This window comes from Salvia hispanica, chromosome 3 (assembly GCF_029641045.1).
Source record: "Salvia hispanica isolate PSC_SH4W2 chromosome 3, Shi_PSC_v1, whole genome shotgun sequence".
Lineage (NCBI taxonomy): Eukaryota > Viridiplantae > Streptophyta > Magnoliopsida > Lamiales > Lamiaceae > Salvia > Salvia hispanica.
In genome coordinates, this window is record NC_142694.1 from 12,566,571 (window position 1) to 12,706,778 (window position 140,208).

Below are 140,208 nucleotides of genomic sequence, written 5' to 3' on the forward strand. Positions count from 1 at the left end.
GCCAGTATGGAAAATTTGCCAGAGTTGGACAAGCTGGTCAAGAAAGGTATGGAGAAAAATCCATTACCCCCTGAAGTACTCCCTCCAAAGAAGGAATTGAAGAATCTTCCTCTGGGTCTGAAGTATGCTTACCTAGGAGAAGGCGAATCTCTGCCTGTCATAATCAACAGCCTTCTGACCCAAGAGCAGGAGGTTAAACTATTAGAAGTGCTGGGGAGGAACCAGAAAGCAATAGGATGGACTCTGTCTGACCTAGTGGGGATCAGCCCCGACCTGTGTATGCATCACATCCGTTAGGAAGAAGGAGCCAAAGCATACCGAGATCCACAAAGAAAACTCAACCCCAATATGAGGGAGGAAGTCTTAAAGGAAATATTGAAGCTGCTAGCCCTGGGGATCATTTACTCTATTCCCGATAGTGAATGGGTGAGTCCTGTCCACATGGTGCCGAAGAAATCAGGAATACAAGTAGTCAAGAATGACCGCAACGAGCTTGTGCCCACAAGGTTAGTCACGGGATGGAGAATGTGCATAGACTACAGGAAACTCAACGCAACCACACGCAAGGATCATTTCCCACTACCCTTCATCGACCAAATGCTGGAGAGGTTGGCGGGAAAACAATACTTCTGCTTTCTAGATGGTTACAGTGGGTATTTTCAAATCTATGTCAACCCAGAGGATCAGGAGAAGACCACATTTACCTACCCCTTTGGAACGTATGCCTACCGGAGAATGCCTTTTGGTCTATGCAACGCACCTGGGACATTTCAGAGATGCATGATGAGCATTTTCTCAGATTTGCTGGAAGATTGCATAGAAATTTTTATGGATGATTTCACCGTCTATGGAGATTCTTTCGAGGCTTGCCTGGGGCACCTAGATGTTGTTTTGGAGAGATGCAGGAAAAAGAACCTAGTGCTAAACTACGAGAAGTGCCACTTCATGGTCAAGGAGGGGATAATGCTGGGACATGTTGTATCAGAGAGGGGAATCGAGGTAGATCAAGCAAAGGTGGAAGTAATCTCTAAGCTTCCATACCCAACGAATCAGAAGGAAATTCGTGGATTCTTGGGACATGCAGGGTTCTACCGAAGGTTCATAAAAGACTTCGCAAAAATTGCCCAGCCCCTAACACGACTTTTGCAGAATGATGTGGAGTTTAAATTTGATGATAAATGTGAAGAAGCCTTCCAGCTACTCAAGGATCGTTTGGTCACAGCCCCGATAATCCGCTCGCCCAACTGGGATTACCCCTTCGAGGTAATGTGCGATGCGAGTGACTTTGCCATAGGAGCAGTTTTAGGCCAGAGAATCGAAGGAAAAAGTTATGTCATATTTTACGCCTCGAAGACTCTCAACCAGGCCCAGAAGAACTATGACACCACCGAGAAGGAGATGCTGGCTGTGGTGTACTCATTTGAAAAATTCCGACCATATCTACTGGGGTCAAGGGCCATAGTGTTCACTGACCATGCAGCCATTAAGTATCTTCTAGCCAAGAAGGAATCAAAGCCAAGGCTAATCCGATGGGTGCTGCTATTGCAAGAGTTCGACTGGGAAGTCAGAGATAAGAGAGGGACCGAGAATAGAGTAGCTGACCACTTAAGCAGAATTACCCAGGGAGAAGATGAGGAAGCCGTCCCTGATGCTTTTCCAGAGGAGCACTTGTACTACTTAGGGGAATCCACTAGACCAATCAGATGGGTAGCAGTATTAGCATTAACTGGGCCCGAGGAGTCAGAGAAACGGAAAGGCAAGCTGAATGACGAGCCTTGGTTCGCTGACCTGGCGAATTATTTGGTCACTGGAGAACTACCTACTGCACAAGAAGTCACTAGGGCCCAGAGGATGAAGATTAAAAGCGATTCCAAGTACTACTTTTGGGATGACCCATACCTCTGGAAAATGGGTCCAGATCAAGTAATAAGAAGGTGTATTCCAGAGTGGGAACAAAGAGACGTGCTAAACCATTGCCATGCACTAGCGTGTGGTGGACATTTCGCCCCAAGAAAAACGGCGAGAAAAGTTTTGGATAGCGGTTTCTACTGGCCTTCGCTGAATAGAGATGCTTATGAGTTCTGCCAGAACTGCAGTAGGTGCCAACTGACCGGAGGGATTTCTATGAGAGATGAGATGCCACAGACTCCAATAATAGTTTGCGAGATCTTTGATGTTTGGGGCATGGACTTCATGGGCCCATTCCCATCTTCGTATGGAAATACGTACATATTGGTTGCTGTAGATTATGTGTCCAAGTGGATCGAGGCCAAAGCTACAAGTTCAAGCGACGCGAAGGAAGTCTCAAGATTCCTAAAGGCCAATATATTCAACCGGTATGGCGTGCCCCGAGCGATCATCTAAGACCAAGGAACTCACTTCTGTAATAGGACGATTGAAGCGCTGATGAGAAAGTATGGAGTCCACCATCGGTTATCTACTCCGTATCATCCCCAGTCCAATGGGCAGGCCGAAATCTCGAATCGAGAAATAAAGGGCATCCTAGAGAAGACAGTGAATACCTCGAGAAAGGACTGGAGCAAACGTCTAGACGATGCTCTCTGGGCCTACAGAACCGCTTACAAGACACCAATAGGAATGTCACCCTACAGATTGGTATTTGGAAAAATGTGCCACCTGCCCGTGGAGATAGAGCACAAGGCGTACTAGGCAGTCAAGGAAATGAACATGAAGGCTCATGCCTGTGAGGAAGAGAGGAAGATGCAACTGCAAGAACTGGAGGAATTGAGGATGGAGTCATATGACTCAGCCATGTGGTATAAGGAGAGGACCAAACTTTGGCACGATAAAAACCTCCGGGTCAAGGAGCTGCAGGTTGGGCAGAAAGTACTCCTTTTTCAATCAAAGCTCAAGCTCATGCCTGGGAAGCTGAAGTCAAAATGGATAGGACCTTACACAATCGTTGGCATTCGACCGCATGGAGCAGTGGAAATTCAGGGAGTCAATGCTAACTCTGTTCCGTTCCTTGTTAATGGTCATAGAGTGAAAGTGTTTAGGGATAGTTCGGAGTTGTGTGAAGTGGAAGAAATTCCACTCCACACACCTTCCACTATTGCCTAGTAAGCCATGTTTAAATATTCTTCGGGAATTACTGGGTCAGGTAGATAGGGTAAAGTTTTCGATCAGCTGACTGGACCAGTTAATTCCCAAGAATATTTAAACATTGAGGTGTAAATAACATGAATAAGTTTTTTTTTTATGAAAATACAAAAAAATTATATACTTCTAAAACCCAAAAAGATTTTTGAAATTTCTGATCGTCTGTGGAAATGCACAAGTGTGAAAGGCTCATCTCTTTGACCCAGACGTTCAGCTAATTTCGTTTTTTTTACTAAGTGTTTCGGATTACCAGGTCAGAGGGAAGTGAGGAAAATCAGGGGGAAGTTTGAATTTTGAATTTTAAAAAGCTGGCGAGGCGTACGGTTGCTCGCGTCAGAGACGTGACCGTTCACCTGCAGCCAATCATAATATTCCTTTTTTCTATTTTATCTCCTTTTCCTTTTCTTTTCCTTTTAATTATTTTATTTTCCTTTTATTTTCTTTTTTTTTTCCAAAAATAACTTCCCTAAAAAAAAAAAAAAAACTAAATAACTTCCCTCACCTAAAATTATTTTCTCATAACTCCTAATTCCCAAACTTTTCTTTCTCTCTGCAGATCCGAGAACCATTAATCACCGCCGTTAGCCACCACCACAAACCCACCGCCATTAACCACCGCCGTTAACCACCGCCGTACACGAAGATGCAGAAAAATCCATCGGTGCGCACAGCCCGCGGGAAAAACCCACCAATGAAAAAGACCACAAAGAAGGTGACGGAGGCGACGAGTTCGGCTCCCATGGCAGAGAAAACACCCACGCCGCCACCAGAAGAAAACCCCACCGCACCGGAACTTCCACCGCAGCCCATACCGACTGTAGTGCAACCACAGCAAAACACGGGACAAGAAAACCCCGCCGAGGCAAAATCCGAAGAAGTAGAACCGGATCCCGAGGAAATCATACAAGAATTCATGAGGAAGTTCGGGAAGGGGCCGAAGGCGAGCAAATTCTTTGCCCAAATATCGGAGGCATGCCGGAAACAAGAAGAGGTAATTCCTGCCCTAACCCCACTCACAATTCCACCAAGACCCCATACATTAATCGAAACACCCACTGCACAAGCCTTACCCACACACACAGAAAACCCCCAAATTTTACCCGAAACCCTAACTCAAGAGACGAACACCCCACACACTATTCCTCAAACAGAAACTGAGCCCCACGCTGAACCCTCTGCAAATATAGAAGAAACTGATGCTGAGGAAGGTGATAGGATGGGTATGGAGGAATTAGAGAGAGAGGATGGAGGGGGTAGTCTAGGAGAGCAAGAAGAAATACCGGATGTAGAGGCCGCTGGGTCAGGGGATGAGAGGAAAAAAGAGGAGGGTGAAGATGGTGGGGAGAGTGATAGAACACAGGAAGTGGGTCAAGAAAAAACAGGGGAGGTGGAAGCGAGTGAAGAACAGGGTATAGAGGAGACTGAGGATGATGGGAAGGGTAGTGAGGGTAGCGTAGGTGAAGAAGGTGAGACGGGTGTTGACAAGGAGGCTGAGAAAGAAGGTGCAGGTGTTGATGAGGAAGTTGCTGTTGAGGAGACCGAGAAGGAAGTTGAAAATAAGGAGGAAGGAAGAGAAGGCGATGAGCAAGAGGCCGAGAATGTTTGTGAAGAAATCGAGACTGACATCGTCGTGGTGGACGATACGACTACTGATGAACAAGTGACTCCGACGGATGAGAGGATGACGAGGAGGCAATCCCGTCTGAACAGAAAGCAAGTGGATGAGGCGGAGGCAGGCAGATCCAAGCGCCTGAGGCTGGAAGACATAGAGGAGACTGAGGAAGGTATTCCCCCGGTCCAGGAGACTGTGGCAGCTGAGAAGGAGATCTCTCCAGAGGCTATGGAGACGAGATACGAGGCTGAGAGGAAAAGGAAGGGGAAGCATACTGCTAAGCCCCAACAGAAGAAATCTCGCCCCGCGAACACCACTGTGGTGATTAGCGAGCCAGAGGCGATCCGTGTGCCGTTTGCCCATCCAACAGACAAAGAGGAGGCTGAGATACCAGCCGTGGAAGAGAGCCCGTTTGAGACGATAGAGGTCCTTGTGACCAAGAGGTTGTTGGAAGCCATGGTCCAGTTTGAGGACCCAAAGCTGCAGAAGGCATGTGATGGCCGAGCCACGAATTGAAAATCGGCGAAGTCCGGAAAGAAGTTGTGCCTCTCGGACCTGGAGGAACTAGGAGTGGAGAAGAAGTTCATCTCCTACTTCAAAAGCATCGGGTTTGAGTGGCTTCTCAACCACAGCAATGCGGAGGTGCCGGTGGCTCTGGCCAAGGAGTTCTTCACGTCATTCAAGTTAACAATCTACGGATCTCGATGCGGACACAATCTCCTTCAGGATATTCAACGAGGAGATGGAAATGAGTATAAGGGAGTGGTCGTTGAGACTGGGACTACTGACACCTAAGGAGAAGGAAGAAGGAGCGTGGAATGAGAGAGAGATAGGCGCGCCCAAGAATACGGCTGGCTTCGATGCTGAGGAGGCCTGGAGGATGGTTGCCCACAAGTTCAAGACAAGCGCATCGAAGGGGATGAACATCACTGACCCTGTACTCCGATTGGCACAAGTATATATCGGGTACAATCTCTTGGGTCAAGTGGGTGCAACCCTCACTACTCCAGAGCTGTATTTCATGTGGTGCATGCTGAACAATGTGAAGGTCCACCTCGGGTACTGGATTGCCTATGCGTGCCAGAGAGTCAGAACTCACTCCGACCGCCATCTCTACACGTGCAACTTGCTGGGAGCATACCTCCAGAGAAACGTGTCAATGAAGATAGCCAACTCGGTCATCAACCTGCCAGTGTGTAGCGACCCAGGATACTTCGATCTCCCGTTCTTCTTAAACAAAGAACTGACTATAATAAATGATGGCGCGTTGAGATTTTACGAAGTAGGGAAGGGTGATGGAGTGAAGATAAAGACAGAGAAGGCAGATGATGAAGGCGAGGAGAAGGTGGCAGAAGAAGGGTGGCGGACGAGAATGGAGGAAACGATGTTGAAGCTGGGAGCAAATACGGTGCAGCAACAAGAGATCTTGCTGAAGCTGCACCAAGAGGCGGTGGCTCAGAGGGAGATGATGGCCGCGCAAGCTGATAAGATGGCCCAGGCCGTGGAGACAATGATGAAGATGGTCACTGTGGTTGACCAAAAGATCCTCCGGGCCCAGCAGCAGCGCATGCCTCCCAAGTTGCCCACAGAATCTAGGCAACTGACCCCAGGAGCTACCCCAGAAAAGCCAGCCCCCAGCACCCAAGGAATGCCACCAGAGAAGAAGAGAAAGGACAGTGAGACCACAACCAGCGTACCAGTGAAGAAGGATACCCCCAGGCCAGGGGAACAGAAGGCCAAAAAGGATGATGAACCCAAGCCCAGCCAGAAGAAAGCAAAGACGATGCCCAAGAAGTCTGGTCCCACGGGGGACCAGAGCCAGAATTGACCCCCCCCAACCAAGTAATTTTAAATTTTAGTTTTTTTTTTATGTCTTTTTATGTTTTAGTTCATTTTTTTTACAAAGCATGCCGTTTTTTTTATGTGTCTGTGAATACGTGTGTTGTCTTTATGTATATATGTGTAAGCTATCTTCTCCCACTTAGCCCGATGCTCGGTCTAAGTGTGAGAAGTTTGTTTTTTATATAGCATGCTTTGGTGTCTGTTAATTTGTGTACCTTCTCCCACTTAGCCCGATGCTCGGTCTAAGTGTGAGAAGTTTGTTTTTTTTATAATATGTGGTTTTGTGAGTCTGTTAGGTGTCGCACTAACTTAGTCCTGTTTTCCACTTCACAAAAAAATGCTTGGGGACAAGCATGGTGAAGTGGGAGGGGGGAGGGAGTTAGTGCAAGTTAGTGTCAATTATGTGTGTCTGTTTACTAGGTCTAGGAGTTAGTAGTAGTCAGTTAGTAGGAAATTATGTGTTTATGCATAACTGGTGAATAGAAAGCAAAGCCCCTTAGTGAGAGTGATTGAAGAGAGAATGCATGTCAACTTTGATGCCCTTTTCCTTAATAAATCAAAATCGGTTTGGATGAAGTAAGGACGAAAGAATATGCCTCGACTAATCTAGCTGTGAAGCCCTTCATAAAAGTGAGTTATAAGCCTTAAACACTTCATACTAACACAAAATGAGAGGGCTGCCACTTGATGCTTAGGGAAAGAACTTAAAAGGAAAAAAAATTTGGTGATAGAAGTAACCTCTCGGGCCTAGGGGAAGGGTACTGGAGGTATAAGCTGGACGAAGTCCAGGGTCTAAAAAGGGAGGAATAAACTGGAACAAGGTCCAGACCAAAAAAAAAAAAAATAGAGTTATAAGCTGGACGAAGTCCAGGAGGGAAGGAGAAAATTATAATAAGAGCTAAGACAGGGGAACTATCTGACCCGAGGCATCAGTGGTATGGCATATAAAGAGCGAACGATCCTAACATCCCTGGTGAGGAATGAGTGATCGAGCGAATCCAACAATTAGCGAAGTTAGGGGCTATCTTGACGAACTGACAAGCCGATTAGATAGAAGAAGGGAAGGGGAAGATTCGGAGACTGTAGGTTCTTGAATTGACCTTAATCTTGTGGGGATGGCTGCTAGAAAATGAACCAGTTTATGCAATTATATGTTTATTTGTTGATATGTGTTTTTATCTGTTTTCTTTGTCTAAGTCCTTAGCGTCTAGGTCTAGTAGTTTGAGTCTTTTCTTTTTTCTAGTAGAGTCGGTTAAGGGGAAACCATGCATTGAAACGTGCCTTATTCCTTTTTTCTTGTCTTCATACTTGAGGGCAAGTATGGTTTAAGTGTGAGCAGTTTGATAAGGCCCGTTTCATGCATCGGTTTAGGGTTAAAATTCTGTGCATTTGGGGCGCTAATGTGCGTTATTGAGTTCAGGTGCGTAGTAAACCTGTCGGACCCAGGAGTTGTTGTTACCTGACCTGGCAGATGCAAAAGAGATGAAATTGAAGCAAAAATCAGAAGTCGTCGTTCAGACCTGGGAGAATCAAAAGTTGGCGACAGGAGCAGAATGGAGCGAGAGCAAATTATTTTAAAGAGTCTTACTCAAGGGCAGGAGCGTAAAATCACCAGAGGGGATACCCTAGGGATCAGAGCCTCACATATATAAAGAGCTCAACCTTGAAGAAGAGGAGAATCCGTGATCAGCCACTTCTACGCTCTCCTAGCTCTAGTTCAAGTTCCCTACTTCAAATTTTTATCTTCGACTACTGCGCACTTGGACATGGAGGATTCTGGCCACCGTGGTTCTCATCGTCGTCATTGTTATTTTGCTGCTGTGTAACACCGCCTTGTTGAGGCGAAGAAACAATTTTATTTGCTTTCGTTTAGTACCTTGTTGATTTCTAAGTTTCGCAACTCTAGTTTCTTGCTTTGATCTGCTGGATTCAGACTTATTTACAGTTGTTATGGAAGTTTATGTTTGCTTTTGGTTGGATATCTCTGAGTTTATGTTTATCTCTTGCTTTTATCTTTTGTTCTTTGTCTATTGTTGAATGTTTGGAGCTGAGATCTGTTGATTTGTCATTGGAGGTTTGGGATTTGCATATGGAGATGTTTGGATTTGTTGAATCGTGGTATTTTGGAGTTGAAGTTTCGCACATTTGGTGCTTGATGTTTACGTTATGCATGAGTATGGCTATTTACTTTCTGTTTCTGCATCCTTTAAGTCCAGTAGTGTAGATTAGTTAGTTTAGGCTTTAATTTCTCGTTTTAAGTCTAGATCTAAAGTTTACTCTGTTTTCATGGTGTTTAAAACTCTGTTTTCTCTGCTATTCTCGTTTGATTCCTGAAGAAGATGAAGTTGTTGGTAGTTAGAACCAGATCTGCTTTATGTCAGTACTTTTCTGCATGTATTTTACTTTTTCTGCATATCTGCTAGACCTGTCAGTACGATCTACTTTGTCTCTTTTACATTTCTGCATGCTTTTCCAGACCCTGGTAGTTTAAGGAAATTTGTCTTGCTTTTTGCTTTATGCTTGTCTGTCCAAATTAGGAAAGTCTGCCTAGTTAAGTTTACGCCAGTTGTCTTAGAACTTTAAAATATCTCATTTTCTCTGAGTCATGTATGTTCAGTACGCTTTCATTTCTTAGACCCGATAGGTAGATTAAAATTTCGCTTATCTCTCAGACCCAGTAGTTTAAGTTCTCGACCCACAAAAATTGTGTGGCAGCAGCCACCCCTTTCCTTCCCAAAACATCCTCAAATGCAGTTCCGTAACACCTGCTTCCTCGTGGGATCGATCCTTTACTTCCCTGTGCTAAGTTATAGTATAGTGGGTTGAGGTTTTTGAAGGGACAGAGTGCATCCAACGACCCCTTTCTGATAGTTCCACGGTTTTCTAGCCTCTGAAGTCTAGTGGAATCCTCTGGACCTGTTAGATTGAGTGATATCACACACATCACAAACCTGCACTGCACTCTTTGGACCTGTTCAACCATCAATATCAAATAACACATCAACATTTCAAGCTCACATCATATAATTCAAATATTCACTCCAATTTAACACATAGCAATCAATCACATAAAATATGTAAAATTAAAAGTGTGATTTATACACACCTGGTTACGACAGATAATTTAACTGATATACTTGGATTTTGCTTGGTTTTAGAGAGTAATCTTGCATGGTTTTGATCATATTTTGTCTATAATCGGATATGATTATGATTACTTCTCTATTATTTGGTATTTGACCATTTTGTTAAGAATGTGTAGAAAAAAGGTACAAAATATATGGATGTGCAGCAGCCTTGGTTTGAGACAATATTCACTGGATATTTTGAAGTCCAATCAGACCCTAATGCATATCAATCTCTTCGTCTTCGAAAGAGCTTGGCGTTGGTATCTCGCACGCCTCAATCGGAATTCGGTAGAAAAAGTTATGGCCGTCATAAGAACACTGCGCGTTCCAGAAAATTCCACGCGGCCGGGTGAATTAACCACCAGGCCGGGTAGGGTGTTCTGCGCGAAAACAATCAGAAAGTGGTCCAAAATGACCACCCGGCCGGGTGAATTTTACTCTTTATAATTCCACCCGGCCGGGTACACTATTTTGGCGTATTTTTATGCCAAAAACGCGGTTTTTGATGGGGGATTAAAAGGAAGAATGCCTAGGGTTCACATATTCAACACTCTACCGCCTACCACACATCCCAGACTTCCCCAAGAAGACTTTGAAGAGAGATTTGAAGATTGAAGACTACAAATCGAGAGATTGGAGTCTCTAATCTATAGAATCATTCCACAAGAGTATTTATTTGTTTTCTTTGATGTATTTGATTGAATCCATTGTTTTGGTTTTCATGAACAACATGAGTAGCTAATTTCATTGTGGAGTTTTGGTGAAGACTACAATGGATGTTTGTGATTAATTCAAGGACTTCTTTTGATTGCTTAGCTCTTGTGATTTCTTCGTTCATTCTTGTGTCTTTTCAATTCAATTGCTTAGCTACAAATTGGGTTTGTTTACCTTTTGTAATCGAGAGATACCTATCTAGGTTTGATAAAAGAGTGAACATCACTTTGATAATCTACACTCGAGAGAGGGGAACCTTAGTGAGGGCTTAGGTCTTTTGTTCTATGGAGTTAATCTAAACATATTAGAAGGAGACTTCAATATTAAGGGTTAATCAACGGGGTGAGTACACTCACGAGAGGGCTCAACCTAGACTAGCGACTTTCCTAGTAATCCTAGAGACATAAAATGGGTAATCGAAGTTGTTGAATCAATCACAAGACAATTCCATTGTAGTTGGATCCAAAACTCTACTCTCCTCTTTGTGGTATCTTTTCACTTGTGTTTATTTCCTCTCGTTTTTATTAATTACTTGTTCTTGTTATATGCTTATAGTAGTGTTAGAACAAAACCTTTTCTCTTGGATTGTTGATAAGGCTAATTTCATGCATCGGTATGTGCAAAGTAATGTTATAATTTGCTGGGTCTAACACGTTTCCTAAGCCAGGTGTGTGAAGAAAATGGCTAGATCGAGGAAGTTATGGAGGAGATGGTCTAGCAGGAGAATGGAACGAAATGAGCAGGAATTACGAGGAAATTGGCGTGATAAAGGGAGTCTACAGCTGAGGGCAACAAAGTCATTATCAATACCTCGCTGGACCCACTAAAACGCCTATAAATAGAGAGGAGCATGCAGCGTAATGGACAATAGTTTTTTACTCTTCTTAGCTCATACATTTACAAACACACTTGGGAAAAATTCTGGGGATAATCGTGATAGGGGGGGTACTTTCTAAAGATCTCGAGTTTGGTAACACCGTCCTAGTGAGGGCGAAGATACAATTGTTTTAATTTCAGCTGTTTTTGCTAGTTTCCACCGTCGAACTTCACTTTTGGGAGTCGACTTTGATGTTGATGATGTTTAACTGCTTATCGCTCATGGATCTGAGTTTAGCTGTTTAATTTTAAGTTATTTTGCTTAGATCTCTCTGCTGTTAGCGTAATTCTTAAATTGCTATGTCGATCTCTGCTTATTTCGTTATTGAGGTGTTTGATGTGGAATTTGGTGACAGATCTGTGGTTGATTGAGTGTTTGGAGCTTAAATTTGTAAATCTGACGTGATGGAGAATTTCTTCTGTTTGGAGTCCGTGTCGGACGCTTGGATCCGGAGTGGATTTAGCGTCTGAAGTTGGTTTTGGCGTGTGAAAGAAACAGTAGTTGATAGACTTGTTTTATTTCCTTTGTTTTCTATTTCACTTCGTCTAGGTATGCAGATCTGTTAAGTTCTTCGTTATTTATGCATAGATTTGATTTCAAGTTAGTAGCCTTGTTTTTTATTTGCTTATGTGTTTTCTCAAGAAGTTTTATGCGAATTTGGTTGTAGAAGACGATGTCACTGTCAGTTAGTACGAGAGTTAGTTATTCTGCCACTTTCCAGTCGTACTCTGCTTTTTCTTAGATGTGGTCCCACCGTAGAATTATCTCCTAGGTCTAGCTGTTAGGTTAAGTTTCTTTCTAATATTCCCAAGTCAAGTTAATTTTAATTTTCCTCAACCCAAGAAAATGCGTGGCAGCAGCCAACACCAAAAATACTCCCAAATCCTTGATTACGAGTCTTACGCATCCTTCTCTGTGGGATCGATCCCTACTTCCCTATACTAGGTTTAGTAAAGTGGTTGAGGGTTTTTGAAGCGGGGAAGTACTTGTGTGTCCGACGACCGGGATTCTGCACAACCTACGAGTTCCTAGACCAAGTGATCTAGTGGACTTGCTGGATCTGGGGAACCTGCCTTATTTGAATATCGCAACACTGCACACACACTACACTTGTACTGTCACATCCCTAGTAGCTTCAAGTGGCGCCGTTGCCGGGGATGGATGGCGTTTGCTGTTATTAAGGATTTGGTGTATATATTCTAATTTTTGTTATTTTCTTTCTCCCTGACAGTTTATGAAAGCGGGCTTCCAATCTGGAAGTTGGGCAAGTTCATCTGGATCAGGGAGTGGCCAGTACGAGTGGCGAATCAAGGAATCTACATCTACCATCACTACTAGATCAGGATTGAGAACGGAAGATCCATTCCCGTTCGAGTCAGAAAGTGAAAAGGAGTGGAATTCATCGACAGAGGATAATCCAGGGACATCAACCGAACCAGAGCATTCCGAGACCGAGGAGGAGAAGGACCCAGATATGACTACTAGACCCCGATCCGGAAATAGGGTCGCTCACCGCACATCTTGACGGTGAACCCGCTCATGCTATAGTCTCGAATCCACGACGGAGGTCGATCGACATCAAGACAAATGTGCTTGGAGTTCTACCTACTTTCTCTGGGCGTAGGAATGAATGCCCTTATGAATTTCTGAACGAGTTCAGTAAACTATGCAGCATTCAGAAGCGACCCAACGAGGCAACAGAAGAGGACTACCGTCTTCGAGCAATTCCGTTTGCTCTCAAAGGGGAGGCGAACACTTGGCTGCTGAGGCTTCCACCGGACTCGATCAACACGTGGAAGGATTTTAAACTGGAATTTTTGGATTACTTTTTTCCATCTAATAAGACGAATGCCTTGAAGAAGGAGATTCAGGAGTGCAAACAAGAATACGATGAGTCCCTAAGTTCTTATTGGTCCCGCTTCAAGGGGCTGCTGGATGCTTGTCCAAACCACAGGATGATAGAAGCGGAGACTTACTATTTTTTCTATGAAGGTGCAAACCCTTAATCAAAGGACTTGATGAACTCCTCGAGCGGAGGAAATTTTACTAAGAACAAAGCAAGTGAAGCTAGGGAAACGCTGGGGAGATTGATTGAGGCAAAGAAAGCCTATGATAACCCGCGAAGCATATTGAGGAGAGGATCAGCTAATGCAGTGATGGATCAAGAAGACAAGAAGGTGGAAGATAGGATCGATAAACTGGAAAAGGCCTTGCTAAGTGCGATCGAGAAATGCAATCCGCATGCTCCAGTGGAAAATGAGAAATCCCTTGGTCAAGAGGAAAAGCAACTGCAACCATACTACAGTCAACCCTACGAAGGAGAGTGCCACGCTCAAGCAAGTTCGACGGGAAGTTGGAATCCCGATGGAAGTTGGAATCAAGGGAGACAGAGAGACGCTCCATGGAGGACTCACCCAAACTTCAGATGGACTGACCATGATCAAAGCCAGCCACCTCCCTTGCAGCTCACGAATTTTGCACACCCTCCAGAGAGACAGTCCAATTGGCCAGGGAAGGGACAAGAAGGACAATTGCAGCTGGGATACAGGAATCAGGATCAAGCTAATTGGGGAAACAAAAATCAAAACAACCCAGGAAACTCCTATGTGCCACCTCACCAAAGGAATAACCAAGGCAATTTTCAGAATTCCCAACAGAACCATCAAGGAAATCAAGGGTCTGGTGGCCAGTACAACAATCAAGGGTCGAGTGACCAATACAACAATCATCAAGGAAATTTTCGACAGAACCAAGGTCAAGGACAAAATTTTGGTCAATTCAACTTCAGACCACAACGGAGTTTGGATGACATGGTCCATGATTTGGTAAATTCACAGCAGTTCATGCAAGGTAACTTACATTCCAACAATGACATGGTGCACAAGTTACAAGATGCTCAGTCAGAGCAAAAAGCCGCCATGGACATGATGGCAAAACAACTTTCCCAGATCGCAATATCTTTGAACGAGATGCGAGGGAATGAAGGTAAACTTCCTGCTACCGTCAAACCGCCAGACCGGGCAAATATTAGTCAAATCACTTTGAGATCTGGGCGGGGTTACGAAGGGCCAACGTTGGGAGCTGATGAGGAAGCGCCTATGCAAGCCAAAGAAGGGAAACAGAGTCAGAAACAGCAAGAAGGAGGCGCTGAACCAAGGGAGATCATTGTTCAGAGAGACCTCCAGAAGGAAGATTTAGGGGGATCTCTACCTCGACCAAGGGATCCGTTCTTCCTAGACCCCGAACCTGAGGAAGTAAGCAGGGAAGGAAACAAAGCAGTTGATGAAACCCAGGCTGGTACTTCCACAAATGCAGTAAAGCGAGCAAAACCATTTCCATATCGAGAGGAGGCGAAAAAGAAAAAGGATGATACAGAGGATCTCATGGAGATTTTCAGCAAGTTGGAAATCAACTTGCCATTCTTGCAAGCCTTGAAAATGCCCACCTTCAGTAAGTTCATCAAGGAGTTTATTGCAGGGAAAACCAAACTAGATGGGAAGATTGTGATTGGAGAAACTGTGTCTGCTGTGATACAAAAAAGAAGGATGCCCTCAAAATGCACGGACCCAGGTATGTTTACATTACCCATTTCTTTAGGGGATATCAAGGTTGAGCATGCCATGTGTGATCTAGGGGCGTCAATAAATGTTTTGCCACTTTCAATCTATAAAAGGTTAACTGGGGTAAGAATGGTTGATACCAAAGTAGTAATCCAGCTAGCAGATAGAACTTGCATTTGCCCTGAAGGAGTGTTGGAAAATATTATAGTCAAGGTGCATGAGTTTCTATATCCTGCTGATTTTTACGTGATCAAGATGAATGATAATGAGTCTGCTGAGTCTAGTGGGGTACTTTTGGGGAGGCCATTTTTGCGTACGGCTAAGACCATTATCGATGTGTTTGATGGAACAATTTGCTTGGACTATAATGGGGAAAAATATACCTTTAGCATAGATGAGGGGATGAAAAGACCTTTAGATGTTGAGAATCTCTATGCTATTGATGTTATTAACCCTTTAGTCCAAGAATATCTTGAGACAGAATTGATACAGGAACAGATTGATAACTCGGAGTTGAGCCATTCGATTGACAAAGAAGTTGTGGGATGGTGTGCAGCAGTGAACACAGAGGAATTGACAGATGAAGAGCTCATAGAGGCCATTATGGAATTCTGCAGGAACCCGGAATCAGCTAGGTCCAAGGGATCGGCTTATGTGGCCAGTTTGGAAAAATCTCCTGGGTTAGGGAAAGAGACTTCACCAGAAAATTCAGAAAAAAATCCCTTGCCCCAGGAGACGAATGGGAACAAAGAGATGTGTTAAATCATTGCCACGCGTTAGCATGTGGAGGCCACTTTGGGCCAAGGAAAACAGCGAGGAAGGTTCTAGACAACGGATTTTATTGGCCAACATTGAATAAGGATGCTTTCGAATTCTGCCAGTGTTGTGAGAAATGCCAACAGACAGGGGGAATTTCAAGGAGAGATGAGATGCCTCTGATCCCAGTGATCGTGTGCGAAATTTTTGATGTGTGGGGAATGGACTTTATGGGACCGTTTCCGTCATCCTGTGGGAATACCTACATATTGGTTGCAGTGGATTATGTATCTAAGTGGATAGAAGCTAAGGCCACCACAACTTGCGAATCAAAGGAGGTGGCGAAATTTCTCAAGGATAACATTTTCAACAGATACGGAGTTCCTAGAGCCATCATCTCAGACCAAGGAACACATTTCTGTAATCGCACCATCGAGGCTTTGATGAAGAAATATGATGTACACCATCGAGTGTCAACTCCTTACCATCCTCAGTCTAATGGCCAGACAGAGATTTCTAATCGCGAGATCAAGGCGATATTGGAGAAAACAGTTAATCCGTCAAGGAAAGACTGGAGCAAAAGACTCGGGGACGCATTGTGGGCCTACAGAACTGCTTTTAAAACACCTATTGGAATGTCACCCAACAGACTTGTGTTTGGTAAGATGTGTCACTTGCCTGTAGGAATTGAACACAAGGCATACTGGGCAGTGAAGGAAATGAACATGAAGCCGATAGCATGCGAAGAAGAGAGGAAGTTGCAATTGCAAGAGTTGGAGGAACTTCGGCTGGAGTCGTTTGAATCTGCCATGTGGTACAAAGAAAGAACGAAGTTATGGCACGATAAAAACCTCCGGGTCAAGGAACTTCATGTGGGACAAAAAGTGCTCCTTTTTCAGTCTCGGCTTAAGCTCATGCCAGGGAAACTGAAGTCTAAATGGATTGGCCCATACACCATCGTTGGCATCCGAGCAAATGGAGCAGTAGAGATCCAGGGAAGTGCTCCAAACTCTGTTCCTTTCCTTGTAAATGGTCATAGAGTGAAAGTCTATAGGGATAATTCTGAGTTGTGTGTTGTGGACGAGATTCCACTACACACACTCCCTATTATTGCCTAAAAGGACGAGGGTAATTTCCGATGAATTCCTGGGTCAAGGGGTAAGCTGATAATTTTGAAAATTCACAATTAAACCAGGGAATCTCGGAAGTACAACATGTAAATAGTTTAATTTTTCTCTAAAATATAAAAAAAAAAAAAAAAAAAAACGATGATAAAATAAAAAAAATTGTACTTATGTGTATATAATTTCGAAGCACCAGACTCCTAGGGGAACCCGTATTTTATGCCCTAACCTCGACCCAGGGGTCTGGAATCTTCAAATTTTATTTTGTAGGGCATGGTCGAGGGGATTCGCCAGGAGAGAGCCTGAAGGAAGGAGTCAAGGAGGGAAAGGATATTTTGAATTTCAAATTCTGGCCGATAATTATGGGAGACGTACGGTTGCTTACATCACGCCTGCAACCGCACCATCTTTTCACCAGAAAAGGCAACCGTCGTCCTTCTCTCTCCATCATTCCTCATTAGACAAAAAAATTGTGTTTGCTCTTCCTTCTCTCTTCATTCACTCTCTCTCTAAAAGACAGACGAAACCCTAACAACAAAATCGCCCAGTTCTTTTCGTTTTCTTTCAGATCTATACCGATGGATTCGACCAAGGGAACTGAGTATGACCCCACTTTGTTGGCCGAATTAACACAGAAGGTGGGAAGCATAGAGAAAGCGAAGGAGGTGTACGCCCTATTCACCGCCAGTCTGATGCCGTCTGCACCGACTGTACCATCACTGACAATTCCGGCGGATTCGGCCGCAACACCGGCAAATCTCTCTGAAACAAGATCGCAAGTCGCGGAACTACCTCATGCAAGGGGCGTTTCGCAAGTAGCGGAGACAGAGGAGGCTTTACACAGGCAATCTGAGGACGGTGAACAGACGCATGACTAAACCTTGAAGGAGACAGAAGGTAATGTACTGGAGAACCCTAATCTTGAGGGTAGGGAAATGTATGAGGGGGAAACCCCTATTGCTGTTGAGATATGTGAGGGGGAAACCCCTGTTGTGTTTGAAGTTCGTGAGGGGGAAACCCCAGTTTCTGTTGAAATTGCTGAGGGGGAGACCCCTGTGTTTGAGAAGGCTGTTGAGGGGGAAACCCCTATGTTTGAAACAACTACTGAGGGGGAAACCCCTATTCCAGGAGATGTCAGGGGGACGAGGGGGCAACCCCGATGGTGGTTGAAGAGGGGGAAACCCCAGAAAAGCTATCGGCGGAGTCAGATCTACATTTGACGGTGGAACCGGAGTCCGAGGAAGGGCTAAAATTGATCGTGGACCTGGTTGATGACCAGGAAACAAGTGAGCCCAAGATTGATGAAAGCGCCGAAAGGAGGCGCACCAGGAGAAGCCTCCTTGACGAAGTTGATGACTTCACACCTGAAGCGACAGAGACAGAGGCGCGCTTGGCCAAGGAGAAAGCAAGAAAAGGAAAGGCGCCGGCGACTGCATCTACCCGGTCAAGGAAAGCTCCCTCCGTCCAGGAGGTCGAGGAGACCCTTTCCCCTGAGACCGAGGAAACCCTTGTCGACGAGCACGAGGAGCCCATCCCTGAGCCAAGCTATAACTCTGAGGAGGTTGAGGAAGAGCCAATTCCCGGACGCCCCGTGATTTGGCTGACTAAGAGCTTGCTGGAGGAGATGAGACAGTTTGACGACCAGAAAAGAATCGCGGTGTACAAGGAACGATGCAGCGCAGGAAAGATGGCCAAGTCGGGAAAACAGTATAGCAAGAGGGAGCTCAAGATGATTGCATGTGACAAAGAATTCCGCGCCTATATCCAGGCAATAGGGTTTGAGTGGCTGTTGCAGCACAGCCAAGAGAGGGTACCAGTGGATCTGGCAAGGGAGTTTTTCTCCACTTTTCGTTTGAAGAATACCTCAGACCTGGACGCGGATTCCATCACATTCAGACTCTTCAATCAGGAGCACGAGTTGAGCATTAGGGAGTGGTCCCTACGGATGGGGTTGTTCACTAAGGAAGAAGATGAAGAGGGGGCTTGGAACGACAGGATGGTGGGGATGCCAAAGAACACACCTGGGTTCAAAGTCCAGACAGCATGGGAACTGGTCACGCACTCTAAATCAGGGGCGTTTAAATCCAGCTACTCCAAAGCCTCCCACATCGAAGATCGGATCCTCCGTTTTGCTCAAACATTTATCAGTTACAATTTGATGGGCAGTGCGAATTCAGCCCTCACTACTACCGATCTCTACTTCACTTGGTGCATGGCAGAGGGTGTTAAGGTGCACCTCGGATATTGGATGGCGCAGGCGTGCCACCAGATGACGAGCAACCCAGGACGTCATATGTACACCTGCCACCTCATCGGCGCTTACCTCCAGAGGAATATAGAAATGAGAATTGCCAAGGCTGCTCCACTTGTAGTCATGTGCGACCCCCCAGAGGTGTTCAGTGTTGATTATTTCTTCAACAAGGGGTTGCTGCAGACTCAAGGCACCAAAACTCTCTTCTATTCTTTAGGAGACAAGGTGAAGGCGGAGCCGGAGGAAGCAGAAGAGGCCATGCCAAGTGAAGAGATCGAGGAGCTGCGGAAGGAAGTCCAGGACATGAAAAAGGAGATGCAGATAATGCGGAAGGATATGATGAAGGAACTCGGTGGGATAAGGAACGAATTGATGGGAAATCGGGAGGCAGTGCAGACCCTGAGGGGAAATATTGCTGATTTGGCAGTGAAATGTGCCAAACAGAATGATAGGATGACGGAAGCAGTGGAGCTTTCAATGAAAATGTTGAAGTGGATGCAGCAGACGCTCCCCTTGACCCAGTTGAGGACAACTCCTGGGTCCAGCAGTGAAGTCAGGCAGCCCACCCATAGCAGTCCCTCCGCGACCATTCCCGTGCAAGTTCCAACCCCACCAAAATCAAAATTGATCGTGAGAAAGTCAGTACCGGAAATCCCAGAGCAGAAGGAAGAAGAGCTGGAGCAGCCAGCTAGGAAGAAGGTGAAAAGTGACCCGCCCCGGAGTCCCACCCCAGTCTGGCTCCCGAGGGAGCCAGCCCCAGAAATGATCAAACATCTTTTGACCAAGTAACTTTTATTTTTCGTTCTTTTCTTTTTTTTTATTGTCTACCTGTTATATATGTGTTTATCACTTGTTATATCTTCTCCCACTTAGCCCACTGCGTGGTCTAAGTGTGAGAAGTTCGTGTTTTCTGTTGTTTTATTTGTTTTTCTATGTTTTTCTGTGTCTTTCTCCCACTTAGCCCATTGCTTGGTCTAAGTGTGAGAAGTTTTATGATTTTAGTTTTGCATTGATCTCTCTGTTCCCCCCTTCACGACGATGGCTTAGGGACAAGCTTGAGTGAAGTGGGAGGGGGAGAAGAGTCAATGCATTACCCGTATTACATGTTAAGAGTCTGTTAGTTTTAAGTATTGTCACATGAGCCAGTTGATTTAATACGGCATGATTCCCTTAGTGAAAGTAATTGAAGATAGGAGGCATTTCAACCTAGAAGCTTTTTCCTTAAATGAGCCTAGTTAATTTGAATGAAGCGAGAATGACGGAGAATGCCTCTACTTACTTAGTTGTGAAGCCCTACTATATAGTGAGTTATAAACCTCAGATAACTTTGAGCTAACAAATGTTTAAGGGCCACCACTGAATGCTTAAGGAAGAAGAGCTATGAAGGAGAAAGAAAAAAAGGGGGAATTGGGTTATGAAGGCATAAGCTGGACGAAGTCTAGGAAAAAAAAATGGAGGAACAAGCTAGACAAAGTCCAGATAAAAAAAAAAAAAAAAAAAAAAAAGAGAGAAGAAAAGAAAAAAAAAAGAGGAGGAATAAGCTGGACGAAGTCCAGAGGGGGGAATGGTCTAAAACAGGAATAATGATAGCCTGACCCAGGAAGGAGAAAACTCTCATAACCCAACGCTTCAGTGGTGTAGCATTAACTTAAGAGAGAATCGATCCTAACATCCCTGGTGAGGAATGAGTGATCGAGTGAACCTAACAATTGGGTAAGTAGAGAGCTATCTTGACAAGCTGACAGATTGGCTAGGTAAAGGAAGGGAAAGGGCCTATTTGGAGGAGTGCAAACTATTGGAATGACCTTAATCTTGTGGGGACAGATGCCTAAAATTGAAACTAGCTCATGTATATATGTGTTTTGCGTGTTTGTGTGATTTTCTTATATTTCTTAGTTTTTCTTGAGTCTAGGTCTAGGAGTCGGTCAAGAGATAACCTCGCTTGAAATTTGCCTTATTCTTTTTCTTTTCTTGTCTTTATATTTGAGGACAAGTATGGTTTAAGTGTGAGCAGTTTGATAAGGCTAATTTCATGCATCGGTATGTGCAAAGTAATGTTATAATTTGCTGGGTCTAACACGTTTCCTAAGCCAGGTGTGTGAAGAAAATGGCTAGATCGAGGAAGTTATGGAGGAGATGGTCTAGCAGGAGAATGGAACGAAATGAGCAGGAATTACGAGGAAATTGGCGTGATAAAGGGAGTCTACAGCTGAGGGCAACAAAGTCATTATCAATACCTCGCTGGACCCACTAAAACGCCTATAAATAGAGAGGAGCATGCAGCGTAATGGAAAATAGTTTTTTACTCTTCTTAGCTCATACATTTACACACACACTTGGGAAAAATTCTGGGGATAATCGTGATAGGGGGGTACTTTCTAAAGATCTCGAGTTTGGTAACACCGTCCTAGTGAGGGCGAAGATACAATTGTTTTAATTTCAGCTGTTTTTGCTAGTTTCCACCGTCGAACTTCACTTTTGGGAGTCGACTTTGATGTTGATGATGTTTAACTGCTTATCGCTCATGGATCTGAGTTTAGCTGTTTAATTTCAAGTTATTTTGCTTAGATCTCTCTGCTGTTAGCGTAATTCTTAAATTGCTATGTCGATCTCTGCTTATTTCATTATTGAGGTGTTTGATGTGGAATTTGGTGACAGATCTGTGGTTGATTGAGTGTTTGGAGCTTAAATTTGTAAATCTGACGTGATGGAGAATTTCTTCTGTTTGGAGTCCGTGTCGGACGCTTGGATCCGGAGTGGATTTAGCGTCTGAAGTTGGTTTTGGCGTGTGAAAGAAACAATAGTTGATAGACTTGTTTTATTTCCTTTGTTTTCTATTTCACTTCGTCTAGGTATGCAGATCTGTTAAGTTCTTCGTTATTTATGCATAGATTTGATTTCAAGTTAGTAGCCCTGTTTTTTATTTGCTTATGTGTTTTCTCAAGAAGTTTTATGCGAATTTGGTTGTAGAAGACGATGTCACTGTCAGTTAGTACGAGAGTTAGTTATTCTGCCACTTTCCAGTCGTACTCTGCTTTTTCTTAGATGTGGTCCCACCGTAGAATTATCTCCTAGGTCTAGCTGTTAGGTTAAGTTTCTTTCTAATATTCCCAAGTCAAGTTAATTTTAATTTTCCTCAACCCAAGAAAATGCGTGGCAGCAGCCAACCAAAAATACTCCCAAATTCTTGATTACGAGTCTTACGCACCCTTCTCTGTGGGATCGATCCCTACTTCCCTATACTAGGTTTAGTAAAGTGGTTGAGGGTTTTTGAAGCGGGGAAGTACTTGTGTGTCCGACAACCGAGATTCCGCACAACCTACGAGTTCCTAGACCAAGTGATCTAGTGGACTTGCTGGATCAAGGGAACCTGCCTTATTTGAATATCGCAACACTGCACACACACTACACTTGTACTGTCACATCCCTAGTAGCTTCAATTGTCTAGATAGTAATCGAAATTTGTTCGTGGTACTTGAGTTGATACAATCTTGTCTCTGTGGGATACGATACTCTTGCTTACTAATTGCTACACTAGCCCCGTACACTTGCGGGTATTATTTGTATTAAAATAAGTCGAGTCACTAACCAAGTTCTGAATTTGTCTCCTGAACAGTTTCTCGATCCTTAAAATCCGAGAGCTGCAATTCTCTTTCATTTAGTGCATAATTTTACTTTTTTAAACTACCCTCCAACTCTACTCTCTTTCTGTTTTATTTTTCTATTTTCTTCCTTGAGCTGATTGTCATCTCTTATTTATGTATATGTCGGCTAAAACATGCTAACTCACCTTATCTATTTTTTTAAAGAAAGACACATTAAAATAAAAACTTGAAACGTGTTATTCAATAAAATGTTGTAAAATTATTAACACTTTAATTAGTAACATATAATAATATAAAGAAGTCCAAACACTTATCTATTTCTAACACTTTACAAGGAATATATTATACATATACATGCTTTACGTAAAATTATTTTATGCACATATAGATATACTCCACTTATACTTTAATATACTCCCGAGAGCATCAACTAGACATATTTATTTAAATATTGGCAGCAAATGTTTTTCTTTAGTACCTATATATAGGGTCCTATTCTAATGCTTTTAGCACCATAATCCAAAATTAAGACTAAATCTCCACTCTTGGATTTTAAAATGAGTGGATGAGATTAAAGCTCACAAAATCTCAATAAATAGTAGACAAAATATCAACAAAAGGATAATATCGTCATTATGTTATCATATGATAATTTTCGTTAGTGTTTTTTTATATCAACATTATGTATTACAAATATCAACAATATGACATTAGAATATCAACACAAGGACAATAAAATATCAACACATTTTTATTGAGATTGGACATGCATAATATTGAGATTTTGCCTACAATATATTGAGATTTTTTGTTGAAAATAGCTGCTTATCAACATGTACGAAAATTGAAATATAATTTATCAAATTTCATCACCCGAACATCGTCGGAACATATGCAATTGAGATCTCGTTGGAATCCTTATTAAATTATCTTTAATTTGATATATTTTTTGCGAAAAAATAATTTAAATTGAGAGAGTTACGTAAATTTAAAGATTTGAGATGATTTTGAGGAGAGATAAAGTAGTTAGTTATAATTACTATATATAGGATTTGACATTAATACCCTTTTAATTTAATTAATAATTATTTAAATTTAAAATATATTACACTTGACATTATATTAACCACAAGATCTTCTAATCTAATGGTTGAAAATTGATCTCGGATTGGTAATTAGTTAGCAATTGATTACATCCTCATATATATATACACATATATTTAGTTTATACATAACTATTATCTAATTAACTATTTTAACTAAGCACAACTATTAAATAATACTTATTTTATAAAATCTACAATCTATATACTCCCATGCACACCTTTATACATTTTTAATATTTATGTAACACATATAAATATCATATACTATATAATATTTATTATATAACTAATAATATAAATATGCAAAGATAAATAAAAATATGTCAATATGCAAAATGATGTATGTTTCAGGTTAGGGATGTCACAATTATCATATGATAATCCCTCTAGAATTGAGTTGTAAGATTATTTTTAGTTAGAGGGAGGTGACAATGACTAATTATCACATCATTATCTATCTTGGATTAAGTTGTGAGATTCAATCTTTAAACCGAACAACCTCAGAAGATATTTTTTCTTATGCACGAGATCTTCTTCTCCACATATTAAGTTATCCAATATATGATATAATTAGCTATTTTTTTAAATTTGGGGGACAGACCAGAGTTTAACCAAATTTTATAAAAAAATTTAGCAATTTTTCCCTTTTCAAATGATAAAGTGTTTCAATACTATATTAAACAAATGGAATTCACAAAAAAGTCGTCTAATGTTTAAACACATTGTTGAGAGTACTAATACAGTATGAAAAGTATACCGCCGTTATAAATTGATTTGTCAACTTGTTAGCATATTTGGTTATTGTTACGGCTTTTATCATCGGCACAATTAGTTGTGATTTTTCCTTCATACTTGATCAACAACATATTGCATGCATATACGATATCGGCATATCGCTGATACATGATTGACACCTCATACGAGACAGACCTTTGACGACACACAATCAGGGGCGGAGCCAGAAATTTATATAGAGGGGAGCAAAAAAATATACATAGGCAAAATTCAAGTATTTTAGATGAGGCAATTAGTGAGAAATTAAACTAAATAAATTTTATATTTTATATATGTGAGGAAAATGGAGGAGGGGCATTTGCCCCTTCTTGATACATGTTAGATCTGTCCCTGCACCCAACATGAGTGCGGTGTAAAAGCGCGTTCAACGTCCTTTCGTGATGCCTCTAGCATTTGATCGAACAATGCACTCTTTGGTTAGTCCAATTAAGTAAGTACTACTACTCCCTCTGTCCTTAATATTTGTCACCATTTGACCCGGCACGAGTTTTAAGAAATGTAATAGAAAGTGAGTTGAAAAAGTTGGTGGCATGTAGGTCCTACTTTTATATATTACTAGTTTTATAATAAAATGTGAGTGTAAAGAGATAGTGGAATGTAAGGTCCACTACTAAAAATGGTAAAAGTGAAAGAAAAGAGTTAGTGGAATATAGGATCCACTATTAAAAATGGTAAAAGTGAAATGTGTCAAATTTTTAGGGACTGTTGGAGTAGTATATACTAGTAACCAGTTTGGATAAAAATTAAGTAGACTACTAGAGCCAACGATTGGTCATGAATTAGATGGGCGAGGAGGCCTGCCAAGATAAGAATTTGTGTCTACAAATAAGAATGTCACTTCTCCGGTAACATTTTATAAAACACATGTTTAGAAAAAAGAAGACACCTAATTGTGGAGGAAGAAATATATTTCCCCCCGCCTCCTTATTTAACATTAATAAGGTCAGAGCCAATAGTGATCGTTGAAGAAGCGTTTGAAGATCTTGCGGACTCTTTGGAACAAGCTTCGAATGGGATAGTAAGCAAAGAGTAATATAAAGACGATGAAGAAGGAAGAGACGACTATGGCCACAATTTGTCCAACTGATTTAGTTTCCATGGGATCGGTCATCATTAATGAAATCCCATAACTCACTCCAATAGACGTAATCGAGACCCACATTGAATAGGTGGCGATCGCCAGGAAGAACAGCTCTTCCTGTGGCGCGCCTGTGCTGATGAGGAAGATTGTGAAGACGGATGAGATGAAAGCCGTGGTGGTAGCACGAATGAAGTGTTTGTATATCCGGGGATGAGTAGTTGCCATCACTGCTTTGCCTGATGACGTGCCGTCCTGCCACAAACCCCCTGGGGGACTGACCGCCGCCTGGAACGCCATGGTGGCTATCAGAACCACCACCACCATTGTTATGTCGGTCATCTTGGGTAATCTCTCGGCTGAAAGAGAAGAGATACTACTCAACAGTCTTCTCATTTCGAAATCTCTACTTGTGTCTCCAGGCACGATACTCAGTGCTGTTTTGCCCGTCGAATCTGTTTCTAGCCTCTTTATTTTATTACTTTCCACCAAATACCGTACAATCTGAAATTTCATTACTCGGTTTAGTACTTAAAGTTGAATTATATATGCTTTTTGTTTAAACTTGTCATCTACTACTAAGTTGATTAATTAGCCATTTTGCAAGTTTAACCAATTTCAATCAATTAAAAAAATCTGAAAATCTACTAATACATACTCAATCAAAATCCAACAATCGAACATATATAATGACCTTAATTATCAAACTACTATTACACTTTCAAAGTAACATTACAAGTCTTCTTCTCCTCCTCCTAATTAAAACACATGTGTAATAAATGAACTTATCATATTTAACTGACCTAGTAATATATCTAAACCCACATCAAGGAAAAACGTCCAAACCCCACAAAGAATTATCCAGCTATATTGAAAAATTAAACAAAATGTCGGTTAGTTTTACCTCAAGTCGATTGGATCTAACAGCCAAATGCAAGAGTGTTTCCCCATCATCATCCTTTGCTTCCACTAGGTCTCCCATCTTCTCAACCAAAACCTTCAATGTCTCTATTTGACAATGTTTGACGCACAAGTGCAACGCGGTCTGGCCGCGATGGGCTCTTTCCCGAGCAGGAGCAAGATCCAGTTGAAGCATCTCCTTCAACACCTCCTCATTCCCTTTCATGGCTGCCAAATGGATTGGGTTCATGTCATGGCGGTCTCTCCACCAGCACATCTCCGGGGCTACTGATAGCAATCTTTTCGTGATCTCGACGTTCCTTTTTGCAGCTGCAATGTGGAGAGATGACGAGTTGTTGGAGTCTACATCGAGAGCTAGCTCAGGGTCGATCTTCAACACCTCTTCCACAATGCTCTCTTTTCCCTGCTTTATTGCTATGTGTAACACATTTTTCAGACATGGAAATGAAACTACATCAAGAAAATGTTGATTTCTTTGGAGCAGTTGTTGGAATGCTGTTAAATCTCCAATTCTTGCAGCATCATAGAGTTGCTTTTGTGCTCCTTCTCCGGCCATTATTTTTTTTTTGTTTCTCTTTTCACTCCTTTTTTCAAAGACGAGCTTGTAAATTTTGAAATATCTATCTCTCACACACACATATATACAAGGGTGCATTATAATGCACATAATACAAGGGTGCGTTATAATGCTGACTTTTCTTAAATTGTTACTAACTCATCACTGTAGTATATTAAAAATGTAAGCGCGAACACTTTAAATATCAACATCAACACAAGTGGCGTTCGGTTTTCTAGATAAAATAATACCAAGATATAATTCAGGATTGCATTATAAGATTATATTAATTGGAAGAAGTTGACTATGACTAATTATCACATGATTATTCATCTAGGATTGAGTTGTGGGATTTAATATCATGAACCAAACAAACTACATATTTAATCCCGGGATATAATCTTGCCAATCGAACAACCTATAGTGTACTAAATATCAACTAAGTTTATGTCGATATTTTTAATACATTGCATTTATGAGTTAGCAGAATTAGCAACTTAAAAAAGTTAGCAACAGATCACACCTCCGTACATATATATATTAGTATATGTAAAGTGATGAACGAACTACACCCTCCGACCGTAGTTAGATATCCTGTTTTTCTATTTTAATCTTGCGGTTCATTTTTACTATAAATGGGAATAAAGCCTTACATTCTATTAACTCATTTAGTTCCTTCTTCATTTAAAATTAAAGTATATAAATAAAATTCATATTTTGTTATTATTTTAATAATTTTTAACTCTTATGTCAAAAATAAATGAGACTCTTAACAATAGAATTAGGAATTAGTAAAAAAGAAACCCTTTGTATATGGCCCAATGGTGGGCAACCTTATCTCTCAAAATGTGGTTCTCTTTAGTTCGAAAGGGGGTGGGGAAGGGGAGAATTTTCTTAAGCGACAAGTGATTAATTAATTTGAATGAATGAGGAGTTACTTAAAAAAAAAACACTTGTATGTCCCAATGGTGGGCAACCTTATCTCTCAACATGTGGTTTCCTTCGAAAGGGGGTGGGGGTGGGGGAGGGGAGATTTTTTTAAGCGACAAGTGATTTAATTTGAATGAATGCAATGATTGAAATGTTGCTGTTGAAAATATTCAATACGTAAAATAAACTATCAAATTGTACTATTTATTTAATTACTAATTCATTAATATAATAGATTAAAAATATCAACACAATTATTTTATAATTAATTATTACTTTATCAATATAATATATTAAAAACGTTAATAAAATCACTTTAAAATGTCAATACAAAGTTAGAATGCTTTTAAAGGGATGTATTATTAATTAATTAGGTTTACCTTAGAAGAAGATTAATGCCTAGTTTCCTGCTTCACACGTTGCACGATGAATATTTCTAAAAATATAAAAAACTTTTATAAGAGCATTTTCAATCAGTAAATGAAAAAGGTATATTATCTATTTACTCATAAAGTGAAATATACTCTTTTAAAAAATAAATGTTCCAAAGGAAAAAAATACTCGAAAGATCAATCAATAAAATAATAATACAAAATGCATTAAAAAACATAAAGCGTAATACCTTCTTTTTCATGAAAAGAAGACAAATATAGTAATTATAAGATTTTACCTCTCGATTAATGGAGAGGTAAAGACACCTCTTCAAAATGGAAAAAGGTATAATACATTCTCACATACCTCTCTCCTTAGAGCATCTCCAAGGGAGAAAAGTATATTGAGAATGTATACTTCTCATTTGCTGAAAGAAATAAAATGAATATTGGTAACTTAATGGGGAGACACTGTTGCATTGGGCTGCTAGGAGCAAACAAGTTGAGTAACCATTATTTCTTTTGCTTGAAATTTGATTGCTGCATGTTTCTTTTTTTTTTTCTTATTCAACACTCAACCAATTGAAATATCCCAGGTGATCATGTACTTGGTGGGGATCAATAAAGTAGAGAAGAAATCAATGAATTCAATGGGCAAAACAGCAGTGGAACTAGTGGAAGAGAGCTGTGATGAAGAAATGACTAAAGCCATGGTATCAATAATGCCACCATCAGCTTGGTCCTGGTCGAATCCAGCGATGCTCGAAACGCTGTCAAAGAAGAGAGAGCAGACAATGGTGGTGATGGCCTTGATCGCTACAATGGCGTTCCAGGCGGCTGTGAGTCCCCCGGGAGGGGTGTGGCAGGAGGACACGTCATCACACAGAGCAGGAGAGGCTGTGATGGCAACTACTCATCCCAAGATATACAAACACTTGATACGAGCAAACACCACAGCTTTCGTTTCATCTCTCATCACAATCTTCATGGTCACCGTGCCACAGCGATTTGGGAAGGGTATTCTGTTGAATTTCTCCCCCTATGCAGTGTGGGTGTCGCTGGCAGCTATTGCAGTCAGCTTTGGAGGTTCAGTGTTGATCGTTGTGCCAGATACACAAACACGATCACTTACCGAAATCAAAACTGTGGTCGTCGCCGTATCTCTCGGTTTCTTGGGAATTAGGTTCCTCCGAAATGTTTTCATAACGTGCTGTGTAATACTCTTCGGATATAAGTGGGTCAAGGATACTCTCACGCGGATTCGGCGGCTTTGGAGTAAGGTGTTATAACTTATAACAACGTCAAAATTATGTTGTGACTAAAATAATGATAAATAGAATGTTTATAGTTAAACACTAGCCAAATTATGTTGAATGAGAAATACCATTACAATTTGTTGAAACTACATTAATTAACAATCACTAGTACTCTCCATTTCGGCTAACGAGTTCAACTAGCTGTACAAATATTGTTACATTCCTTTTTGGTACAATAGTTTCTTTTTCTACTGCATCACTGTTTCACTCACCTTTCTTCCCCCCTAATTATTAATGCACTTTTTTTTTCTCTCTCTGTTTTTGCTTTTTCTTCTTATTACACAATTGATCGACGTATATTTTTTGTACGCAGTTTAAAGAGGACCACGTACTATTAGATTGACTGCAAAGAAAATTCTTCCTAGATAATTTCCTCACTACTTCACATTGTTAACAAAAAAAAAGACATCATTACTGGAAAGTACAATGCTGTGGAAAACTGAACATTTTTCAACATAGGCAGTATAGACAAGAAATTCTCTAACCTTTCAATATGGAGTTGAATAAAACATTGATACATAGCAATCAGAAATTGTTTTGTTAGATAACGTGTAGCATCAAACTCATATAAGTGATTTACTTCTTCGTGCAGAAAGAAGTTTCAGTAATCAACTAGCCTACAAAGTTTCTAGATCAGTAACTACACTTGCAATCAGAAATTTGAATTTCTGACTAACCTTATCATGTGGTTAAGAATCGGACGCCGCAGTAATTTTCTTCGTGCAGTCATATGGTCCAATCTGATTGTTTTTCTTTTTGACCTGAAAATTATCGTACATGACTCAGGAGTGTGAAATTAACAAATTCTCTGTTGAGGTTAAAAATTAGCAAACGTTACGTTCTCAACTCAAATTTTCACGAGGGTGCAATATCTATCCAATAAGTATCTGCTAGAACTAAAGATTTCGTCTAGTCATTTTTTTGGACAAACCATGATTTTAACTCATTTCAAACAAAACGCATTAGAGATTTGAAAGGTATTTCCTCCACAGACCACATTTATATCCCTTATATTCTTGATTTTCCTACCATTTTGAAAATATGTGCATGTTCAGGATTTTGACACACATCATTAGCTATATTAGACTGCATAGCATCCATAGAATAGATAAAAATCAAACAAATACCGGTGACCATGGGCTTGGCTCAGGTAGAGATTTGTCAGGAGGTGAATTTTGAACCGCCCCACTCTTCCTTGTGAGAATATCCTGCAAATAGTTGCATAATTGAATAGTTCAAATACAAGATATCTAATTGCTAGAGTCAACAACTCCATAGAAACTTCAAGAAAATGAATTTAAGCAACGGCGGGTAGCATTTTCAAGCCAATTAACCAACAATCTGAGCATCCACAACCTTTAAGTTACCAATATTCATTTTATTTCTTTCAGCAAATACTACACCCTGTACTGACCATTTGTCTAGATTGAAACACTATGTTCATAATTATGGAATATCCATATGCACTTTTCTTAGATACAATAGAAAAGAAACAGGCTCCACTTAATCATTCTGGGTGGCATTGCACTGATGAAGCATAAACTTACCTCTCCCGCTGCTTCCATGGCAGACAACCATTCATCAGAAAACGGTATAGCATTTGGAGGAATAACAAGCAAGAGATTTTTCTTTTCTTCAAGACCATCCCCATGCTTATTTCTGTCAAGCAGATAAACCCACAGATTTTGATCCACAACAGTTTGACATGGAAGATATAAAACTAAGCAAATAGAAAAAAATGATAACACTTACTCTGTTAGCAATGTGGTTTCAACCGTGTCATGGTCCCACTTAGGACGAAGACAACTGAGAGAACTACTAGCATCTTCAGAAACTTCAACCTTATTGGTGTGAGAGAAAGGTGATTCCTTTGCATCTGCAGTACCACCTCCAGTTTCATCTTCATCGTTACAAGCTTCAAGTTTTAAAGGTGATTCCTTTGCAGGAGTGGAATTTCTTGAAACGCTTTTCAATATTACATTTTGACCTGTAATAGAATCTTCCACACTCTCAACAGCATTAACTGCAGAGCATACATCAGGAAGATGTTCTGCCTTCATGTAATCATCAGTACAGACAAGATTCTCTGCAACAAACTCATCCCCAGCTAAGGCCAGGCACTCTGATGGTTGAAAGCAGCAGTTATCCAACATTTCGCTTTCTGATGACTGCACCACCAAAGTCCATGGCTCCTTTGTACCACTAAGGTTACCAATTTCAGATTCACAATTCTTTAGTGACACTGTTGTGGTCAGCTCATTGTTTGCATAACTAACTTGTAAACACGGGACCTTCTCTGTCTTTATACCAGTATCCTCCGGGGACAATTGTGTCGTATTTTGAGGAAGTGGGAAGTCGTTACTTTCTATGCTCTGAGTGTCCTGATGAAGACAGTGTGACGGATTTTCACACTCCACCATTCTGAGAGGTTGTGCTATAGCTTTCTCTTTACCTAGATCGTCTCTTTGTCTATTATCCAGAGATAAAGACAATGGAATCTCAGTGTCAACCATTTTCGATCCATCTTTTCTGTCTGAGACTACATCCAGAAGTTCACCAACATTTTCTTCCTGCTTCGAGTTCTGAAGACACTGTTGTTTTTCAGCCAATAACCTGTCTCTTATATCCAATTTCCCAATTTGTTTTGACTCCATCTCAGTTTGATGAAAATGTTGAACCTCTGGACCTTCACAGGGTTGGCAGGAGTCATTACCAATCTCGTGCTTGAATTTTGCATAATTTTTGCAGTCCTCAACAGTCGACGCAAGTACAGAATTTAGCATATGGAGCTCTGCTGCGGGGTTGGCTGGACTTCCATTGACAGTCTCCCCCCTTTCCAAAGCTTTCACACTTTCCCTGCAGTAAATTCCTTGCTGGGATACATCCATTTGCTCACCTGCTATTTCCTTTTCACTATAACTGTTCGAGTCAGTTCTTTCATTCTCTCCAAGAGAACTAATTAATGGATTAGTTTTCTCTAAGTGAGCTTCATGGGAATCTTGTTTGCTGCTTTCTCTGCAATCACTTTGCATTGCCGAAATATTTTGCATTCTGTCATAAAATGTATCTGTGTATTGTGTGGAATCACAATCCAACTGTGCATTATGTAGAATCGCCAGAATATTTTTCTTGTCATATTGTTCATCAATTGCACTTGATGTTTGAGATTCCAAAATAGCAGAATTCTGTTTTGATCCTAGTTCTGCATTTCTCCATTCAATTCCACATGATTCATCTTTTACAGGGCAATCATCTATAGAATTATTGAGAATTGCTTGTTCCCAACTTCCATTTCGTGAAGGAACTTCAATGCCGATCTTCCGCGATTCAGCGTCCCCATGAGATTCCTTCACAGGCATTGTTTTCTTGAAAGGACCCTGAATTTGTTCAAAACAATTATAATTGTGTCAAAGAATCTTATCTCATTACCAATGGGCTGAGAATTAAAAATGTAGAAATGACATTCAGTCCCACCTCCACGTTTGGTTTCAATAAATCAGAATCACAGACATGAACTGCTGTAGTAGACTCTGATCGGGAGAATATTCCCTTACTTCTGCTGATTATGCTATCTGAAACCGCATCATGTGACTTGGTTGTTATGCTCAAGTTGCCTTGCAACCTCAAACTTCCAGGATTCCGTGACAAATTAAAATATGACTCAGTATCTCGTGATGGCAAATTCCGGAATACAGAAGGTTTAGGCTGCATTAGCTAAGAGAATTAGCAATACAATAGGAAGCAAATATGGACTAATACTTCTCTATTCTATTTTCAAGCTCTACTGGATAACTGAAGTCAAAACTACCTGACTGAAGAATGACAAAGATGGTGATGGCATTCTCAGACCTGATGGCCTCATCGTTTGATTTTGCGAAGGATGCAAAATTTTAGCATTATTTTGAGCATTCTGAGAAAAAGTTGCTGAATCATATCGTTGGCTCTCACATGAGTTCTCTAGCCTGATTTGAGTCAAATTGCTTGGAGTCATCTTTGAAGCGGAACTATAGGCTTTTCCAATTGTCACTAGACTTGTATTGATGGATAAATTCCTATTGAATGATGAGAAGTCCTGCAATATTAACATCATATAAAGTTTGAAGGAAGTAATCGAGCAGAATGGCAAGATTAGTGGAAGTTGCTGCCAATGTTTCTAGCTGAATTCAGGGAACTAGTTGAAGCAGTTTTGGTTTCGCGAGTTTCTATATACAGCAGTCAGGTTTTTACCAAATTTCCATCTGAATGGTTGGCTGATTGAGGAATATCAGCTCTTGATGCGTTTTGAGTGTCATTACAAATTTTCAGGGAGCTCTTTGGTTCCGCGTCTCTCTGTATGCTAAAATCTGCATGAGAAAAATAGAAGTGAGATATTGTGCACCATACTTCTACATACAAAGATTTACTAATACTTGAAAGTTTCTAAATGACCAAAGCAAATGATCCAGTATTCAAGGGGATAAACAGAATGAAGACAAACATAGCTGTTCTAGACTTTTCAGAAAAATTATCAAACACAAGTGAGATTCGATATGCAGTTACCTGGTTGAGTTATCCGGTTGTGCTTAACATGGCTCCCTCTGGGTATAGTACTCCTAATTGTAGCACAAGCTGGACTGAGGCTTGGCTTCAAGCCAGGAACTTTGGGCAGCTTTGATTCCTTGCTTGTAGTTTTCCCGACACTTGCATTTGCCGGCCTTTTTAATGTACATAGATATTAAGGATAGTGTACTTCAAACTTTTGTCAGGAAATGAGTGGTGAAAGTAAGAAAAATCCTAGATTCATTATGCACTATAACCAAAGGATATGATGGTGAAGGTAAAGGTCGAGGGCAGTCGATATATTTTGACTGAAGTTTGATGCCTGAATTAGTTGAGAATTTCTGTAAAGCCTGAAAGACCAATAGAATTAGAAAGCCAACTTCCAACCATTAGAAAGAGAAAAATGATCTAGTGATAACTGACCAGAGATGTTGATGTCGTACGGTTGGAGGAAGAGAAATCAAGCATTGGTGATGACTGATAATTTTCCTTATATTTATGGAATTCTTCATCTTGGCCGGAACTAACAGGAGTACCTTCACTTATGAAAGTTAATCCAGCTCTACAAGATACACCACTTATGGCAGACAGTTCTAGGGGATCCAATACACCTAAGGAGAGAACAAAGGGATTAAAAGTATTGCCTCATTCCTAGTGAATGCAAACTTATGTAATTTATATAAGATTAGTGTATGTGGAAAATTAGATAGATGCATAGTAAATCTGCTCACCTTCTTCAGTTGAAAAGGCTCTGTCCCATGCTAGACTTTTCCGCAAATTACATTTCCCTCCCTTTTTCCTCTTTTTCATCTGCTGTGGCTCCAAACAAAGGCTTGAAGTTCCAGATTTATTTACACTGATATTATCCTTGGAACAGCTCCTCTCTTTAGATATGGAACAAGGGCTTGCTAAACCCTGAGCATTTTCTAAAGCATCTGCAAGATGGAAGAAAAGGTAATGGATAAACAAACAAGCAGAATAAGAAGCCTATATCAGTTTAATACCGTACACAGAAGCATATATCAGCTTGAATCCATACATAGAATACAAATTATTAAATTCCACTACCAATTTATGAGTGATTATTTGTGTAAAACACCACAATTTTCCATCATTGCAATAAGTTTCGATCTAATCTTTTCGTCCAAAAATTGAAGCAGGAAATGAGAAATCGATCATCTCAATCCAAGTTGAAAGGAACACACGAATACAGACGAAGCAATTAGCAACTCGCATAAACGAATATGCATAAACTGAAACCCTGACACTTAGAAGCTACTATTGCATCGGGATCAAAATTGGCAAAATCCGCATTTGGAAGCGAGAAGACAATGCAGGAAAAAAGGTACAGAAAACGGAAATCTGACCGACGGAGGGAGCACGCGGCGCGTTGCGGACGGTGAGTCGGTTTTTGGAATCCGAGCGCATGTTTCCCCTATTTCCTGCGGCGCGTTGACGGAGCAAAACTGATATGCTAAGAGATTATTCATAAAATGTAACGTTTGATTGAGGAATTGTTGGAAGGAGAAGAAGTGCGATTTCCAGATCCCGGTATGCAAAGTTCGAACTCTGCGAACTGATTTTCAAAATGAAGGCAGGCGGTAATCTCAACAGTGAAGCGCGTGATGTTACTCGCCTAGGATTCGCTTGCGTATTTGTACGCTTGTACCGTTGCTATGTTACAGGATATGAAGAGTAATAAATAAACATTTTTTTTAATGTTTAATTAAATACTCCCTCCGTCCCACTTAAAATGAAACATTTAGAAATCGGCACGGGATTTTATGTAGTGTTGTTTTGTGAGTTAATAAAGAGAGAGTAAAGTAAAAGGGATGAAAAAGTAGAGAGAAAGTTATTTCTATTTTAGGAAACGTTTCATTTTTAATGGGACAGCCAAAAAAGGAAAACGTTTCATTTTAAATGGGACAGAGGGAGTATCTTATAAGCGTGATAATTATGGAATTTATTATTAGCACTATTACTTATTTGTACTTTATCTAACATATGATAAGCCTAAGATAATACTACTACTTGTTCATGAGCACTAGTGTAGATGGAAATATACATAATTTAATTAGTTGAACATATAAATAGTAGTACTAAATAAAGAATTTGAGAATATCACATATCTTAATACAAAATTGATAAGTAGTAGAATATAGATAAAATAAAAATTATTAAAGCATTGTTTGTGAAAAATTATTAATAAAAACAACTTATTAAATGAAAGTAGATTAATTTTAAGAGTATGGACCTAAAAGATAAAAGTAAATTGTTTTTTTTTGGGACTGAGGATTATATCATACGCATGCATATTATCATTGATTGAATATATAAACTATGTTACTATAAAGTAGAATTCTTCATTCATTTGGAATTGCCAACGTGAATCGGTGGATAGTTAAAAATACTATTATATGTTGTAGAATTACAAGAAAAGGCAGACAACAAAAACCTTTGAAGAATTCAAAGACTATAAATAATTTATTTAATAAGAGCAAAAAAAAGATAAACCAAAATGGTTTGGTTACATAGTCTACAAGTATTTGAGCAATAGTTTCTGTATAAAAAGTTGTACAAATATGGGTGTTGTTAAGAACAAAAAAAGGCTGATAATCTACGTATAGAAGGTCCTTCTTTACATCTTAATCCCCTAATCCCGCGAGAGGCTTTGCATCTAAGAATTTTTCGAGTCAAGGCTCACAATTAGAACTCTAATATAAACTAGTAGTATCATGTTAAAGAAACAAGCAAACGACTCTCCACACACCATACTATTATCATCATCATCGCCTGTCACGACTGCAAAATTTCTTCTTCTTCCTGCTGCCTCGAAAAAATTGGGAAAAAAGGACTACTCATCTTCATCTGTTAGTGAGGCAAAGGAGAAGGGCTTGAACTTGTATCCATCCCCACTGTAAAACTTGTTTTGAAATTCCACCCAGTGTAGACGTAAGGCATGGAGGAATGCGCTAAGAGTTTCCATCATAAGTAGTATGAATGCCGTTGCGAATGCAAAAACTGCCAGCCCCACTAGACGTATCATGAAATTGTTGTATCTGCATCATTACAATCGCATCAGAAAATCTTAGAAGGCAAATATTTGAGATGGAGTTATATCTCTGTTATAAGAAAATATTTAACACAGTGTTGCTATTTTAAGAGCAAAGCAAACAAAACGAAACTTGAGAAGATTCATCTGTTAACATTAACAGGCGAACTTTACAGTCCTAGCATACAAGATTGCCAGAGGTTTTACTTCAACTATTTAACATGAGAATATATCACGTAAACTTAATGAAAATAAAACTGGCATAATTGGATGGGATTTTTCAGATAAAAAAACAGCACTAAAAGAGTTATGCAGCTTGTTCAATCTTATACGATATGCATAAACTTACCCCCAGGCAAGCAGGAGAACCTTCTCGTAGAAAACAGTTGATAATTCTGAGTGGGCCAAACTGTTACAAAACAAGGATTACAATTACAAAGCCATTGAGGAATAATATGCACCAACAGCATATTAGAATCAGTGTACCTCAGTGCCCACAGACGAAGATATGATGCAGTATTAGAAACTGCACCCAGTACAAACTCAATCGAATGAATCATTTGATGAACAAAGACCTCACTAAAGTTGAACTCCTCTTCACCATGAGGGTGTCTTGCAGAATCAGGCTCCTCGTCACTATACATGTCAGAGGTCCCAAGAATTCCATATGCCCGGCCTTGGAATCTCTTAGTTAAGCATAAGAAATATGGCAATGTTAGTCAAGCGTCAAAGGTTCCAAGATGCTCAGGCTCAGGAACTACAATAGTCTGGTTGAATGTAAGACGGACTAAGGTAGAACACACACAATTTTGTTGCTCCCTTCAATTTTTTTATTTTTTTATTTTTTTTTGGGGGGGGTGGGGGGGTTGGAAAGTAAAAACTGGAAGATAGAAGATAGGCTGCAGCAGTGGTGCCAGTGAAAGAAAGAGGGTGCAATTTTAAAGAGTTTTCAGAGGAAATAATTTCCAAACTTTACCAGGACGGGTAAGGTAAAGATAAGAAAAGCAGTTTAAGGGAAATAACACATACAATGAGTGCAGGGGCTACCTCAGTATGAAGTTTCTTTAAAATAAAGGGTTTTGGAAATAGCATCCACGGGACAGCAATAACAGCTACGAGCAACAATATAACCTGTTAAATTTTATCAGTGATCTACATTAGTTAAACTTTATTTTATTGTATTTACATACATAGCAAAATCAAAGAAAGACTGAATATTAGTCATGCCTGAAGCACACCCTGACCCCAAAACAGCTTATTCTCCCCCAAATCTTCAAAGGGGCTCAAGAACATATAGATCATCACATGATACAAATCTGCTTGAGAACCGGTGCACCATTTGATAATAATGAGAAGAGAAAGATATCCAAAAAGGCTGTTAAGGAAGATCATCTGCGGCACAAATTGGTACCTGGTACCAAAGCAAAACATATTTACCATCTATAACCAGTAGATTATTCAATGATTGCCAGCATGTATGGAAGCGGGAGAGGGAGAGGGAGAGAGAGAGAGAGAGAGAGAGAGAGAGAGATCATACTTGATATCAATTGAGTTCTTGAAGAAGCGTGCATTGAAGTAACTTATTATAATTCCTAAATTCATCTGTGACACACCAAACAAAATAGACATTTTCATCTTGAGAGAGTTTAAGAAAGGCAGCTCAGAACGACTTCCACGCCAACTTGGGTCCACGCCAAATGGATATGTATCCCCAACTTTAATCAAACCGATTGTACCTGCTTCGCTGATAAGGCGTAACGAGGAGCACGAGAATGAGATTTGCGAAATTTTCAAGTACAAAGACCAACATGACTTATAACAAAAGGATTAATTCTTAATGATGGTCAAAGTATATGGCAGCGATCCCAAAGGAGGGGCACGGAATTATTAGAAAGAGCTACAGAGTTTCCTAAAAAATTTACATAGTCTGATGGGATATAGAAAACAAAACCTCAGAAGCCTGTTTCCTGAGATACGCAAACTCCATTTACTAATTTTAAATCTGGATACTAAATGATTGCTTAGACTACATGAAAATAAAAATGACACCTATATGGACAAGGATCATTTAACTGTATTTCAAAATATATTTCACAAAAGTAAATGCTTTTGACACGTGTATAAGCTAAATTCTGAAAAGAGAGCCAGTTTTCTTAATAGACCTGATTTGTTTATCAAAGCCTGCTGCACAAAAAACTTCATAACCTTATAGCTATCAGATTCTAAACCAAGGAAGCGTATTAAGTATTCAGCTCTCGATATATCAATCCCAATATTTTCTCAGAGAAATGAAACTGCAGATTCTTACCTGCATGTAGCATCTCTGCATTTGTAGGCAGAACTACCGAATATGTGAAAAGGAACGGAAAAGAATTCATTGTATATAAATCCACAGTAGATTGAAAACAGAGCCATCAGAAGGAGGACATATCGACCGCCAAATAGCATCTCCATAAAGCTGCCGAGTTTCTGGTAGAAAAAAACAATTAGGAAGAAGAAAGCTTAAGAAAAATAGTCATGTGTAAGCCAATGAAGCAGAAGACACATCGCTGGAGATAACTTTGCCTGGCCATCGTAAATAAGTAAAAACTTGTGGTGGGTCAATTGTCCTCATTACTTATACACCTTCTATTCTTAGGAAGGAACTTTGCCTTCCAGCATTGTACGACCTCGCCATAAGCATAAAATGGCTAAATCGACAGTCACCAAATTTATTTTTACATCTACAAGTCTATACCTAGGGTAATCTGTTACATCTATTAGCTTCTCTCTTTCCATGTTTCATCTATAACTTTCCTTTGAGCTAAAACATACTTATAATGTATCAGACGGTCAGACCAATAAATTTTGTAGGCTTGTAACAATTTTTGACACAAGAATCTTATATTCTTTCAGGAGACGTTGTCCCAGCTGCAGGGACTTTTGCACAATCTACTTCATATTTAAACTATACAGAAACGTTGTTGCAATCTGCTAAAATATAAAATCGAGTTCCCTGCCAACAATAAATGTAACCAAGCCCAACAAAATAACCTTCTATTTATTTCAAGGTCAGTACTCAGTACATGCACCCTATGCATGTCATATAGATACAAATAGTTAACTGCATGACTAGATAAAGAACAGGAACCAGAACAGTTTGTTTCATGATATATTGATATATACCATCCCATCTTAACTTCAGGTTCAACAAAGAGAAATAGCTTATTTTTGAAATTTTATGAACTTTTAACAATATTGCATCCACAATTTGTGTGAACATATATGTTTAAATAGAAAATAAATTCTTTAAAAAGAGAAAAGGATATTATTGCATACCTGTGAACCTAATCTTTTCTCGCGAGCTATAAGGACTAAAGCTCCTAACAGTAAGCATATACCATGACCCCAATCCCCAAACATCACAGCAAAAAGAAAAGGAAATGTAATGACAGTATAAACCGCAGGATTTGCCTCCTGATATTTCGCAACTCTGCAATGTAAAGGGCTTTTATCAGTGTCTAGCCATTTAGCATTTAATATATATAGAGTGAAATATCATTTCATATAAAGTACTGGCTTCCCAAAAAACTACTATATGAAATGAAGGAATCCTACCTAAGAGCAATAAATATAAGGTAAAATTCATCACACGTAAACAGTTAAATGTAGAAAACCCACAGCTATACAGATCCTCTCACAGGTTTGCATAGCAAGTGGAGAAACGCATACTGGGAATATCATATTGTCCAATGTAGTTACTCAGTTTTCACATACTGGTCCACAAAAAATACTCATATGTGGACAACACAGGTTTTAATGAGAAATTGGTAACATAAGAGAGAGAAGGAGAAAAAGTGGGTAAAGTGTGAGAGAGAGGATAAAAAGTAGGTAAAGTATGAGTGATAAACTTTCCATTTTTAGAAATGAGACTATCTTTTATGGACATCCCAAAATGGCTTAATTAGATTTTTTCGTGGATGGAGGGAGTATTAGTTTTACTCGCTCATAAAATTTTCGAGCAACTTCATCAAAAAAAGATCGATATCCACAGTCAAATCTCTCTCCCCAAATTGGAAAAATCAATGCTAATGTTAACCATCAAATCCTTTCACCCTAAACAACTTATCTCAACTACCGATATCCTAATTTACAGAAATCTCAAACAAACAGCCTCTTATTATATAAACACATATACTTTAAAAAAATAAACAAGGACATATACTAAATAGAGTACGAAGATACCAGAGAAAATTTTTAGTCCAGAGAATTATGACTATGCATGACTTACCCATACGCATCAACAATTTCCTGATATGCATTTGTAAAATGATTGGTTCTGAAGAACGTTGGAGGTGATTCGATTGAGTCCATCACATGAAATATTATACCCACTTGTGAACTACTATCAAAAGTTGCGCGTTGCAGAGCATCTTGAATCTGCAATATAATGGAATATGCCCCTGTCACTAATTATATATAAAAAAATACTTACTCTAGGTTTTATCTCAAATTGGTAACAACAGTACACTGTAAATACTACCATAGTTTTTGCGAATATTGGACACCAACCCTCACCAACCAGGCACTTCTTTGTGACATCAAAGTTCAGCATATTTAATGTATCATAAATAGCCTTTTCCCTTCTTACCTAGAAAGTAAATCAAGAAAATGGTGTTGTGTCAAATGAGTTTCAAAAGAAGAATAACCAAACAAAGAAATCTGACCATATTCATCCACTTTGTAAGCTGAAAGGCAATAGAGTTCAGAGCTGCATCTCGATGTCGGAGACCAGCCTCTAAGGTTGTTTCCAACTCAGACAAGCGCGACAAAACCTGAAAATGAAACAAATTGCACATGAGAAGCAGAAGCCACCTAAGAAAGAGACGTCGGTAGCAAAACTTCACAACTATGATTTGACAAATTGACTTCAGTAGAGCATTTGCAGTATTCAGTACATTGACTACAGGTATATCTTTGTCTAAATGCTTCATCGATTTTCCACTAAAACATAATGCAACGCATCAATTGCTATCATTTTTTTAAAGCAAACACAATTTTCCCCATGCATCTTACTGATCAAACACAGATACTGTATTTCCAAAACGCAACAACAAAAGCAATCTATTTGGCAACATACATCTCTAGTGATTTGCCTCCGCTTGATTGAATCTTCAGGAACTGGATAGCAGTTTGCTCCGAATGCTTCACATATTTTGTGGATTTTTTTCCTTGCTTGCTCACCTGAGAAGAATACCATAAAAACTATGTTCTCAACCTGCAGATGCAGAGGTACACATCATCAGTACTAAAACATGTAGTGACCCCTCAACAAAGGTGATCCCAGCTCCTACGTATCACAATATGCTGACAATAAGGAAGTGATGTAGCATTTTTATAATAAATAGAATCAGTTGGTTTAGAATTCGTGTGCTTAGTCATGTGAAATAGATAGTGGTATATTTTTAAATTTCTGGAGCGGCATTTTAACTTCTTTCTGATATATAATTGAATTCAGTATTCAAATTAGAAAAGGTAGACATTATCAGGGGGAAGAGTGCAGTGACCATTTCATTAGATGCAGGATCCACAATTGGGTCATCAGCTGGTGCCTGATTGAAAAGCATATTTCCCCTGGTTGTGCGAAACAACATCCTCTCGAATCGCAATGCTTTAGATTTACAAATGACACCGCTTACAAACTTCACACCAGACTGGTCTGACATTCCAGGTTGCATCTCCTGCAATTATAAAACCAACATGAATAGTACACTCGAATAGTTTGCTAATTGTGAATGTATTTTAAAAAGCGTCTCATCAGATTACAATTTATAAATTACCTGTTCCAGCAGCGATGCTGAATCGGCATAATCATTGTTTGCATGGACATTCTCATCTAATTCTGTCTCATGATCTGCAGAATGATTCCCATCGGGCATAAGGAAGTCACCTGCCTGGAATCACCGATTAAATGCTTACAGGTAATGATAAAAGCAGATTTAAAGATGGGGTGTGAGAAAAGAGATACTAGCATAAGTTGTTCTAATAAAAGATTGTGAAACCATGAAAAGTTTTATGGTCCTCCAAAGAAGAGTATTGGATCCAATAAGCTAAATACAGTTACATTGCGTTGTTCTAAAAGCAAGAAGAATGCTCTGATGATCCTTTATCTCAATTAGATGTGAATCATTTTGTTTTAGCTGTTCTCTTTTTGTACTTTCCTTGTGAATGGGTGTTATCTTCTCCTAGCACTGGAAAAGAAGGAGCAATTTTCTTTTCATCTGTGATTAAAAATTACTTGAATCAGTTTTACTTATCCCCAGTGTAAATTGATCGTCCTCTTGTCTTCTGATTATTGCTCATTTTTTCAGCATTTTGAAAGAAAAGGTTGTGATTAACCTCATGGGACCCTCCAAACAGTTGAAATTATTAGGTTGGTTTAAAATTGCACAACAGGAGAGACCACATGGAACACCATCAAATTTCTGAACTACTCCACTTTTGAAGCAACTCAGTAAGTAATGTTTTTCTTGATAAGGGTAAAATTATCAATAGTTCAGTTTGGTCTTAGACCCTATCAATGTGAATTTTTTTTTTCAAGTTTTTAGCTTTAAAAGAAAGATCTTTTGCTCACAAATAAAGAAAAGGAAAATGAAGACATCAACTTTGGCCAATATACCTTCTGTAGGACCATCTTGAACTCAAGTAACTCATTATATGTTTTCTGCAGCTTCTCACTGTTATGATTCATTTCAATTAACTCGTGCTCATGCTCAGCAAGTCCAACCTAAAGTCAAAGAGTTCAAAAATATAAAAGCAGTCAAAAATGATAACCAATATTTATTGCAATAATTACACTAGTAGTAATAATGATATTAGTAAATAGATGATGGTGATGTTATGAGATAATAATAGGCACCAGAAAAAGAAATAAGAAGAAGAAGAGTCATGGAAACTGAAAGAAAGAAAGAAAGAAACAGACCTCCAAGTCTTCCAATTCAATATCGGTATTGGAAGCTGGATGAGGAGATAGCCCTAGACCAGCTTTATGCATCTGATCCTTGAAAAATCTTAACTTTCTGGACATCTCAGCACATCTTTTAACCTAGGGCCAGATATCAAAAATGAAATTTTAACAAAAAAAAAGAAGGTTGGTAACAGAACATGACATCCCAGAAACCAGATTGTAAATGAGAGACAAGCAGCTCAGACAAAGAAAATGATCACCTCGGGACTTTTCTGATTAAATACAAGAAAACACTTCAGATTGACTAGAAGGAAATCCCTAATTTGGAAATCCCTAATTTTTTTTCATCACTCTTTCTTTTATATAGAAGGCATTTAGAATGTTCCACTAGACAAGAATAATCCAAGGACTGAAGATGAGTGTGATGGGATATACTCAATATTATTAATCCCCAATCTGATAACTTAAGAGTATATTAACCAGGATATCCTAAAAAATCACTGCAAACACTTTCGTGATGACTAGACTACTGATATCTCTTCTGAAAAACCGTACATCAGCTCACCTATTCTCCAGAATATAGGCCTTATGAATTGAGAGTACAACCACCTCTAACCCAACCCAAAAGGTGTTCAAGAAATAAAGAATGTGTAATAACTTTTTTAAGTAACAGATTATGGAAAGAGAAAGCGTGTGGGGTACATATTAAGGATTAATATACATTAACAAATACAATAAATCAAACTGAAAGCAGTCTCCAGAACCCTAATGCAACAATGCTCTTCTAACAACATGCTTCGGGCAATGTTTTTAGTGGCCTATTTGTTTTTCTACCAATTGATTTGCAATTTTACATTGTATTCATAGGGAAATTACTTCATTAGAGAGCCTATTTATCATAAATCAAATGTAAGTTGCCAAACACAGAAAATGGACGAGTAACATAGGTATCATAAATCAATGAATCAGACCAAGAGGAATTCATGAATGTCACCTGATTAACAAACGTTCTCTGGAAAGGGCTTTTATCATCGTTTAACTGCCAATTAAAAATAATACAGGTGAATGGATTTTAAATAATGATCAAAACATAAAGTAAACAAGATCAACTATAGCAAGACATCAATCAAGCAAGTCGGAAGAATCCAGAGCAGCTGCCCAGTTACATCCCAAGATATGGTGATTCGAGTAAGAAAACCAATATATACTCCTATATATGCCTTTTTAGATATCAAATGCCTATTAATTGCCGCAAGAATCGAACAGCCCATGAGAAGCTACTTTTACATCATCCTTAGCATAACAATATTGTATTATATCGTGTCCTACTAATTACTAGAAACACCACAGGCAATCCAGCTATGCGCAGATTTTGTTTTTCAGACACAATGTTAAATAACAAACAAATCCAAACAAGCTAGATGGCATGTGCACTGAATTTCTAAATTGTGCGTGTCTAGATCACATTATCAATTAATTGCTTGCTGTTTAAAACCTGTCAATGTGACCAACCGTTCCCAGGCAACTAAGCTGACAAGCATGTAACCTGAATCAGCGATGCATATATTGGATACGAAGCAAAATTGCTAGAAGCGCAACTTAATGAAAGAAAAAACCAATCCTACTATCCTAACAAGCTAGACATCAGTGGCAACACTAGATCATTCCTCACTCCACCTACATAAACCAGCGGATCCAAAAACTAAAATTCGCCAGCAACAAATAGCCGCTAAGCAAGTAATTACAAGTGTAAACAGAAAAGCAGAGAGGCAATTAGTAAAACAAAGGATCTGAACTCACATCGCGGAATTGGAGGAGACCGAGTTGGCCGAGATAGGATACGGCGCGGTGAGCCGACTCGACGGGTATAATAAGCTGAGCCAGCATCATCTTCTCGGAGCGCATCAGATCCATGCTCGGCAATCTGTCGATGTACTCCATTCTCCGATCACCTCAAGGCGCCGCTGTGGTTGATAACGTACGGATCACAATAGGTCGCTGTGACGCCTCCTCGTTCAGATCTGAATTCGATCAAATTAGCATAACAAAATGGAGATTCGGTTGCGTGTGAGAGTGTATGGGAGAGAAAGAGAGAGTTGGAAGGGCGGGAGATTTGAGTTATGTGTATCGGTTGTGAGTGAATTTGATGGCAGTGGTGGTGGAGGAGGAGGAGGAGGCAACTGCCATGTGAGAATTTTTGGTGTCGTTTTCAGTTTTAATGGGGGTTGGGGGTAAGGGGGTGAAGTCGTGAAGAGGATGAGTAAATTTGAAGATTGAAATACTGTTTACGCCACGGTGCTCCTACACTTTTTAAAGTCGCCGAAACGTGTAAAGTCCAAGTGGTTAACTTGTTCATTTAAGTTGGACGTTTCAATAAAATCAGGAAACAAAGTGTTGATAAAAATTAACGACACGTTTATATTTACAGACTGCAGATAGTATAATTGTTGAAATATGATTTCCCATAAACTATTTATTTATCTTATAAGTAAAGGGTAAAAAGACTACTTATCTCTTTGAAAAAACAAGAAAATTTATTACAATTTCTAATTATTTAATATAATTGCTACGCTAATTAAGTACTTCAAGAGCAGTGATAAAATCATTGTTACTATTTGTATTCTTTTTTACCAATTCTTATTTTCAGTAATTATATTACAATTTTCTTATTAAATTAGTATTAATCGATAACATACTAGTAATTAGCAATAATAAATATGATCGCAATTATAGTAATTTATTATATTATATTTAACTGTATGCATAAATTATAGTAGTATTAAAATTTCTTAATTAGTCATAAATTTATAAAATAATAGTAACAAATATTTTTTTTATATATTTATGATATAATAGTTACATTTAAATTATCTCAATAAATTAGTAAGTACAGAGTATTAATTAATAGCATAATAATAATGTCAAAATACTGCAAAATGGAGAAAAGCTAGTGTCAAGTGAAAAAAATACTCAAATGAAATAAAATCTGTCTAAACTCTAAAGACACTTGATGATATTTATTTTCATAAGATAAACGCATATATGCAAACTATTTATTTTGCAGTTTTCTCTATAATAAACATGATTGCAAAAATAATATTATAAGGAAATATATTTAATACTAATAAAATTTTAATAATTGCAAAAGAAATCGTTTAAACCGCATCAAAAATATTTTAAAAGTGGATAAATTTAATAAAAAACGAAAAAGTCAAAGGGAAAATACAATAATGGTGAAGACTGCAGTAGATACATACTTAGGTGAGTTACCTCTTTCACTCGCCGTTTCCTTTCCTTTCTTCTGCTCATTTTGGAAGCAGGTGATAGTCTGGTTCGTGGAGCAAAAGGCAGAACCGGAGAGAGAGAAGCGGTTGCAATTGCAAATTGCAATACAGCTGGATTGGTTGGAAGCTCGAGTACGTGTAAAGAAGGGAGCTGAAAATCGTGTCAACGTTTTTTAAGCTATCACTAGCTACTCATTATTGTCTCCTCTCTTCTCCTAGCTCAAACGCACTATCGTTCTCCGCTCAATCGGCGGCCCTAACAGTTGTACCTCCTTACCGAAGTCCAGTCATCTTTACCCTACATAATTTGCTGAGGTGAGATCTGTTGTTGGTTCGTTATGGAGTAATATTTATGTGCTCATTCTATTTTGACTGCAACATGTTTGGGAAAATGTCTCAAGGAAATGTCAGTATAACTGTGTCTGTGTGTGGTCCTGTTAATTACAATTGCTAGTATGATACTGACTATCATGAACTGGAATGTGAAACTAATGTTGTATTTAGTGGAATTTACAGTAATCATTCATTCATTTGATAAGCTGATTTGAGGAATTCCATCAATCTGGTGAACTTTACTAAGCATCATAAGTATCTTATGCTACTCCTTGCTTATACAGTTCACAGTTGTGCTCACGTATTTGTTTGCTATTGACTTATTCTGTATTAATGGATGGTTGGTTAGTGTTCATTTCACTGTTGCTGAGAGCTATTGCAGTTGACTATTGATATAATCCTGCAGCTTAACTAAGATAGTATTATTATTGTAGTCAACTTTGGCTTTAGTCTGGCAGTAGCAGTATTTTGATCAAATAAATGCTACAAAAATCATCTAGGATCATAATCTGTGCAGTATTTTCGTAGTAATATGGAGTAATATTTACATGGGCATACACATTATAAATTATAGTAATAAGAATTCAAGGGGCTGGGCATCAGAGTTAACACAAACCTGAGCAAAGCTACTCAGTTATTGCATTGATCTTTCCAGTTCTTTTTAAAACATATTTTTTCATGTACTCATAATGTTGTAAAAACTTTTATGGTAAATTTTTGCTGGTTGTAAATTTATAATGGGAAAAGGAGGGAAAAGAAAATCCTCACCCTGTAAAATTCCTCATCTATTTTCCCTCCTTATCTATATAGAAAAGTATACCTTTCTTATTCATGCTTTTCACTTCAATAATGAAAAAAATGCTGAAGTTATCGATGTGATAATACTTTCCCTCATTGGAATGAAAAAAGGGAACAAGAAAGGGTGGATTTTGTTTATCAATAAGGGGGGAAAAGAAAGGAGGAATTAAAGGGTGTGAATTTTCTTCTCCTTCCTTAACCGTGATAAATTTACAACCAAAGAGAATCCACCCTGTGTTGTATTTTGCCTAGTTGACTGTGGTGATAGTGTGGGTTTCAGTGGTATCATAAAGTAATAACTTTATAGGTCTTTATGTTAATGCATGCTATGCTGTACTCCATTAGTAATCGGGTGGATAGACCTGACAGTCAGAATTAACATTAGAACAACATTCTCTCCTTAGAATATATGCAGCATTACTGGTGTATATGATTCCAATATTTCCCTGTAGAATGATGATGAGACTTTATATATTTGTTGCTCTAAGAGAATTAATATGGTCAGGTTTTAGTCTATTTTCTTGCTTGTCAGAACATACATATTGTCCAGTAAGCTTATGGTTCATGAGGAGATTATGAAATTTAATTGAAATGATACTGATGTCTGCTGCTAAGCACCTTGTAGTTGAAGTACTTATTCATGTCCATAAATTGAAACAAAATGCAAATTGGCAACTTGTATAAAAGTCAAAATTGATATACTGACAGTCTGCCCATTTTCTGTAATGCCACGGTTTGAAGAACAGTAATTGGTCTCTTTTGTCTTTGCAAAATTCTTTTCAGGTGTTGTTATTCTTGTATGTAAAACTTAGTATTTTACTTTCAGGTGTTAAACAATCTCCTGGACATGGAGAAAGGAAAGGCCAACGACAAAATACTCAGCTACAATGATGTTGTTCTGAGGCGGTCAGATCTTGATATTCTGAGTGGCCCCTATTTTCTCAATGATCGCATAATCGAATTCTACTTTAGCTACCTCACATCCTGCTATACGTCCGAGGACATCCTCCTGGTGCCACCTTCAATTGCTTTCTGGATAAAAGAGTGCCCGGACAGTGCAAGCCTCAAAGATTTCGTAGAGCCCCTTCATCTGTCTATAAGAAAGTTGATAATATTCCCAATCAACGACAACGAAGATGTGACTAGGGCAGAAGGCGGGAGTCATTGGAGCCTACTCGCATTTGAGAGACAAACTAATGCCTTTGTGCATCATGACAGCAGCCAAGTAGGTTTCAATAATGCAGACGCTAAGAGGGTGTACAAAGCTGTAGTTTCGTATACAGCATCTGGAGCCACTTATGTGGACTGCCCGAGTTCCCCAAAGCAAGTGAATGGATATGATTGTGGCCTGTATGTCACAGCCATTTCAAGATCAATCTGTGCCTGGTACGTCAGCGAGGCACCAAAGGATATGCAGGACTTGTGGTTTTCGACAATCAAAGAGCAAGTGACTCCGTTGCTTGTGTCTAACATGCGACGTGAAATCCTTGATCTTGTGCGGAGCCTTATGGCTAAGTGATGAAAGCTGTGCTGGGAATGGATGCTAGTGTTATGCAACACTTAGTTTTTATGTCGTAAACTACAAATCATTCACCCTTTAAATTATGAAGATTTACAGTATGGACTCATCATGTTGTTGCATAAATGCATGATCATGGATTTGAATTCCGTAGATAACCAAATTTCAAATTTTGGGTTTATATATTTATCCGACGAATTTTATGCATATCAAATTTATGGACGCCCCTAGCATGCACTTGTTACGGCCTTTTTAAAATAGAACTCGTTACTTTCTTTTAAAATATAGAATTTGAAAATTATATTAATTGTAATGCAAAATTGGTAAAATATGAAAACAAATAAAGAAAAAGTTATTGTTAGCTAGTAATGTTTCACATCTTATAACAAGTGAAAAATTATCAAAAATTTAAGTAGACTAATTTCAAGAAAAATATGAAAATGATACTCCCCTTGTTTTATTAGTGTTGACGCATTTATTTGTTGCATCTATTTTGAAAAAATGATACTAATAAATTGTTAAAAATGAGAGAGAGCAAAATAGAAGAAAGAACAACACAGTAGTGAAAACTATTCTCTATATTATTCATTAATTATTATGTTACTTTACTCTCTCTCCACTTTAAATAACAATGGAGGAGTATTAAGTGGACTATTTTTCAGGAATTAATGGAATATGGTTTATTGTGGGTGTTCGGTTTCCAAGATAAAATAGTATCAAGATATAATCTAGGATTGAGTTGTGAGATTATTTTACTCATATGGAGTTAGCTATGACTAATTATCCCATGATTATCCATCTAGGATTCAGTTGTGGGATTGGATATTTTGAACCAAACACACTACAAATTTAATCACAGATACAATCTTGCAAACCGAACGCCTCCCAATTAAGAGTAAAAATTCCATGGTCTTTCCACACCATGGTGGCATAATAATTTGGCGTGTCTCACCAATAACTCTTTTACAATTGGAATAAAAAGGGTCCATATGCCACTATCACTTCAACATAAATTAGGAACTTAAGGTAAATTTCGATACATCCATTTAATCATTTTATGGAAAGTTTAATAATATTTAATATAGAAATTACACTTATATGAAAAATGAGTTGACGTTAATATACTAGTACAATTTATATATGTATATTCATCTCATATATAATAGTACTAATATAAAAGACATTTCTTTTATAAAATAATAATATTTTAGATTATATTAATATTTCATTTTTTAATTTTTATTTTCTTGTGTTAAAAATTATTGATTTTTTAACATGCTAATAAATCTAATGAAAATTATAATAGTACTAATATACTACAAGACATCTCTTTTATAAAATAATAATATTTTTAAAATTATATTTATATTTCATTTTTATTTTTATTTTGTTAAAAATTCTTCATTTTTACATGCTAATAAATATAACGAAAATTATAATATATAACTTACAAAATATAACTTGCATTCATAATTTTTATTTATGTGAATATTTTCTTATATATATAAATACAAAAACAATTAAAAAAGATCTTATCCATAATAATATGATTTTTTTTCTTATGTATATAAATACTAAAACAATTACTTTTATGTGTATATTATTATTATATTATGATACAATATGCATATATAAATTGTACTATTATATTAATGTCAATTAATAGTTTATATGATATAATTTCTATATTTAATTTATTACACTCTTCATAAAATGATTAAATGGATACATCCAATTTAGATATAAGATTGCCAAATTTATGTCTAAGTGATGTGGCATGTAGACCTTTTTCATTTCCAATTGTCAAAAAGTTATTGGTGAATGGTGAGGCACACCAAATCACCATGCCATCATGGTGTGGAAGAACTATGGAATTTTTACTCCCGGAGTAAATCAACACAGCCAAGTAGGGCCGTTTAGTGTGACGTCTGCAAATGGGCCGCATGCTCTTCGATGACGTGTGCACTACTCGACTCCGCCCACAATTCCATTCTATCCATATCCATACATATGGAGTAACATGTTTTCATTGTGTCTGTTAAAATTTGTAAAATTAAAATATGAAATTCATTACTACGAGTCTATGACACCAACTGTTTGATCTTGTTCTATTCATTTTAACATCATTCACGCGGCACAATCTCCGGAATGCAGTATATTTTGTTAGTGTGATGTTGATTGTTGGTTGCATTCACATTTGATACAAGGCATGAGACAAATTCCAAATTCTTAAATTTACCTAATTGAATTAATTTATTTTTCTAGTAAGAAAGAATTTTACTTTCATTTTTATAGTACTGATGATACTACTATTAAATTACTTTTTCTTCGTTGAAGTGAATCTTCTACATAATGCAAGGGGTTGGCTTGCCTCCGAGCTCACCGGGCTAGAGGTTAAATATAGTTCGGTCGAGCTGGGGCAAAAAAAAAAACTCACCCAGCTCGAAACGGATCAGGTTAGTCGAACCCATTTCTACTTATTTAATATAGTTGTATATATTTGATTTTAAGAAAAAAAAGATTAGAAATTATATTCAAGAGTTTCAAGTTCAAGACCTTTAATCTAGACGGAAAACATAATCTCTATAATATAGTAATAAATAATTTTAATATATTACAATTAATTATATCCAAAATATCACACAAATCTATCAGACTTATCAGGCCTCAAATTCGAACAATTATCTGGGGAATTTTTTCAACTTGAATTTTTTTTTCCAACCTCTATTTTTCTAGTTCAATCCAATCTTAATATTGGACAACCCAATTTTACTTTAGTAAACTCAAAATGTTTGTTAGTGTGAATTAAGTATTTACTTACAAGTGGTGAAGTGGAGTATCAATTGAAATTTCGCTAATGTGGAAGCAGATAAAGTATATAATATGGACATCAAACTAGAAGCCAAATACTACCAATTTAATTAGGAGTAATTACAATATAGCCGATTTGAATAGAAGAGGGGCCCACCCACTACGGGATTGATATGGACAGCGTAGTTTCCTCGTAACGCTCAAATATTCGTCTGCTTCGGATTCCATGTCTGCTGGCATCATCTTGTGGGCCCAGGCTCTCGCCACTCGCATTAACCGAATGTATACATATTTTATTTTTAATTTATTTAATTTAAAATTTACTCATTTCTATATTTTGAATAGAGTTTATGTTCATTCTCATTAAAATAGTACTCTAACTTCTTCTTTTTTTTTATCTTAATATGCTCGGCGAATCCATACATTTTTGTCATTTAAAAATGAAAAAACATAAAATGACTATTTTTGTGGTATAACACAGAATATATAAGGGAAATTTCTACTCATTTTCTAATAAACTTGGTTGCTCTGTTAAATTTAGAATGTATTGTCAATGAATTCACTCTCCATGTGTCTCACGCTTACTAAACAATCCTGAAAAAAAAAGCAATATTGCAAATAGACAAATATTTAAAGTTTAGTATACTAATAAGAAATACCCGTCCTTCTGCGAACAGAAGCCACATTTTACCATTTTAGTCCGTCCGCGAATAGAAGTCTCGGTTCACTTTTATCATAAATGGTAATAGTGTCTCACATCCTACTAACTTATTCTACTCACATTTCATTTAAAACTAATAATGCTACAAGTGAGACATATATTTCACTAACTTTTATACATCCACTTTTCTTAATATTTCTTAAAATTCGTATCGTTAAAGAACTAGACTTCTAATGGCTGACGGAGAGAGGGTAGTATTCATTAAAAATGCAAAATAAATATACTCAATAGTAGAAACTAGAAAAGTCAGTCAATGAATGTCCCCACATACCCTTCTCGCGATGTCCAATGATAAAGTAATATTCCAATAAATTGGTACATAAGTACATTATTGAGTTTGTGGAACAATTTCTTAAATACATGTGTTACATTTATAATCCATGAAAGAGATAACAATATAAACTATAAAGAGATCTATTGCTTCACCCTATTTAGCAATCAAATCAAATGGTATCTTAATTATATTTGCATCTTTTCGCTGCTATATCTCATAAAATACTTCATTCTCCTAACTCGTGTAATTGACTATGTTTTCGTGTTCAGAAGGAAAAAAAATTAATCATAAAATATGGAACATGGAACATAATGTGTTGATACATGGCTTGAAAGATGTTTCCATCAAACACACTTATTATGTTGGTGCACTAAGACTAAATTAGTCTTCGCCGCTTAATATAGACTACCAAATACTGCATCATCAATGTCATTCGAGCTTCAACGATGTTAATTTACTCCAAATTTAAATGTTTAATATGTATTGATAATGCATTTATGATATCCACTGCATTTTTTAATTAATAATGTATTGAAGAAAGTGTTTTGAAAATTTTATTATAATTTGGTATTTTTCTTTCTTTTTTACTATTTTTTCTAATTACATTAAGTCATTAACAATGTGCCAACGGGCAATAACTACTAATAGTAATAACAAAATACAAGTCGCACCATATATATTTAGTTATTTCCAAAAATTGCTATAAAGTAACTATATAATTTATGGTCAACAAGTTGTTATTATTATTATTATTATTATTATTATTATTATTATTATTATTATTATTATTATTATTATCATCACATTTTTCAATTCCAACATTTCGTTTTCACTTTGCCCCTCGATGATTTATTTATTTTGACCAGTCAACCAATTTCGATTGACGCTGATAGCCCAATACGACCATGGTCCAACATTTTCCAACATATGGGCCCGCATTGTTATTAGCACGTTACTATTGAAATTAAAGTAGATAATTTCAATTACTCAACTATTTTTGTTCTTGATACATTAAATAATTGTAAATGTATCCTACGTGCTATCTTAGCAATGTAATTCAATGATATTTTTCATCGGAGTATGAATCGCAATCTGCTCATTTCTAATTAAAACAACAACAAAAATATCTTCCAAATGTATCATGTACCGAACAAATCGAATTTAAAAAATACTTACGAGATCAACCAAAAGTCGAACTAAAATATTCATTTTTATTTGGATTATTAATGATAATGATTAAGTTGGAATACAAAGATTTAAAATTCAAAGTGTACCCTATCAGTCGAAGAATAGCTAAAAGTGAGCCAACAAATCAAGTACTTAACCCTTGTTTTGTAATTTTGAAATACTATATAGTATAGTGATTGGAAGTGGGGCAAATTAAAGCTAGGGACTAGTAATAGGGTAATGAAGGGATGAGTGGAATCAATGATTGTCCGTTTGTGATATGTATCAATCTTTGATAGATTATGACATGCTTTTATATTTGGTGTGGTCACATTGATTTTCACACCTTCTCATGACTCTTCGTCCCTTTAGTGGTGAGGCTTGGGAATGAGAAAAGAAGAAATATATTGGTACCAAAAGTAATTGTGGCTGTGTGGGGTTTTCATGTTGGCTATTCATTGAAATTTTTGTTACCATACTTTATTTAATAATGATAAACTTATAACTATATAATTAATACATTGGGTGAGATGAAATAAAAAACTGATTCATATAAAAGACAAATAACTTGAATTTTATATAATTTATAAAACTAATAACAACATAAATTAAAAAATATAATTTTAACATAAACTAATTTATTTTATCAGAAACGACGTTCATATAAAATATCCATCATAACACTCTCAGTATATATAACAATACATATATGGGATGCGTTAAAATGACAACACCTCTTAAAATAATATCATACCACCATTTCTAGCCAATCATTTATACACGTGGATAAATAATCAGCTGTCATGTGGCAATCATAAAAAATGCTCAAGGGTAAATTTTCTCGGTCACCAATATCCAATACACTAGATAGCAATATCCATTACAGTAGATAGCAATTACAGTAGTTTTTTCTCGGCCAGCAATATCTAATACACTAGACAACAATCTATAGATTATTGTGTATTGTTTATACTATTGTTGTATAGCGTTTATAATATTGCTTAGATGTGTGATGTCATAATGTCAATTTATGAGGTGTTGTGATTTTAATGGTATATTGTTGTTATTTGTTAACGCCTAATAAGTCGAGATACTTCCAAATAGGCATGCCAAGTATTCCGGCCTGCGTGTAATAATCATTTAATTTGCATGGAGATGGCATATTAAATTAATTAGGAAATCAATTTATATTACTCCACAACTTACCGAGACTAACTATATGACTCTGAACATTTTATTTGATAAAGACCAATGCGATGAAATTTGACTTTTGATTGATATTTTTCTGAATTGGAATTAATGCACCAGAGATATTTATGTTTGTTATTTTGGGTACGTAGCATCCTATGTTTATGAGTAATTAATAAACACAAGTACACAACAATGTAAAATAATTGATGAATAAATTATGATATATGTTCATATAGGGGGATCTTTGACTAATCACAAATCTTTTCATCCCAAATAAACGTTTATATTATGATAATCATATGTTGGTGGATCGTGGATTGCATGTGTCGTAGAGTTCATACCTTAGTGGATAAGGAAATTGATCTAATCATTTCGTTAAGATTCTTTTATGTTTTTTCTCTTCTTTTACTAATTAGATAATTCTGTTTACCTTTCTTTTAGGTGTGGTTTATTTTTTTGGCTATCTTGAATCCTTATTCATTACCTTCGATAATTGAATGTTTTTCTATTATACTCATATAAAAAAATAAAATTATTAAATGTAATTTTTAGAGTAAAATTTATACTCTTTTGGTTATTAGTAACAACATTTATTATAGCCAAAAAAAAAAACTAAATTAAACGTATTAAGATTTCCGTCTTTGGAAATAGTTTTCAACCAGCAATAGACGTGTCTCGGTTAGAACCTACAAACTGAGTCATTGCTCGAAGTGCAAAGATTTCCGCATTAATGTCGAAATAGGCAATAAAAAAAAAATAGTTATGCTGATCTCAAATAAATATTAGGCTGCATCTAGCCTAAAACATGTATAGGAAAGATTTTTCCTTAAACTTATACTCTCTCCGTGTAATAATAGGAGTTCCATTTTATCATTCATTTAACTTGTGTATTACAATAAACTTATCCAGCTCATATAGAAATAAGATCTGCATTTCACTAAATTTTTTAATTCATATTTGTTTAACCCCACGACAAACAAAGTTCCCTAATAATGAAAGGAGGGAGTAACTAGCAAATCACTGAATATTTCAGAAATACCCTGTGTTAATAAGTTATCAAAGATCTGCATTTCACTAAATTTTTTAATTCATATTTGTTTAACCCCACGACAAACAAAGTTCCCTAATAATGAAAGGAGGGAGTAACTAGCAAATCACTGAATATTTCAGAAATACCCTGTGTTAATAAGTTATCAAATACTAACTGACAATATTTGGTACATGCACCTAATTTCAGTTGCATTCTCATTTCATTTGTGATATCATGCTATATTGCTATACCGTTGGTTGATAGCTTAACACCCACCTAAAACAAAAAAATTTTAAAACGTCTTGTATTGATATTTTGAAATGTTTACCATTTAACCCATTTAGAGTAAATCACAAACAAAAACATATTATGTGAGTCTTTGACCGCATTAATTATGATCAAACTACATTTAAACTCCTAGGATTACTAATTACAATAAAAAGAATTTTGTGGACACCCAAGAAAAAGACCCAATGGAAATCTGAACACAAAATTCTTGTCCATTCTATTGTTGTGTGTGTGTCTCTTCAATCTCTCTCTTGAAATTACAAGAGCTTGCTGACTGAGATTGCTTTAGGTGTGGGCCTGTGGCATGCCAATTTCTTGCATAGATCACAATTGACAGGGACACGCATCCCCATTAGATTAATTAGACATTCTTGTAATCATTACTTTCTCTCTCTCCTCTCTCTTACATATCGACAAACCCCACCTCGTCTCCATCCCCTCTGCGTCTATATATATTGAGCTGCTCATCACCTTCACACACAACAAACCTTTGCATCAGCCCCTTACATACTTACCTCATTTCTCAAGAAATTAAAAAACTAAAATTTGAAGGTGAGTTTGTATATCTGAAGAGATCGATCTGTTGCATGCCTATGGATTCTGCTACTGCACAAGCTCATCATCACCAGGTTGGGATATTAATTATACTTTATCATGCTTTTTTTCTTTTTTTTCTTTTTTTTTTTGCGGAAATTTGATTGAATGTTGTTATGTTTTACTCTCAATTGAGATAGCTTCCTTTGTTTGTTTATGTTTCAAAATAGTAGAAACAAAATATTGATTGACGAAGTTAGTAATTTGTAGTGAATTAGTACTATTTTACTAGTTAAAAATTGATCAAGTACGAAGAGTTGTAAAAAACAAATCCATTTCTTGAACAAATTTAATGATATAGTTAATGTCTTTGATAATCCCATGATATAAATTTACTTTTTTGTGTTATTGCCACTCAAGATCCATTATATATAGTGCAATAAATCATTCCATGAATTATCATCAAAATTAATTTTAACTAATTTATTGTGATTAAATTATTCAGGAAATGGGATCACAAACACTAGAAAGCATGTTGGCAAGCACAAAGGCGGCGCAGCCTGCAAAGAAGCCACGGCCGGCGGAGCAATCCCTAAAATGCCCTCGGTGCGACTCTAGCAACACCAAATTCTGCTACTACAACAACTACAGCCTCTCCCAGCCCAGGTACTTCTGCAAATCCTGCAGAAGGTACTGGACCAAAGGCGGCACGCTCCGCAACGTCCCCGTCGGCGGCGGCTGCCGTAAGAACAAGCGCTCTTCAACTTCCGGCCGCCGCAACCACGACCACCCTTCGCCCTACGATCCAATGCCCGTGTTCCGGAAGCCGACACCTGGCGGCCGCCTCGGGCTGGACGACCCCGGTCTCATGGATGCCCTGAGGGACGGGCTTCACAACCTCTCCGGTGGCGAGGGGGGTAGTTTCGGAATGGAATGTGGAGCCGGGTTCGGGATAGGTCTAGGGAATGGAATGGAGGTAGGAATTGGGGCACTTGATCAAGAGATGGGATTGATGGGGTTTGAGGAATTTTGTAGTGGTGGGGGGGCCGCTGGAGCAGGTGTCTGCTCCAGTGGGTCTGGGGGAGAGAGGTGGGGATTGAACACGTGGCAAAACGGTAGTGGTGGTGAAGGAAGCTTGAGTGACCTTGAGTCCACTAGGATTGGAAGCTGGAATGGGATTGTCTCGTCTAGTTGGCACGGGCTTCTAAATAGCCCTCTTATGTAACCGGGCCATACTGGGTCGAAATTTCGATAATATATAGAGAGAGTGTGATGTGTTGATGGAGGGGATGCATCTTTCTTAATTTGGTTGTGTATTGAGAAAAGGATATTGGAATTATCTAACAAAGGGCATAACCTAATGTTTTGGGGAAATTTGCCAAACTACACTAGTTACCTATAGATTTTGTGATCGTTTACATTCAAGTATGAGTCTCTTGTCACATGAATTTTCTTCATTTGTTTAATGTTGGGAATTTTTTATGTTTTAGTGTCTTATGTTGCACCTCTAGATTTTGTCTCTTTTACTATGATTTACAGCAGCCAAATTATAAACATAAAAATCTAACAAGTTCATTTGTTTAATGTTGGGAATTTTTATGTTTTAGTGTCTTATGTTGCACCTATAGATTTTGTATCGTCATATTTTAAATTGCAAGAAAACAGATAATGATACATGACAAATCAAGAAATTTCGAAAAATCATTTAGCCTTGCATGATTTTCTACATAGTTTACTTAAAATTGGATTAAATTTTTTAGTCCTACAAACTAGCATCAAACGAGCCCTATTTCCATGGATTAGGAGTATTTAATATAGAGAGTGCTAGTGTAGAGTAATATTTGGCAATTCAAGTAGTCTAGAAAAAAGAAAAAGCTTTCTTACACAGGAGAGTTTCAATTTCTCGATAGTTTAAATTGTGTGGTGTCATATTATTTCTTCAAACAGCAATGTCTCGAGAAAAGTTTAATTTCCTGTATTTTCCTTCTGTTGATTTAATTTTCCGGGCATGTTTGATTTCCTTGGGAGAGTAAAGAATTCCCGTTTTAGAATTTTGGCATATTTGGTTAGTTTATGTATCTAATACCTTAGCTGGGGTTTGGTTTTCCATATAAAATAATATCAAGATATAATTTAGAATTCAGTTGAGAGATTTTAGTCATATGTGTTAGCTATGACTAATTTTTCCATGACTATTTATCTAGGATTGAGTTGTGAAATTGAATCACATGAACTAAACACATTACAAATTTAATTTCGGATATAATCTTGTAAACCGAACACCCACTATATAAACTAAGAACAAATCTGTGAATAAGAAATAGAAGTGGTGCAAATTTTCAAAATTATTATGTGGATTATCTCTTACTTTTATGTAGATATTTGCTCATATTAATAAGCAAAGATGAAGTATAATTTAGATGATAATGATTCTATTCAATACGATTACTTCAGTCTTCACATATCCAAGAAACTAGAATTTAAGTTAGCTAGACCAAAAGATTTAGGCGTGGTTCAGAGTTGAAAGTTGAATCAATACAGTTTCATACACTACAGATTTAGGAATATTATTTTTTGATTTTAAAAACACTGTTTATGTTTGTTGTTACTTGATGGAAATTTGGTCTCTTAACTTGCAAATGAATTAGGTTCTTTTTTTACTTTTTAGTGCTATGGTTTAGCTTTAGCTACATTTGTTAAAAAAAAAATTACGTAAATGATTGCAGTGACATTACATTATTGCTGAATTTTTTATAAATAAGAATTGCTAGGCGAGGTACAGTATTTCCCATCAAATTCATGTTAATAATATTTGTATCACAGGAAATTAATTAACATTCCTTTCGAAACATCGGAAAGATTTTCATTTTATCATACACGCAAGTTGATACATAGTTGTTTCTACTTTTTTCTCTATATAAACTGGTTTAAGTTTCGGTGTTTATTTTACTATTTCTCACGACTTAACAAGCAGCAAATAAAGTATTAACTGCAACTAAATACATTAACTTTGGCCCAATTTTAATTTACCAAATGAGCTTAGATATTTGAGAATTAAAAATCAGTTTCCAATTAAAATATATTCTTCGTTACCGTTCAAGTGAGAGCCTGATTAATATACCGCAAGTTGATAATGATCTTGTTGGTTTTTGCCTAAAATATAATGAAATAAATGGTAAACATACTAAAAATTTAAGATCTTGTATGAATATTATAGGATTAATAAACCAATATAAAAAATTAATATTGAATAAAGTAAAAGTAATAAGTAAAACATAAATGCAATATAAGAAAAATTAAACAAAAAATTAAAAATGGAAAAAACAGGGCTAGTAAGGTAGAAAAGAAATAGAAAAATGATGTTTCAACTCTACTGATCTGCAACCCCACAGATTAAGAAGAAGCCGAGAACAGTTTAGAGTGACATTTGATATTAGTCCATTAGCATTCAAAGCTGCTCATAGCTCTTACAGCTCTTAGCCTTGCCAAGAATGGACTGCAAATTCTATTCATCCAAAAAAGAACCATTCATTCAAAGAGAGAAAAAACATTAGAAAATAACTACACACTACAATTGTGCCGTTGCGGCTTCGCACTAATTGATTGTAATAACCCTAGGAATGATGGGTCTATTATAGAGATTTATGTAGGCTTTCATGGGCTTCAATGTTTCTGGGCCTATAGCATTCATATCATTTTTATTTTATTAATACTCCTAGTAATTATTGTCCATTTGTATTACTAGCCTAATTCATTCTTTATTCCGCGGCTTTAATGATTTTAATACTCGATCTTCTACCAACTTTGTTAATTTATCTCTCATAAAAAAAATGTTTCATATGCTTTTTTATGTCTAGAAAATGTATTTAGGCATTAAACCAACACTATATTTAATAATAAAAAATCACTAACATTATTACATCACTTGAATATGGTACTCACTCCGTTTATAGTAATGGAGACGTTTCTTTTTGGCACGGAGATTAAGAAAATTGTGCTAGGTGAGTTAAGTAAAGGAAAGAAAGTAGAAAATGAAAAATGTACACTATTACTATGGAACGTACCAAAATGGCAAAATGACTCTATTACTATGGAACGGAAGGAGTATCAACCAATCTGACATTCCAGACAAATACATAAATCATATACGGGTTTAGTTCACTTCACATAGTTTGAGTAATATTTGCATTCAAAAAAATAATACAATTGAACTTCAAAATTAGATGGATAGTTATACCAATCACAGAACAATATGGAACAACTGAAGAGAGAGTTAGAGAAGCTAGCATAGACATTTGGTATCTTCATGGGGAAACACAGACATAGATTTTACAGCTCCTTCTGAGTAAAGATAGAAGTATAAAACATAAATAAATGGTTGTCTTGGTTACACAGAGTAATACTCCACATAATATGGTTCAAGCAGTGAAGAAAACCAATGCTGAAATGAATGGTCTCCTATTTTTGTGGCTTCTTCCACAACACCCCAAACTTCCTCAGCTTGTTACCATTTTTCTTCTTCATCAACTCCTCATCAAGATCGTCCGCATAAGGCGAGCTTTCCTTCCCTGTCAGAGGGCTGTAATGACCATCCATCGACCCCGTCCTCTCCATCATCTGCCCGTTGTTGTTCCCTGCTGACAGCATCGCAGCAGCAGCCTCCGCAGCCTTCCTCCATTGATCCGACTGCACTTTCAGCCTCCTCAGCTCACCTTCCATCTCTGCATTCGTTGCTTGCGCCGCCTCCAGCTGCTCCCCCACTCTCGCCGCCTTCTTGTTGCTCTTCTCTATCTCCTCTGCCATGTAGCTCACATTCATGGCCGCCTCACTCTCAATTTCCTCGCTCGTTCTGCCATTCTTCGCCATTTCCTTCAGAATTTCATTCTCCTTCGACGTGCTTTGCAACTCTGCCTCCTTCAGTGTCAGGCTAGCCTTCAGAGTTTCTATCTCGGCTTGGAACTTCTTCTCCAGCTCGCTCTCCCTCTGCCCCGACACAGAGTTCTCGAGCTTCACGGTGAGGCCCTCGTTCTCTTCAACTATACCTTGCAGTTCGGTCTCCTTGTCCATCAGGTTCGCCTTGAGCTCCTCAATCTCGTATTTGGATCTCCGGATTTCCAACTCCAGCTCCGATTCTCTCTGGCTTGATGCAGATTTGAACTTTTCCACCGTTTCCATAGCGTCTTGCATCTGCTCTGCATTACGACTTCGTTCCTCGTTGTATCTTATCTCACCGGCTTCTAAAACCGACCTCAATTGCTCAATTTCGAGTCTCAAAGAACTAACTTCTATTTCACCTTGGGAGTCTTTTTTGCCATCACTACCAATGTCAGCCTGGAGTTTGCTCACAAGGTCTTCCAAGAAACTAACACGAGCTCTCGACTGCTCCAGCTCAGAAGCAATGGCAGTATACTCCTCGGTGGTCTTTAGTCCATCCAATCTAAGCGTCTCCACCATCTTCTTGGCCGTTTCTAGTTGCACCAGAGTCTCTCTAACGAGCGTCTGCGCCTGAGCTTCGGATTCTTTGCTACACATTACCTGTTGTTTCATTTCTTCCACGATCAAGAGCGTCTCAGACAAGTTCTCCTTCAATTTAATGAGGTCGTTTTGCTCAGATTCCGAGTGCTTAGGTTGAGGTGCCTCGGACTCAGCTACCATCTCAAGCTGAACCTTAAGCTGCTTGATCTCATCCAACGCAGAAGCCAATGCAGCCGAGTCATGAGAGCCCTGCTTCTTGATAGCGCCGAGTTCAGATTGTGAACCCAATTTTTGTTCCTCAGACACAACTTCCTCCGAATATGGCTGCTCAGAGAGGTGTTTCTGCAACTCTTCGAGCTTCAAAGATAAGGCCGAGAGCTGCTGGTTAGACTCCTCAGCATCCGTCTGAGCTTGCTTCTTTTGTGCTTCCGTAGAAATTAATTGATCCTTGACAACTTTCAGATCATGCTCAAGCTGAGATATCTGACTCTCGAGCTCAGGTATTTTGCTAGGCCGTTTCTTCTGGAAATCATAGAGATTAATTCTTTTAGTAGAACACACAAACTTGTACAAATTCTTAATGCAAGCAGCCATAAATACGAGCACATTCTGATTGTCGTTGCATAAGTAGAGAAGAATGAACTTTTTGTACCTCAGACAGGGGGCTTCTAGGGGATTTGTGATCAGTTACTTTAGGACTTCTCTCTTTTGGAGCTCGGCTTGCTTGGTTTGATGAAGATGCGGTAGGGTCTAAGAAACGTGGCCCTGTCTTAAGCTGACGCACCACTCTTGGAGAGACCTTTTGAGGAGCTTCTGCGGATGAAGCTTGAGGGGACGAGCTTTTGAGAGACGCCTCCGAGGATATAGATCGAGGAGAGCTCTTCTGGGGTGCATCTGATGGACTACTTCTGCATATACATCAAATCAGATGCATTTAACAAACAATCGTCGTAACAACAGATAGAAATCAAGAGGCTCTATAACAAGACTGGAAATGAGGTGTACAAACATGAAAGCAATACACATATGAAAAAATGAAGAAAAACATACTTTTGCAGCCATACAAACGGATATCAATAAAAAAATATCTTATGATAGTAGCAATCTAAACATCATAGAACTCCCAAAATATATGAAAACCAACAAACATATTGCATGATGCTAGAAGTGGATTCTAAGTGGAAATACAACAATGCTTGCTAGTTCTTCTCTATAGAAACAGGACTAGAACACACACAGTTCTCACCCAATAGCTCACCAATTTCAAGATTTAATCTAGAGATTCAAGCACCATACTATTATATCAAATGTTGTATTGCTACATAAATCATGAAAGGAATCATACCTTGCTTTAGGGGTCTGCATATCTCAACCAGTGGTAACAGAGTAAATTCAATGTAGTGAAAGGAAAATAGGCTTCAGCTTCCTAAATGGTTTCTACCACAACCTGCAACACTGCAGCAGTTTCAAAAGCTAAATAAGATAAATGATGTAAAAGATCAAAAAAAACATGAGAATCCAATGAAAATAAATGCAGTAGGGTGTCCAAAATCCATACATTTAAGGCATGAAATGCATCTACTAGTCCTCACACAACCGCAGAGGAAGGCATTAAGTCGATTCACGCAAAATACGGATACAAAAGCCGTGGTGAGATCAATCAAAAGGGAGTGTAATGAATGAATCATAGGGTGCAAGAACTCAATGATCAAGAAATGTAGGCGTGATACACATGCAGCATAAATGCAGTCACGAGGCAACCACAGCTATAAAAGGGTGGGGACACCCAAATTGGGCAAATATCACTTCCATCCGCCATTGCAGCCGAGAATGGTGGTGAAAAACTAAATCTTGTTTTCAACAAAAACCATTATAATAATGCAGGTGATGAAACAAGTCAAGAGTAGCAGTTGCAAATGATTAATCTAAACGGTTTGATTGAGATACCCAAGTCAAATGTAAACCAAACAAGAAGTTGTGTTTATATTTGGTGATTAAATTAATGGCCGTTTCTGCTCATAACTGTACAAGCAGAGAGATTCTTTACTTTTTTTCTTTTTTCTCCTAGAGGCAGAAGAAAATTTAAACCAAAAAAAGATTCTATTTTTTCACCAGCACTTTAATTTTCAGATACATTTAACTCTTGAAAAGTTCAAACGCACATAAAAGAAGTAAAAAGTGCAGCTGCATTTTACAGATTCGACGATTTCCAGCTGAAAGAAACAATTTTTATCCAAACCCATTTTCCAAAAACCTAGGATTATGACGAAGGACTCGGAATTAAACGTGCAGCTTTGAACGGATTGCAAGTTTCAAGAGGGAGAGGGAAAGATTGTGTGTAGTCCTTACCAAGAAAATGTTGAAAAAGAGAGGCTGTAATTAATGTTGCGCTGCAGCAGAAGAATTTAGAGACATTTTTGGAAGAAGAAAATAAGAAGGCATAGTTAGTGGGGGAGAAGGAGCTCGGTTTTCTAGGCGAATGGTGAAGTGGAGTGCGCATCAAGTGGGTGGAGCCGTGGAGGTATGCTTCATTATACTGAGTTTAAGACAAAAATTTAGGAATATACAACGGCATCCACTGCTTACCAAAATTGCTAAACGAGTGATTAATAAAAAGAAAGAAATAAGATAAGAAGGAATGAGAAGAAAATAAAATAAGAAAAAATTATTTTTTCTAGAAATTAAAAATGATTTAATTATATTAAAACTTTCTAAATAAAAAAATAGTCAGAAATACTACTAGTTATAGAGGAGAAATATACAACCTTTTTTATATACACATACCAATTTTGACTATCACGTGATTATTTATTTATGAAGAAGTGTCTAGTCGTGTTATGACTACAGTTATCAAAATATTTTATCGGCAAACTTCGTCTTAACGGTCAAATTTTTTTACATAGTTCTTGTTAGTTCTTGTTAGATTGAGATTCAATTTGAAGAAGGTATTGAGCTCGATTCAAAATTTATTTCCAACTGATATGATCATTTTTCAACAAAAAGAAAGTTTTAATTTCAACGTAAATTAAAACAAAAATAATAAAATGGAATCGGAATACGGTGTCAAACCATTGTGTGAGTACAATAATAAGTCGAATCATGAATTTATTCAAATTACAAGACCGGCTACAAATCATTTGCTTATTTAAAAACCACCATTGCCTAATAACAATAACCTCAAATCGGTTGAATTTTAGCTGCGGGAAACACAATTCGGCTGGATTATTTTTGTGTCACCATTAAACAAATAAAATACTCTATCAACCAAGTTTAGAAAAAGTAAAATATCTTTATTGGGTTTTCAATGTTTCAAATTATTAATAAAAAAACATGGATGTGACCTTCGAGAAGCCGTTGCATTCCTAGGAATCTAAGTAAAGAAGAGTAAAGTCATTATTAAGTTATGTCTTTATATAACGTTATTTAGTTGCAAACAACAAATCAATTATTGAATTTTGAAATTGTAGTTTTTTAACATAAGTATCAGTAATTGAATGTTTGAACTTGATTTACCGTAATTTCAAATTTCTGACAGCAATACTATACACACAATGACACATAGAGAGAACTATTCAAGCTTCTTCTTTTTTTCAAATTATACGTACGAAAAATAAGAAACATGTTCTATGTTAGGGACTTGGCAGACTATTGAAATTTAATCAACTTACAAATGTTCTATGTTTAATCAACTTACAAGTCAAATAGCACCATTAAAATGCATAAAAAATAATAGTAATCCAAAACAACATTTGAGAATATATAAAATTAGTTGAATTTAGAAATTCAATTTTATCGTTTTCTATATAAATTAAATCCAAAATCAGAAATTCATTCAATAAAATAATGAATCGATCATAAAATTGAGCGATGTGTTATGGATGGAATATATGATCTCATATTGAACTTTAAAAAAAGGTTAATTATACATTTGAAATCTAGAATTTAAATCAAACTTTAAAATAAAAAGTAAACAAAAAAAAGACTATTACAATAGGACAAAATGATAACATATGTAACTAAAAATTTGGTTGGAAGATTTTGAAGGCAAAAGTGGGACCCATAGGATGCAGGATTCTCGTAGTTGATCACATGCGCCTATGTTTAAGGCCAATTCCGTCTATTTCAGGTCACTGTCCTTGTCCTTAAGTTTTCCACACTCCATTTATTTTCATACTATTACTAGTAGTGGTACATCATGGTTTTCATATACTCCCTCCTTAGGAGTCACAGTTTGACCGAGCACGGGTTTTAAGAAATGTAAAAAAAAGTTAGTTGAAAAAGTTAGTGGAACGTGGAATCCATCTTTTTATATTGATTTTATAATAAAATGTGTGTGAAGTGAGTTAGTGGAATGTGGGACCTACTTACCATTTATGGTAAAAATGAAGTGTGACTCTTAATTGGGGACGGACCGAAATAGAAAAATGTGACTCTTAATGGGAGACGGGGGGAGTAATAAAATAAAAAATGTGTTATGCATTATTGCCCTCATTTTCAAAAAATCGTTCATGAAAATACATTCTAGCGTTAGCACAAAAAAAATTTAGCATCTGTTTGGTAAAATTAACATCTCCAAACTTAACAATATCTACTTTCTAATTTTTTAAACAATCTACTTTCATGTTATTGCTCCTAAATCATATAGTAAAAAGAGTACATTTCCTCCAAAAAAAACGGTACATTTGTTGGTGAGTTGTTATTGTAGACGGTAGTATTATGAAATAGACAAAAATTATATGGATCTGGATTATTAGATCCAAGTACTCCAATTATAGTTTTTTGAATTATCAAATCTTACATAGGTAGGCACCTGCATCTGACATGTACTATGAATTATAGTCTACTACGTGACAAAAAAAAATGGACTAACAATGGAGCTGGTTGTCAATACAGACTACCAAAATTTGTCCTATTTTTTCATTTCCGTCCGTTTCCAAAATTTGTTTCATTTTATTTTTACTATTTTTGATAGTGGATCTCATATTCCAATAACTCATTCTTACTCACATTTTATTATAAAATTAATATATAAAAGTAGCACTCGCAATCCACTAACTTTTCCAACTCACTTTTCATTACATTTCTTAAAACCCGTGCCAGGTCAAAGTGGGACAAATTTTGGTGGGCGGAAGTAATATAAAATAAAAAATCATACTCCACAAGTCACTAGAGGAAGAAGGGGTATATGATTGAGTTGAAGAAACTTTTTCATTAATAACATAATTCCAGTGCATTGTTTTATATTGGTCAATACTGTATTGCAACGTTACTTCATGATTATTCAACTTCTAACCTATTAAATTGAATGAAAATGTCATATTTCCCTTAATTAGAAATAATTGGAATGTCAAATGCTTATTTAAGCTCGGGAACTCTTTAATAGTTTTATTTATAATGCATGTGATGTCAATCTCACATTATAAAGAGAAGAAGAATAGGATTAACATTTATTTACAGATATAATGAATCATCTTTTTCGAGAAATAAAGGTCCCAAATTAACAGTGTGATTCGTCTAGTTATACAAAGGCCCAACTATATTGGTAAGTTGGGCTAAATATCAATTGGCCCATATCTTTTTCACATAATTTTTTATGTGAAATTTTTTTTTTTACTCCGTATGACAAAACAATTTGATTAAATATATCAGCAGCACTATATTTGTTGATCAAACGAAATTTTTTTAAGTTACTCCAATTTTAAATTCTCAACCTCATCAATTTTATAGTATGACCAAATGCACTCTAGCTAATTATTTAGATTTTCAAATAATTTAAAACCTAAATCCCTCACTGACTGACAATAAATCAATAAAATAAAACCAGAAAGTGAAAACAATAAAAAAGTGGCCTTTCCACAATTCCTATATATCTCTATCTGGTGCATATGCTCACTCACATTATTGGCATCTTTTATATACCAAACTCCCAAAATAAATTAATAAAAAAAAAATTAAAAATGGGAAAGAGCAACAACCTAATCGGATTCCTCAACTTCCTGAGCTTAATCCTCTCCATTCCGATCATAGGCGGCGGCGTATGGCTGAGCACCACCGACTGCATGAAGTTCCTCCAGTGGCCGCTCATCCTCATTGGCCTCACCGTCATGGCGGTGTCGCTGGCGGGCATCGCCGGCGCCTGCTACCGCAACGCCTTCCTCATGTACGCCTACCTGTGGGCCATGTTCTTCGCGATCGCCGCCCTCGTCTTCTTCATCATCTTCGCCTACTCCGCCACCGAGAAGGGCTCCGGCCGCCCCGTCATGAACCGGGCCTACCCGGACTACTCCCTCCAGGATTACTCCGGCAGCTGGCTCGCCGACCGCGTCTCCTCCCCAGCCCACTGGGCCAAGATCAGCGACTGCCTTCGCGCCTCGCACGCCTGCCGGAGCCTGCATAGAAACGTCGGGGGAGTTCCTGAGTTGGCCGATCGCTTCTACCGCAGGAAACTCACTCCCATTCAGGTAATTACTTCGTACCTAAATAGGAGGCTTAAAAGTAAAATGAGATATTTATTGACACACAGATTATAAAGGAAAATTGGAGGGAGTATATTTTTGCATGTTGATTAATATATCATTCCATGTGAAAAAATTAGGTTATAGTATTACTAGTTTTCAACCTTTATTACTAGTAGTAAAATGTGGTTTTTGTTTCTTCATTGGGATCAGTATTAATTGTGATTTGAAATATGAAAATAAAAGTAAAATTTAATGCGATCATATATGTGAGGAGGGAAGGCTGAGTTCTAAACTTTTAAAATTTCTAAATGGCAAAGGTTACAAGTTAAGAAATTCCCCCCATTTGGGAATGTGGATATGATCTATGCATGATCAACTATATAGCAATAATGCATAACCAAAGAGGAAAGTGGTGAGCTATCTAGCTTATAGTTAGGTTATTGTAGTCAAATTTAGTGTCACTTTAGTTTTTTGAGTATTTGATTCCATGAAAAGTAGAAATGTTTATTATGTATTGAAAGAATCCAGCAAATTAAGTATCTTCCCCAATTGGTTTTCTAATTTGTGCCAAGCATTGATACGAACCAATTGAAAATCATGTGGTTCAAATGAGAGCTCTTAAATGAGAATCAAGAATCATTTTCAACTCTATAATAATAAAATTACCACTATATTATAGATGCATCTTCTTGCTAGATAATACAAGATCAGAGTTTGAATCTTGAGTCGAAAGGTTTTTTAGTATAATTAATTTCAATGTATATGCATTGACTTTATATATATATATTAGTGACGTAATATAACATGTTCTCGCGTAAAATGTAGTTTTACGATAAGCCACCCTCTCTTTTACAATACAATAAATTACAGTGTTCTATCAAATTCTAGAGGACCATCTATGTTTGTCTTTTTTAACTTTTTTTTATTTTTTCGCTTTATTCTTAGTCCACTATATAATCTCTTTTCTCTTTTTCACTTCAAAAAGTTGGTAGTATGTTTTATCTATGTGATTTCTGTTTCAATCTGCAGATTCTTTTCCAAACTTATCTAAAAATATGTTAGATACTGACATTTATTGGCCTCAGAAATCAAATTTCCATTTAGCTTATTTAATTATGTAAATTCTAGCCATTATTTAGTTAGCACCACCAATTTTGGATATTGTAGTCGGGATGCTGCAAGCCACCAACGTCTTGCGGGTACACGTACATGAACGAGACGTTCTGGATCCCCGGTGAGGGGCAGACGGGAACAGACCCCGACTGCGCTCAGTGGAGCAACGAGCAGCACCAGCTATGCTACAGCTGCAGCTCGTGCAAGGCTGGCGTGCTAGGCAGCCTCAAGAAGAGCTGGAGAAGAGCCTCGGTCATCAACATTGTCGTCCTCGTCATCTTAGTTTTAGTTTACATCGTTGCCTTAGCTGCCATCAGACACAACCAGCAGCTCGATGACGCCCATGGTGAGACCCGTATGCAGAAAGCCCGTCCGAGCTGGCTCTTCTGATACATGGCCCAACCGTGAACTTGAACGAAAAAATAAAAAAAAAAGTATATGTAAATATATTGTGAAATATTTTAGAAATCATGATTAGAATGGAACTACTAATTGGAACATTAAATGGAATAAGATCTGTAATTTTATTTTACCAAACAAATAACAGATAATTCAATTTACCAATATCATTGGAGGGATCCAAAATTTCCAGTTTTTAAAATTTTACCATATCTATCAAATAACCCCTAAACATTGGAGATTAATCAGTAGATGATTGTCTAAATCAATTGTATACATGAGACAACATTACTATACTTATTAACAATTCATAAATAATGAATTACAACAAGGATAAGGTTCACATACTCTAATGCATCAAAGCAGCAGCTGATGTCTTTCATCAGATGTCTAAATTTGTACTATTTGAGCTTCTAACCAAAAAGAAGATCTCGGCCTAAAGTCTTCCACATTCGAGCACGCCCTGGTGTATTGACGAGATGAGAAATAACTTTACCCTCGGCTCAGCATGATTAGAAGCATGATGCATAGATTCCTATGAAATCCCCAGCATCAGCACCTTCTAGTAGTTCAGCTACAATCCAATTCCTCCCCGTTTGCCACTAGACCAGGCCGACCTAGTTTCTGCATCAACACGAGAGTTCAAAATCTCTTGAATTAGCTGTTATACAAAGTTTATCGTAAAGCAAAATAATCAATGTCTTTTGAAGCGGTATAAGGGACCTTGAATGTTTGGTAACATGACATTAACTATTGGCAAAGGGATCAGAATGAAAGAGGGGAAAGGAAATAACGGATTTTGTTGCTCTTTGATGGAAAGGAATATGCATTAAGGCAGTATGTCAGGAACATACTTTCGAGATATACTAGAAAATTCGTTAAGAAAGAGATGTATGAGTAGCTAACAACATCTCTGAAGTGAGAATTGATGCTTCGATTTTTGGATCGTCCTTTACCTCATTTAAAGAAGAGTCACTTTGTTTTTCAAGTTCACGCATCATATCCACATTCAGCCCATACCACTCATCGATCCAACCGAAGCAATTTCTATGACTTTCAAGGAAGAGTGCCTTTTCACCCTGCAGTCATATTATGCAGAAACTCAGACAAAGGCCGCCATTTCAAGTACTAAGTTGGTGTTGAACACTTACAAGAAAAGCAAAAAACATGATCAAATTAAAAGATGATGCAGAGTGTTTCATCCAAACTACATGGACGCTATAGTTGGCCTATGAGGTATATGCCTTCGTAATGTGTTTAAGAGAAAAAGATACTTCAATGTTTATTTTTCCTTTATATTAATATCTGTAATGCGCATGAAATGAATGAGACAAAATATAGGATTTATGAAAAATTATGACATTCAAGAAAACCGACAAACTGTTCTACGGTTCTACCAAAAATCATACCGCAAGCAAAGCTTGTTCAAGTTTACTGCCGAATCCCCAGTAAGGGGCGTCTATTGTCACCAACTTGTAAGCAGTCATAACTGGATAGCATTGCTCCTGAATTATTGAGGAACATCAAGTCAGTGAAGCTGAAGAAAATATCATCCCATTTTGGCCACGTTAAAATTATCTATTTTATGTTATTATTATTTTTGTAAAGTTCTTAGGATAAAAGAAGAAAAGCACAGACATCTTTGGTTCATTCAGGACCCTATATAAATGAAGAAGAGATACCAACCTGCCATCCATCTAATAAAGGACCACGGCCAGTTTGCGCTGATTGAAACTGAGAAAAATCGAAATTGCTAGCCCCAATCATATAGCTCCAATAATCATTGTAATCTGAAGCTATGTCAAGAGCCTCCACCTGCCTAATTGCTAATTGCTCTTTAGTAAGGCCATGCACCTACAGGTTTAACGAGAAACAAAAAAGGGAAAATGAGTCATTTACTCGCTTAGGGAAACACCTAAATCGCAAACTTGTTCCCGAATTATCATGAAACCAGGTAGGTGGTGTTACAACTTACGTTGTCAGATAGACCACAGCCAGCTGTGTGAATAGTTTCTATAGTAAGAATAAACCTCGTGAAATACAGGCACTGAAATACATCAACACACCAAAAAAAAACATTTATTAGAATCCAGGAAGATCGCCCGTGGACAGAGTCACAGAAAATCAAACACCTCACAGTATTTATTTACCTTGATAACTGCTCGAGTTGGGTTGAAATTCGCAGCCATGAACATGAATATCAATGAAAACATTTTAGGTGAAAGGCAACTCAAACAGATTCAGGTAATGGAGTAACATAAATGAAAAGAGATGACAAACCTGATTTACACCTTGGATATGCATTCCAAGCTTCCTCCTGCATCACAAGAGCATCGGCCGGGGCAAATGCAGTTAACCAAGTAGGAGCTTTGCTGAAAAGTACAAATAAATAAACCCAAGGTCCGTGATCAAAGTAGAATTTCGTGCCAGATCGAAACAAGAAGAACTAAAAACACAACCAAAATAAACCACTCTTAACAAAAAATAGTAAAATGCTTAGGAAGAGGGTGCAATGATGAACAACAACCGTAAAAATAAACAAGTACTTTGATAGAAGAAAACTCCCAAAACTCTGCCAAAAGCAACAAAAAAACTACCTTTGCAGCCTATAAATTTTCAAAGTGTATTGGCCTTTTCCAAATTCGTCATCTTCGAAAGGTCTGTTCTCCAACACCTCCACCCCTTCCGTTGAATTGGTGTTCTGTTGCTGCATTTTCATCACCATGTACATCTGAGCTACTTGAAACTGCCAAATAGTAACAAAATAATCAGACACAGATATCTTTACTGCAAATGAGCATTACATCAAATTTCTAATCCCTCCGTCCCTTAAAACTTAAAAGTCTCCACTAAGAATGCTTCAATCATAGGTGATCCTTAGGGCTTCAAAAGTTGTTATTTTTAAGTTACAGAGGGAGTATATTTTTCTCAAAACATCAATTGCAATTACCTCTTCCACTGATAAAGGCATAACAATCCGACTGCGCCACAAACCCAGTTAAGAAAAACAGAAAATTGATTTTAACAGCACAGAAATCAACAAATTGCGACATGATCAATAACAATATGAACAAATAAACAGAAAGAGGCAGCCATAATTCAGAATAAATGGAGATTTCTAAAAAAGGATACAACTCTTTAATCTGAACCATTTTCAAATATGCGCAGCGCCTCCGTTCCTTGGAAAAATGTTGAACCGCAGAGAAAAAAGAAAGAATTTTGTATTAAAGAACGGAAGCGGCGAGGATTGGGTTTGATATGGTCAGAAACACAGGAAAGGAAAGGAAAATGAAACAATAGAAACGGTACGTTATGTGTTAAGACGGTGAAGGAGAAGGAGAAGGAACGCGTGTCGATAACCATATTTTTCCTCGATTCTAGTATTTTATTATCATGGCAACTCAAAATGGAGGTTTCAACGTTGGAGACGGCCCGACCACAACCATTCGGGCCGGCCGTCCACCGGTCCACTACATGTATTTTCTAGACACTTTCCTTTCTTGGAATCTTTGTATTCGACTTTTCAAATGTTTGGACTATATTCTATTGAATTTTCAAATGTTTATATTTTTTATGCAATTTTTGATCGGATGTCAAAGTTCTAATTTTGGAGTAAGATATCAAATTTATTTTTCATAAAATTTCGGATTTTAGATCGGTTTGAGCAAAAATCAAATCTGATACCCGAATGCTCATCTTAAGAGTTAAGAATAACTATTGGCAATTATTAATCTTATAAATTTACATAAAAATCAAGATTCAATTGTTAATTTTATCAAAAATATTGTGACCATAAGTTATTCTCATCATAAAAAATAATCCATACTCCTGTGTTTCCCAATGGATTTAATTATATCTTCGATTATGAGAAATTATTTATAGAAACTCATCAAAACTTGAATATGAAACTAGAAGCCAAGCGTATCCACATTACCAAAAATGTGCAGCACGATTACACAAAAATTGCGCAGGAAACAAAACAAAAGCATATGGATGAGTATGTTATATCCATCAGATTCTCATCTTGCAAAAAGAAAGTCAGCCTGCCTAAAAGTGAGCTTTACCAAGGAACAAGGAGCGTAGCAGCACCGAGCATCACACTCTATCTTGCTTCTTCTCAATCTTAGTTATCATATACGATGTTGTGCTCGTCCCAGATAGGACAACGACATGTAGCTTTCTTGTTTCGCCATTCTGCTCCACATGTATAGCAAAACTCGTGCCCACACCTGCATATTCGAGTTTGGATGATTTGAATCTTCAAAGTGCAAAGCAGGGTAAAAATCTCGCGATTAACAAGAACAATGGTATAGTTCATACAGATTGAAGAACTTAAAAACAAGAGCTTTGGAAGAATCGTAACGCAAGGACTTAAAAGGTGGCCTGCACACCAATAAACAGGTGAAATATAGCCCCCGGTGGTTGAAAGTAATCAAAATAACATGTAAGCAATCCATGTTACCAAAAATTGTATAATAGGTTTGCTATGACTCCCATTGCCCACAGTACTTAGATCATTGGATAAACCAGTAATGCATTGGTCGTATAAACAGAAGATCAGCGCAAAACCAAATACAAGAGGCAAATTGTATCGTACTAGGATTTCAAATCATATTTAAAAACTAGAAACACGTTTTTCTTCAAAAAGAGAAGGGCCATACACTAGGGCCAAGGTTGACAGACAAGAAAGATAAACATCAAGGAGAGGAACCCTAAACCCTATTTAAAAACTAGAAACATGTTTTTCTTCAAAGAGAAGGGGGAAATAAACTAGAGTCATGGTTGACACTTGACAGACAAGAATGATAAACATCAAGGAGAGGAGCAAATTTTTGCAGTCAGATGCTACCAGCAGTAATTGGAAGATTTGATAGTGTCAGTGCATTTGAGAAACACATGAATTAGCAATCATGTTCCAATGACTGAAGTGTATACCTGCAGTAAATGTGGTAGCATCCTACAGAAAGTGAAACCATATGGCTGCACTGGGGACATTGACGCCAGAGATTCTTAGTAGCCAATGACTTCAGTTTCTTTTCATTACTGGAGCTGGGATTACCGGTTTTAAATGCAGAGCAGCTCATATTACTATGCCAAGGGACTTTGCAATTGATGCAGAAAAGGCCACCACAATGAGAGCACTTCCTACAACCCAATACTTCAATAGCATCACCCTTGGAACCTTGAAGCTCTGTTTTCGATAACAAAGTAGAACATCTTGAGTAGGGGCAATAAATTTTCTCCGCTGGTGGGATTGATTCTTCCTTCACACGCTGGCACATTATGTCGAACAATTCCGGAGTCAAGAACTTTCTGCAACTATCAAGTTCCAACAGAGATTTGCAGTTCTCACCGGGGCATTTAGGTAGAATGCCCTGAAGCAACTTATAGTGGACATATTTTGACATACATGACAAGCAGTAGCTATGCAGACAACCTGCAATTAAGAGCATCTGATCCACATCAGTATCTTCCAAACATATTGTGCATGTCTTCATCAGATTCTTTGTGCCACTGCTTCCTGCTGATCGATTGACCTCAAATGCAATTGCCTTCCGAGCAAGTTCAACAGCAAACGCATTATCATGGCGAGTTACAAAAGATGCACCAGGATTGCCTAATTTCCGCAGAAGAAGATCTATCTGGTTAGATAGCACAGCAAAAGTTTCCCTGATCTCCCGGTTTTTGCCAGTGATCTACATTCAGAAAAACAGGATCAACATTAAGTCATTGTAATGCAATAGCTCATAAAATCATACTATGAACGTGAAAAAAGAAAGGAGGCTATTAAATCCTAATAGTGATGAATAAGCCTAACTGGAATTAATGAGATCTAATTGAGATGGATGCACCACATTAGGAATTTAGGATGTACACAAGTTATTGATATTCATTCAGGCAGACTGAAAACCAAGAATCCCAACAACTCAATCAATTAGAGTACAAATTTTCATAAATCAGTAATCAGTTATTAGTTCATCCTAAAATAAGGAATGTTAATCAATGATAAACAATAATGCTGGCAATCACTAACATGCGAGTACAGCAACCGATTATCAGTAACGATGGTAACCCTCTTTAACTCCAGCATCACGGCGGCTTCAAGTCCTTCAATCAAAGCTTTCAACTCAACCATCTCTTCACCAATAATCTGATTTTTTCCGCTCAATCCCTTGCTCAATTCAAACACCGAACCGCCATTGTCGTCACGTATCACAACCGCAACGCCGCCCACGATCCCCTGCACCAAACCCTTGACGTAAACCCTAAATCCGCAACATTTCCCATTCAATGAGGAGGAGGAGCCCTCTCCGTAAGGCTTCTGCAGCTCATCCCCGATTTTCCTCCACTCCTCCTCCGGTATGTTGGAAATCTCGCAGGCGAAGGCGCGGTCGTGGACCTGGAGGCACAAGTCGAGGCGGAGGCGCTTCTCCGCGGCCTGCGTACTGTACTGGTTGAGGAGCTCGCACTCGAACTTGTAGAGATCGTCGCGCTGGAGGGCGTCCGACAGAACGGGGCCGAAAACGGCGTCGTAGGTGAGTCCGTCGGCATTGGGGGAAGAAATGGTACCGTCGAGGAGGGAGGCGGTCAGTGCTTCTTCCAACTGGAGATTGAAAGCGAAATCGGAGTCGTCCGCCATCGTAGTGTAGCAAATGATGCCGTCGATTTTCGCGCCAATTATTAGGGAAGCCGTTACAGAGGTGATCATTTAAATGTGAATTATTACTGCTACCCCACGACTCTTCGTATTTCGACTTCTGGAGTTGATGAAGTATTGTTTGAGCTTATTCTACTAAACATTTTCCAATAACTTATAACCACCTAAATAGCTTATGCTATTTTAAGGAAATTATATCTCAATTATATAAATCCAAAAATTTCTAACTTCCTAAATCGCTTATGAATTATCCTTTCTATCTCAAATTTAATTATTGATCTATTTTTGCCAATCGACTGACCGTCTAAATTCCCCAGCAATTTCAGTGCATATATATTTAAATATACAAATTTATAACCCGAATATATAAATAATCAAATAGAAATAAAAACCAAATAAAGACTAGTGACTTTCGAGAATCCACCTCAGGGGGGAAAGAATAACAAATAAAAAAACATTCCTCAAAATCGTGGGGTGAAATACTACTAGTTAAATTCATCACATAATTTAATTAATATTAACCTTAATAACAACATAATTACAAATAAAATACTTGAACTTCCTTAAAAATTAAAAACCCAGACTTTCAGAAAATGTTAAGTTCCCCTACATCTAAAAACTGTGAGCATACAAGCTCTGAACCACAATGCAATCATACACGTTGCTGTCTATTTTGGTCGTATATGAGGTTGCGCTCGTCCCAGATCGGACACTTGCAGGTTGCCTTCTTGTTTCTCCATTCAGCTCCACAAGTATAGCAGAACTCATGTCCACATCTGCGGGAAACATTGTCGACAGTTATCAGCGGTTTCGGTTAAATCATCAGTTAGGTTGGGGAAATGACGAAATGGAAAGGAATTCCAAAAAAATCTTCTCATTTGAACTCAGTATGGAAATGGAAACCAGCAGTATATTGTAAACTTGTAATAACTGAACTGTTGAAGAAATGCATGAGTACTATTCAGTCGGGGAGAATATCAAGTCGTGCTTCTATATCTAGGTGAAGGTAATAGGCTAATAAAGAGGCACACTCGGAGAACATCACAGAGCGAATACTGAAGGCGCGAAAACAGTAAATACCATTTCATCCTTAAATTTTTCAGTACATAGAGGCACTATATAACATTAGGAGAGATCTTCATCATAGAAGCACAATATTTGATGACATATTAAACAAACATCAGCTAAGATGTGTAGAAGAATAGACATTCACAAATAAGTAATTACTACTCCTAGTATGTTTTGACTAGAAGCAACTGTAATCGTAAGTTCTAACATCACCTATATGGCCATAACAAGTTACACAAACCAAATTTTGAAGGCCTGAAAGAGCACAATACCTGCAATAAATGTGGTAGCATCCAGAAGCAAGTGAAACCATATGGTTGCATTTTGGACACTGACGCCAGAGATTCCGAGAAGCCAAAGACTCTAGTATCTTGTCTTCATTACATGGGTTGGGGTTTCGCCTTTTATATTCTGAGCATTGCATGTCTTTATGCCAGGGAACTTGGCAATCAATGCAAAAAATGCCACTGCATTTGGGGCACTTTCTGCATTTGACTAATCCATGGTAAGAGGATCCTCGAAGCTCTGTTTTTGATAACAAATTAGAACACCTCGGATAAGGGCAATAAATTTTATCATCAGCTGGAATGGATGCTTCCTTCACTCGTTGGCTCATTATTTCAAGTAATTCCGGAGTTAAAAACTCTTTGCAGCTTTCAAGTTTCAGCTCAGTCGTGCAGTTCTCATGAGGGCATTTAGGCAGCCTCCCTTGAAGCAACTTAAACTGAACATGTTTCGACATGCACAAAAAGCAGTAGCTATGTCGACAACTTGTAATTAAGAGCATCCGATCCACATAAGTATCCTCCAAACAAATAGTACATTGCTCAGTCAGATTCTTGCCATTGCTACTACCTGCTGAACGATTAACCTGAAATGCAATTGCATTCCTTGCAAGTTTGACAGCCTTATTGGCATTAGAGGCAACAAGAGATGGATGACACTTGGTAAATTTTCTTAGAAGGAGTTGTATCCGGTTAGATAATGTGACAGCAGTTTTTATCGTTTGAGTGTTCTCTCCAGTAATCTGCATTTAGAAACACTACGTCAATCACATAAAAAACCAAAGTTTCTTTAAATGCTGTTAATGAACAAAATGTTGCATATGAATACTTTCACGGTTGAGTCTCTGGCCTCAGACAAAATATGGAAGAAACCGTTACACCTACTTAACAAATTAAGAAAAATAAAACTAAGGGGCAATTAAAGAAATCGACAAACAGAAAACTCTAGGCTCCTCTAAGCAGCACAAACACACAAGACAGCTTCTTAAAAAGGATAACAAAAATAGACAATTCCTGTGTTTACATACAAGTGACAGATAAGGGCTTATAACTCAAAAGCAAGAATCTGTGTCAAGAGAATAATTTGAATGTTAAGCAGCAGAAAATCAAGTCCAAGACAGACAGTGTAACTAACAAGGCTTACTTTCACTTTCACACAAGGTGCCTAACTAGTACTTATGGAAACAACTACTATATCACATGCTACTATTCTTGCTATCAAATAATGATAAAACAAAGCTTTAAAAGGCAATCTTTGAGTGTGTGTTTGAAGACTAACAGTTGATTAGGTAAGTTACAATACAGACAAAAAGCTCATATTAAACAAACAGCAATCAATTTGCACAAAAACGAAGAAATAATAGCCTAAAAGGTTCAATTATCATAACAAGGCGTTTGTAGGGAGCCTCAAAATTAATGAGGCTACTTAATCAACATAGATTGAAGACTGTATACCGACATGTTGATAGAGCAGAGGATTATCGGTAACAACAGTAATCCTCTTCAAATCAAGCATCGCCGCAGCATCAAGACCTTCAATCAGCGCTGTGAAATCAACCAATTCCTTATCCTGATCTTTGCCGCTCAAACCCTTGCTCAACTCGAACAGCAAACCATCATTCCCGTCGCAAATAGCCACGCCGATTCCGCCCGCCCCCCGCTCCCCCAAACCCTTGACATAAACCTTGAATTGGAAGTTTTGCCCATTCGAAGACGACGACGACGAGGATGAGGAGCCCTCTCCGAACGGCCTGTGCAAATTGTTGCCGGTTTGGAGCCACTCCTCGTCCGGCACGCTCATGATCTCGCAGGCCAGGGCGCGGTCGTGGACCTGGCGGAGGAGGTCGAGGCGGAGACGCTCGGCGTCGAGGGCGTCCTGATACCAGGCAATGAGGGCGTCGTAGGCGGCAGTGTCTGGAGGCGGAGCGGCGGCGTCGAGGAGGGAGGCGGCGATGGCTTCTTCGAGTTGGAGGTTGTAGGCCATCTCTGAGTCGTCCGCCATCGTTGCTTTTCGTCAATTGTTTCCTGCCAGCTTATACAGTCTCCGCTGCTCTTCTCTGCTTCGTCTTTTTCCTTCTCCGCTGCTCTTCCCTGCTTCGTCTTTTTCCTTCTCTTTTCTGTTCAACACTTGCACATATATTTGAACATTTGTTAGATTTGTCGTGTATATTTTACTTATTTTACTCAGACTTTTTCGCAGGGTTTATGGGTATTCCAATCTAATTTTTGGTATCACACAAAATTTAGATTTGTAAGAGCATCTAGGGTGAGGTAAATAGAAGAAAAAATACTTCTTCCGAAATATATCATATTTTCTTTTTCATCTGTCTCATACATTGTTTATACTCTCTCCGTCCACTATTAAGAGTCTCATTTATGGACGACACAAGTTTTAAGAAATGTTAAAAAAATGGATGGAAAAAGTTAGTAGAATAGGGGTCTTACTTCTATATATTAGTTTTAAATGAAATATGAGTTGAATGAATTAGTGGAAGGTTGGATCCTATTACGATTTATGGTAAAAGTGAACCAGGACTCCTATTTGCGGATGGACTAAAATGGAAAAATAGGTGTCTTATTCGCGGACAGCGGGAGTATTCATTTATGACAACTTTTTCCCCTTTCTCCTTTATTTATCATTTATAGGTTTCACCATCCACTGCACAATCAACTATTTTTCTCATACTCTCTTAGTCTATTACTTTACTATTTGTGCGTTAAAACACATGTCAACCCTAAATAGCCTATTTCTGTAGGACAAAAGGAATATATCTATTTACCTATTTAAAGATAAAAATATAACTTTTCAAAATAAATTTTGAAAGAAAAAAGCATACAAAAAAGTAAGTTATTTCCTAAAATAAAAAATAATACAAGATGCATTCCAAAACATAAAGATAAAATACCTTCTCAAATACTTCCGAAAATGATTTTTTTTTTTAAAGACAAATATTGTAGTTATACTAATATAAGTTTTACTTCTCCATTGATGGAGAGGTAAAGATATTCTTCTGATATTCTCCTTGCATAATAATTTTTCATGAAAAAGAATGCAAACATGGGCCTTACCTCTCCATTTACATCTCTAATTGGAGATGCTCTAATAGAATTACAATTCTAAATTTTCAATTCCTCTAGATTCCACAATTTGAATTTATATCTAAAATAGATAATTGGAATTCCAAATAGTTATAAAATTGGACACCTTCATACACATACAACACACACAACACACATTTGCACGCACACTATATAATTTCTTCAAATTTAATTTCATATCAATTAATACATCGTTTTTATCGAATTTTAGATTCAGAATTAAATTACAATCCAAAATTTTCAAATTCTAGAATTATAATCCAATCTATTTCGACTGTAAACATTTTGGTCATCCAAATTCCAAACTATACCCTTACAAATACAATACCCGCACCACGCCCTCGGCCTAATCTGCAGCCATGGGCTGTGTCGTTCATGCAGATCTGCACCATGCCCTTGACCATAATCTGCAGCCGCGACGCCTCCATTGCATCTGCGAACACATGGATGTGTTGCGAATACCCTTGAATAAATCATTATGCAAAATATTAGGGAAGATTAAATCAAATAAAGTTTGCGATGAAAATTTAGTTGCAAATATAATTGAATTTGATGCGATTTGAAACCATAGAGCCTAAATGTGAAGCTGTTTTTTTTTAGATGCACTTAAAGGATAAATTATTTGAAATAGAAGAATGTGTAATGTTACAATTTTATGCAAGATGTAACTATCTTTATACTAATATACTATTATAAGAATAGATTAAAATACGGGGCTAATTACATGTTATGATTTTGAAGCAATTTAATACAGTATATGCTAATTTTCTACATTTATATTAATACCCTCCTCAGTGAGAATGCATAATCAAACACATTTCATAGTCTTTCATAAGTACACACCTCTTAGCTTTTATCCTATTATTAGTACATTCATTCAGCCCATTATCTCCATTCATTCTTCAAACATTTTTGGGCTGAAGTTGGAGCTTCTTCTTTTTTAAATCTAGTGATGTGAAAGAATAGAATCATTAATGGAGTACAAAATACTTTTGATGAAGTTTGTTATCTAATTTCGATTAAGGAAGTTGTTTTGTTAATTCAAACAATACAATTAAATAATTAGGGCTGGGAAAAATTACCGAAAAAATGATATATCGCTCGTATCGTATTGAAAAATATCGAAATATTATCAAATTTTTGGTATATTGTAATTTTCGATACGATACGGTATCGTATCGTATGTTTCCGATACGATAACGATATGAATTTCCTGCAATATATCGTTTTATATCGAATATATCGAAACATATTGAAATTCAATACATACTGAAGTTTAAAATTATAAATGTATATAAATCCATTTAATTCATTCATATATTTAGAAAATATATAAATGAAACCCTAATAAGAACACTATTTATTTTATTGTGTTGAAGTTTTATTAATTTTTGTGTTATTTTTCAGTTTTGAAATTATATTTTTCGATATATAAGTATTCGATACGATAACGATATATCGATACATCGTATCGATCTTACGATATATCGAAATATCGATACGATAACGATATTGATATTATCCATATCGAAAGTTCTTTCATATCGATACTTTCGATACGATAACGGTATGAAAGAATTTCATATCGATATTTTCAATACGAAACACGATACAACGTTTTCGATACGATATATCATATCGACTCACCCCTATAAATAATGTGCAGAATCAAAATCTACTTACAGCTGTGCCCCCAAATTATCTATTTATTTTAAAATAGCATTACTAATTACATATAATTTCGTAACTGTATTAATACTCTATTTGAGTTTGCCGTTTGATTTACTAGTATATGGTCCAACTCCAAAACTTAGTTAAATGGGCTGACCCATAAATTGGCCCAACTCCAAAATATGGTAAGTTAATTTTAAGTTGAGAGGAATGTCCAAATAATTTCATTGGAATACCTCATGCTAAAAAAGTACAGTATATATTAAGTGCTCATAAATATTATGTCAAAATAAAAGGTTTAAAATTCAATTTCGTGCACGTCTATATTCTCCCTTTTAGTTTTTCTTGCTTGTATTTTCTTAGGGCTCGTCTGGTAGTGAAGAAAATAATTAACATGAGTTTATGGTAAATGGGTTTTCATGAGTTTATGGACTGAATTGTAGGCTGTTTGGTTGAACCCAAGTAAAATGTTTAGCCCATTTTCGTCGTTTGGTTGAAATGGGGAAGAGCTGAAACCAAAAAGCCCATGCCTAAACTACCCCTCTTTTTAATGACTTCAAATTTACTGTTCTTCATTCCCAATCACTTCTCACTCAAGAAAGAGCCGCCACTATCTGCCGCCAGAGAATGCCAGGAAGTTCGAAGCCCTCACACGCCGTGGAAAGAGCGAGAGGAGCTGCTGCCGCCGTTGCTTCACCCTCTCCACACTCGCGCTCCTCGTAATCGCCGTCGCCATATCTGCCGGAGTACTCTACCTCGTCTTCAGGTTCCCCTCTTCGATTGGAGGTGCGTGATTTCGGCTCTAATTTTAATTGCGATTGGGTTTCGAATGCAAGTTGGGATTTTTATTCATGCCATGTTCGATTCCCCTAATTCTTGGTCTATGATAGTTGGAAAATTCCAAAGGGTAAAATGGGCTTTCATAGTGGTTTCAGCACAATCAGGAAACTAATACCTGCTCAAGCCCCTGAAACGGTTGACAGGAGTGTGCTGATAGTAGTATGTGTGGTTTGGAAACCCGAAAGATTGTACCGGGTCGGCAGATTCATTTTGGAGCTACCAAACGCTGGTTACCAACTGTGAACAGTGCATTTTCAAGGCTATTCAAGCCTACCAGACGACCCCTTAAGTGCAACACGCCCACCGGGTCTTCACTCTATAAATGCAATATAAAATCATCTTCAATGGCACGTTAAAATCTAAAATGTGATACGTAATTAGCTTCAATAGTATTCAAAAATCAATCTCATTTTAGTTTTTTAGTAAAAAATACGCCCTCCGTCCCAAGATATTAGACCCTTATTCCTTTTTGGAATGTCCCAACATATTTGAGACATTTCTATTTATAATAAAAATTTACTTTACTACCAACTTCATTTACACCACTTAACAACATCCCATAAATTCATGTGTCCAATAGAAATGACTCTAATATCTTGGGACGGAGGGAGTACATATTTTTAGGTTTATGTTAAACCAAAATTAAAAACTTTTACAAATTTTATGAGTGAAAAAGGCATAATATAGAGAATATTTATTTCATGTTAGTTGAAGTAAAATCATATTTGATGTGACATTTATATTAAAATGAATATAAATTTAGTATAAATAAATGGAGATACTCTAAAAACGCCTGAACCTCCAGTTTGTGTTTATTGTGATTTTTTGTGACTAATAAAAAACATTTTCATAGATTTTGATAGTTTCATTTATGATTCCCGATTTTAAACACCTCATAATAGTCTTTTATATAGTACTCCGGTATAAACTAACTGCTCCTATGAATATCCAATTGTTAATTATTTGCGACACTTCAAATCAATAATTCTAGATACGTTGGAGAAAAAGGCATATTTGGTGTACCTAATGATCCTATTTTCTCATGTCAAGATTTCGTCATGAAGCTAACTGCACCATCAAGATTATGATAAAATACAAAATCTTATACATCCACCTTTTAATCAAATCGTTCTTTTCTGGAACATTTTCTACTGCGTGATTATTACTCAGAATAAGTCAATGCCCACTTTCCAAGTTGTGTTTGATTAGCGTGTTTGAAAATTTGTAGCCTTTTTTTGAGATCGACAACTAACAAATTTTCGCCCATTACTATTAAGTAAAGTAATAATACGAGTAAAAGAATTTGTGTGAAATCATTTAAAAATCATTTAAAATCAAGATCAATAGGGTAGTGTAACTAGTGTTCACTCTACATGAATCACTAAGAATATGTGCGCATCTGTTACTGCCGTAATTATTGACACACTCATTGATTAAAATTAAGTACAGTATTATATATACTTGAATCTTACTAAAACAAATGTGGCCTAAATGCATGTAACGATGTTGAAAATTGTCAATTGTGATTCTACAATGACCCCAGTTACTTCAAGCAAAAGTATTTAAATCACATTATATATTAATTCTTTCGTTCATAAAAAGTATAAATTATTTCATTTTTAATTTGAAAAGTATAAATTTTTTATTTTGAAAATTCAATTACAATATTAATAATATAAACCCTATTTTTTACTAACACCATTTTTATTATATTTTATCTTCCTCTTTTTAACTTTTATTAATTATATAGTATTAAAATTTATGCATAATCAAAAGGTTATAGGAGTAAGTAAGAAATGAAATAGGCTGGAAAGGGACCTCAAATGCCAACTGTTTTAAAGTCAGAGTACCAATATAATGTCCTCTTCAATAATTCAAGAAATTCAAATTTCGACGCATTACTTAATTAGAATAATATAAAAAATAAAACAATATGAGAATGAAGAACTATTAGTACTAGTCTGGTTCTATATTTTCCGGATTTATAATTAATAAAACAAAATTAACGGAAATGGGCGGTTAAACGGCCGTTACAGTGCCACCTCACCGCGGGCCCCGCCACTACGCAACCACCACCATCGTCGGCGGCGCAGCGGGCCCCACTTCAATTCCACGCCTTGTGACATGGCGGAATTCACCTAACGGCGCGACCCCTGCATTATGAGAAAATTGCATTCGGGCCCCCTCCGCCCCACGCCGTCCATTAAATCCATTAATAGCATCCAGCAACACTCCAACAACTCAAGCTCAGGTTTATTAGCATCAAATTAATTATTTTTTTTAATTCATCATTATTGATTCATTAACACTCTGTAAGCTGCCAAAACACCCCACATTTGCCGACTACAGCGACAGCAGCTCCTTGTCTACTTCGATTGTCATTTTCCGACTGCGATTGATTCGATGCGATCATAAAAGATTGAACCTTCTGGGTTTTCGAGCTCTGGAAATGGGTCGGGATTGCTGAAGGATCTTTTTTGGGGGAAATTTAGAATTCTGCTGATGTCAGAAGTCAACAACGACTTTTCAGATCTTCTCGATGAGGGAGCTAGCGGGATCAGGTACAGCGCCTCCACGTTGTCCTCCTCCTCCGTGGCTGGGGATTGGAGGTTTCAGGCGGCGGAGTTTGCCAAGGGGGCGGCGGAGATGAGCGTGGAGTTCGGGAAGGGGGTGAGGGATGTGGTGAAGCAGACGGTGCTGAGAGAGGATTCTTTGATTGTGAAGAAGTTTAAGGGCCCTTGCCAGAAATTGTTTCAGAGATTGAGGTTTTTGAATGAGTATTTGCCTGAGGATCGCGATCCCCTTCACGCCTGGACCGTCATTGCCTTCGTCTCTGTTCTTGCTCTTGCAGGTTTGCTGATTATATGATTATTGTTTCTTATTTTAATTTCAAGAAAATTGAATCTATGCTTGACTGTTTGATTAGATGGAAGTTGTAATTATACAATTGATATAATTAGATATAGCAGATGATGGAATAGAATAGTCTTTATCTCTCTGTGTATGTGTTTGTTGGAGGATCTTTACTGACAGAGTGAAGGAATTGGTACAGTTTTAACTGTGAACATGTGTGGAACTAGTAAAATTCCATTGGTTAACAAGATGAAGGTGCACCCTTCTAGTGCTTCCATCATAGTGCTTCCGGACGGGAGGCGCTTGGCCTATCAAGAACAGGGAGTCCCGGCTGATAGAGCTCGACATTCAATGATCGCACCCCATTCTTTTCTTTCGTCCCGACTAGCAGGTTTTGCACATTCTTCATTTGATATTCTTGAATTATGGAGTGATGAAACTGTGTGGTTGCTCAAAGTTGTGATGTTTGTTGGCAAGTAGGAGTTACTAGGGTCAAGAATGCCTTACTTGAAGAGTTTGGCATTCGCCTCGTGACTTATGATCTACCGGGATTTGGAGAAAGTGATCCTGATCCGAAGAGGAACCTTGAGTCATCGGCTATGGATATACTACACTTAGCGTATGCTGTCAATGTTACCGAGAAGCTGTGGGTTTTGGGATATTCTGATGGAAGCAAGCATGCTTGGGCTGCTCTTAATTACATTCCTGATCGCATTTCAGGTAAGCGCTGAAACTCATATTCGTAAAATAATATTAGAACTCTTTGCTTGGTGAGGAAGATGAAATGGCAACGTGCATCTAAGGTCAGGTTATGGGATTGTTTCAACTTAAATTTAACAAAACAGCACATTACTTCTCGCATAACTTTAGTGTTAAGTCATGGAGGTTTCTGTATTTGTATCGTAATTCTTCTTTTACAAACTCCCAGGTGCTATAATGCTTGCTCCAATGGTTAACCCATACGATCCAAGACTGAGCAAAGCAGAGAGTCGGAGAATCTGGGGAAAATGGACATTAAAGAGAAGGCTGATGTACACTTTAGCCCGAAAATTCCCTAGATTTCTTCCATATTTCTATCGAAGAAGTTTCCTTTCTGGAAACCACGGTGAATTGGATACACTGCTATCAGTCTCATTAGGGAAAAGGGTGTGGCCTTTTAACTCAAAACTATCCATTTGTATTCAATCTTTTAGTAGTTTATTCCAAAACTATGAAGAACTTGTTTCTCATCATAAGCTACAATTGTCTAGGATAGAGCTGTGGTTGAAGACAGAACCTTCCAAGACGTCTGGCACAGAAACATTGAGGAGTCCGTTAGGCAAGGAAATGTAAGGCCGTTCATTGAGGAAGCTGTCTTGCAGGTTTCAAATTGGGGTTTCAGCATAGGTGACCTCAATGGGCGCAACAAATATAAGGGTGGAGGCGTTCTTGCTTGGATCAAGTCACTCTTCAATCCTGCAGAGAAGAGATTGAGCGGCTTTTTTGGCCCGATACACATATGGCACGTAAGTCACGTTTCTTGTTCTTGATGTAATCTTGGTGTGCAAAACTCATTGGCCTTTTATCTTAAAACGCAATCACTCCCGTTTACATGCATCCCGTTTTTTTTTTCTTTGTATCGGATTAGTCTATCTTCTTCTTATCAAGCAACCAAAGTAATGCCCTTCATGTGGAACAGGGAGACGAAGATACAATCGTGCCTCCATCAATGAGCGACTTTGTGCAACGGGATCTGCCTGATGCCATCCTGCACAAGCTCCCCTACGAGGGCCATTTCAGCTACTTCTACATGTGTGATGAGTGTCATCGGCAGATCTTCACTACGGTTTTTGGACATGCTCAAGGCCCTCTGATCATGAACGAGAGTCGAGGTCCGGTTGAAGAAGTGAAAGAAAATGGCGAAGCGATCTGCACAAGAGCAGCAGCAAACGAAGAGAATCTGCCTGCATTTGCAGAAGAAGATGATAAATAAACTCAGGTAAAACTAAGATTATGATTCTTAATAGAGAAAAAGAAAGCTTTTTTTTGCAGGATAGAGTATATATTGAAAAGCAGATTAATTAATTGAAATGACATAATTTTGGATAGTGTTACATTAAAAAGTTCTTATATACGACGGATGTTTTTTCACAATGTAATTAGTCTACATATTTAAGGCTTTTCTTTGTTCTATTCTTGAATTTTAAGCCTATTAATTTACTTCTATAAGGGAGTATTAGTAAAAAATTTTACCAAAAAGTAAGTATTTTATTTTTAGGGCAAGTAACATCTTCCAATCTGATTTTTGGTACATGAGCAATTAAATTCGTATTAAATCTACTGTCGTAAAAATTACTACTACTAAGTATGAAGTTTGTATATAAATATAGCCGTACAAATTCGATTCAAGTCTAATAGGCTATATTAGAATTTCAACTCAAGTGGAATTAAGTTCTTATTAACAACTAACTAGAATTAGGAGACGTATTGGAAAATAAATTGAATATTCATCGTTGTAGATGAAGGTTATATAAGGTTAAATATACATGGTATATTTCAAAACAATTTTTTTTTCATTGTTGAATGTGTGACTTTTTCATTCATTCTTCTATTGTATCATAAAAATGCCATGAGTAAATTTTGCAAATACATAGATTCAAAGATCTATAGGTGATTGAATGCCGTTGATTTTAATAAAGTTATGATGTATGATGTGGAAGGTTGTAGGGTAGTTGGTTATAGACTATTCTTTTATTGTTTCCAGTTGAAATTGATTATGTATAATGATAATGTCGGAAGAGAAGATGGGGGGTGTTGGATTACTCTTGTTATTTAAGTATAAAAAGAAATAAAATACGATATCTTGATTATAAAATTTATTTAAATTAACATATAATGGTGTAACCATGATAATTATAATGATAAAGATTTATAAATATAGAAAAATTATTTTATTTGTGAACTCATTATTATGGTATTAAATTTAAAACATAAGAGGCATTTATACGAGGCCTCGGCTACGTTGTATGATTGAGGCAATCAGGTAATTATAGTCCAAAAAATGTCATTGAATCAAAACTAAAACCCATTTTAGAAGGTGAAAATAGAAATGAATCACCATCAGAAGACAGCTCAGATGAGGCACATTGGAACCAGCTATACAAGCGGCAAAAATTATTCATATTTCTCTCGAGAAATGCTGGTATCAATCGTAATGCATGAAATGCAAAACTAGTCCAGCCAGAATCCAAAATGCTTTCGCCAAAGCAAATTATATCCACAAAACCGATTCACAAAAACAAAACTGTGAACCTAGCTGTATTTGATCATCATTTGGCGCCCTTCTTGGCAGCAGCCTTGGTCACCTTAGCACCGGACGGGTCTTTCTTCTCCACACTCTTGATAACGCCTACAGCAACAGTCTGCCGCATATCACGAACTGCAAAACGGCCGAGAGGCGGGTACTCGGAGAAAGTCTCCACCACCATGGGCTTGGTCGGAAGCATCTTCACAAATCCGGCGTCACCGTTCTTCAAGAATTTGGGCTCCTTCTCAATCTCCTTGCCCGACCGTCTGTCAATCTTGGTGACAAGCTCAGCAAACTTCACAGCAATGTGGGAGGTGTGGCAGTCCAGCACCGGAGCATAGCCGTTACCAATCTGGCCGGGGTGGTTCATGATGATAACTTGAGACGTGAAGTTCGCAGCTTCCTTAGCAGGGTCGTCCTTTGAGTTGGATGCCACAAAACCACGCTTCAGATCCTTCACAGCGACGTTCTTTACGTTGAACCCGACATTGTCCCCGGGGACAGCTTCTGGCATGGACTCATGATGCATCTCGACAGACTTGACTTCAGTGGTTAGACCAGAGGGGCCGAAGGTGACGACCATACCGGGCTTGAGAACACCGGTCTCCACACGACCCACGGGCACAGTACCAATACCACCAATCTTGTACACATCCTGAAGTGGGAGACGAAGGGGCTTGTCTGTGGGTCTCTTGGGTTCGTTGATCTGGTCAAGGGCCTCAAGAAGGGTCGGGCCCTTGTACCAATCAAGGTTGGTGGATCTCTCAATCATGTTGTCTCCCTCAAAACCAGAGATGGGGACAAATGGGATTTTGTCAGGGTTGTAACCAACCTTCTTGAGGTAGGACGAGACTTCCTTAACAATTTCATCAAATCTGGCCTTGGAGTATTTCGGTGTGGTGGCATCCATCTGCACACAAGAAGAAGATATGAGTATCTTACATATTGCAATACCAAATGAGATGTTAATATCACTAGTTAGCAAACCTTGTTGCAGCAACAGATCATTTGCTTGACACCAAGAGTGAAAGCCAGCAAAGCATGCTCACGAGTCTGACCATCCTTGGAGATACCAGCTTCAAAACCACCAGTGGTGGAGTCAATGATCAGGACAGCACAATCGGCCTGTGAGGTACCGGTGATCATGTTCTTGATGAAGTCACGATGACCGGGTGCGTCGATGACCGTGCAGTAGTACTTGGTGGTCTCAAACTTCCACAAGGCGATATCAATTGTGATACCACGCTCCCGCTCAGCCTTGAGTTTGTCAAGCACCCAGGCATACTTGAACGACCTCTTGTTCATCTCAGCAGCCTCCTTCTCAAACCTCTCAATCACACGCTTGTCAATGCCACCAAGCTTGTAGATCAAGTGGCCGGTGGTGGTCGACTTTCCAGAGTCGACATGGCCGATAACCACAATGTTAATGTGAACCTTCTCTTTACCCATCACAAATTCTCAACAATACACTGCCGCAGCAAAAGAAAAAGCAGTAAGAAAGGAATGTTCTCCGTGTAGAGTTATTGTAAACAGATTACTAAGAAGATTGAAATTTTCCTCTGAAATTTACCAAAATCTTCAACTAGTGCTAACTTTACAAACATTAGATGATCGGCAAATTATTTATATGACTCATACACATAAAGTTTGATCATGAATTATGCATTAATCTCTAAACAATTCAAAGCACATAGATGTCGGATCCAGGATATAAAGTACTAGTATTCGGGCACAAGATATCCTACAAATGCAAACTAATTGAATATTACTTCTAATTTGACATGAGGTCGAAATTGAGCTTAAATATTTTACAGAGAAGAAGCAGATCCACCTACATCTGAAAAATCCATAAAAATGAGAAAAAAATACAGACAGGCGATAGCTTGAGTAAATAATCAATAAATTGATCAAGCATAATCTAGAAAGCATACGAGTATATCTGCTAAAAACAGAGAGAGAGGGGAAGAGAAAGATAATCAAGGAAATAGCAGTTAGACAAAGCGATAGATATACCTAAGGATGCTAGTAGCTGATGCGGTAGCTCTCTCGCCGCGGATTGCAGTGAGAGAGTTTTGCGATGAGAGTAGTCAGTGAAAGAGCTCTAGCAAATGAGTTGGGGGTTAGGGTTTTTGCTGACCGTCGGATTTTGAGGAGCATATATTTGCTCTTTTTTTTTTCCATTTATTACTTTTATTGAAATTTTTATGTACTAGTAGTAGTGTAGTACTATATATAATATTAAAGTTTTCTTTCATTTTTTATTTTTTATATACTTTATTTTTTAGTTTTTTGAATTATTCTTTGATTTTTTATGCAATCAAAAATATTAAAACTTTAAATTAATTAATATGGTAACAAAATTTAAATTATGGCCATATTATTTGACGTAGATTTTCGTTAAATTAAGAATAAAGTATCATTTTAGTACCCCTATGTCCAATAAAATTTGTCTCAATTTGATCAGATGTGGGTTTTAAGAAATTGTTTTACTTTGAATTGAATGGAAGTGTAGTAGTAGAGGTCACCAAACCGAATCGGCCCGGCTGTACCGGCCCGGAACCGTCACCGGCGGTTCGGAACCGTGAACCAGAACCGCGGCGACATTTCGGAACTGGGACAAGGTTCGGCGGTTCTGGCAGCTTTTTCAGGCGACAGGCGGTGGCAGGCGTAGGGGTGCAGAACGGTCCAGAAACCGGCGACCAAACCGGCAGTTTGGTCGGAAACCGGTCAGAAACCGCCGGTTCCGGCAGCTTTTTCAGGCGTAGGGGTGCAGGCCTACCGGTGCATAACGGGCAGAAAATTGGCGGTTTACCGCCGGAACCGTCGGTTTTCGGCAGAAAACCGGCGGTTCCGGCGGTAAACCGGCCGATTTCAAAATTCAAAAATTTTTTTATTTATTAAATCTGATTTTTTTCTCCTATAAATACCCCCTCTCCCCTTCACTTCTACTCACCCCATTCTTGTGTTAACAAGGAAATCTCTTCTCAATCTCATAATTTCTCTCATCTCTATCTCCATTCTCTCTAATTGCTCAAGTTGTTTACTATAATAATTGTGCAAATTGTTCTTATAATTTAGTTCAATTATGTATCATAATATCATATACGTCCCTCACTACTCTAGTTATACTCTCTCTCTACTTTTCAATTTGCAAAATGTCTTCATCTCGTCGTGGTGGTGATCGGGGCAAGGGAATTGCCCAAGACCAAGATCAAAGTGGTCGTCGGAAATCAAGGCGCCCTACTCATCATGAGGTTATGGATGAGGTTTCCCGACAAACCATTTTGCGTTTGCAAGTAAGTCGTTCGAATATTAATTTTACAAATTCTTTTTAAATTCACAACTATATATAATATATAAATATATTCTTGTTTTTGGTACTATACATTATTTATACCGTTTTTATATAATATTTGTAGGCCGAAGAAGATCATAGGACTGCCATGCTACTTAGCCATTCCGTTGGCGAAGGTTACGGGTCTTATCACTCTTATGATGACGTGAATTTATCATCCGACGACAACGATGGTAATGGTAGAACTGGAGGTGGAGGATCTGAACAATATCCTCCGACGAGCGCCGGACTAGTTGGTGAAAATGATGAAGCGGTTACTCCTCCTCAAACTCAAACCGGACGGGGTAAGACTAAGTGTCACACCTTAACCCTTATGACGTATGCACTAACTATAAATAAATTCAGAAATTTTAAATAAATAATCCACGCGCCAAGTACATATAATGCACATATTATATAATTTCAAAACCCAACACTTATCAATTGAATATTTCAAACCATTCTAAACTGCAGTGGGACCCTCCCACCACTCTATAGACTACACATTTATCTACATGCAAAAATGATGAGGAGGAGAAGGTTGCCAAAATGCGTCAGCCGCCGACCCTTATAATAACTGTAACTCACATCAACCCACGAATCATTGATATCTTATTCTTAAAAAATATTAGTGGTTTATATGAGCCACAACTCAGTGCATATAAATCTTACCTTTAATTCCACATCCCAAAATCAAACATATTCTTTAACCAATATATATAACAATAATCAACAAATATTAAAAATAATTCCATACACATATGCATATGCCACTCTGTTCTTATTTATTATTATGTGCTAGATCAAGCCTAGTATCTCCCCGGGGTTTCCATTGTATACGACCCGAAGGTCCCTTTTAATTATTTGACCTTTCCACGAAGGCCCCTCTTTGATTTGACCTTTCCACGAAGGCCCCTCTTTGCACATTTTCTTTGATCCGTAGGTCCATTATCATTGAATATGACCCGTAGAACCCAAGGCAAGACTGTCACATATCCTCTTTAATTCAATGATGAAAATAATTCTAGTGCTATATAAAAATATATCCATAGCACCACTCACATATTCAATATTCCACCATCAATATTAAATAACACATAACCATTTTAGGCTCACATCATATAATTCAAATATCCACTTCAATTTAACACATAACAATCAATCACATAAAATATGTAAAATTAAAAGTGTGATTTATACATACCTGATTTCGACGGACAATTTTACCAAAGTCGTGATTCAGACTCTTGATTTAAAAGCTCTGCCCCTCTCTTCTAGTTTTATTTCCCTTCCTTTATAATTTTCTTCCAATTTTTTATTTTTTATTATTTTCCAACTCACTAACTCTAGGTGTATATATATAAACATGGAAAGGCGGTTATATAAAGTACTGAATCAATTATAAATATTAAAATAAATAACAATATGCATACTATATAGTCCATTTATTTGACATTTGTCCTATAAAATTAGTGGCACTATTAACTAGGGACCGTGTACATACTAACACATTTATATTTCAAGCAATGCTACTACTATTATTTATATTATATTGATTTAGGATTACTATAATTTCCTATGTACTAATATATATAAGTACGTACATAATTGGTAGTACTATATCGTACACATGCACACACATGCGTAAATAAACATACACATACTTAAATTAATTATTTAGTATTTAAATACACCTACACACATTTCTATAAATATAATTATATGCCATTAACATTATAAATATGAAATGATCAATAAAACTATATCAATATGCAAAATGATGCAAATTTCGGGTTAGGAATATTACACTAAGAAGGCGTTGAAATCGGATATTTTTGTTAAACATTATAAAAAAGTTCCAGTAATAGATCCAAACACTCAACAAGAGACCAATGAATTTGTCACATATTGTAACTATTGCGATAAATTCTACCCCTTTAGTCCCGGTGGGGGCTATGGTACTCTCCATCGTCATTTGAAGGCAAAGCATCCGATCGAATATGGGACTGCCAAATCCCAAACCCAATTAAACTTCCCGACCGGTGCGTCTGAAACAACATGTACGCCTCTTTTTAAATATGATCATAAAGTCACTCAAGATGCTATGGTTAGATGAGCTGCAATGAAGCATTTGCCTTTCAATTTTTTTGATGACAAAAAATATGAAGTCACTATACAAACCGCTTTTAATGTCGCTGCTAAAAGAATACCCTCAACTTCACATTAAAGATCTAACAACAAACAAATTTTTTATAAACAAAGATAAGTAACACGTTTTTTGTCCACCTTGGGTCACAAAGTAAACATTTGCTTTGATGTGTGAACTGATGCTTTTCAAAGAAATTCTTATATGGGCATTACATGTCATTTTTTGGACAATAGTTGGACGTTGCACAAACGTTTGATTGATTTTAGACAATTTCCTACACCACACACCACACCCGCATTTGCTGCTTTAATTATTCAAGTTTTGAATGAATATAGATTGTGCAATAAAGTCTTTTCTGTTGGTTTTGATAATGCAACCGCTAACACTGCAAGTATTGCCGACTTAATTGCGGCTTGTGCCCCGGTTATAAATGGTAAGTATTTTCATCAAAGATGCATTTATCATATTTTAAATTTATGTGTACAAGATGCTCTTTCTTTGTGGCAAAAGCATGTTGATCCTATTAGAATTGCCGTAAATTTGATCCATTTGAAGCCTCAGATTGGTAAGGCTTGGAAGAAATATTGTCATCAAAAGAAAATAAGGTACACAAATTTTTCAATTGATGTGTCTACTAGATGGAACTCCACATATGATTGTTTGAACTCTACTTTGGAGCATATAGATTATTTGATTGATTTTTTTAGAACTTATCATGTTGCTGATTTATATCTATCGCATGCATGTTGCAAAGCATGAGTTTGTTTAAATTGTTCAAAGGTTTCAAAAATGCGACTGTCACACCACAACCCTCAGGCGTATATTCTTCTGATAAGCAAAATCTAAATCCACGTGTCAAAACACGTAAAATGCACATATCAGATGAGTTCAAAACTCACCCAACATTATTGGTACATATTTCAAAACATTCTTAATTGTAGTTATACTCTCATCACTCTATATATTACACATTTATCTATATGCAAGGAAAATATTGCCAAACTGTGTTAGCCGCCAACCTGATAATGTGTGGAATTTGTATAAATCACGTCAAACAAAACATCCTGATATTTTATCCGTAAAAATATTAGTGGTGTATATGAACCACCATTCAGCGTATATAAATTTCTGCCTTTAATATCACATTACACAAACATCAAGCACATTTTTTTTATCAGCAAATATCATCAAAATCAATACACAACATATAAATAATCAATTTCATATTCATATGCATATGCTCCATGTTCCTTTTTATTATTCTGTGACAGATCAAGCCCGGTATCTGCCCGAGATTCCTCTATGACCCGAAGGTCCCTCTGTAATTGGACTCATAGGTCCCTCTATATTTGACCCGAAGGTCCCTCTATTTTTGACCCGTAGGTCCCTCTGTATTTTCAGATCCAGGACAAGACAATCACAGATCCTCTTTAATCATATGACTCATATAATTCCAATATTATATATATAAAACATATTTGTTACACCAATCACATACCCATATCATATTCCACCATTAATATCAGACAACATATAATCATATCACCTATACATCATATAATCTGATACACTCTTTCCATTCATATGCATATGCCTCTCTATTCCATTTATTATTCTGTGACAAATCAAGTCTGGTATCTGCCCGGGATTCCTTTATGACCCGAAGGTCCCTCTGTAATTGGACTCATAGGTCCCTCTATATTTGACCCGAAGGTCCCTCTGTAATTGGACTCATAGGTCCCTCTATATTTGACCCGAAGGTCCCTCTGTGATTGGACTCATAGGTCCCTCTGTGATTTAACCCGAAGGTTCCTTTGTATTTCAGATCCAGGGCAAGACCGTCACAAATCTTTTCTTTGATCATATGATTCATATAATTCAAAATTACATATAAAATATATCAATTGCATCAATCAAATATACCTATCATATTTTTCATTTCATATAATTCAATTATTCGCTTTATTTGAACACATAACAAATAAGCACATGAGACATCTATATTAAATTAAAGAGTGATACTACGATATAATTTAAATGAAACTCTACTTCTATATATCCACCACCCTCATGCGTATATTACAACTGCGTCTATATTCGCAAATTTTCTTTCCTTAATTCACTGGCTTTTCTATCTCTTCTCCCCTTCCTTTCGTCTGATTACATAAATATATAGTGAAGTTATCAAAGTCGGTTCTTTTTCCAACTTTTTTGATCATTTATCTGTATGTTTTCAATTATCTATACTTTGAGACCAATTTAATTAGTCCCTCCGTCCCAGATTTATAGTCACATTTAATTATGGCACGAGTTTTTAAGGAATTGATGGAAGCCGCCATGTTACTTGACGATTGGTGTTCGGCTGACATTAGAGACCAAGAGCTAGATTGGAACACTCAAGTACAACAACAACAAGAATGAGGTGGAGTGGGAGGTCTACCGCCGATTGCCGAATAGGTAAGTAAGGTAAGAGAACTACGTGGACTTTGATTCCATAATGTAATTGAGCATTAAGGATTAAATTTAAGTTGGGCTCAAGTCCTTTTCCTTTATTTCTTTTTTTTTCAATTGTTTCAACTTTAAAATATACAAATACAATTATATAATTGTATTTGTATATACTCTAATCGGTGAAGAAGACTTCTCTATAAGACAAAATCCGGGAGACTTTTGACAATTCTACCATGATTGTTGATGGTTAAATTAAACTCAACAATTAAGGTTGAATTGATAAAGCTATCCTCAATTTATATATATACTATCTATGGGGAGTGATCAATTGCTAACCCATCATTTAATTGCTAACTACAACTAATTTAAGACCATAGGATTTTAGAAAACGTGTGGTCTACAATTTGCCACGTGTAATTTCGTTTTTATTTATAAAATAAAAAAAGATTAAAAAAAACTCCAAATTAGGGTTTTGGATGAAAATGTCAATGTAGTGTTTCGAAAATATCAGCACAATGCTTTGAGAATGTCAACACAATGCTTTAAGAATGTTAACACATTGCTTATATTGACATTCTACATGTATTATATTACATATTTTATATAGTATGTTGACATTTCTGCTTGTACGAAAAAATTTAAAAATTTCGAATTTTTTTTCCAATTTTGACGTCGGAACATATGCATGTAGGATATCGTTGGAATCCTTATGCAATTATCTTTAATTTGATATATGCTATATGAATTTAAAGTTTTGGGATTTCTTTTAAAGTTAGTTATAACTAAACATGTAGTTAATTGACATTAATACCCCTATTGATATTTTTTGGAATTAATCCTATGACCTTATTGACGTTTTTCGTTGATCGTATTGACATTTAGGGAATAATGATCTAAGCCCATAATTTGAATATCTAATGACTATTATTTAATTGTAGTTAGCAATTAAGTTATGAGTTAGCAATATAACACTCCCCTACTATCTATTTACATTTATTGTTCTTTACTTCAAGTTTTTTTATTTAAATTGTTATACAAGCTAACAAGCACGCATTATGTATATTTACATTCATCATTCATTTATTAATTATTATTGTTTAAGTCTTTTGACTCTTTTGTAATTTCAATTTTCAACATTTGTATTTGTAATATCGACATATCGTTCAAATTTGTATCAATAAAATTCCAATTGTCCAATGTCATCCACTTGACCACTTCTACTCCATTTGTCAATTGTCATTCTCGTTCTATTTTATTCAATAGTACAAGACTACAAGGTGTAATTTGTAATTAGTACTATAAATGAATAAATTAAAAAAAAACGAAAATTGAACCGGCGGTCCAAGCGGAACCGCCGGAAGGTATGGCGGGCCGGTTCCGAACCGGGAACCGGCAGTTCTTGAACCGTGGTGACCTCTATGTAGTAGAATAAGAGTCGACATTGAAGAAGAAACTTTTTTTCATGTCACAAAATTAAGTGATACTCCATATTGAAGGTCAAATTATATTTAAAAAATTCATCAAAAATATATAATATTTTTAAAAATATGAGTAAATGATAAGTTTATTAAAAATTTGTACGCTTCAAGGTATTGAGGGTATTTTCATCTAAAAAAACTTAAAAATAGTAAAAAAATATTTCGATAGATATTAACTCATAGTTGACGGACCTCAAATGATATTTTCAAAGCTTACGAACTTAAAATGATATATAGAGTTCGTGAACTAAAGAAGAAGTTTTTTCTAGATATGAATTACATTCACAAATTATGAAAAAAAAAATCAATACTAATAATTTATACTATAAAATATATTACAAAATGAGATTTTCATTAATTAGATAGGCCAAGTTTCTTTCTTCCATTTTCTCTTTCTCCGTCGAATTCTCCATAAATCAGGTAAGTTTCATTGCTCTGTTCGAAATAGATGGACAAGAAAGGATTTAAATTGCAATTTCAGAAATTGGAAAAGGGAATTTGCGATTGCTACAGTTCTACCCCATTTTTGGGTAGCACTATTCAAAAACGCAAAAAAAAAATGGACGATTTGGGATGGGTTTTTGGTGCATTGTATGGTTGGAGGTATTTTCACTGCAAGATTGGGTTTTACTACTGTTTAGGGTATAGCGCTGGGATTCGGTCGGTTCAGTTAGTAACCGAACCGACAAGTCGGTTAACCGACAATATTTCGGTTCCCAACCAAAAACCGAAACCGGCACCGAGAAGTAGTCGGTTAGTTCGGTTAGAACCGAACGGTTAACCATTAACCGATGGAACCGAAAATTACTGAAAATTTTTACTTAATTATGCTGTTCCATGAGTTTTGAAGTAGGATACAGCCAATTAATGCATTGACGGATTATTGATAAATCCTTGTTCTATTTTCTTCTTTTTATAATAGTCTATTCTCTCCTTTCTCTGTTGATATCAACGATGTGGGACAATGTTTTCAACATAATTTTTTTATCTTTATCCTTATCATTCTCTATACTTATTTACAAATTTATTGCATATAATCTAATTATTTATCATGTACAATGTAGTCCACGAAACTTTACTCATAGTTGTAAATATGTTGGCTAAATTATTTTTTATATATACTAGTTATTTAATACCTACTCCATATAGAAACTTCTAAAAATATTTAATAATTGTAATCTATTAATCTCAGCTAATATTTATAGAATCTAGGATTAAGGATTTTGTGGAAATATTATTCTAAGAAAATAGAAAAGGAAATTCAAAAATGGAAAAGAAATTAACAAGCAAGGCTGAAACTATTTGCCAACATCTCATAAAATAAAATAAAAATCAATTTATAAACTATAAAACAATCATGTTAATCTATTTGTATTATTTAAATTTAAATTTAAATTATGCCTCACCTCTGTTCACCTTCATTAAAAACATGCATTTAAGAAAATTGCATAAACTCACAAAATCACTTATGTATCTTAAAATATCCCACGTCGACTTTGACAATATAATAAGAATACAAAACATTATTATAAAAAATAAGCCTCTTCCTTTGTGAAATTTATCATCTGGGCCTTTGGGCTTTGGTATATACATATGTGGCTCATAGCCCATGTAAATATGAGTCTACAATGTATGGTTCGTAAAAAATCGGAATTGAAATTTATTTCTGAATTTCTCATCGTCTACAAGTATTTCTCTTTCTTATGTGATTTTATTTCAATTCTTTGATTACATTCGTGATCAGTTCGATTTCGCGTTTCGTGTTGTTCAGTTTTTTCGATTGCTTCTGTTTGGAGTGTTTAATACCACTCTGGCATTTTGTCGAGCAGCCTGTGTCCTAACACAAGTTAGGTCTTCCTTGTTTGAGATGTAGAATTTTTTCTAGAAGTTGCTTTTATTTTATGGGGTAATTTGTTTATGTTGTGAGGTAATTGACATATCGCCATTCTATTTGTTTATGTTTTGCCATGAATGCGATTTCAAGCTCCTATTCTTGTGCTCGAACAGTTATCCATGTGGTGATTTAAGTATATAATCCAAAACAAGTTTGATAAATAATTTGGTCAATCATGGTTTTTGATACTTCCTACTAAAATTACTGAAATTCATCTTCTTATTTCATGATTGCTGATTATTTTGTTAGTCATTCATTTCGTTTTTCCGCCGTATCTCTTATGTGTTCTGTTTTCGATGTATAAGCAATCTAAGAGATGCTGTCACTGCGGTACTGAATGTTATGTAGGTTATAACCTTCAATGGCAACTGGAAAGACTCCAACCGAGAACCCCTCATCCATAGCTTCTACGCCAGCTGCAGCTTCATGTCGGAAGAAGAAGAGTGAAAGTGCAACTTTCCTAGAGGATGTGAAAGATCACATTGATGAATTCATCCATGCTTCTATGGACGAACACAAGACTTGTTTCCAAAAGACAATCAAGAAGGTAGCTTAACGTCTTGGTCTAGTATTTAGATTCCTAGACTTTTGGTTTCTCTTCTCGTTATATACTAGTACTAATATCTATTTGGCACTCTTGATGGTCTTTTAGATGTTCGGGATGTCAAAAGCTGTTGCAGAGAAGAACTCTGAGGCCAAGGAAATTGAAAGTTCTTTGCCTCTTCGAACGACTGTTGCTGAGTAAGGTGTATTCTACCCTGCCTTGACATGAACTTAATAGATACTAGTATATTTAGTTGTTGTCACCAGTTTTAGATATGTGGAGTAAGTCATCTTTGAGACTGTTACTTGGAAGTTATTAACTTGATGTGAATCTTGTACTACTTGGCAACCTTGGGCCCAGAGAATTCAACAATATTCACAACATCTTGTTAGTATTTTTTCCATTTGTTTGAAATACATGAATCTGGCTGCCTTTGGAATACTACAGACAAAACTCTAGTAGATGGGAGGGGATTAGAAGTTCCATGCCAAAGTGTAGTCTTTTTTTACTGATTCCGTGTGTAGCATTCTAATTTCTAAGTCATCCTACTATGCTTTCACTCACGGCCGGTATAGTGAGCACCATTGATGATTCATAGAGCAATTTTGTAGTAATAGAGAATCCGCATTAGTAGAAAATAGAAATACTCAACCATTGCTGCCTTCCCTTCAATATTTTCGACATCATAGTTATTTTGAATCAGGTGTATAAATAATCATCTGAACCTAATCATATTATTATAAGCTCAATACTTGGGTCATTTGCAATTGTTAGGGCCAAAAATAATTATGTGCCGTTAACACTACTGTAATACTCCTATGTATTACTCTCTATAACATCCGGCCTCGCTGTTCTCTTTCGCTTACATGGAATGAATTACCACAAAAACGGGAAACTAGAAGATATCTAGAGCAACCAAATTCGAATGTAGAATTTCCCATCTCATAAGATTCATATTGAAAAGCAACAATAGAGGAAAAACTGAAGCCTATAACATAGTAACTAACTTATGCAGCTTTTGCAGTACTGGGTAGGGAAATGCAGGGATAAAACTCAGTTTTAATAACACCTCCTCCACGGTTGTCGCTTCCATGGCCCGAAGCCTCTCTAGTAATCATCTCATGTAACTGCAAAAACTCTTGAAATTTCTTCCTTTTCATGCTCTCCCTCCTCCTTTCATGATCCTCCAACCTGAAACATGTCAACCAACAACATTAAACAAACCACTCCTTGCTTTCTTTAGAGAGACAGAGAGACATACTCTTGGGAGAAAGGAAGAGGACGAGAAATCCCATTTAGACAGATTGGAAGGCCACAACTGCTCGAGACTGAGAGCATTTGTTGAGTCTTTGTTGGGAGAGAACGCTGTGGATATGGAGGCAGATTAAGTTTGGGATTTGACCAAGGGAGGGATGCATATAAAAAGTGATAGAACTGGGGTTGGTGGTGCTGCTTCGATCGTAATAAAGAAGGTTGCGTTCGGAAAAAGACACTTAAAGCATTCTGGGGACATAATAATAATTGACCGGTCAGATAGAAGAAGAGATATTACTGTCTTAATTTTTTTTTACCTTTTTTATTAAAAAGGTTGTTTCTGGATTAGGGTGGATAAAGATGTGATTATTAGTCAGATCTTTTTCAAACAACAATTATAACTACAGATGTGAGATGTAGCTTGGGATTCGAGAGAGAAAAATAAAAAAATTGAGTCAAATGGGCAATTTGATAAAATAAAGTTAATTCTGACTACAAACAGTATAATATGTCCATGCATACTCAAATTACAAAGTTGTTAACTAGTCGTGCAAGTACTAAGTACTAATGTACTATTCTAATTAATCGTACACTAATGATGTTAAATTTAACTTTTTAGTTACAAAAATAATTTATGAAAAAATTGAGTTTGTGTGTGTTTAGCATACTGTATAGGTTATTTAGCACTCCCTCCGTCCCAAGATAAGTGACCTACTTCTTTTGGGCACGGGATTTAAGGAATGGTATTTAAATAAATTAAAGTGAAGAGAGTAAAGTATGAGAGAGGGAAAAGTAGAGGAGAGAAGAGAGAATAAAGTAGGTGGAGAATAAAGTAAGAGAGATGACTTTTTATAAAAATGGAAATAGGTCACTTGTAGTGGGACACCCCAAAAAGGAATACAAGTCACTTATCTTGGGACGGAGGGAGTAGTATATTTCAATTCCAAATTTTCTATCTATACTTCTATACTTATATAAAAGATGAATTTTGGGAGCTTTTGAATAATCATTTTATGCTAGGAATATATATGTAATTAAAAGAATATATTAAATTAACTTAATTCCACTTTATTTGTAACCGTCATAATTGTATTAATAGTATTATAATAATATTCAATGGATTGTTATATGGAGTACTAATTACCACATAATAAGCATTATGTATTAAATTTTTTCAAGATTTTTCCTATTATTTTCATTTAGAGATAGTGAAAAGTTTTGTAGAGTTTTTTTGATAAAGAAGGGAAAGCGAAAAGAATTTTGGTGATAAATGAGTGAAAATGATTTGAAATAGGATCCTTATATTTTAGTATAACCTAACATATGTTAGGAATTATCTATTAAATGTATTAATATGTAGCCTATTGTAACAAATATTTAAGGTTATTAAACCAATGTACTCCGACGTCAAATTAAAACCGACGTGCCCAATTTATGTTTTACAATTTTCAACTACCAAGAAATTAATACTCATCATTCTTTTACCGTTACTCATTACTCTTATGAATTCTCTATGAGAATTGAAAAAAAAAATCAAAATATTAGATTCATAGTAAGAAAAACGTGTGTCCCTACACAGTTTCAACCCATCAATCAATTTTTAAACTATTTATTCAGTTTTTTAAACTTATTATCCATATTTAAAGGTGCAAATTAATAGACTTTAATTCGAACTTAAATCATCTCATGGTTATTTTTTGACCTATAAATATGACATTTGAAGGTTTTCTATCTACATATTCCTACTCACCTTACCAAATTCAAGTTTGACATTTTTGTTCATACCACATGAGGAAAGGTCGATATCATGAAACAATCTCCACACCTTGCTCAATGATCTAGAGCCTTCCACAACTTATTCGGTCATCAAAGTTCGTTGCATTCACGTTTATGAAGCCACCGCTCATGGAGCCAAACCAATGTCCTCAGTTTATAGTGGGTTTTTTCGTTATCGTGTGATATGTTGTTTAATGCGTTGTTTTATATTTGTATGCAAATTATATAAAATCATTAATTATAGTCTTTTTTTTCCTCAGGGCGTTAGTAGTGAAGCAATTTTTCCGTGAAGTTTACACGAGAGGTTTGGTGCAATCTTAAGAAAGTGAGGATTTTTTGTAAAATTTCAAGTTTATTATTTATTCTATTTTCATTGTGGTTGAATGTGTGTGTGTGTGTGTGTTTGCTCCTCTCGCTGACAAATTGTATTAGAGAATGAAGTAAAGGGGCAGGTTGTGGACAAAGGTCAATGATGTGATGAGATTTCTGTGTAGCATCACCGTTGCCATACTTAGTGTGTTGAATAGTATCAAAATAGTAATACGATGATTTGAATTAGTTTGATATTGATTTAAAATTTATATATTCACAATTATGAATTTTTTTACAGAAAGTAGTTCTTGAGATGTTAATAGTTTCGATTGATTTTAAGACAGGAGTAATATTTTTTTAATTTGTATGATATATGGAATTCAGTTTATTCTTCTCAAAACTTAACGAAATGATGTTATTTCAAATTATCTAAATTCATGTACTGCGAATCAAAACTTTCAAATTTTTATAATTCATTATAATTATCCAAGTTTAGTTAATTTATTATCTAAAATTAATATTTTAAAATATCTTAATCTGTGGTGTGATACTAGTTTGTTTTTTTATTTCGAAATTGTTGATTATTACTATTTGTATTAGACAATTAAACTTTAGTTTTTAAATGTACCATTTGGTATTTACAAAAACTGAAATATTAAATAACTGCATATTGACACATCGAAAGAAAATCTGAAAAGATACTTGTTTCCTCCATCTCTATTAATTTATCACCATTTGACCTGACACGAATTTTAAGAACTATAATAGAAAGTGAGTTGAAAAAGTTAGTAGCATGCGGTGGCGGATCTGGAAATGTTTCTTGAAGGGGGTGAAATTTTGTTCTTTAAAATGTTATTTGTCGTCTTCTCGTGCATATAAACGACAACTTCACCTATAATCATCATCAATTTTCTTAGTACTATATTTGATATATTCGATAGTCTAAAGTTTAAAATTGGTTCAATATATTTTGCTCAAAAGAACTTTATAGTCATACACATTAAGTATATTAGTTTTTGTTCCAAATATTTATGGTTCTATCAAAAACTAATATTGAACAATAAGGTTGCTAAAGTTTTCTTTTGAAAAATTAACTTGATTATGAAACTAGCTAATAAAATTGTTACAAAGGTATAACTTACATGAGTAATTTAAAGTTATATAAAATGAACGCTATTGATGCCTTGAAGATATAATCAACTAATTGGGAAATTGGTCCCTAATATTATGATGAACTTTTTTCAGATTTTGGTTTTTTCCATGAACTTTCAATTTAGTACCATAAATCATGAACTTTCAGATTAGTTTGGTATTTCCCCGATAATCTAAGATTTTTTTAGGAATTCCCTAAAATGTGTTCCTAGCGTTTTTGAAAGAGAGAAACAAGGTTTTGAGTTTTAATTTTTGTAGCGTAGCGTCACAGATGTGTGTTTCTATTAAATTCTTTGTGTTTTTATTAAATTTATTTTGTTTTCTTTATTTTTAGAGTTTTGTTTTGTCAAATAAAAGTAGTATTGTGTTTAATATTCCAAATAGGTATGCCAACATGACATGCCACTTATAAGAATGCCGCTAAATAGGATTCAAAATGCTATATAAATTAGCCGGATTTTACACTTGATCCGCCGTGGGAAATACCAAACCAATCTGAGAGTTCATGATTTATAGTACTAATTTGAAAGTTTGGGGGAAAAACAAAATCTGAGCAAAGTTCATGATATTAGAGACTAATTTCCCATATATATTTAATAGATGCTCATAATAATATTTATTGTGTAAATTTCATTTATTGTTTAAGAATTGAAGTAATCAAATATCTAGCAATAAGTATGGTAGTTATATTTATGAAATAACTCTACCGAGAAGTGGAGTCCATTGACCATTAGTAACAAATTATATTTATGAAATAACTCTATTGAGAAGTGGAGTCCATTAGTAACAATAATTGCAGTCCACTAATTTCTCAAATTTGCCAAATAACTTATTAGGCCCAACCCAACCCACTCATATGTCATATTCTTCATTAAGTCCATGCGCATACGGCATACCAATAACTTCATTATCTCAAGTCATCTCAAGTCATCTTATGATATTGGATCGTTCTCCATTGCCGCTCAGCTAGCAAGTCTTTTTCTCTCTAAAATTTTTCCTGCGGAGAGGATGACCATGGCTTTTTCAGGTAAAATCTTAGTACAATTCAACCTTCTCGGCCTTCGGGTGAGGGGCGACCGGCCCTTCTGCCCCCCTATCTGCCACTAGTGGCATGTGTGTTTTATTTTATATATTAGTTTTATTTAATAAAATGTAAATTAGAATAAATTAGTGAAATGTAGAGTTCATTACCAAAAATATTAAAAGTCAAAGGGATAAATTTTTGGGGATGAATAAAAATAAAAATAAATAACAAATTTTCTGGAATGGAGAGAGTACTAGTAACATCAAATTTAAAAAAAGAAAAAAAAATGTGGTGAAAGATTAACAAAGAGGGATAATAAATGTACGTTCCAGACAAACATACAATCTACAAATATGGGTAAAATGAATCATGATACATTGTCTTGAGTCACTTGACTGTATGCACTGGGCGCATATTCACTCTAAAAAAAATGAGGGTAATGTTTCATTTAAACTATGATGTTGCAATTGCGGTTATTTATGTAAAATTTTTAACTTAGTTTAAAAGTACTACAGTATAACGTTTGAAATTATCCTACAATGCCTAATTTTGGGGAAATCGGTGGCAATTGACAAATCTTACGTGACGGTTAAAAAATGACGTATTCTTTGGGACAAATCCTAATTTTTAATTAAATCGGTGATGATGAGACAATTAACAAATCTTATGTGATGATTAAAGTAAAATAAAATGACGTAATCTCAGAGGCAATTCCTAATTTTGGTGAAATCGGGGATATGTGGCAATTGACAAATCTTATGCGACTGTTAACAAATTAATATGACGTCATTTTTTTGACAATTCTTAATTTGGGTGAAATCGATGATAATGCGACAATTAACAAATCTTATGCGACGATTAACAAACTAATATGCCGTCATTCTTGGGACAATTCCTAATGTTGGTGAAATCGATGATAATGCGACAATTGACAAATTTTATGCAACGGTTAACAAGCTAATATGGCGTCATTTTCTAGACAAATCATAATTTTGGTGAAATCGATGATAATGCGACAATTGACAATTCTTATGCAACGGTTAACCAACTAATATGACGTCATTCTTGGGACAATTCCTAATGTTGGTGAAATCGATGATAATACGACAATCGACAAGTTTCATGCAATGGTTAACGAACTAATATGGCGTCATTTTTTAGACAATTCATAATTTTGGTGAGATCGATGATAATGCGACAATTGACAAATCTTATGCAACGGTTAACAAACTAATATGACGTCCTTTTTCGAACAATTCCTAATATTTTGTGAAATCGATGATAATGCGACAATTGACAAATCTTATGCCCGGTTAACAAATTAAAATGACGTCATTTGCATCATGATGCTTGCACCATTTAGGAAGTACTACTACTTAATTTAAATTCCGCAAGAGGGATAAAATGGAGAATTGATGATTGAATGTTGATTCACAAAGTTCAATTTTCGTCCGGTTAAAGATGGCACATGCTATACACCATTTTAATTTGTATGCCAATCACCATAGTGGAATTATTCAATTATAATACTCCCCATGCAAGGAAATACTACTACTGTAGCTCATAAGATTATGTGATAATCGACAAGGAATACATTATTAGATAAACATCAAACGATACACGATTTTCCCTCTTTTTTCAATTTAATATAATATTTACAAAATTTTAATTTATTATCAAAATTATAATCCTAAATTTTTTATACTAATGCACTTGAATTAACGCTAATTATTGATCAAAATGTTTTCAAAATAATGTTAAAATCGTGAAATATGTGAAAATTGTGTTTTCCTAGTCATAGTCTTCACTTTAAAAAATTAAAATGCATAGAAATTAGTCAAGAAAATACTCGTAAAAAATACTGGTGGCTTGGACCGTGAAATAGCGAAGCAGAACCCGGACGTATTCGCAGTGAATAAACCGGATTCAATACACCGATGATACGTCCGGAAATTTGGTAGGTTGTTTTTCTCTCTTTTCCGGCTGCTTTCTTTTGGGGCAAAATCAAACACACACAACACCTTGCAGTGTGTGGATTATAGCGAGAGATTCGGGCAACACGACGAGCCGCTGTTTAGTTCCCTCGCTGCCCTTAATCACTTTCCGCCCTAATTGCGCCGCTGGTTTTGTTGATGCATTTTCTTGTATCAAATTCATCACTTTTTTTTGTAAGTTTTTTGTCTCTTCTAATTTAATACCGTGTGCTGGCTGAGTTGTGCCTGCCTATTTATATTATTGTTTTGCTGAAGCGAATTGGCTGATGATGTGAGGGGGTCTGGATTCCGATGGCTAATTGAAGAAGACGCGTGGCTCGGCAGCTTTATCTGATCGTTTGGTGTTGTTTCTGTGAGTTCGGCTGTGGGTTGGAGTGATTTTTGGGAGTGAAGAGAATGGACGTGGTGGCTAGCTGCAAGGTAATATTAGTCTGATTAGGAGCTTATTTGCTTGTAGAATTGTGTTCAACATACAGATTCTTTACTTGTTGTTTCAATTATCAGTTTTGCGGCTGTGTTTTCATTTTGATTACTACTCTGAAGATGTCATGCAAGTAATTGTTAACACTTAACCTAGGCCATTTTGTTAGAGGCTTATAGTAGGAATTATTAGCAAGTTGCACTATTTGGGTTGTGTCTTTCTGATATTGTACTGTGTGCCACAGACTTGTGTAATCTGGAAACTAGTGATATCAATTAAGTGCTGAATACGATCAGTGTTATTTGAATGTGCCGCATGATACAGAAGCTAGTAGAGACATAGGATTGGGTTTAGATTGAAGCTTTGCCTTTATGAGGCAAGATACATGAGAATTAGAATTTTGGTGATTAAGAAATGAACTGTTGTGATATCCTTGTGGTTATGTTTGCTAAAATTGCATTCAGGTCCTTATCCTGCATTGCATATTTTCATTGCTGTAATGCTGGAGAGTAGGAGTTGTTAAGGAGATATATTGTTCTGGTAAGAGAAAATAATTAATTTTGATGAGAAGTGATTTTGAGGTTCTATCCCCCTTACTTTTTTTCTCGAAGGGGGAGAATGGGATTTTGTATACATCTGATGGCGGTTTCCAGTTTTGGATATGTAGGATATACATATTTCTTTATTCTTTGTGGCAGCATTAAGAAATTTGTAAGTTCATGATTCCATAGCTTATCACTTAGAGAATGGTGACGGAGAGAAATTTGTTTGGTATTTTTGGATTTAGTTTCTGTTTGGAAGCTAGTCTCATAAATTAAAAGCCAATATATCTGTACATAAAATTAATTCGCTACCTTATTTGAGGGATCACATAAGCAATCTGAAATTTGTCGGTATCCATATCATATTTCTGTCCTTATGCGAATTAGTTTATTCGCGAAGCTTTTACTAAAGTTTATTTTCTGCAGTTTCTTTTGGTTTCAAAATAACAACCAAATGAGTATATGTTCTAAGGTAAATAAGAAGTCATTTGAATTCCAATAAAAGGTCGAATAAATGTGACATCTCCGCTCTCCCCTGATTCCTTTGATTGTAAAATTATTTTTGTTCATTTTGTCTCTCACCTGTTCTGTTGTCCTCCACTTACCCTTAACCCTTTACCCTATGCTCATTCTAGGAGAAATATCCCTAGTTCGTGCATACTTTCTTTCTGGTTCAAATTTACTCTTAGAAAGGGCAACTTGATCAGTTGATTGTTATTAGGGTTTGTTGCTGTTTTCTAGCTACGAGGGGCAGAAGCCTCGAGTGAAGCTGTGTATGACAACCCCACATTATTCTTTTTGCAAATGTGAGGCATTTTTCTCCTAGTTTTTGGAAGTCCATTACTTATTTTAATTCAATACATTTAAGAAGAAGGTCAATGAGCATATGCATGTAGACACATCATAAGTGTATGAGGTGCTAGTGACACACACATGAATATGCTGTTCTTGATGAGTAACGAGGAGGGAATGTTAAGTTTTAAGAACTAATATGCTCTGACAAGGAGACCAAAAGCAAGGATGCATTATCACAAAAGCTTGAAGTTAGACTAAAAGATTAATGCATATGTGTTTGATTAGATTAGATAGTGGTAATATTCATTGAATTAATTTTTCTTGATAATTGTGAATTATTTAACTAATGAAGGACAAATTTGGTCGAGATTGATATGTAAAAAGGTGTTGTATGGTGTGTGCTTAATATCTCATCATAACAATAAGTATAGTAGGTCATTTGTAATGTATAATACCCCCTTTAGCTGGGGAGATTTTATATGCATCATAACAGTTTGTTGATACCATCTTTTGTGTTTCTAACTTACTGTTCTTATTAAGAGGGAATTCTCATGTTTCTTTGTAAACTTTTTTGTTTGCTTGTGTTGGTCCTGTTTTGATAGCCCCTGGGTTTAAGAAATGGTTTATTTATGTTTCTCAGCTAGTACGTACTATTATTTTGAGAAAAAACTCAATAATCGTGTTTCACAGGACAAATTAGCGTATTTTCGGATTAAGGAGCTTAAGGATGTCCTTACACAACTCGGACTTTCTAAGCAGGGAAAGAAACAAGTAAGATGTTTATATATTGCTATTGATTGGCATTTACTTCCACTCAGTTCTAGACTCCTAGTCTCCTCTTTCTTTTGTGTACTTGTGGGCTCGAGCCTGGGAGCAGTTAGTTGGAAATTAAGACTGTAAAATATCTATGTTGTTCACAGATGGAAACCTACTTGTATAATTGGGTTGTTATCCTGCATGTTTTAGTTTCCAATAACTCAGAGGCTTGATGACTTATTGCTCATTTGCTCTTTAGTATTGTGGAGTACTATTACTTTCTATTATCCCGTAAATGTTTTATTTCCTGCTTCTGAATATTCTAAGTCCAACAACATTTTGAATCTTTTTTTTGTATTCAATTGGCACAGGACCTTGTTGACCGAATAATTGCCATTCTCTCCGATGATCGAGGTAATTGACTATGCGATCTCTCTGTTACTTTAACAAATCTGTTGAATGAGGGCAACTATTCACTTTCTGTCGGAATGTCTTATAAAATTAAGCAAACTCAATTTGCATTGGTCCAATGAAAATTATGCGTCAAAGTACTTTTCATTCAAAATACTTGAGAAAGTACTCGAAAGTTCTTGACAAAGTTTTTGTGCTCTTACCCAAAATAATCTGATATGAAGCTCTAATCTCATTGTTGCTAAGTAATAAAGTAAATATGGTGATAATTGGATTAAATGAATAATCCATCTACAGACAAATATGTGATGGCATGTCAAACAGTACTTATGAAGAAACGTGAGGATTACTACTAGAATTGTAAACCTCATTTTTCTGACATAATATCTGATGAATACAAAGCGTTGGAGAAATGAATTCTATTATTTATTTGTAACAGTTTCTGGAACCTGGGCCAAGAAGAATGCTGTTGGAAAGGATGAAGTGGCAAAGCTCGTTGACGACACTTACAGGTATAATATAAAATTTAAATCATGGACTTACTGCCTTTTTGTCTTGGATATCTTTTATTATCTACTTACTATGTCCTTTTTTCTCATGCTGTCTGCTATGTTGTCAAGGAGCAGACAGTTGTTCGGTTTTTCTTCATTCACTCTTACAAATTTATGTCCCATTTAGATTTCAGAGCTATAGTACTTAATCCTATAGAAACGTTTAAAGAAAGCAGAAGAAACTTACTTGAGGTGGTGGGTTAAAAATTGTTAAGTGACAACAATGAGGAAAAAACTGCAACTTTGAGATAAAATATTTCTTTAAAAGTAGGGAGGAGTACTCATTGGTTGGACCTGATTTTATGCCCATTATCCTTTTTATATATTCAGAAAAATGCAAATATCTGGGGCACCTGACCTGGCATCAAAATCAAAAGGCATTTCAGATGGTACAAAGGTAAAACCTAAAGAGGAGATAGTAGATTCACATCACATGGACAAGATACGCTGTATCTGTGGAAGCACATTGCCTACTGATTCAATGATTAAGGTATGTACAGTGTGCTGAAGTTTGATGTTCATGAGCTCCTACACTCTGTTCATCTTGATATGGTAGGAATAAGGTAGGATAGTTGTTAAAGGGGTACCAGAGGGCACAAATTTCACCAAGTGCGTTTGACTTGGTCCTCCTTAAGCAAGTTGGTATTCATAATGTTTGTTATACTCCTTTTGTCCCTAATAATTTGTCACCATTTGACCCGGGCCCGGCACGGTTTTAAGCAAGTTGGTATTCATAATGTTTGTTATACTTTTGGTTTGAATAAAGTATGTTAAAACTTGAACCATTGATTATAAAATGACGAAAGTTCATGATATTCCTAACGAGGCTAATGAAAAATTTAACTGTTGGATTATATTCTGACGTGTTATTATTTAGTACTCCACTTATTAAGTTTCAGGATCCAACTTGCTTTTACTTGCTAGTGAACATTCTAAATAATTTTATGTACATATTGGTGCAGTGTGAAGATCCAAGGTGTAATGTATGGCAGCATATAGCATGTGTGTTGATTCCTGAGAAACCAATGGATGGTGTTCTACCTAGTCCTCCAGAGACATTTTACTGTGAAATATGTAGGCTGAGTCGAGCTGACCCGTGAGTAAAAAATGCCACCTTTATTGTTCTTGTTGGAGCTTGTTGATTCTCATAGGCATTATATTCACCATTTGATTACCTTATTATTCGTTAACCTATTTTACTTTTAACCTTTATTTTGTTTCAATCAATACAAATTGTGTCATTTCCAGAAGTAAACCTTTCTTATCTACTTCCTTCACAATCTGCCTTTTTCTATTCTTTTTATTGCCTGCAGTAATTTGTAGATAAACTTTTTAATGAACTGAACATAAAAAGGCAGGATACTAGTAGAATTCTTGAGATGCTTTGGTTGTATGTTTATCCATGCTTGGAATTTCTATCTCGTGCATATGAACACTGTCACAACCCACAAGCAGTTGCTTGTCTTATAACCTGAGATCTGGTTCAAGCTTCCAACTTTTCTCCCATTTACAGAACTTTTTTACTGTCATGCCAATGTATTTACACTCAGCTGAAAGTATATGCCAATTTATTTTCAAGTAACTTTAATTTGTGAAGATCTCTCATTATATAACTAAGAGCTTGGCCAATGTTGGATACTTGTTGGGTTATTATCCGATATGCTAAACTCAAAAATATGTATGGTTCTATGTACTTCTGGGCCCTTAAATTATTTATCAGTGTTTTAATTTATGTGAAACACCGTACCCAATTGACATGCTCCAACGTTTTATACTTGATATGAAATGATTGGTTTCATTTGTAATTGGAATCAATTTAGAAGAATGCTTGATGCCTGATAGTAATCGTTGTGCTGAAATATGCAGCTTCTTGGTGTCAATGGCACATCCTCTGCTTCCTGGGAAATTGAATGTCACAAATGTTCAAGCAGATGGGTATGTCGATCGGATATCCTTCTATTATTAACATTCTGTAAGGTTCACATGTATGAGAGCAATATGTCACACTCTAATAGCTGAACCTGAGTATTTGTGCGATTCGAGTGCTTTACAAGTGATATAATTTACTTTAAAAGATGATATTCAGCAATCTAGTATGTTAGATGTGCAACTATATTCTTTGTTCTAGCTTTTCAATGTCTTCAGATCTTTGTTTGTTGTGGTGCATGTACCAGTACGGTATGAATACAGTGTACCATGGAATGCTGATTGTGTCTTCTGTTGCATATAATACATTTAATTTTAGTTCAAATTCAAGATTTGGCGTATTGCGTTGCAGCCTAGTTAAACTTTTCCTGAATCACTGTTGCACTCTCTCGATATATCCATGTTTTGAGAAGTGGGATTATAAATTCTGGCAATTAAATTTGTGGTCTGTCAAGATGCTTACCATGCCGACTTTCTATTTATTTGTTTCTGAGGTTTTCTTGTTTATGTATGTTTTGTTTCATTGAGTTAGTTTAATTTGTGGCTGCATTTCTGCACATTTGTGGCCTGCAGCTCTAATCCTGCTCTGAGCATCGAGAAAACGTTTCAACTGACTAGGGCAGACAAGGACTTGTTGTTGAAACAAGAATTTGATCTTCAGGTTGGTGATCACTTAATGTAATAGGAAAATTGTATGCGTTGTAACTGTTATTTTGGTATATGCTAATCTTGTACATGATTATGATTGTTTTCCACCTAGGCATGGTGCATGCTACTCAATGACCAGGTCACATATAGGATGCAGTGGCCACGATATGCAGATTTGCAAGTGAATGGTATGATATCCTCTTACAATACTCAATTTTGTGAGTCTATTAGATTATAAGCTAACTTCTTCAACTTTTCCGAAACTGTTTCTAAGTGCTCTTTCGTTGCAGCTAAGTATAGAGATGCTCATCTGATTCTAATTTGTTGTTGTGCTTTAGTACATTTCAAAATCAGGACTTGCCTATTCATCCATGTCCAAAGTATGATATTATTATAACCTTCTTGTTTGGGAGGAGGGTTGCTAGCATACATTTTGATTTTTCTGTAGGCATTCCATTTCTCTTTTGTTTACTTTGATGTGAACGATAAAGGACATAGTATTGCACTTGCTCACAAAGGGAACAATTTTGTTTTATTAACCTTATAGGTATACCAGTAAGGGCAATAAACAGACCCGGTTCTCAACTTCTCGGAGCAAATGGTCGAGATGATGGACCTCTTGTGAGTTTCTCTTCACATTGCCATCTTTTTTTTTGGTGTACCATGTATGTATGAACTGTCAAATTAGAAAACCGTTAATTGTTAAGGAGTTATGTTTATTTTATGTGGAAGCTGGTGTTTTGTGGGGGAAATCAGTAGCCCCAGTTATGTCGTTCATTCATTTTGACTAGATATTCTGTATTGTTGTTTACATATACCTTACTGTGTATCTTGTTGTTTTGTCAGATTACAACATGCACCAGAGATGGAATTAATAAAATTTCCTTAACAGGATGTGATGCTCGCATTTTCTGTGTGGGAGTTAGAATTGTAAAGCGAAGGACTTTGCATCAGGTTGAATGATTCTCCTAAAATTTTATTTTGGTGTATATTTTGAAATGTCTCTTGCTATATACTCATGTGGTTTGGTAAACTTGAATATTTTAATTAGCTTAAAATAATGCGCCGATAATATGTTTCTGAATCATGCTGTATGGATATGATCTCACCCTGTTTCATAGGACCAGGCTTTCTAGTGTACTCATGGCCCCTTTTGTAAAACTCTTAGGCCTTAGCAGTTCCTCTTTATGTTGATGTATATAGCAAGGTGTCATTCTAATTGTGTCATTAAACTTCTGTGTGTCTGTGTTTGGGGTACTGTACTCATTATTGATGTTTAGCTTGTATTGTCTCAGTTTCTTTGCTTGCCAAAATATTCATTTTCGTTCTGATAATTAGGTCATCTTCTTGAGTTTGCCATCTAAAGATATGAGGGACTTGATCTTGGTTTCTGTTGTACTGTTAATCAGAAGTTTGTGGAACTTATTGGCAGTGTACATTTGTTTCAGTTTTTATTAACCTGGACTTAAAAGTGAACTTTTGCCGGCGTTTCTCTAGATTCTTAATTTGATCCCAAAAGAGGACGAAGGTGAGCGTTTTGAGGATGCACTAGTTCGTGTTTGTAAATGTGTTGGTGGGGGAGCTGCCACAGAAAACGCTGATAGTGACAGTGACATTGAAGTTGTTTCTGATTTTGTTCCTGTCAATCTCCGCTGTCCTGTGAGTAATGTTATCCTAAATTCTTGACCTGATTGGCATAATTTTCTTGAGAACAAGATATCTCTGTCGTCTTCTTCCCATGAGCAGATCTAGTATGATATTGATGCATTTTTTGATCATAGTGTACTTCTCTACTTCTATGGAATTTTGGGTTTATTTTACAACGTCTATATCTGTAGTTGCAAACCATTTACTTCTGAAACATCTCAGTATATGCTTTCCCAAAGATTTAGTTTATCACTGAAACTCATCAAAAAATTTATCTTCTTGTTATTATCCAATTAGTTTATTTTAATGCTATGGAATTCTTATAATTACTTTCTATACTTTTCAAAACTATATTTCATCATATGCTGTTTGTATTATGTGGGTGAGATTGTCGCATAGTATGCAGCCTTGTTTCTTTGTTAAAGGTTACTCCAATTATATTGAATCTGAATAGCCTCTAATCTGATGACTGTATTATTCAGATGAGTGGCATGAGAATGAAGATCGCTGGAAGGTTTAAGCCTTGTGCTCACATGGGCTGTTTTGATCTGGAAGTATTCGTGGAGATGAACCAACGCTCTAGGAAGGTAATTAGTTTGTATATTTCCTAAATGCCTGTTCTCGCTGTGTACTGAATGGACAAGAACAAGTTGTTCTCCATCATAAGTTAATTACACTGAAACTTCATTTTAAGTCCTTCCATGACTCTGTTTCTTATGTTCTTCACTGCTGTCTGGAAATGCAGTGGCAATGTCCCATTTGCCTGAAGAACTATTCTTGGGAGAAAATCATCATAGATCCTTATTTCAATCGGATATCACACAAGGTACTGCTCTGTACATTGACTGATTGATGTATTATATCTTCTGCTTTTCTTGATTTATATTATGCTCCCTTCATTATGTATTACAGATGCGGGATGCTGGAGAAGATGTGGCTGATATTGAGGTAAAGCCTGACGGCTCTTGGCGTGCTAAGGCAGAGGGCGATCGTAGAACTATTGGGGAGCTTGGGCTGTGGCATTTACCTGATGGCACCATCTGTTCGTCAACTGAAGCAGAATCAAAGCCAAAAGGAGAACTTAAATCTGTTAAACAGGAGAACGGTTCTGATGGTCATGGTGCTCTAAAAATAGGAATTAGAAAGAACCGGAATGGTTGCTGGGAAGTTAACAAAACTGATAATGCACGAGGTGTCTCGCCTGCAAATAGACTTCAACAAAACTCCAAGAATAATGGTGAAATTATAATTCCTATGAGCAGTAGTGCCACCGGTAGCGACAGAGATGGTGAAGATGGCAGTGTTAATCAGGATGATGAGGGAAACCTTGTCTTTACTGCAGTGAATGTTACTGAATATGAGTCCATGCCCCCAGGGTTTGAATCTCCACATGTATTTAATGATCCATTCACTGCTACTCCAGGTGGAGATGCTGAAGTAATTGTCCTTAGTGATTCTGATGAAGAAACTGAACCACTAAATCCCTCAAAGGATGTTTACAAGAGCAATGGGGCAGCTACTAGTAGCATTCAGTTTCCAGCTTCACAGCATGGGATTCCTGATTCTTTTTATGAAAATCCTGCTGTTTCTAATGGTGTAAATTCATGCCTCGATCCTTACAATACAAATGATGACGAGTTTGGGAGTAATATTTGGTCATTGCCACCTGGTGGCCGGAATTTTCAATTATTTGGCTCTGATGCTGGCATTTCTGATCCTTTAGTTGACATGGAAGACGTCACTCTTAATGGCCAGTCTTCTATTAGTGGCTATAATTTGCCTCCGGAGACTTCTATGGGATCTGCTGCACTCATCCCTGATTCTGATGCTCAACTTACTGATGTTGATGGTGGTTTAGTAGACAATGATTTGGCGCATAATGGCAAGGACCACCGCTCACTTCAAATATTTCTTTCTGCAAGGCATTCTGATGATGCTCCAGCTATGCAGACTGATTTGAGAGATCATCCTGATGCATCAAATGGCATTCGTACTGAGGACTGGATTTCTCTCAGGCTTGGTGATGGTGGTGGAGGGGGTCGGGGTCAGCCTACAACAGCAAATGGCTTGAGTTCATCCAATCAATTACAACCGAAAGATGGTAACTTGGATGTGTTAGCAGATCATGGTAACACTACTGCTATCTTATTTCTAAATTCCCCTTTCCCATCCCCTCAAAAATGTATAAAAGATGAGTACTTCTAGGTTACCTCTATTCTTTAATCATCAGAAAATCGAATCTTCATTTAAGAGATTAGTTGTTTCGACCGTGTGTAACTTCCTTAAGGGAGAATGATTGTGGAACAGAGACACCAGATTGCTACTGCTAAAACTCAGTTGAATGTAATATTTGATGAGTTGTTATTGATATAATCCTTCTGTATATTTACTTATTTCCGTTTCTTGGTTGACAGCAACTTTTATGCTTGGTATGGATGGCAACAGGACCGGTAAGACGAGTAGGGAAAGAACAGATAGTCCCTTTTCATTTCCTCGCCAACGGCGATCTGTAAGACCAAGACTATATCTTTCTATTGATTCAGACTCCGAGTAGAGCAATTGGAGAGGCAATCTGGAGGAAATGCCTTCTTTTCGATTAGATGTCGATAGGACTTCGGTCAGATGCCTTGTTTTTCTGTGGAGAGTCTCATTCATGCTTTCTAGTTGATCATCTGTACATTTTAGCAGATCGAAGAAGCTGACCACATTACCTGCTGCAATGGGATATGAACCCAAAAAAAACCTCTTATGCTTCTTCGATAGAATTTGGTGAGCCATTTATTCTCTTCTATTTGAAGCTCAATTCCTGTTGTGCCCAGCTTTCTGATTGCTTTTATTTAAGACTTATATTTTTCACCTTGGTTGTTTGCAGGTGCAGCGCTGCTAGATTGCTCATTTTGTAGTTTCAGAAAGATGGTAAAGTTGGAGTTCAGATAATTTTGCTTGAAGGAAATATGAAATATTACATTTAGGTTAGAAAAAATAACCTGTAAATTGCACAGCATGGCATTAAATACAGTGTTTCTTTTTCTTAAATTATTAATTATTAAAGTGTTTTTTTTAATCATTTCTCCAACGCAATTCTCCCTTAATGATTTCGCCCTTGATAGGACACTAAATGAATAGTGTGCTACCGTTTGCCGTGCAACTATATAAATACATCTCGAATTTGATTTATTATTATTAATAATACTAATAATTTACAAGATAACAAGACGAAATCTCAACCATTGATTGGCATGATTGTTTCAGTTATTATTACTCTTTATGTCAGCGAATAGGAGTCTCATTTTGTCATTTTAGTCTGTCCACGAATAAGAGTCCTGATTTATTATTACTATGAATGGTAAGAGGCTCTAACATTCTATTAACTCATTCCACTTACATATCATTTAAAATTAATATATACAAAACTAATATATACAAGTGAAATCATATTTCATTAACTTTCTTCCACCTACTTTTCTTAATATTTCTTAAAATTTGTGATGGATGGAAATGAGACTCCTATTCACCGACGGAGAGAGTAGTTGTTTGGTTTAATTAAGAAACTGTGTTTACAAAGCGGTGAGATTGAGTCCTATGATAATTAATAGAGGGAAACTTCACAATTGATCCATAAAATATTTAGTATTTGTAGTTGCTTCTAGGCACTCATAAATTATCATTCGTGAGTCAATTTTCATGATAATGCTCAATTGCTAAAGCGTATGAATGAAAGCGATTTTTGGGGGAAAATAAAAAAAAACAGAGAAAACTGATCTCTTACTCAAAAACTTGAGCAATCAATAAATCAATGGTGTGTAGCAAGCATTCCAATAATTTATGCATTAACTGTTACTTGAAAAATGAAGTCCTAATTTTCAGTATTTCTGAATTCACAGTTATTTGTAGGTTTCCAAACAAGATAAACGAAATATGGAATCACAACTAAGGCATCAATAAATTACATAATTTTGTTTGGAACAGTAATATACTTAATTTTTTAGCTCTTATATCTGCCAATCGTTCAAATACTCTGTAGTTATATTCTTACAAAAACTTTCCGTAAATATATCTCAAATTTTAAATACAAATTTACATCAATAAATCGAATAAATGATATCTCCATTAACAACTTTTAAGAAATTACTAGAAAACAAACATTACTAAAGTCAAGCAATGCTACAGGAAATTGTTTTGGGATTTGAGTTTCAGTAGTTTTAAGTTTTCAACTATTGCATCCACTCCAAAAGATTAAACCATTAAATCTTTCTGGCGTCAGCTGGAACAGTAGAAACTAGAAAGAACAAATCTTTCCAACACAATTTTATCCAATGGATCGTTAAAATTATGGTCCCTGAAATGTAGTACTAGTAATAGTTTATGAACCAATTATGAAGTTCACTCTAATTAATCAAAATGGTGAGTTCAATACAGTACAAAAGAGAAGGGTCAGTAGGAAATTCGTCGGCTGCAGAAGGTAAGGTGTCTCTGTGACGGCATCCTATGTAAATTTGGATACAACTTTTTGTGCGACACAGCGGCAGAATTGACTCAGTTTGCCATTCATAAACCCATACTTTGCTCAGTCATCACTTTCCTGGTCAAGGACTGGAAGAATGGCTAACGCTGATGAATCGAGGTGCATGCCTCTAACAATACCATCATAACTGATCTTCATTTTATAGCACAGAAGCAATATGGCATCCCATAGTGCAGTTCTTCCCTGCAATCAAGGACATAGATGGTGTGTTAACACGTACGTACCCATCATGCCTACAAATCGACTACAATGAACAGAGACCATTAAATGAATGTACGCAGACTCAAATGACATTAAATTGGGAAAGAGGGAGGAGCATATAGCAGGGGGAGAGAGGAAATGAAGGTGCATGTTCAGCAAGTCTTGATGGGGTTAGAGGTTGGACAAAATGAATTGAATTACGTCATTTGAAACTGTATTACAAATTTCTAGTTGTACAAGTAATTCCAGTTATCATGTAGTAGAAGTAAAAGCATATGACTAGCATCGTGTACTATAAATTACCTGGAAAGAGAATTGAGGCTTCTTGTCCCAGTACAAGGCGAATACTGGGGGACTTTGCTTCCCAACAGCCAGAATACAAGCCCCCGGATGTAGCACTGAGGGAACACCAGATATAACAGCTACGTACTTCTCAGGAAACCTATCTTTAGGGGGCAGAACACCCAAAAACAAGGGGTTTTTGCTTGCCTGAGCCCCAGCATATGTTGTAGGATCAACATGCAACATCCATTTCGGGTGTTCCAGGAAAGCGCAAAACAGATAAAGAAGCAAATGAGAATCGCTAGGAAGATCAAGACTCCATTTCTTATTCTTTTTATCATAGACCTCGCCATTTCCCAGATACTCATAATTCTTCAAACATGTTCCATCAGCAAGTTCTACAAGATAATTGATATATATCAAATGATAAAAACCACACTACAGGAAATCTATTAATTGATTATTTCAATTTGTTTAGAACCAAGCAATTAGGAAAGCACATACCTCGAATCCTTTGTACAGTATAATCTGCTCTTACACTACTTTGAGGAAGTAAACCTTTACCCCATTCCCCTTTCATCAAAGCATGGAGTCTCTGATGCTCCGTAATGGCATCCATACCCTCTCGCAAAATAGAGATTGCCACGGCATGCTGCTGGGATTGCTGGAAATTAATGCCTTGAGCTTTTGCTAGAAATGAAAAAGGAACACTAAGCTGTTAAACAAACTTCTCCTTCAAATTCAGGATTGTATATTAAAATCATAATTTCCATAAGTGTAACATACAAGTATCAAAAACTTGAACTAGAGTTGCACGAAGCTGATGAAGAAGTCCATCCTCGTCAACTGCAAATGCTGGCTTCCAGTCATTACTTCTATCAATTGGAGATACATTAGCAGTACCAGGCGCATTTGGTGCATCACTTCCAATTTGGCTAATGTCAATTGAAATATTAAGTTTTGCAGCTGCTTCAATAACCTAAAAACTTCCAAGAGGTAAGTGGTGTTTCTTCTAGCAGCAAAACAAGATCTGAGAACTACGATTGAATATGCATGCATTATAAAATAGGTCATTTATGTAAGTACATCCAAACAAGTATGCAGCGAATTAGATCTGTACAACCAACAACCTACAGTCCTACACCATCGATGAGAATCCTAGGTGAATGATTACACTAGTTTGAGTCAAAACAAGGGCAGGCCTTATATCATTGTTCCATGGGAAGAATGCTTAAAATCTTTATTTTCAATCACTAGATTTATAGTGTCTCCTAAATAGAGTATTAAGGGAGTAGGAAAAGAGGTCAACCTAAGAGTCTCCCCGTGATAGCTATATCCAGAGTCTCTGGAAACAATATACTATAAACTAAAAGTGCACTCAAATTAAATGCCAGAAACTAACAGATGATGCTACAGTATAAGGTTACAGTTATCCAAAGAGAATTTCTAGTGCAATGATAGAGATTCAAGATCCATATAATAATATAAAGGAGTCCTTTTTTCTCTGTCATCAAAAGAAGTGAAGCAGAATATTTTTAGTTAAATCCTGACTGCCAGAGAGACAGCCAAAAACTCGTAACTAGATATAGTAATCCATACATACTCACTGAAAAATCTCCATGAATGTGGTAAAAGATACAGGGGAATATTAATTTCACCTTTATGTGGCTGGTATCAATCTTTCCAAGAAGAGGATTGAGTACAACAGCAGAAAACCACTGCCTGAGACGGTCACGCCATTTCTCTATATGTGGATGAATGCCCAGCCTTTCAAAAGCTTCAATCGATTCTTCCATAGACATTGGAGGGGGAAGCTCTACCTCTCCTTTCTTAGGTGGAGTTGTGAACTTCTGGGAACCAGGGGACATCCTAACTTGCCTTAAAGGCGTACTTCTTGTAGCTCCAGAAGTACTAACGGAACCAGTTAGGGTGTTTGGACTGGTCATCCCAAATGCATTTATGCTGGGGGGAGGACTTGCCAATTTACTAGCTGTTTCAGATATCTTCTCATCTATATCAGCCAGAAAACTTTCAAGATCTTTCTCCGTTGCTAAATCTTTCTGAAAGGCACGACGCTTATTTGACCAAGGAGTGCCAGTCAACTGATCTACTCCAGGTGAAGACTGCAGCGATGGTGACGGTATCGATGACCGTGTAGAGGCCGCAGGTACAAGATACATAGAAGGAGAAGCAGGTGACTTGGATGGTGTACTATAAGCATGCATTTTTCGCCCACCACTAGAGCTTGATTTCCCACCACTCATTTCATGATTCGAACTTGATGGATGAAGTGGGACAAGCAAACTTGATGGGGACGGCGAGCTAACTTTTGATTTAGGAGGTCTCTTTGAAGACTCCTCAGAATCCTTTTCAATTTTTGACCTTAACCCCAAAAGGCCAAGCTGTCGATCGGTAAGGCGTGTTAGCTCTTTTGTGCCTTTGGAAGGAGATTCTACAAAAACCTCTCTAAGATTTCTTATTCTCCAAACTGAAAGGGCTTTGACAAAAGCAAACACAGCTGCAAGCAGTATGCAACTTGCCATTGCTGCTATAACTTTGGAACATATACCTGCATATTGAAATCGTATCACAAAACCGATTGCTAGAACTAGTCACATCATTGCTTTCAGAAACGGTAATGAAAATCAAAACTCTACTTACTTGCAACATCTTGAGAGACAAACCCAAGTCCAAAATCAGCAGCAGCCGTATTTCCCCTGCATCGATCACATTCACATTAGCACTAAATATTTCACACCTCATGTCAATGTACTGGTTTTATCAAACATCTAAGGTTCGAAATCACGTTCAGTACAGAAGATTTCCCAATTCATGCAAGAGTACTAGATATTTCAATTCCCATGTCAAAGTTGTGTGCAATATATACTATAATTCATTTCAAAGTTTCAAGATTAAGCTCAAATTAGTGGGAACTAATGGCAGCCTCTTTTTTAATAATTTAACCGGAATGCAGAGCATAAACCTTGAAACAACCGCGAAATACCTGTACAAAGAGATGGCGAGGGCGACGGCAGAGGCGCAGAAAAGAGAGAGGATGAAGAAGACTGTGGAGGCGGAAGGGCGAAGGCTGTTGGAGGTGAGGGCGGCGGAGAGTGCTGGGTTCTGGTACACCGCAAACACCGAGGGCTTCGATGCGCCCGGCATCTGCTGCTGTCCTCCACCACGATCCATCACTGATTTATGCCAATTAGCCTGTTTAGGGTTTAACAATGTGAATTTCCGCCATTGTTGGGGTTTTTGGAGCTGGATGAGGAAGCCCGAATTTTCGAAATTTCAGCGCTTGTTGATTTCTGTTTTATAAGCCCTGATACGGGTCGGGTTATGCTCCGTATAATTTAGAGATTCCAAATATAGAATTTTAAAATTTTCCAAATACAAATAACTACCGTGTTTACTTCATACTATAAAATTCTTTTTCAATAGAAAGAGTATTTGAGAAGGTATTATATATTCCTCAATTTTAAAAAGGTATATTTACCGAATTTTCTATACAAAAGATAATTATAAACTTTTTTCAATTTACCTTCTTCTATATTGAAATTTACTTGTAGTATTTTCTAAAAAGGTATATTTACCTTAACTGAAAGTGATCAATAAAAAATATTTTTTATCTACTTCTTTCCCTCGGAGATGTTCCAAGTAGGATTAGGATTTAGGGCTAAATAGACACTGAGCCTCTAAAACTCAATGGAATTAATTGTTTAAATTGATCACGATTTAATTTTTGTTAATAATGAATTATTAATACCTTATTCATATTACAAATATGACTCATTTTTAACTAAATCATATATCATATTTAAGATTTTAATATTCTTGAATTATTTTAAGTTTTGTGTAAGCTTTGGTTAATTAACTCTTCTACCAACTCGCGTACGTTGAGCCATGTTTTTCACAAAAATACTAAACTCTCACGTTAACCCAATATACTACTACTAAGGTTGTCTCCGGCGGCGCCCCTCCCATTCGCCCCTCCCACGCGCCCCTCCCATGCCACGTCAGCACTAGCCCCTCCCATTCCACTGCCACATCACTAGCCCTTCCCACTGCACTAGCCCTTCCCACTCGCCCTTCCCACAATTAAATTAATTCACAATTAAAATTTAAATTCACGAAAATAAAATGTAAATTCACGGAAATAAAATTCGACACGAATACGAACGGGAAATACGAAAATTACATTAAATTACATAATTTAAAAAAATTACATAATTTAAGAAAAAACATAGTAAATAAAATTACATAATCCCCTCGGCTTTCACTCCTCCTCCTCGTCCTCGTCCCCGTCGCCCGTGCCACTGCCACCTCCGACGTCCCCGCCCCCGATCTCGACGCCATCATCATCAATGGGCGGCATCCCTAAATCGCGCCGACATCGGTCGACCATCTCCTTGCACAGCCTTCTCAAGACTGGATCGTGCGTGTTATACCACTTCAAAGTGATCTGCATCAGGGTCTTCGTTTGCTGCACGCGGGCGAGGCTGTCGTCATCTTCTCTGACGGGGACCTCCGATTCGACCTCGTAGGACCCGCTGCCGCTGCCGCTTCCCCTCGCCATCCGCTGCGCAGCCTGATGCCCCATCGGGCGACGACGACGGCGAGTGTCTGTTCGTGGTAGCGGGGCCACTTCATCGGCTTCGGGGAGCTCGTGCGAACCTGCACTGCTGCTGTACTCACCGGAAGAGTTGATCTTCGTCCGCTTCCAGCCCGATTCGAAACCAACCGCAAACTTTTGCGAGTCCTTGATCGCGAGAAATGCCTCCCACTGGTCAAACTCTTTGATCCCCAAGTCTTTGCTGGGGTACTGGGTTAAGGATTGTCTCCGCACATCATCCTCAGACATGCCGCTGCTTACCATGCGCATGTTGTTTTGGTAGATTGAGGCAAAACGACTGAGCTTAGGCCTCAACCGGAGCCACTGTTTCCGGCATATCTCGGGGATGCGAGGCTTCGCCCCAGGCGGTTTGTTGGCGCAGTAGGCGGCACTGATGCGATGCCACATTCGGTCAACATACTGGCTCGCTCTGGTGTAGGGATCCTCTACAACACCGACCCATGCCTTCGCAAGCGCGGCATTTTCCCACACGGTCCAGATCGTCCTCCGCTCAGTCTCATCCACACCCTCCTCCCCTCCCATCCCCGTGTGTGAGGAAGAGCTCGGGACTTTGCCCTTGCCCCTACCCGCGCTCCTGGCCGTGGCCTTGCTTTTTCTCCGGCCCCTTACAGGCCCCGCCTCCTCCTGGGGAGTCTCATGGATCGGCGATAGCCCCAGATCCTCAAAAGAGAAAGTCTCGATGCCGGCGTACCGAGTCTCCGGAACAGAAGAAGGGGAGTCATCGGCCAACAAATCTATATATGGCCGATAGACAGATTCCCCAGGCGTCCTCGGGCTCCTGTGCTGCATCGACCCACTCACCGACATATTTGGCGGCGTACCGCTCATCCCCACTGCCCCGGGCACCATCCCTCCCACCCCCGCCATATTTGGCGGCATACCGCCCATCCCCGCTGCCCCTGGCATAGTCACACCCATCCCCGCCATATTTGGCGGCATACCGCCCATCCCCGCAGTCCCACCCATCCCCGACATATTTGCCGGCATACCCGCTGCCCCCGGCATCATCTGACCCATTTGACTCATCCAAGTGTACATATTGTAGAACATTTGGGGAGTCATCGTCGGCATACCGCCCATCCCCGCCATCTGGGGATTCATCCCCGTTTGGGGATTCATCCCCGCAACATTTCCCTCCGCGCCGATGGGAATCGAGGGTGTGTTCCCTCCGCTCGTGGTGGGGGAGTTTCTGTTGTACTCCATTGTAGTAGAAATGAAATGTGTAGAGAGAGAGAAACTTGTTAACACAAGTGGGGTGAATGAAATGAATTTGGGGGAGCCCTATTTATAGAGTTTATTATTTATTAATTAAAAAAAAACAAAAATGTCGGACGTCCGAGTTGGGACGGGCGACCTTCGCCACAGTGGCGCCCGTCCCACTCGCCCGTCGACGGGAGGGGCGAGCTCTTCGCAGGGGCAGTCGGGACGGGCGTGGGCGCCCTTCCCGCACACTATGGCGCCCGTCGGGTCGCCCGTCCCCGACGGGCGAACGGGAAGGGCACCATAGGAGACAACCTAAGGTATGGTATACTAGTAAATAAATTTCTTTTAAAATTAATTTACAAATCTATTTTATAACCAACTTCAAACTTTAACAAATCTATTTAACATACTATATAGTACTTCATATCAAATAAAATATCATTAGTCAAATTGTACAATTTTCAGGAAAAAAGAAGAAAAACAAAACAATAATATTCTCTCTCTGTGTCTCAATTGTGCAACAGCATAACAACATTACATTAGACAAAGCACCAACACAAACCAACTCATGTTTATAGAGAGGAATAAATAGCATTCATACATAATAATAACCAAATCTACCTACTTCAACTACATCGTTTCCTTCGTACCACGAACACGAACACGAACACGACCACACTTTATTTAGTAGCTTACACGAACCTCGTCCTCACATCCTTATCACAGTTGGGGAAGAATCGGGCTCCCCTACTGACGACGACTTGGACACATCAGGCGCTGATGGCGCTTCTTCTAGGCAGCTCTTGGTGTCGTCGCTGTTCATTCCAATGGTCAGCTTCTCCACCTCCTCTTGTGTGTATATGTGGATCTTCGTCGCCACCTCAACAAACTCGCTGCATTCATCAAACACAGAGCAAGAATTTGGCTTAAATTCCGCAATTTACATGCTATTACCCCCAAAAAAACAAAGCATTGTTACGAGAGGGACTTACTGCCAAGGGTCGTCGCCAACCACCATCATGTCGTTCTCACTATCAGTGTACAGTATGCGCCATCCATGATTTGGATCGCACAAGAGGCCCTCCATGTTGAACAGCCTCTCGAGTTCAGTCAGCAAATCATCATAGCCATTCAATCTCAAAAGATCAATGGCTCTCCCCACCAAGCTACCTTGTTTGTGAACCTACAAACAAAAATACCAATCACCCTTTCGTGACAAAAGAGTATTAATCAGCCATCGCTGCTCGACTTGCTCGAAAAGTACCTTTGTACAGCTCCTCTTGCTAGGGCCCTGTAGATTGATGGCAGCAGGATCTTCTGTCAAGGAGAAACCGAATATCTTGCAGCTCGGAACATTCTCCTTCAAGTTGCTTTCACTGTTCACATTTTTAAGACCAGACGTCCTCTCCAGCGCCCTCGGTTCGTTTGTCAGATGTGGCATTCGACCTACATCGGCTTTTGTCCCACTCAGAATAGAAGTAGGGCTCAGAACATGATTTCCTGTTTGGAAATTGGAGAAGTTGGACAGCATGGGTCCTCCTGTATGGATGCTCTTGTGCGGAATCGACATGCTTCTAGAACCTTCTGAAGCCAGGGGATAGAAGCTGGGCATCGGCCTCTGATTGTGAATGTTGTAACCATGCTGAGGTTTTGACCAAACACCGAGATCCGAGCTACTTCTCCCCGTGAGAGATTTGAATGAGCAAATTTCTTGACCTTGCAAGACCTTAGGAAACCAAGTGGATTCCAGAAAGCCTGTGAAGTTGGCGGGCGCGTGGTTTCTCATAAACTCGCCATAGTTCATTTTATCCATCCCGTTTGGCACAGGATTAAGTGTGGTAGGTTGCACACCAAAATCGAGCTGGCGGTTCACACGATCACCTCTGTAGAAAGGTGAAACTAGACCTACATTTTCTTGACCTTGCAAGACCTTGGAGGATCGTACCGACTCCTCAAAGTCCAAAACAGCGTCCCCACCTGCATATAAAATCAGATTTTAAGGTCAGACGAGCAAATAATGTAGAGCAGAACAATTGAAATCCGAATGGAAAGATATGTACCAGCAATCGGGCTACCATGCGGGGCAACGTGCAGATTCGACCTCAGTTTCTTCATCCTAGGTGAGGACTGGATACTCAGAGGTGCATAGTTACCTGATAAATCAATGTCCCATGGAGAAACTCGTTCTTGGTGGTTACTCATGATGTCCTCGTCCCAACGCACCTATAGCATTTTCCGGTAACAAGGGTGTTAGTGACATTGCAAGAAATGATTGGATAAATGTAATCACAATGGCATTAGAATATGTTATGCTGATCTATCTTTGCTACTAACACTAACTCAATCCATGATTTGACACCAAGGGGCTCGAACCTACTTCCACAATCGTTTATTGTTATATAAACTCTAAAGCAATTAAGCAACAAAATGAACAGACGCCAGACGCCAATCTCAATTCCACCTGTTCACCAAAATCTCGCAGAAAAGTACTACAACATCATGAAAACAGAACAGGGAAGATGTAAAAATCGATAGATCCTTCACATCCATTATAAGCTAATAGTTGAGAACATGTGTCATTTCGGTCATTTATAAGGTCATAGTACAACGGAATGACAACGATAAACTAGATGTCCTAGAAGAGCAAAAATGCAAAATCACAGAAAGGTTGCCTGGCTATGAAGTTGTACTCTACCATCAGGCATCTCCATTTCGAGTTCTGCCATCGATAGGGATCCATATCACCGACTCCAGTCACCACTCCACTGAACCTGCAAACATAAAACAAATACAATCAGCATCCATTGCAGAATGCAGAGGCTAAAAGGTAAAAATTTGAAATGAACTGTGTGGGACCTTCTTTCAGGAGAATCATCAAAATCGAATCGCATTCTGAATCTTGTCCCAACAGGTACACGGCTGGTGGTACACTTCACATATTTCTTGGCGGGGATAATAAAATCAGCATGGCTCGCCCTGCAAAATAAAATAAAGTTCTAAGCAGACGTGTCACGTGATGTCAGCGGCTAATAGTACAACACCATGTAATCTAAACATGCCAGTGATTTGTTCCTCATTCTGTACGAGTTCATACACATCTTCGACATTTGTATTATCCATCAAATTTTAGCTACATGCATACTTCACTTGCCCAATCAAGTTAGGATTTTATTGCCCCAGTACTCAAGACTCGATGCTTTTTAAAATGGCCAAGACAGCTAACAGCTCCTCAAATAATATCTCAAACAGTCAACAACTCCAAGACATGCTTAAATCAGTCATATTTGTGAACTTATCATACTTTATGACAAAATAATATAGCTATAGTCACTGGTATCATTTTTGAGACTAGAGATTTTTTCCATTGTGTCATTAAATATGGTTGAAAGGCTAAAATGTTAATTTGGATTACAAAAACAAGATTGTACATCGAGGAATTGGTGCTCTCTAGAGGTAAAATTAGAGAGGGTTTCATCTATAGACTTGCAGTTACCGCTATGACCTTCGTGTCTCCAATCTACACACATATTTCGAGGCAAACAATCCTCAAAGCAAGTTGTGCTATTTTCACTAGAAAGTGTTCAGAAACACTGTTGTATTTCCATGGCATTGTGGAGACAATAACGCGCTATAGGCAAATACAGCTACAGATTTACTACTAGGTTCTAAGCTTTTATTCTTCAAAAGTGTTCTTTCTATATTATCAAGTAAGAATAACAAGGTTAAGCACGTAAAGTACAAAATTTCACAATGTAACCAGATCTTCGATAACAAAGAGTGTGCAAAACAGTACCTTGGGCTGTAGAAAACATGAAAAGAGTTGTTGCTTGATATAGCATTTGCAACTGGAGAGAGGACATTGGGATAAGAACTCTGATTCTTAATGATCGAATCAGGCAAGCCATTCCTAGGCCGAGCAGCTCGTCTAATCCCTAACCGTAGTTCTCCAGTTTCTCCTCTGCAGTATGGTAAAAACACCTTATAAGGCAAGGAACACTTTAAACAACAATGCTGCATAGAAAAGCTCAGTTCCAACATCAGTCACTTTTTCCTTGCAACAGATCATTAATCCCACATTTTACTTGCGCCTTCAAATCAACTCAAGTTTACATAACTTAATCTTCTCAATTAAAATTTACACAATTCATTTCCAAGCATCTTGCATATGTATTGCTCAAATGCAAAACTTCGAGATAAGATGTACCTCAGAAAGAGGACAGCATCCCCCGAAACAAGATTTTTCTGACTAACAAATATACTCCAACCAGTAGTGAGCAAATGCCGCCTTGGCTGGCCTGCAATATCATGATCGAACACTCAGAATCTCCACAAGAGAATGAGTGATACACGAACCTTATACCTCTATAAATGTGTCTGAACTTCCACTCCACTCCATGCAGGTCTTTGGCTATGAGTTCCTGGGAGGGCCTCTGCTCTTTATAATCCTACAACCAAACATGATTCCTCAGCAAGACAAACACTACTCAAGCTACTAGAGAATTCACGTGTTATTAGCCAAACCAGAGGGGGGAAGCAGTCTTCAGCGGCTCTACGAGGAACAGAAAATCCACCATGGGTACTGGTATCTGAAGCAGTCAAGGTCTTGCAGAACATGTGGGAAGTCGACTTTGCAGGCATGACACCATACCCATCCTCGCCAGTACCCACACTTTCACTCTCTTCGCCGTTCGATTTCACCCCTTCGACCTGCATCAGCACGACAACATTACAAAGGCTGAAAGTGGACACTTACCAATTTTTCTCTAGCACTAATCCAAGGCCTGATGACCGACCTATAACTAATTCTAACTGAAGACGAAACATAAAACAATAAGAATTTACAATAATCATCATAAAAACCCAATTCTTTCACTAATCAATAATTTCAAAAAGTAGAAATCAAGAACCAATCTTCTCACCACCAATGAATTCACAATCAAGAATTGCAAAAATCAAACATCCAATCGAACTAAAAACCAATACATATATCTGTAATTACCAACAGTACCTCTGGTAGAGGAAGCAGATTCAGTTGAGTGTAAACCTCATCATTCTCCTTGTTTGCCTGTTACAAAAACATTAACCAAAACTCAAAACAAGAAAACAGCAAGGCCTAAGTGTTGAAACCACACCCTAAAACAAAACCAGCAAGGCATTGGGCACAAAACAAGAGCTCAGCAAAGCACTCACAAGAAGCTGAACATCAACAACCCGGCAAAAGATCTGTGGAGGAAGATCAAAAGTGGGGACATCCATAGGAGGAAAGGGGGAGGCAGAGGCAGCCTGCTCCATGTGGCCTTGAGGGAAATAGACCACTACATTTCCCTTCTTGGGCAAGCTGGTGAGAGGTCCAGCACAAGCATGCCAGAGCTCCACATATATCGATGGTGGAGCAGATTCTGAACAAGGGGAAGAAGAAGAAGATGAGTGAGAGGCAGCATTCGGTGAAAAAATTGAAGTTTGCAGAAACGCATAATCACCACTACCACCTTCACATTCTTCTCCGTTCACACATGCATTATTCTTCTCCACTTCACTCACAGCATGATTCAGATCGAATTCCATGAATTCCCAGATGAAAAAGTTTCCAACTTTATGCTTTTCTTGAACCAAACACTTGAGAGTCACTCTAGCATTAGACAACCACAAAAAAAAACGCAACTAACACAACAAAACAAAGGGGCAAAGAACATTGATCAAGAAATAGGCTGAAATGAGCAATTAAGAATGTTTCCATAAGCTCTATGAAAGTTCCAAGATAATTGCCAGATGAATTATCCCAAAAAGCAATCAATTTTGAGCAAGAAAATCCATAAAGGGCAAAGGGGTTTCACAAAATAGCAAAGAGAAAAAGAAGTCATTTTTCTTGGTGAGGATAGGATAGCATAGCAAGAGAGTTTGTAGTGTGAAAAAGCAGTTGGGTAATCTAAAAGATGAGAAGGAAAGAGAGAGGGGCATCAAATAATAACAAGAAATTCAGAGTATGATTCCTCCCCCATTTGCAGCTCTGTGAAGGGGGAGCAGAAGCAACAGACATAGACAATTGCTTGGCAAGCACAGAACCAAAAGGCAAAGGAAGCCAATGTAGTAGTGCCCCATTTGGACTTAAGACTGTTTTTGTGTGTGAGAGATAAAGAGAAAGAGAGAGAACTGTGTTTAGTGGAGGGGACAAGCTAAGACAGTACAGAACCCACAGCCAAAGCCTAACCCCACTCCTTTCTTGCTTCACTTTGCATTAGCTTTTGTGGTTTTTCAGTGTGAAAAAAAGGAAAAATTAACAACATTAAGATGTTTTTTTTTGGTGATTATTAAAATTTCTTTATCACTTTCAGGTTGAGGCCCCCTTCCTCCGGTCACCACCACCAGCAGAAAAAGGAGGGGTTCCATTGAATGCAAACAAAAATGTCTTTTCCCTTCCTAATAAAGAAGATATTTTTATTCAAGAATTTGAAAACAAAACATCCATTGCAATGTACCACTACTATTGGAGATTTTACTTTGACTAAATTCATTGAGGTAAGAAAAATAATTACCATCGCATCTTTTAATTAGTTATATTATTTCAATTTTATTTGCCCTATAACTGTATTCATACATAATTATGTATAGTGTGGTCATCAATAGAAACATTAGTAGCCGTACATAATTAAATAGTACTGATTTTTAGTGTGAAACTATATATTAATAGTCCAAATTCTAGATGTTTGCATCTTAATTAACTCTAACGAACCTTGCTAATCATAACCTATCTTATTACTCCATCTGAAAAATAATTCATCCATTGCTAAAACTAATTTATGGAGTATCTATTTATAGTAAATTTTCTATCTAATAAGAGAATCTCGTTCTTTTAATCAATAATTTAGTCAATTTCTCTCTGTTTTTGTGTTTTACATTTGATGCAACATTGGATTTATGTCTGTTAAATCACAATACGTATTTTACATGTATACAGTTAGAAATAAATCGTACTTACACCAACAAAATTTGGATGTCCACCCACTAATCTAGATTAGCCTTATCCATTTTATTATAATGCTCGTAATTATTCATCTTAATAATCATTTCAACATAAAGTAATGGGATGGATATTAGAATAATTATGCGTTAGCATACATTACCCATCCATTAAGATTTACAAGGTGGAGCTCTAATTATGCCATTGACAATGGCAATAGCATTTCTCTTTTTATTAGGACCTACAAATGCATAATATATTGGAAAAGTTCATATTGATTGTAACTCAACACTCCCCCATATTTATTTATTTTGATGCTACTTATTATCAATAAATATTAGATGGAGTAAGACATATATCCATTCAAATGAGTAATGCATAATACTCCCCATATATATGTGTATATATTCGCTCAATCGCTTGCTTAGTTTACGATACTATATACTCCATTTTCATCTTTTTATTGACATGCATTTTAATAATTCAATTAACATAACTAGTGGAAAAGTTGTGAGTGGAATAAAGATGCCACTTAATTGCAGCAAAACAAAAAAACACTTAATTCATAAACTATATGGTAGGTATAGTTCAATTAAAAAGTATGGAAAATCTTTGGGGTAAGACTAGATTTTTGTGACAAGAGCATAATAAATAGGTATAAAAATCTACATTAAGTAATTAATCAATTGATGTAGTAATAATTTTTAATTGTGAACACATGTCAGAAAATTTCTTTTCCAACGTACCTATATATATTTATAAAATGCCCATGATGAAATTTCAGCACACAGAAATCACTATACTGGTACAATTATTAAAATCAAGTACATTATCGGATCATTTTTCTTAGGGGTCGCGGGTCGCAATCTAAAGAATAGTACTCTTCATAATTAACTCATTTATTTCCTTCGAAAATGAAGACGATATAAACAATTAACTCATTTATTTCTTTGAGTAAATTGATGGTTCTTTTTCAAAAACAATAAAACCGAGATATAAGCAAAAAGAACTATTGAAATGTGCGGATTAAGTTTAATGTTAAAATTACTATAAATGAGTTCGTCCAATTATTAAGTGAAAAAGAAATTATAGCAAAAAATTTGTATTTGTATTGGTATTTGGTAGAGAGAGAGAGAGAGAGAGGAATTGAAAGAGAGAGGTGAAAGAGGAGGTGGGGCCAAGCTAAAATGTTTGGCAGCAAATATAGTGGGAGTGCTCTGGTGATAGTAGTTTGGGCTTCTTTATTCATAATCTCTCAAGTCATATCAACTTAATTGTCTTTTCCTTCTCCCCACTCTCCTGCCCCCGCGTGCTCTACTTTCTCTCTCGTGTTTCCGCTTCATTTTTATTTATTTTTTAATTATAGTAGTTGAAATATTATGTGATGCAAAGATTAAAGATAAATATTAAGTGAATTAATATATATAACAAATAAGATAAAATACATAAATAAAATGAGTAAAATAAAAATTAGTAATATTGTAACATTTAAATGTATTTGTAGTTAAAAAAAAAGTAGTTAATTTACAATAATGGAATACTACAATCTAGTGAGAGTATTTATTCGATAGAATCAAATATAGCTAAAATACAACTTAGTGACAGGGAGAGTATTTATTCGATAAAATCAAGTGTAAAGTAGTAGTATGCTTTTTATAACAAATATTTTGTGTATAATTTGAAAGATAGAATAAAAAAAAGTTATTGTGAGATGTTCACACTCGCATGCCATTTCATTGAAATGGTGAGTCGCAACGTGTCTCGCTGGGTTCCGGAGTGACTAGACGAGCCAAATCATTCACATTATAGATAGATCCTCTAATATATGAGGCATACAACTAAATTAATACTTCTAAAGGTTGTAAGAACAGTTACATCTTTGGCATGGAAGACTAGGACTTTGCTAAAAAATAGGCTTCCTAAAAATTATATAGTTTTTCATAAAATGTTACTTTTTGTATTTCAATTATGAAATAGATGAAATAAATTAAACAAACCATGGTCAAAGAATATCTTATTTTAGATATTCATTCCAAGAAGCCTATATCTATCACACCCCAAATGTGATGCAACAAGATAAAAGTGAAATTAATTTTATTGTTGGAATAATGGTTAATTTAATATACATAACTGAATATACTGATTATAAAAATGGATTGGCTATATTTTAATGTGACAGTAAACGAAAGGTGAAGCGTGGGCTAGAGGGGTGAAATGAGGTTGGGGTGCGGCTTTGGCGCTGGCGGAAGGGGCCCACACCTGAATGCTTGCTTTAAAATGGGGGTTGGACTCCCCACAAATAACGGCTATGCCATTCCCCCACCTTTCACGCTTACTCCCCCTTATTTATTTACCTTTTCACCCCACCACTAATTTTTAATAGTACTACTTGTTATTTTAATTATACAAAAAAAAAAAAGCAATTAAGGAAGACTCCAATAGTGATCAAATGTTTGCAATTTTTCACCAAACAGAATACGTGAGTCTTAGTTATAAAAAAGGGATAAAAATGGGTTAAAAGAAACCGAAACTCATATTCACATATGAATAGAAATGAAAACAATAGAAACCTATTCGCGGAAGAGGGATAGGGGAGTATCAACTGAACCAAACTATCCCCAAGGCCCCAACCCCAGCCCAAAAAAAGGATAAAAATTTAGTAAAATTTTATATGAAAAACAGCATGTGATTAGTTGTTGAATAATTAAGTGGGTAAAGATATATAGTACTACTATGAAGTGTATTTCTAGTTACAACCGAACTTGATCAACCATTGTGCCTAATGATCTTAGAATAAAATATTGTATCTATAAACATTTTTTTTGAACAAGTATCTATAAACATCAAATTACATAAAGATCCACACGGAAGCACAATAACAAATCATAGAGTATTTTATTTTAGTTTTTGTTTAGTCGTTTTAATTTGTTGTGCTGTGTCAACTAATTATTCATTGTTGTTTCTTGTCTATGTTTTGTCTTAGAATGCATGTGAGTTTGTTTGAGACGCAATGTAATCGTGTACATCCAATCATATTTGAGAAATAGGAGTAATAAATATTCATGAGGTATAAATTGTGGAATTGTCAAATTTTGGTCCTATGTAACTTCAAAATTAAGTTGAAAAAAATTATGAATTTTAGATTTTTTTTCTCAATTAATGTAGGAGTACCTCACAATGATAAAATTTGGTCGCTTCGTATAATATATTTTTCAATCAAACGTCATTGTATTTTTACAAATAGACAATATCGTTTAACTCATCGACGATGACGTCCATGCACGATTTGTCGGCTTCCATATTACTACTACTATGCCATAATATGATAATAGTAGGCAGGTTTGACACAATACGAATAATAATTGGAAGATGGTTGTAGTAGTAGTAGTATATAAGTACGTATGAGATGTCACACCCATTATTTTGTCTATCTCCATAATTACACAGCTGCACTTGCATTCACTTTATTAAAGTCGAGCGCAACGCAATTCAATTTCTCTCAGTCCTTGAATATTTGTAATTGGTTTGAAAGGGAGAGATGAGTTGTGGTGAAACAAAAGAAAAAAGAAAAAAAGGAAAAAGAAGAGAAGAGGAGAGTCATACTCATACATCACTATTGTGTGTGCAGTGAGTGGGTGAGTATGTGTTTTATCTGCTTTAATCGAACCATGTTTGTCGGGTGGGCCCCTACCTCCGGAGGCCGCCCGCGTTCATCGTACCCTATCTCTACGTGCATCACCTGTCCTTTTCTGTCTCCTCTTCTTTCACTATTACCGTGCTTAAGTCTTACCATATGTAATAATGGATTCTAATTACTCTTACTACTACTATATTTGGAACTTCAAAAATTCCCTTCTTAATTTATATAGTACTCCTACGTATTAATTTATCTGAAATGTCAACCACTTTTCATATTTGTTTGATTCGATTTTGAGTTTTTGCTTTAATGCCAAGTACTATACAGTAGTCACTAATTTTTTTTATCCAACTA

At 37.1% G+C, this 140,208-nt stretch overlaps 16 protein-coding genes, 2 long non-coding RNA genes and 1 pseudogene across 28 annotated transcripts; 7 read left to right on the forward strand and 12 right to left on the reverse strand.

Annotated features, from left to right (window-relative positions):
• Positions 1-25,246: 25,246 nt before the first annotated feature.
• LOC125212322 (uncharacterized) lies at positions 25,247-27,103 on the reverse strand. Its single transcript, XM_048112450.2, has 2 exons — positions 26,473-27,103; positions 25,247-26,072 (listed from the first exon to the last, which is right to left on the reverse strand). The coding sequence occupies exons 1-2, from the start codon at positions 27,043-27,045 to the stop codon at positions 25,434-25,436; spliced, it is 1,212 nt and encodes a 403-aa protein (XP_047968407.1). The 5' UTR covers positions 27,046-27,103; the 3' UTR covers positions 25,247-25,433.
• Positions 27,104-28,724: 1,621 nt separating this feature from the next.
• Positions 28,725-29,748, forward strand: LOC125211218 (uncharacterized). Its single transcript, XR_016137362.1, has 2 exons — positions 28,725-28,847; positions 28,943-29,748. It is a non-coding gene; the product is annotated as an uncharacterized LOC125211218 (long non-coding RNA).
• A 381-nt stretch (positions 29,749-30,129) lies between these two features.
• On the reverse strand, positions 30,130-35,826 carry LOC125211216 (uncharacterized). Its single transcript, XM_089069240.1, has 12 exons — positions 35,569-35,826; positions 34,933-35,136; positions 34,625-34,812; positions 34,467-34,551; positions 34,202-34,363; positions 33,890-34,005; positions 33,471-33,734; positions 33,137-33,367; positions 31,415-33,039; positions 31,210-31,321; positions 30,790-30,870; positions 30,130-30,423 (listed from the first exon to the last, which is right to left on the reverse strand). The coding sequence occupies exons 1-12, from the start codon at positions 35,627-35,629 to the stop codon at positions 30,352-30,354; spliced, it is 3,201 nt and encodes a 1,066-aa protein (XP_088925366.1). The 5' UTR covers positions 35,630-35,826; the 3' UTR covers positions 30,130-30,351.
• An 846-nt stretch (positions 35,827-36,672) lies between these two features.
• On the reverse strand, positions 36,673-46,441 carry VHA-A1 (vacuolar proton ATPase A1). Its single transcript, XM_048110937.2, has 18 exons — positions 46,000-46,441; positions 45,194-45,238; positions 44,215-44,337; positions 43,912-44,019; positions 43,073-43,186; positions 42,800-42,973; positions 42,373-42,510; positions 41,960-42,067; positions 41,776-41,883; positions 41,524-41,672; positions 40,572-40,725; positions 39,562-39,722; positions 38,791-38,997; positions 38,481-38,664; positions 38,301-38,384; positions 37,740-37,939; positions 37,603-37,662; positions 36,673-37,260 (listed from the first exon to the last, which is right to left on the reverse strand). The coding sequence occupies exons 1-18, from the start codon at positions 46,138-46,140 to the stop codon at positions 37,056-37,058; spliced, it is 2,463 nt and encodes an 820-aa protein (XP_047966894.1). The 5' UTR covers positions 46,141-46,441; the 3' UTR covers positions 36,673-37,055.
• A 1,016-nt stretch (positions 46,442-47,457) lies between these two features.
• Positions 47,458-50,314, forward strand: LOC125211186 (Cysteine proteinases superfamily protein). Its single transcript, XM_089067357.1, has 2 exons — positions 47,458-47,798; positions 49,441-50,314. Exon 2 carries the CDS (start codon positions 49,462-49,464, stop codon positions 50,131-50,133), a length of 672 nt encoding a protein of 223 aa, XP_088923483.1. The 5' UTR covers positions 47,458-47,798; positions 49,441-49,461; the 3' UTR covers positions 50,134-50,314.
• Positions 50,315-56,881: 6,567 nt separating this feature from the next.
• LOC125217289 (U4 spliceosomal RNA) lies at positions 56,882-57,017 on the reverse strand (annotated as a pseudogene).
• A 1,058-nt stretch (positions 57,018-58,075) lies between these two features.
• TMO6 (TARGET OF MONOPTEROS 6) lies at positions 58,076-59,638 on the forward strand. Its single transcript, XM_048112026.2, has 2 exons — positions 58,076-58,244; positions 58,655-59,638. Exons 1-2 carry the CDS (start codon positions 58,203-58,205, stop codon positions 59,372-59,374), a joined length of 762 nt encoding a protein of 253 aa, XP_047967983.1. The 5' UTR covers positions 58,076-58,202; the 3' UTR covers positions 59,375-59,638.
• Positions 59,639-62,422: 2,784 nt separating this feature from the next.
• RIP5 (ROP interactive partner 5) lies at positions 62,423-66,148 on the reverse strand. Of its 4 annotated transcripts, none has more exons than XM_048118656.2 (4): positions 65,974-66,148; positions 64,970-65,071; positions 64,277-64,532; positions 62,423-64,146 (listed from the first exon to the last, which is right to left on the reverse strand). In XM_048118656.2, exons 2-4 carry the CDS (start codon positions 64,987-64,989, stop codon positions 62,608-62,610), a joined length of 1,815 nt encoding a protein of 604 aa, XP_047974613.1. In that variant the 5' UTR covers positions 64,990-65,071; positions 65,974-66,148; the 3' UTR covers positions 62,423-62,607. The 4 variants fall into 4 exon arrangements, with proteins under 4 accessions (XP_047974613.1, XP_047974611.1, XP_088925392.1 ...); XM_048118654.2 differs by having other exon boundaries at positions 64,970-65,079; positions 65,974-66,147; XM_089069266.1 differs by lacking the exon at positions 65,974-66,148 and adding an exon at positions 65,183-65,935.
• A 3,367-nt stretch (positions 66,149-69,515) lies between these two features.
• On the forward strand, positions 69,516-71,739 carry TET4 (tetraspanin4). Its single transcript, XM_048115731.2, has 2 exons — positions 69,516-70,085; positions 71,250-71,739. The coding sequence occupies exons 1-2, from the start codon at positions 69,582-69,584 to the stop codon at positions 71,583-71,585; spliced, it is 840 nt and encodes a 279-aa protein (XP_047971688.2). The 5' UTR covers positions 69,516-69,581; the 3' UTR covers positions 71,586-71,739.
• An 89-nt stretch (positions 71,740-71,828) lies between these two features.
• Positions 71,829-75,109, reverse strand: LOC125214629 (uncharacterized). The gene is made up of 10 exons (XM_048115733.2): positions 74,727-75,109; positions 74,545-74,575; positions 74,192-74,340; positions 73,875-73,966; positions 73,745-73,752; positions 73,570-73,641; positions 73,281-73,448; positions 73,004-73,099; positions 72,551-72,673; positions 71,829-72,218 (listed from the first exon to the last, which is right to left on the reverse strand). Exons 1-10 carry the CDS (start codon positions 74,744-74,746, stop codon positions 72,165-72,167), a joined length of 813 nt encoding a protein of 270 aa, XP_047971690.1. The 5' UTR covers positions 74,747-75,109; the 3' UTR covers positions 71,829-72,164.
• A 413-nt stretch (positions 75,110-75,522) lies between these two features.
• On the reverse strand, positions 75,523-78,361 carry LOC125210727 (E3 ubiquitin-protein ligase RSL1-like). The gene is made up of 3 exons (XM_048110309.2): positions 77,629-78,361; positions 76,530-77,290; positions 75,523-75,823 (listed from the first exon to the last, which is right to left on the reverse strand). Exons 1-3 carry the CDS (start codon positions 78,301-78,303, stop codon positions 75,718-75,720), a joined length of 1,542 nt encoding a protein of 513 aa, XP_047966266.2. The 5' UTR covers positions 78,304-78,361; the 3' UTR covers positions 75,523-75,717.
• Positions 78,362-78,722: 361 nt separating this feature from the next.
• LOC125212155 (E3 ubiquitin-protein ligase RSL1-like) lies at positions 78,723-81,765 on the reverse strand. Its single transcript, XM_048112237.2, has 3 exons — positions 81,064-81,765; positions 79,593-80,347; positions 78,723-79,028 (listed from the first exon to the last, which is right to left on the reverse strand). The coding sequence occupies exons 1-3, from the start codon at positions 81,604-81,606 to the stop codon at positions 78,905-78,907; spliced, it is 1,422 nt and encodes a 473-aa protein (XP_047968194.1). The 5' UTR covers positions 81,607-81,765; the 3' UTR covers positions 78,723-78,904.
• Positions 81,766-87,461: 5,696 nt separating this feature from the next.
• LOC125212118 (uncharacterized) lies at positions 87,462-90,239 on the forward strand. Its single transcript, XM_048112183.2, has 6 exons — positions 87,462-88,065; positions 88,267-88,458; positions 88,548-88,787; positions 88,996-89,213; positions 89,318-89,572; positions 89,746-90,239. The coding sequence occupies exons 1-6, from the start codon at positions 87,717-87,719 to the stop codon at positions 90,037-90,039; spliced, it is 1,548 nt and encodes a 515-aa protein (XP_047968140.1). The 5' UTR covers positions 87,462-87,716; the 3' UTR covers positions 90,040-90,239.
• A 966-nt stretch (positions 90,240-91,205) lies between these two features.
• Positions 91,206-93,508, reverse strand: LOC125212119 (elongation factor 1-alpha). The gene is made up of 3 exons (XM_048112184.2): positions 93,367-93,508; positions 92,341-92,822; positions 91,206-92,263 (listed from the first exon to the last, which is right to left on the reverse strand). Exons 2-3 carry the CDS (start codon positions 92,800-92,802, stop codon positions 91,376-91,378), a joined length of 1,350 nt encoding a protein of 449 aa, XP_047968141.1. The 5' UTR covers positions 92,803-92,822; positions 93,367-93,508; the 3' UTR covers positions 91,206-91,375.
• A 7,624-nt stretch (positions 93,509-101,132) lies between these two features.
• Positions 101,133-103,600, forward strand: LOC125199208 (uncharacterized). 5 transcript variants are annotated; one of them, XM_089069345.1, is made up of 3 exons: positions 101,133-101,185; positions 103,008-103,206; positions 103,312-103,600. In XM_089069345.1, exons 2-3 carry the CDS (start codon positions 103,021-103,023, stop codon positions 103,402-103,404), a joined length of 279 nt encoding a protein of 92 aa, XP_088925471.1. In that variant the 5' UTR covers positions 101,133-101,185; positions 103,008-103,020; the 3' UTR covers positions 103,405-103,600. The 5 variants fall into 5 exon arrangements, with proteins under 5 accessions (XP_088925471.1, XP_088925470.1, XP_088925472.1 ...); XM_089069344.1 differs by lacking the exon at positions 101,133-101,185 and adding an exon at positions 102,344-102,453; XM_089069346.1 differs by lacking the exon at positions 101,133-101,185 and adding an exon at positions 102,352-102,400.
• A 510-nt stretch (positions 103,601-104,110) lies between these two features.
• Positions 104,111-106,028, reverse strand: LOC125199209 (uncharacterized). The gene is made up of 2 exons (XR_007172545.2): positions 104,465-106,028; positions 104,111-104,394 (listed from the first exon to the last, which is right to left on the reverse strand). It is a non-coding gene; the product is annotated as an uncharacterized LOC125199209 (long non-coding RNA).
• Positions 106,029-110,665: 4,637 nt separating this feature from the next.
• Positions 110,666-121,479, forward strand: LOC125213638 (E3 SUMO-protein ligase SIZ1-like). Of its 3 annotated transcripts, XM_048114289.2 has the most exons (19): positions 110,666-110,889; positions 110,971-111,135; positions 113,164-113,244; positions 113,601-113,643; positions 114,080-114,152; positions 114,522-114,681; positions 115,154-115,287; positions 116,058-116,126; positions 116,691-116,778; positions 116,878-116,953; positions 117,313-117,386; positions 117,612-117,719; positions 118,263-118,424; positions 118,895-118,999; positions 119,158-119,238; positions 119,325-120,540; positions 120,827-120,862; positions 120,956-121,181; positions 121,285-121,479. In XM_048114289.2, the coding sequence occupies exons 2-18, from the start codon at positions 111,112-111,114 to the stop codon at positions 120,964-120,966; spliced, it is 2,541 nt and encodes an 846-aa protein (XP_047970246.1). In that variant the 5' UTR covers positions 110,666-110,889; positions 110,971-111,111; the 3' UTR covers positions 120,967-121,181; positions 121,285-121,479. The 3 variants fall into 3 exon arrangements, with proteins under 3 accessions (XP_047970246.1, XP_047970239.1, XP_047970242.1); XM_048114282.2 differs by having other exon boundaries at positions 110,667-110,889; positions 120,827-121,181; XM_048114285.2 differs by having other exon boundaries at positions 110,667-110,889; positions 110,992-111,135; positions 120,827-121,181.
• A 1,210-nt stretch (positions 121,480-122,689) lies between these two features.
• On the reverse strand, positions 122,690-126,710 carry LOC125216623 (cytochrome B561, amino-terminal protein). The gene is made up of 7 exons (XM_048118377.2): positions 126,425-126,710; positions 126,082-126,137; positions 125,079-125,989; positions 124,207-124,399; positions 123,925-124,110; positions 123,442-123,818; positions 122,690-123,120 (listed from the first exon to the last, which is right to left on the reverse strand). Exons 1-7 carry the CDS (start codon positions 126,610-126,612, stop codon positions 122,980-122,982), a joined length of 2,052 nt encoding a protein of 683 aa, XP_047974334.1. The 5' UTR covers positions 126,613-126,710; the 3' UTR covers positions 122,690-122,979.
• A 2,949-nt stretch (positions 126,711-129,659) lies between these two features.
• Positions 129,660-135,395, reverse strand: LOC125214717 (auxin response factor 4-like). 2 transcript variants are annotated; one of them, XM_048115848.2, is made up of 13 exons: positions 134,749-135,392; positions 134,450-134,658; positions 134,268-134,324; positions 133,781-133,966; positions 133,620-133,704; positions 133,464-133,554; positions 133,053-133,217; positions 132,116-132,235; positions 131,955-132,030; positions 131,320-131,482; positions 130,524-131,236; positions 130,252-130,442; positions 129,660-130,152 (listed from the first exon to the last, which is right to left on the reverse strand). In XM_048115848.2, the coding sequence occupies exons 1-13, from the start codon at positions 134,822-134,824 to the stop codon at positions 129,969-129,971; spliced, it is 2,316 nt and encodes a 771-aa protein (XP_047971805.1). In that variant the 5' UTR covers positions 134,825-135,392; the 3' UTR covers positions 129,660-129,968. The 2 variants fall into 2 exon arrangements, with proteins under 2 accessions (XP_047971805.1, XP_047971804.1); XM_048115847.2 differs by having other exon boundaries at positions 134,450-135,395.
• Positions 135,396-140,208: the final 4,813 nt, after the last annotated feature.

Excerpts from the sequence above, each read along its gene's own strand:
- LOC125212322 (XM_048112450.2), bottom strand. The coding sequence starts at position 27,045 with ATGGCCGGAGAAGGAGCACAAAAGCAACTCTATGATGCTGCAAGAATT. Across the intron at positions 26,073-26,472 it reads TTAGATCCAATCGACTTGAG|ATTGTACGGTATTTGGTGGA; the intron begins GTAAAACTAACC and ends ATGAAATTTCAG.
- LOC125211216 (XM_089069240.1), bottom strand. The coding sequence starts at position 35,629 with ATGCGCTCGGATTCCAAAAACCGACTCACCGTCCGCAACGCGCCGCGT. Across the intron at positions 34,006-34,201 it reads CAACCGGATAACTCAACCAG|ATTTTAGCATACAGAGAGAC; the intron begins GTAACTGCATAT and ends TTTCTCATGCAG. Across the intron at positions 30,424-30,789 it reads AGCCAAGCCCATGGTCACCG|GTCAAAAAGAAAAACAATCA; the intron begins GTATTTGTTTGA and ends GATAATTTTCAG.
- VHA-A1 (XM_048110937.2), bottom strand. The coding sequence starts at position 46,140 with ATGGAGTACATCGACAGATTGCCGAGCATGGATCTGATGCGCTCCGAG. Across the intron at positions 40,726-41,523 it reads GAAATTGTTGATGCGTATGG|AGTTGCGAAATATCAGGAGG; the intron begins GTAAGTCATGCA and ends TTTACATTGCAG. Across the intron at positions 38,998-39,561 it reads TGCAGAGATGCTACATGCAG|CGAAGCAGGTACAATCGGTT; the intron begins GTAAGAATCTGC and ends ACGCCTTATCAG.
- LOC125211186 (XM_089067357.1), top strand. The coding sequence starts at position 49,462 with ATGGAGAAAGGAAAGGCCAACGACAAAATACTCAGCTACAATGATGTT.
- TMO6 (XM_048112026.2), top strand. The coding sequence starts at position 58,203 with ATGCCTATGGATTCTGCTACTGCACAAGCTCATCATCACCAG. Across the intron at positions 58,245-58,654 it reads CACAAGCTCATCATCACCAG|GAAATGGGATCACAAACACT; the intron begins GTTGGGATATTA and ends TAAATTATTCAG.
- RIP5 (XM_048118656.2), bottom strand. The coding sequence starts at position 64,989 with ATGCAGACCCCTAAAGCAAG. Across the intron at positions 64,533-64,969 it reads ATGCAGACCCCTAAAGCAAG|AAGTAGTCCATCAGATGCAC; the intron begins GTATGATTCCTT and ends ATGTATATGCAG. Across the intron at positions 64,147-64,276 it reads CTAGAAGCCCCCTGTCTGAG|AAGAAACGGCCTAGCAAAAT; the intron begins GTACAAAAAGTT and ends TATGATTTCCAG.
- TET4 (XM_048115731.2), top strand. The coding sequence starts at position 69,582 with ATGGGAAAGAGCAACAACCTAATCGGATTCCTCAACTTCCTGAGCTTA. Across the intron at positions 70,086-71,249 it reads GGAAACTCACTCCCATTCAG|TCGGGATGCTGCAAGCCACC; the intron begins GTAATTACTTCG and ends TGGATATTGTAG.
- LOC125214629 (XM_048115733.2), bottom strand. The coding sequence starts at position 74,746 with ATGGTTCAGATTAAAGAGTT. Across the intron at positions 73,449-73,569 it reads GCTGTGGTCTATCTGACAAC|GTGCATGGCCTTACTAAAGA; the intron begins GTAAGTTGTAAC and ends TTAAACCTGTAG. Across the intron at positions 72,674-73,003 it reads TTGAACAAGCTTTGCTTGCG|GGTGAAAAGGCACTCTTCCT; the intron begins GTATGATTTTTG and ends ATATGACTGCAG.
- LOC125210727 (XM_048110309.2), bottom strand. The coding sequence starts at position 78,303 with ATGATCACCTCTGTAACGGCTTCCCTAATAATTGGCGCGAAAATCGAC. Across the intron at positions 77,291-77,628 it reads ATCGGTTGCTGTACTCGCAT|ATCACTGGCAAAAACCGGGA; the intron begins GTTAGTGATTGC and ends TTCTGAATGTAG. Across the intron at positions 75,824-76,529 it reads TGCTACCACATTTACTGCAG|GTGTGGGCACGAGTTTTGCT; the intron begins GTATACACTTCA and ends TCGAATATGCAG.
- LOC125212155 (XM_048112237.2), bottom strand. The coding sequence starts at position 81,606 with ATGGCGGACGACTCAGAGATGGCCTACAACCTCCAACTCGAAGAAGCC. Across the intron at positions 80,348-81,063 it reads ATCCTCTGCTCTATCAACAT|ATTACTGGAGAGAACACTCA; the intron begins GTCGGTATACAG and ends TTCTAAATGCAG. Across the intron at positions 79,029-79,592 it reads TGCTACCACATTTATTGCAG|ATGTGGACATGAGTTCTGCT; the intron begins GTATTGTGCTCT and ends TGTTTCCCGCAG.
- LOC125212118 (XM_048112183.2), top strand. The coding sequence starts at position 87,717 with ATGTCAGAAGTCAACAACGACTTTTCAGATCTTCTCGATGAGGGAGCT. Across the intron at positions 88,459-88,547 it reads TCTTTCGTCCCGACTAGCAG|GAGTTACTAGGGTCAAGAAT; the intron begins GTTTTGCACATT and ends GTTGGCAAGTAG. Across the intron at positions 89,573-89,745 it reads GCCCGATACACATATGGCAC|GGAGACGAAGATACAATCGT; the intron begins GTAAGTCACGTT and ends CATGTGGAACAG.
- LOC125212119 (XM_048112184.2), bottom strand. The coding sequence starts at position 92,802 with ATGGGTAAAGAGAAGGTTCACATTAACATTGTGGTTATCGGCCATGTC. Across the intron at positions 92,264-92,340 it reads TGATCTGTTGCTGCAACAAG|ATGGATGCCACCACACCGAA; the intron begins GTTTGCTAACTA and ends TCTTGTGTGCAG.
- LOC125199208 (XM_089069345.1), top strand. The coding sequence starts at position 103,021 with ATGGCAACTGGAAAGACTCCAACCGAGAACCCCTCATCCATAGCTTCT. Across the intron at positions 103,207-103,311 it reads TCCAAAAGACAATCAAGAAG|ATGTTCGGGATGTCAAAAGC; the intron begins GTAGCTTAACGT and ends ATGGTCTTTTAG.
- LOC125213638 (XM_048114282.2), top strand. The coding sequence starts at position 111,112 with ATGGACGTGGTGGCTAGCTGCAAG. Across the intron at positions 113,245-113,600 it reads CTAAGCAGGGAAAGAAACAA|GACCTTGTTGACCGAATAAT; the intron begins GTAAGATGTTTA and ends CAATTGGCACAG. Across the intron at positions 119,000-119,157 it reads TGAACCAACGCTCTAGGAAG|TGGCAATGTCCCATTTGCCT; the intron begins GTAATTAGTTTG and ends CTGGAAATGCAG.
- LOC125216623 (XM_048118377.2), bottom strand. The coding sequence starts at position 126,612 with ATGGATCGTGGTGGAGGACAGCAGCAGATGCCGGGCGCATCGAAGCCC. Across the intron at positions 126,138-126,424 it reads CTCGCCATCTCTTTGTACAG|GGGAAATACGGCTGCTGCTG; the intron begins GTATTTCGCGGT and ends TGATCGATGCAG. Across the intron at positions 124,111-124,206 it reads AGTTCAAGTTTTTGATACTT|CAAAAGCTCAAGGCATTAAT; the intron begins GTATGTTACACT and ends TTTCATTTCTAG.
- LOC125214717 (XM_048115847.2), bottom strand. The coding sequence starts at position 134,824 with ATGGAATTCGATCTGAATCATGCTGTGAGTGAAGTGGAGAAGAATAAT. Across the intron at positions 133,705-133,780 it reads AAGACTGCTTCCCCCCTCTG|GATTATAAAGAGCAGAGGCC; the intron begins GTTTGGCTAATA and ends GTTTGGTTGTAG. Across the intron at positions 131,483-131,954 it reads CGAAATGGAGATGCCTGATG|GTGCGTTGGGACGAGGACAT; the intron begins GTAGAGTACAAC and ends AAAATGCTATAG.